Raw genomic sequence first — 117,218 nt, 5'->3', positions numbered from 1 at the left:
GGAGGGGTGAGCGAGTGAGCCCTGCAATCTAGAATTTGACCACTGATGTCACTGTTTTCAACGGTTTTCAACCCATTTTACACACTGGCCCTTTAACAAATAAAGTTGGATTGGATTGGATTGGATTAAGCAAGGAGTTTTTAATCAGGTTCAATCATGGTCAAGTTTTTCTCAGCATGGTTCAATAGGCAGCCAACATGCATTATTTTAGTGTATATTCATGTACTCACGTTAAATTATTAAAGAGTACTTGCAGAAAAATCTAACGTAAGAATAGGTATGTTAATAGGCCATCAACGAAAAGCAAGTAAAATTTGAAATTCATTTATTGAAAAACTAGGCTTCAATTAGCCTTTTAAAAAACAAAAATTCAAAGTCAACATGAGGAAAAACCAGCAAACCTTCTGTCACAATCGTCACTGTACATTACACAGGTTAAGATCCTGACACACCTAGCTGACAATCGGCACATCTGGCAATGTTGGGCCATTGGTGAATGTCTGTGGCCCTAGTCTGTGCTGTGTGTCCTGCACCATTGCTCCTGGTCGGCCCCTGTCTGCCTTTTTTGGCCAATTCAGCATGTTGAACTGGCGACTGTCAAGACTGACGGCAAATTAAATCACTCTGAATGGTAGTTCAGCTCAGTGCACGAAATGAGAAATGGAAGTGAAAGCAAAAAAACAGCAAAAGTCAAGAGGGAGTGAAACTAAAACAAACTTGTTACATAAGGTAAGATAATTTTTTTTAGCCAATGAGCTCTTAAGCAGAAATGTTTCATGATGGTTTGTGTTATTGTTCACTAGCGCACGGTAAATATGCTCTGTTCTTTCATCATTGGATTGTGTTGTTAATGTGCTACTGCTAGCATCAAGACAGTCTTCGAGTGACAAATACAGACTATTGCCATCTGCTGGTGTGGAGGGTTATTTCCTGTCAGGCAGGCACAGAACATACATGCTCTTTGGTTGCTCGCTGTAGTCTTTGCGGTGTGTCCATGTGCAACTTTCTGGCTGAGACACAGGCGACGTGAGGCGACACAACAGTCGGCTTTTATTGCTGCCAGTTGTCTGAAGTCTTTGTGGTGTGTCTCGCCTTTAGATGCAGCACTGAAGGACTGTTTGGAGCCTGGAGCATAGATGTATGAACAGAAGTGGATACAGTGTTGGAGGTGGGGCCCTTAAAATTCCTATAAAAGTTGCTTAGTGGTGCATGAGGCCAAAAAAGTTTGACTTCCTGAAATTAACCTGATCTTTTGAATCACTGAGCCCATAAAGCAAGTGCAGGGGTGACTCCGTCAGTGGAGTGGCTGACTTCTGGTTTAGCACTGCACCAACTTGAATAGGGATTAAAAGATTTTGTCGATTTTCAAAATGTTATACGGAATGGATCAAATGTAATGTAATGGATCATTTCGTGGGATTGTGACACTCACAAAAATGTATTCATTGATTTACAGACGTCTCTTTCCCAATGTAAGTCTATGGGAAAAGGTCTTTCTGGGCCTAATGGCATCACTTGCACACCTGAAAGTTTTCCAATGGCTTTGGCACTATGTGTGGTAGGGAGCCTCTTCTCATGGTAAATTCAAGGTCTGCAAGGTTTGCACGAGTTACCACAGTAGCGGCTAACATTGACCCCGAGCCGAGCCCAGCAAACTCACATCGACACTGACATGGCTCGACTACGTCATTAAAACTGTTAATAACTGTTAGGTTATCTTTAGCTGTGCAATGCTAAGAATTCACCCTGTCATTGTGTGCGTTACTGTGTGTGTGTGTGTGTGTGTGTGTGTGTGTGTGTGTGCGCGCGCGGACAGACTCTCACCAACTATTCTATCTTGCTGCGGAGCTCACACTCCAGGAGGGGCATAGTGAACAGAGACAGAGTGAAATAGGCTGAAGTCATGGGATTAAAACAGTTTGAATTTACTGGGTTCTTGTTTGCAGTTAAATTAATTGAATTATATGTTATACTTTTTTTGGTCCCAAGCACTGTTCATAATATGACTTAAAGAGGAACACCACCGAAATTTAGAATTGCAATGAGTTATTTCCATGGCCAGGAAAAGTTTAATCAATTTTGTGAACATGAACTACTCTCTCTCAAAGCCAGAAATCAGAGAGGGAAGTCTGAAGTCTCAGTGTCATCTAGAACATCTTTTTCAATTCATTGTCTATGGAGCAGCTCCAGACTCTATACCCTGTAACAACCCAAATTTGAGTTTTAGCTCTCTAGTTTTTGGATTTGGGAGAGAGTTGTTCATGTTTACAAATACTTCTGGACTGTCTTTGACCACAGGAATGACATGTATGAATTTTGAAACTGGGTGTGGTTCCCCTTTCTAAAGCTTGTTGCAGAATGAGACTCAGTAGAATTGGTTTGCATGTTTCTTTTTATGTTGGGGCATTTATAATCAGTTGATACAAGTTTTTTTTTTATTTGAGTCTTTTATTTGTATAATGATCTAAAGTAGCCTATATTTCTGGAAAAATCATTTAAAGGTTTTGCAGTAACAGTAGTTTGACAAAAACAGCTTATTAAGGTCAACTAACCAGCCATTTTCAAGTGTTTTCAACCTATAAAAGAATAAACTTTGGCTTTTGTTGGGGGTCTAGATCTCTTTGTATGAGGATCAGATTTGAATGATATGCTGCTGTTTGACAAATACTGCGTTATCTGCTGCATCATGACTTGTTCATAAGACAATAAAAAAAAGCAAACAACCGATTTCAACATTTATACTCAGCTCCATTGTTTGACACACATTGTGATATTTCAAAGCATAATCTGGTTTAATAATAAAGTTCTGATTCATCTCAAAACTAGTGCTACTACTTCTGTGCTTTTGAAGTATGGACCTATTTCTGGGTAGCAGGACTATTTTGGACATAATTTAATGAATCCTACTGCAGCAGCATGCTCTCTCGTGAACAGTATAACCATGTTAAGCAGAAGCACAGAGCACAATAAATACAGAGCATTACCAGCAGAGGTGGAGTCACATTCCTCTTGTCACACACACAAAAATATACTTTTCTTTTGCATAAAAAAGTAGGGCCTGTATCAGGATTGTTAGCAGCATGCAGTGCAGTCAGTAGGCCTGTGTGTGTATGTGCGTGCATGTGATTAATGTGCGTGTGACCTCAACCATCCTATCATTCTCTCATTATGCCCCAGGAGGCTATAAATGTGTCGACAGGCTTGTTGAACTCTAATTTTAGCCATGATCGTTAGCGGTGAGTCCTGAGGAGGCCTGCCAACGTTTAATGAAGTCTTCATTTCATGTGCAACACCGGTGAAAAGGCCTAAAGCATTGTGTTAAATCAGCCACTTACAGGTTAAAGTGGCCAAACAGATGAGGAGAGATCAAAGATGAAAGTCGAGATGAAAGCTACTTACAAAACAACTTCTCACTTAACATACTGCCGTTTGTCATCCTGCATGCACAAGTCCTGTATTTTAATAATGCAGTACACGATCAAGTGTTGTGAAGTACTTCTTGACAAACCCTGGTGGCTGATAACAATATCATTAAATGTTATGTCTTTTTTTACTGGTTTTACTGGTTCTGCTGTTTGTGCTTTGTGGTCAGAGAGTCCAGACTGGAGCTCACGTCCAAACGCAGTAACTTAAAGACCAGCCAGCTGTGTTTGGTTATAAATCTGTTGGATGTAAGGTGACATCAGAGTGTGTTTCTCCTCTCCTGGCAGAGTGAGGGCAGTGTACGCACAGAGCAGAGCAGCTGTTTACTGCACCTCAGAGGTTAAAATAGGTGTTGCTAGAAAGGAGACTTGGGAATGACCCTCTTGCTCTATACATAAATGCAAACACACACACACACACACACACACACACACACACACACACACACACACACACAGACTGGACTAAAAACATCTCTGTACACTTATTGTAAACATCCATTGTTGTTGTTTTTTCCTGACAAACTACACTATGACTCATAAAATTTGTATGAACTAATCTGTATATCAACCAACAACATGCACTTTTCATGCTGGTAATCTCAAAGCAGAAAGTCTTCAAGAATAGAAATTATGACACAATTTAAACTGATTCAGTGCAGTTTAAGATGAAATTGAAATCGAGTGTGAAAGTTAATTATTGACCTTGGAAATAAAATCTTAACTCTTCATCCATTTACTTTAAAGCTTTAAACCAGAGACAGGCGTTTACAGTCATGTCACATGATCACAGGAGTCAACTCCATCTACTGAAGAAGACGATGAGTGGTTTAAAGGTCAAAGAAAAGCTAGTATGTCGATCTTGAATTTAGATTTTTTCTTTGGTTTTGGGAGGGTGTGATCCTGGGTTCTTATGCTCTCCAGCTCAATATCCTCTTAATATTACACATTAACACCTTTCAGAGGGTTTTATGTTCTCAGCAATGTTCTTCCCCAGGTCAGATCTTTAATGTATGTTTTCCCTGGGTCAATATGGTGAGATCACTCAGCCTACTGAAACCTTCACCCTGAAATCTGTGGGTTTTTTATTTTAGATATTGATATCTCCATATGCTGTTTGAACCGTAAAGATAGCCCTTACCAATCTCTTACAGTGTTGGTTTATATCAAGAGACACATGCTCAAAACTCAACACAAGGCTAGACTCAGCCGTTGAGAAAATAGCACCCTAGAAACATAGGGATGAGCCCATTGTTTCCATGTAAGTCATGTTTACAAGAATTGATTTAACAGTCGGGGAATTTGGACCGAAAGAAACTTTTTCATATTTCTAAGAACCCTCCTTTTTATTGTGTCCAAACTGCAAGAACTAGGAACAATTTTAGTTCTTAGACTTTTATAGCTCTTATTTCGGAGCAGGTACCCTCGTAGCACAAGAGGAATTTTGAGTGACACAAGTGAACGGTGATTGGTCGAACACATAAGCCAGTGCAGCCCTGGCAACAAAACCTGTTAGCAGTGTAAACCACAGACAATACAAAATACAAACAACAGCTTGTAACGGAAAAATGAAGAATGAAAAAAACAAACAAAAAAAAAACATGGAGAAATGGACCGACAGTGAAGTCTAAGCTTACGGAGCATATAAGCAACAGTGAAATACGATGCAATTTTGCACATCAAAGCAAAGCACAACAGATTGCAGCAATAGCCAGCTTACGTCACGTCAGTGTTCCTATCAGCGGTGCGAATGCAAACAGAAAAAATAGCCCTTGAAGGTATGCAGTCCTTGAAGGAGCTCCCCAGTGGGCAGTTCCTCTCAGGGAGTCCCCACAACTGTTTGAATACGTAGAGTGTTAATGTTTTATGAAAGGCAGGCACGTTTCAATTGGTGTATATGACCTGATTAGGGTTAAGTGTGCTTTAATCGGAGAAAGTTAAACTAATCAACATGCAAAAAACACAAAATTGTGTCCTTTTTCTGTTAAGGTCAGGTTAAGCTGACACTGGAATCGTTTGAATCTTGAAATAGAAATACCTGCCATTGGAATCACAGCTCCCTTTACTGTCATTAGTGACCTTTTGAACTGGCAAAATTTGTTCCTTGTACTGCAATTTTATCGACTTTTTGTCTCCAGCACCTATCCTACTGAGGTGCACACGATTACTTTGACGATGATTTTAAATAAACAATTTATAGAACGTCTTGCGCTTCAGCACACATTGCTCATCGTTTCTTCTGCATCTGCCAAACTCTTCCATCCTGCTGCGATGCTGATGAAGAGACAGTTTGGTCAGGAATGTCTTGAAGTGTACAGACAGTGCCTTCTTTATTGAAGCCTAAACTTGCTCTCTTTTCCTCCTTTCCCCTCCCTTCTTCCATCATTCCTTCCCTGCCTCATACCGATGATGTATGTGAAAGGTCGGGGGTCAAGCCAGTTCTAAGTGCAAACTCTCATCTGACAGTGAGTGCTGACTTTTGTTAGAGACTGCCCTAACTTTCATCAAAGAGAGAAACCTTCAAAGCCTCATGAAAGACTGTCACTCGCTCTTTATGTCTGCTCAGAATATTGCAATAATGAGGGGATCCCAGCTTATCCACCTCTCAGTTCATTTTAAGGTGATCAAAGGAGGAATGCTCAGAGTTGTGGGTGGTTTTTGCATCGCTCAGTAGTCGGTGATGATCTTACCTGAGCCCCACATTGATCGCCTCTGTTCTCCAAGAGGTTCGAAGTGATCCTTCGTCCGGTAGAGAGTCCAAAGGTCAGTGTGTCAGCCAGCATAAAGTTAAGCACATAAAGGTCCTCTTTGAGTGGAATAAATAAAGTGTGCTCACGTTACTGTGAAGAGATAAATAAAGAGAACGACATGAGCGCAGACCTCACACCAGTCAGTCAGCTGGAGAGTGGAGAGGGAAATGCTCGGCACCGGCTGTCACATGCCCACAGAGTGGCTGCATCAAACAGCAGGCGGCTTGATGTTCAGCTTCTTCATCTTCCTCACAGTCTCTTTCTCTTTCCACATTCCTTTTAATCCGTCTCTGTGTTTTCTCTCTGTGTTTTCCCCCTCTTCCTACTGTCACCTCTTTCCTGGGAGTGAGGGAAACAAGTGCACGAGATTCCAGAAGCTAATTCTGCCTCTTAGGACGGGGGAACCTAATATGTGAGGACAACTGTGGAAGGAGGGAGATACAGGCAGGGAGAGAGAGTGTAAGGAAAAGGAGGGGCGGGGCAGAGAGGAGGGGGACCCAGGGACGGATGGCAGATCAGACGAAACAAGGATTGGAGTGTGTGTGTGTGTGTGTGTGTGTGTGTGTGTGTGTGTTGTTGAGGCGGAGGAGGGTGGCAAGCCGTTGAAACTTGAGAGACATGAAGGATAGGAAGAAAATGTTGACATGGTACAGCAAAGGGAAATATGATTGGCGCATTAAACAGATGGCTTACAGGCAGATATGTTGTTTATTTTTTATTTTTTGTTTGATTTGTAAATGGGTTCTCACACAAATGGCTTTGCCTAACAGGTTTCTTTCTCAAATATGTTAAGTGACTCGAATAAACAATAGAAAAAATATGTCTTAGTCACACAAGAAAGTGTCCTAAAACTGCAGTTACAAGCAATTAAAGGTGAACAGGTTATAATGTAACTTAAATACTCAGACCTTCCTTAACTCTCCTGGTTGCCTCTTGCAGCCTTATCGACTTCAGTTGTATGTTAAGCCCTAAATGATCTCGGGCCTAAATACATTTCTGATTTACTTGTATGCTACAAAACATCCAGACCCCTCAGGTCATCTGGAACAGGTTTACACAGTGTTTTTCCAAGGATTAAAACCAAGCAAGGTGGAGCAGCTTTTAGTTTTTATGCTCCCCACCTGTGGAACAAACTCAAAAAAACTGTCAACACATTTAAATCAGGGCGTAAACATTATTGTCCACTGTGGCTTTCCAATAACATAACCTTAACCATTTCTTTTCTTTGACCTACAACTATTTATTTGCTTGCGTTTGCTTGTTTGATTGTCCTTTAATGTTTGAATGCGGTTTTAATGTTGTCTTAAAGTATTACATTTAATGTATTTATATGCCCCCGTGAAGCACTTTGAATTGCCCTGTGTCTGAATGGTGCTATAAAAATAAACTTGCCTTGCCGAAAGGACTCATGCTGAAAATCCAAAGGATGTGACTTGATGTGCGTTCCCGAGTGCCTTGTGTTCTCCCTAGCTCTGCCACAGTGCAAACAGTGTGTAACAGTAGCTAGCGTTAGCAAAGACATGGATACTGCTAACATCAACAAACACACATGCACTGTTTCTGTTAAAAACATTTTGCAGTGTTGGCCTGGTGGAGATGGACCTTCACTTAGTGCCCTGTAACAACTCAATTCAGCCTGAGCAAGACCGAGTCCCCAGATGTTGGGGGTCTGATCTCAAACTGCCCTTTTGACCACCCTGACTCTCCGCTGGATCAGCAAACTTTTTGTAGCTGCAATTACAAGCGTAGACTGTGTAATAAAGGTGGACGACATGACAGCTCCCCTAAAGTAAAGCCAAAACATATTGATCGCCTCCTAGTGTCTGGCTGCAGTAGATAGATAGATATAAATACTTTATTGATCCCGAAGGAAATTCATAAAGCCCGCCCCCACCATGTTAGCAGGTGAGACATGGGCCAAAAAAAAGTACAGGTCAAATACATTTTTCCCAAAGATGATTTTTGTTATGTTGGGTAGTTCTAATCACATGTTTTAAAGTGTTTGTTTTTTTGATAAGTTTGGTTTGAATTAGTTATTTGATGCTATAAAAAGAAGGTTTGATGTCATGATTAACAGCTATGTGTGCCAATGGGTGTGCGCGCAATCAATGGCACTGCTCGCGATTGGTCGGATGGGTGTATAGGGAAGGACTTGATACCAAAGAGATCGCTACTGCGCAGACTGTGGCTCCAAATGACATCACCATCAAGATGGCAGTGGTTGTCTCTGGGATGTTTTGGCTTCATTTTTGTATAGTGGGACATGTTGTCCATCTATATACACAGTCAGTAGTTACATGATTTAAACCCAGCCACCAGCCTGCTGTGAAGCACAGAGTTTGCACTGGTTGAATTCAAGTTGCTTCAGCACTGCTGACTTCTCTCCCCCCACTGCAGTGGTGTTCTAGCAGCTGAGAGTAAAGCGGAAGGTCCTTGGGTGGCGGTCTGCACTAGCTAGCTAATTCTTGTCTCATTTGTGGTCTGATGTGCCCTACACCATAATTTCAAAGCCTCCGGATGGGCACTCTATTTTAGCTCTGTTTTTGGTATCAACTATCTCCTGTGGGAAATATCTGTCTATCTTTAGCTGCTAAATGCTCCATTATGTGCACCAGCTAGTCTCTAACTTTGTCTTTTGGCTGTCTGGTTTCTGGGCAGGTAGTGTGCAGTTGGCTTATTATTGCTTTTTCACTGAAAATGGCGGCCTGCTGAGGCTGAAAACAACACAGATGAGAGTGGTAAGAGTCATTCTCAACAGTGAATTTTCAGGCTGTAAAATCAAAAGAATGAGCTGAAAGACACTAAAATTTTTAGTGTCTTAGTTTGTGATTTGTCACAAGGCAGTTTGTTTGTTTATACTGAAGTTAGCCCCTCACAACGGTTGCAGTGGCAATGGTACACTTAAAAAATGGCTGCCACTGACCATCCTGCCAGGTTGATTTGATTGGGAATGTCCCTTGTACTCTATTTCTATGATCTGTCACTATGAGTCACCTCTCTCACATTACACAAAGTCATTTGATCTGTGGTTAATATATTGCTTTGTGAAGCTTAAAATAACATATACTAAGATGGAGGATAGTATACATACTGCTCACTCTTAACAGACACTATGAACTCCTTTCATTTCATTTATAAGGACAACCCACATTAATCAACATTTCTGTAAATGTGCCAGTATAATTTGACAGCTAATTTTCAGCTGCAGTCTGACCATCATGTAAGATGTTTTGAAACCAATAAAAAGATAAAAATCACAGAACAAAGGCAACATTAACTACAGAGAATGAGCACAAGCACAGCAAGCAACAGCAGAACATCAGTGCAACACAAAAACAACCACAACAACAAACAGCATGTTAGCACCAACACACAGCTTAGTGTTACATGCAGATATGAGCAGCAATAAACATAAACACAGATAAAATACAGTATTCATTATGTAGATCTTAAAATAATGTTAAAAGATGCAGTTACAGGTTAGCAGTGTTGTTAATAAAATACATATTTCATACATACCCATGCAGAGTTGGCTGCCTGGCAACGGGCTAAGGACTTACAGCAAGTTAGCAGCATGTTTTCATTTTGCATGTCCTTTGTTATTGCTGTAATAATATTTCTTTTAGGCTACAAGATGTGAATCATGTAGTCTAAACAAACAGATACTACGCTAAGGTAAATTTAGGAAACTCTTTAATGGAGTGCTTTCATCTTGTTACAGTGTGAATGAAAATTCACTGATAGTCTTGGTCATATATTCTCAACTCGTTTTAACAGCCTGCTGATACACATCTCTCAGTGAAAAGCTTCAAACATCAGGAGGTAACTTTTTGCAGTAGGTGGCCTCCTTTAAAACGCTGATGCCATGCAAGTCCAAGACACTGTCAGCCTCTCAGTCACACGTTACACACTTCAATTTGTCATCCAACGAAACACCCAGAGTGAAGCTCAGGAATTGCTGGGGTGATGAAATTAAAATGGGGATGGCTGTGAGCTCAACACAGTCACACAAAATTCACAAACATGATACTGCTGAGCTCCTGTATGCTAGCATGTCGATGCCACGCGGCTGCCAGTTAGTAAGTGTAAATTCAGATTGGATATCATAAATGTGCTTGCAAGTGTCGTTTCAGGGACGCAGAAGAGTATTAGGTGGAGGAGCAGGAGGCAAAGCCTGAGGTGAGACTGACGCATGGCGCAATGTCGAGTAAATGTCAGCCTAATTCTGATATGCAAAAAGGCCTGTGAGGAATAAGTCCGCTCTGCTCCGCTCACCCCACAGAAGATGGTAGATAAATGTGAGGTTAAGTGCAGGCTATCAAAGCTATATGAACAGTTTAATGGCATTCAGTACGTGGAGTGCTCTTGTGTAAATGAGATGGGCTGTTTAGGAAAACTAAGTGTTTAATGCTTGCAGTAAAAGCAGTAATGGCTCTGTCCTGTCAGGCTTGGCAGGGTCCTGCTGTGACACTTCTTAGAGAGAGATGCCCATGTAAACTCATATCCTGGTTTAATTTTAGGCAGACACCTTCACTTTTATTTCATTTGCATAATATGGACACACGCACACACAAACACCTTCTGGAAACATGCCACGCAGGGGTTAGGTTAAGGGACAGTGAGGAAGGACAGCAAACTGGAGCAGTAAGCACATTTCACCAGGGGGATACAGTTACACACACACACACACACACACACACACACACACACACAGATTCCTCCCCCTCAGGGTCGCTCTTCTCTCTCTAAGCCATTCTCTCTCTCTGCAATAAATTTTTTACAAGAACGCTCACCATTACATCCGGCAGAGAAATGCAGGACGTTGCATTCCTATTTCTCTGATCTATAAATGGCTCATCAATGTTTACGTACGTCTCCATTCCCCTCCACACGTGGAGCTGCTCGGACCATCTTGACAACTCATTCAACCAGCTAATTAAACTACTGTTGGCCGCAACAATGCAGTTACATTTTTACAACTCTCTCTTCACATGCCTCTTCTCCTAGGTTGGTGTATGTGTCTGATAATTAATAGTACAGAAGTAATAAGACACCTTTCACACTGAGGCAGGGGATTTCTGTTCTCAGAAGGAGGTCAAACAAGGACGACATTAAATGATTGAACATGACACTTTATTGACCTTTATTAAGGATATGAAACAAAAACAAAAAACCTATGGGTGATTATTGTACAAGTTTTTTTTTCCATCATGCAGCTTGTTGTATGATCTCATTCCCATACTTGTACTTTTATTTATAATTCTTCCTTTGTTCCTTTACTTAACCAAAACTACTGTGTAAATGTATGTGTAAACGTGAACACCATTTATATTTCAGCAGTGCTTATACTGTTGGGCAGGTTAGTCTTTAACAATCTTGATACCCCCACTAGAAGTTGCCGAAGCTTTGTCACAGTGCTAAATAAATATATACAGTAGACCTATGTCACAAAATTTTGTAAAGAAAATAAGATCAAATTGTTATTTTGAAAGTCTGGGATATTATTCAAGATACAAACTTAATGAAAATCTCATAGGATAAGGGCGCTGTGATGACCGTAATACAAGCTTTAACCACAGAGACTTCGCTGTCTGCTAAACAGCCTCGTCCTGCATTAGAAAAGTAATCAGTTAAGACAACCAAAGAGCTAACAGATCAAGCATCAGGGGGAAAAAAACATTGAATTTGTCAAAACAGAAGCCTATAGAGTATGTTGACTGACCTCTCGCTGCTGTGTGAGGCAATGGCATGACCTGTGAACTCCGTTACATCTAGTCCCAGGTCAAGGTCCCAGGATAAAAGGTCCTGCGTGGTCATTTTTTTAGGATCCACTACCTGTTAGGCCCGAGGGTTTCACAAGTCAAAGTTCTGGGAAAAGAGCAGCACTTCTCTTGTCAAACATGCCCGTCAGATCTGAAACAGAAATGTTTTATTGAATATTTTTAAAAGGACAGTTCACGCCCAAAATCAAAAAATACATATTTTCCCTCTTACCTGTAGTGCTATTTATCAGTCTGCTGTAGATTGTTTTGGTGTGAGTTGCAGAGTGTTGGAGATATCAGCTGTAGAGATGTCTGCCTTCTCTTAAATATACTGGAACTAGGTGGCACTCAGCTTGTGGTGCTCAATGCGCCAAAAAAACATATTTGCAAAGCTAAATAGTGATGTCTCTTTGCAGCTAATTGCTAGCTTACCTAGCACCACTGAACTAGCTAACATTACAGCTCAGCCAAGGAGGACGCCATTAATATTTACATCATGCACTGTCAAGCATAGGCCCCTTGTCTATGAGTAGATGCACGCTTCCCTCTGCAGGGTGATACAGTTGGCAGATGTAGTTTGGTACAACAAAAAAAAAAGTTTCTACGTGAAACTGCTGTCAGCAACATCTGTGCATTATCTTGAGTAACTGAGTCATGATTTCTGGAAAGAGACATTGCTGTTGAGTTTTTCAAATGAATCTTTTTTGGCACTTTGAGAACCACAAGCCGAGTGATATCTAAGAGGACAGACATCTCTTCGGCCGATATCTCCAACACCACCTCACACCAAAACAATCTAGTTTGATAAATGGCACCACTGGTGAAAGAAAAAATATGTGTTTTTGATTTTGAGGTGAACTGTCCCTTTAAATACACAATTAAACATATGTCCCCTCTGTCTTTGCCCACATATTTCTTTTAGAAAATGGATATTAAGATTAGTTGTTTTTTCTCTTAGAGACGTTAATTTTCAATTAATGTCTTAAGTGTTTTGATATGACTTTAATTGGCTGGTGCAGCCTGTAGCTCCACTGTACGGATGTTTTTTTGTATTGTGGTGAATTTAACACCTTCTTTTATTATGCAGCTAATACAATTTTGTGGTTGATCTTGCATCAAGACCTACAGTACCTACGTCAGAAGCATTTGTCTCATTATCTATAAAGGCATTATCGCACAAAATCAAAGTGAAATTGATCAAACAATAACATTTAACCCAAATCAGAGTTTCACTTCAAATACTGCCAGTTGTGTTGTTTTCCGACAGTGTTTTTGGCTCCCTTTCAGCCCACTGTGCCAGCAGTCCTGGAGAGCACTGTCTGTTTTTGTTCTTTGCTTTTTCCACCTCAAGGATAAAAGCACCGACCACATCCCTCTTCCCTATTAGCCCTTGCTCTTCAGTGCCGCCTTTGAAGATCTAATCAGTCAGATTTCCTTGATTAATCCTTTTTCATGTCCTTTCACGGTAAATAATTACAGAGTTTGATACGTTCGCTAACTGGATAGAGAGGACAGCATGCAGATTTCTGATAGAGCCGAGTCCCCAGGTACCTTCATTAGCCTGATTATTCTGATCCAAACACACTCCATCAACCAGTTTACATGTAAATAGGTTAATTCTATTCCCACTCCTCGCCCAGTCTGCTGGCACGCCGTGTTTGACAGACGAGATTTCAACAAATGTTTGCTGTTTTATTCAGTCTCAACCTTGTGTATCATTGCTGTGAAATGTTTAATTTGCACACTGTAAAGGATTGTGTTTAACAGATGACTGAATTTCAATCACTCATCAAGTGCAGAAAGCCAAGCGGTGTGGGATCATGTCTCTCTTTTTCCACTACAGTAAGGCCTCTACCAGACCTCACGGTTACAGCAGGTTGTCTCATGATGACACCTAGTGGCCAAATGCTCATCTCTCATCCAGCTCATGATTTCATTTCAGTAAAAACTCTCACCACTTGGTGGCAGTGCAATTCTACTCTCCTCATTTACAGATTGAATACTAACAAATGTATCTCATGATGACCAAAGTCCTCCCAGCCATAAACAGAACAGAATACTTTTTCCTGAACTTCATTTGAGTTAAGACACATTTATTGGTGCCTGTGTGCCTCTTTAGCATCATCAGATGCTTTGTTGTGGACTAAATGAACAATAGCTGCTTGCTGTTGTGCAGCAGAGATGATGTGCTGCTGCACCAACTGCCCCTCTCCCCTCAGGATTAGTGAGTTAATGCAACCATTCAGACACTGAGCTCCGATCAGCTGCTTAATACTGTTTTATCCCAAATAACACAACCATGCACGCAGGATGTGTGCAGTGTGTGTTTCACAGACACACACTGCACATACATAAACAGTGCATGCACTTCATATATCAGATCTCAGATGAAATTATGAGCAAGAACATGCCAATGCTTTGTTCTGCGAGTTTCCTAATAATTTTCTAAAACATTTCCCAAAACTAAACTACTGATTATTGGTAAAATATGAAACGACTGCTCCATTTAAACCTACGTGAATATATATTTATAATTGGAGCTGACCTGTGCACTGATTTGAATACTTGGTTACACTTTGAATAAATTATTTGGGCTTTCTGAACACCATCTTTAGTTTTCCCATGACTAGTATCGAAAGACCAGCAAACGACTTTGAAATTTGTTAGAAAATTATTCAGAAATGACAGACCTGTAATCTTCTTTAAAGGGACAGTTCCCCCCAAAATCAAAAATACATATTATTCCTCTTACCTGTAGTGCCTTTTTTCAGGCCAGATTGTTTTGGTGTGAGCTGTTGAGTGTTGCAGATATCAGCCTGTTTCCATTTATTGTGTAACCAGTGAAATAATAGTCTGCTGACAGTCGCTTTGGTGTTATGTGTGATTGCAAAGAGTTAGCAGCTTGATCAGACAGTATGTTGCAACATTGACTGATGTCATTGGGCACACCTGGAGGTTTGCAGTGACATACCCAGGGTTCTTTCCTTCTGTTCGTCCTCCTTTGACAGCCATTATAATTTAACTCAAATGTTATTTATGGAAATATGTTCATCTTTACAGGGCGATGTTTGTTATGACAAACTTTACTGTTATGAGTGGCACTCTGGCACAAACTGGACTGTTAATAAATTCAGAGCACTGCTGGAACATAGAACTGTTATGTATTTGGAGCACCACGCCCTCACAGCAGCAGAGCACCAAGCTCAATGAAAGTAAAACTTAACTGTGCGTTAATTTATATGGAAATAGAACGCTCTATTTCTTCAAATAACTAGGGTGTCATATTGAATTTCAAACACATCCAATGAATAATCTTCCAGTTGTAACAAAATTATAAATGGTAAATGTAGATAAATTACTGGCTCAAGAATACTCTTGGGTAAAAAGTAGACATACACTTTTAAATAAGGAACAGTAACCTGGTCGCTCCTTGAAAAACCCCTGCTTTCCCTGTTATGTTAGCTGGCTCAGTGGTGCTAGGTGAGCTAGCAGTAGATGCACGCTTCCTTCTGCGCGATGATGCGGTTGGCCGGTGTAGTTTGGTAGAAAGAAAGTAGTTCCTACAGGAAACTGCTCATAACAAGGTCTGTGGATGATCTTGAGTACCGGGGTCATGATCTGAGCATTAGCTGAACGCCATCTAGTTCCATTATATTTGAAAGAAGGCAGACATCTGTACGGCTGATACCTCCAACACTCGGCTGCTCACACCAAAACAATCTAGATTGATAAATACAACTACAGGTCAGAGGAAAAATATGTAATTTTGATTTGGGGGTGAACTGTCCCTACAACCAGTATTGTGCCTCAGTGAGATTAAAAACATCTTGTAGTGAAGTGTGAGGATGAGATGGTAGGCGCAATTAGCTCAGAGCTCTAGAGTCACAGTCAGAAGGGTCAAGGGTCATAAACGGCGAATTCAGCCTTTTGTTTGTCTTGGGTGAAAAAGTGGCCTTTTCAAATGGCAAATCTTTTCCCCCTAAAGCCCCAGTCTATCAACGGTCTATCACCTATCATGAGGATAAATAAGGAATATCCCACATATCCAGTGTCAGGCGTCCTGTCTGTGCCTTCAAAGAGCAGAGAGATGTTTTTGTTATTCATCCTGCCTCTTCAGTGCTAGTGCCTGTTTCCCCTGGTTAGTAGTGCAAATGCACTACAAACACACACACACACACACACACACACACACACACACACACACACACACACACACGCACACACACACACAGGCTTATCCTAATCCTTGTGAAAACAAAGTGATATATTCTCGTAGCGCAGGTCAAGCGCGGGATGTTCATCAGCATGTTTATCAGGATTATGAACATTTCATCCATAATATAACCTTTAACATCATACTTACCAAACGCTCACTGTTACAAACAGAAAGCTGCCATGAACATTGTGCAGAAATAAAGAGAGATGATTTGCAAAAAGACGATTCGACTGGTGACCGTGACTTTTTCGGACCATTCCCACCAGTGAGCCATGACCCAGTGTGACCTTGTGACCCCCGCTAACTGACCTCTCAGTGGGTGGCCCTCACACTGACCAGCCTGGACCATGAATCAAAGGAAGTGGCTGCACTTAGATCAGATCTTTGTTATTTTTGTCATCGGCTTCTCCACTTTGAAAATACATTTTTGGGTTTTTTTTTTTTTTTTTAATTATACTTGTCCTTTGCACTTTTAATCCGTTTCTTTGCAATCATCGAATTCACTTTTGCTTCTCCATAAAAAAGGACAACTTATAAAAATCTCAAATTAAATATTGAAAATTTGTATGTTCCTGAATATACATGTACAGTATATAGTAAGGGTCAGCAGTTTAAGAATATAGACTAGGGTTGCAACAGTACGAAACCATCTCAGAAAATATTGTGGTTTCATGGTTACATTACAGAATTTATATTATTTTTAGTCAGAATGACCAATATAGTAATGAATACATTACGTTTATTTTTGGTTCAACAAAATGTTTTATTACTATACTTGAAACATTTTGTTAATGAAAGTATGTTTAAAAAGTGTCCCCTTTGAAAATAACTAAAATAAAGGGGTGATTCTCCGTCCAGTTGCTTTTTCTTTTAGTATCGTAGATAAGCAAATGTACACTGTATAATAATTGTCAACTTTTATATCACAGTATACCTTAAACGTGGGGTATCAGTGGAACCCTAGTACAGACATGTGTATTACATATGTGAATCTTAAAAGTCCAGTGTGTGAACACTGCAGATTGCGATCAACTGAAACTTCTTCTGGTTAGAGTTTCTTTAGTGTTCGTTGTTCAGGAGGTTTCTACCGGGAGCTGAGATATCTACATAGGTGTCTTCCTCTTCAAAACAAACTGAACATGTGATTTCAATGAACTGAACTGAACTGAATGTTTGGCGTTAGAAATTGGCGTTTCTTATACTGTTTGGCATTTCTTATACTGTTTGGCATGTCAGAGACGGACCGCACCTGCTAATGTGTGTTCACCTTATTTCTCTGGTAACTTAAAGGGGCAAAAAGCGAAATCGTTTCACCACTAGGTTTGCTGTTGTGCACTGCCTGTAGACCAAAACAAAGTGTGTCATGAGCCACTCCTCCCTCTACCTCTGCTCCCCAACACCTCCCCCCCCTCCACTCGCCTCATCTGTGCCGGCGAGATGAGTACCGCAGCACGGACTGTCACATCCAGACGGTCCCGGTGTTTCTTCCGCAGGCTCCGCTTCACTCAGCTGCCCAATTTACCCGCTGCTTCTTCCCACATTAACCTGAATAACAAACCACGGCTCGGTGCTCCGGTTGGATCCAAACGGAGAGCCGGGGCTAACGTTAGCAGGGAAGCTAGCTGAGGCTAACTGGCTGTGTTGGCAGCTGAGTGAAGTGGAGCCTGAGGAAGAAGCACCGGTTAGACCCCGCTAGCTGGGAGGCTAGCGGAGGCTAACTGGCTGTGCTGGCAGTTGAGTGAAGTGGAGCCTGAGGAGGAAGTACCAGTTAGCCCTGGTTTCACTACAGGCAGATTCACTCGCCACAGGGGCGAGGAAATAAAACCTAAACAGCCAACTTAGTTTGGCTTAGTTTAGCAGTTAGCGATGTCTTTCACTCACTCTCAGTCTCTGCTGTGTTTAGCTATTTCCCTGCTTTCCTGTTAGCGTTAGCACTAGTAGGCTGCCACGCTAACGTCCCTACTCTTCTCCGTGAGCTGGAGCCGTGAGCCCGTGAGCCCGCGAGCCCGCCAGGCTCACGGAGAAGAGTAGGGACGTTAGTGTTAGCACTAGTCGGCTGCCACGCTAACGTTCCTACTCTTCTCCGTGAGCCTGCAGCTCATGGCTCCGGCTCATGGAGAAGAGTAGGGATATTAGCGTTAGCTCCTGGAGTTAGCACTAGAGCTACTACAGCTACTGGAGTAACTTACAGCTATGGAGCGCTTCTACCAGCTCTTCTAGTCACTGAGCCTTGCCTCCATCTCAGCAAATATATTACATTTATTACAGGTAGCCTACCATCATCGTTGAAGTAGGCAGGGAAATACAGCCTGCCAGGCTGCCCGCCAGACTACATTTTACAATGCTAATTGCAAATGTTAGCCGGGCTGCCGGGCTACTCACCTAACACAACCGTAACGCCTGACCCATTGCTGGGACAGAGCCGCTAATAAATAAGCTCCGGGCATGAGGTTTTTACCGGGAGGTGCATTATCCACAGAGGTCTCTTCCTCTCTAAAACAAATGGACCAGGTGATTTAAACCAATAGAAATACTGAATAAAGCAGTTTTATGTGAAAAAATAATCTGTTTTTCCAACACTGCTTGTCACAGAGGAGATGGTAGCCAATGTGAAAACTCGGAAAAATGAATGGTCCAATTAAGAGCCAGTTTTTGGTTTGTCCATTCTGGGCTACTGTAGAAACATGGCAGTGCAACCTGGCAGTCTTCCACAGACAAAGACCCGCTCCCTATCTAGATTGTTATTTTCGGGTAATTATACACTAAAGAAAACCTACTTATCATATTATATTCCATTTCTGCCAATATATCCCCCTAAATCTGACACACTGGACCTTTAAGTTGTGGTCTGATTGAATGTCAGGGCAGGATTATGCCGTCCCAGTGTCAGTGAGGAAGAAAATCTGCATGGCCAGGCAGCCATGTTAATCATAAATCTTTATCTTACAATCCTGCCTCGCACATCCGCCCTTTCATTAAAAGACGGCCAGAGGATTAGTGAAGCTAAACCACTGAGATCTGCAGAGAAAAATGAGAAACAAAGTCCTGAGTAAACAGGATCCCTCGCTCTGCTGACGGTGATGCTGAATTGATGGTGTCATGAGAGGTAGAATATCTATCTGTCTGTCTGTCTGTCTGTCATTTTAACAGCAAAGGAAACACAAAATCTTTTGACTGAATTGATTTTTTTTTACCATTTAATAACATCAAATTTTCCAAAAGCAAACAGAAATGAAAAAGAAACATTACATGGTATCCAATGCAAATGTTGTTGCAATTCAATTTCACAATATTAACCTGAGAATGGCATTTTTGCTTCTTCACCTTGATCCATGTTTAATCAAAACCTCCTCCCTCTGTAGACTGCAGCCTCCAAAGATCAGCTACATTGTGCTAGGAAACCTACCTCGAGTGCAAAACATGAAATACTGTAATAAACAAACAAAGAAAAGGACACAAGTGTAATATGAGAGATGAACTATTGGTCTAAGTAGCAAACAAAGAGAATATGTACAAACAGAAAAACCAGACGCACACCTGAACATCAGAACAAAGTTCATATACACGGTATTAAATTAGAGAATAAATAAAAATACTTTTAATTTATGTAGAATATCTGATGTTACCAAAGCTAGATTAGAAGTGCTTAGATCTCAGTAACAGGACACTTGGTCAAAATGGCCAAAGCAACATTTCCTGTTAGGACTCTCAAGGTAGAGCTATGATCGGCCCCAAAGAATCAGACCTTACCCTCCACGAACCACCATAGTTTCTGTCCAAATTTGAACCATGGCAGCAGTTTTGGGCCAAAGCCTGATTAAAAACACAAATTTCCACTGTAAGAAAAATGATAATTTTCTTGAATTTAAAACATTAATCACAAGCTAAAGTCAATTTAAATCTTTTCAGTGTGGTAACAGACATTTGAAACAAGAACTTGTGAACCAGACCTGAATCAAGCCCAGAGGAATTTTGAGAAATTATAGTGCGACCTGAACCTAGCGGGTCAGGTTAGGCCCAATTGGGCTCGGGCAGAGAATCAAAGCTCTACCTTGAGGTCCTTCAGTTATTTGGTAATCAGTTTTTAAGAAAACGTGTTGGTTTAAGTCAAATATTTTCCAATTTTAACAATGTTCAGCAGTGCTAGTCTAAGTGCACCACACATGTAAACAAACACGTTATTCTACACTTCCTCTACTAGCAGACTGTCTACTGAGAGACCGATCCTTCAGTCAGTGTCAGCTAGTGTTCATGAAGACGATCAGTCCCGTTGTTGGCTGAAGCAGAATCGATCCTCCTGATGTATCTTAGTCTCTGTAGACAGAGGTTATCTGTCGTGGGGGCATGTGCGGCGGATGGTAGGAGTCATATGGCCCTTCTAAGTGTACGTCATAGCCAGTCTGAGTCTGATACAGGCCCTGGTCCACAGGGGAGGGGGAGTAGTGGTGTGTTGGTGGGTAGTGGGGTGAAGGCTCCTGTTTGGGCACCAGGTTACTGCTGATGCTGAGAGGTGGTGTAGGGGGGCCGTCATACGGAGGGGTCCCCACACCACCGGCGTTATACTCATTTGGTGAATGATTCTCGTACACTCCTCCTTTCATCGCCCTCAGGTGAAGCAGGTGAGCAGAATCAAACGTGCCATACGGTGGACTTGGCAGTCCTGGAGAAGAGTAGCTCACCACGCCACCGAGAGGAGCAGGTGCTGCCTGAACTCTGTGTCTGTCCTCAGGCCTCATCCCGACACCGGAGGCTGGTCCCAGCTGCAAGCAGCCAGCCACCAGGTTGGTGGTGGGCTGTGAGAGGCCCTTACACAGTGTCTCCATGAAAGCCCTGCTCTCTGTGGAGAGGCCCCCCTCCAGGGCCTCGGACAGAGCGCAGATGTAGTTGCGGGCCAGCCGTAACGTCTCAATCTTGGACAGTTTCTGTGTTTTGGAGTGACATGGCATGATGGTACGCAGGTTCTCCAGTGCATCATTTAGACCGTGCATACGTGAACGCTCCCTGGCATTAGCCTTCACGCGCCTCGCACGGAATCTCTCTTGTCGAGCCTTGGTCATACGCTTTTTCTTGGGCCCACGTCGTTTGGACTCGTTTTCATCCTCCTGTCCTCCCTCCTCATCCTCCTCCTCTTCCTCTGCATCCTCGCTCCCCATCTCCCTGTCCTGCTGGGTCGCTCCACCTGCTCTGTAGCGGTGTGATGAGCATGATGCATCTCCATCAGGTGAGCTCATGTCTCCATCCATCCACTGCAGAGGGCTGGCAACCTCCTCGCCCTCGCCTTGTCTCATGTATGGCTTAATCATCATGGTACTCTAGAAATAAGAAAACATCTTTGTCAAACACATGATGGACAAACAAAAACTTTTTTTAAATCATTAGTACAATTATAACCACAATAATAGGCAGGGGTCCAAACTGTTACTGCAAGTGTTGCATAGTAAAGCTAAGTACTGCACTCAACTACAACTTTGAGGTATTTATACTTAATAATAGTTTAAGTTTAGTAAAAAATACATTTTTAAGCGAGTGTCTTTGTATTTTACATTTTAAATTTTACATATAAGGTACTTTAAACTACCAACTAAACCAGCCACAGCCAAATAGCGATGAAGTTAAAATATAGCACCCATGTTTTAACTCAAATAAATAAATCTGAATACTTTTTGTACCTCTGAATAACATCTGACCGCCTTTGTTAAGACTCAAAAAGCTGCAGACTCTTGATGTTGTCTATGACTGCTCTTGCCATCAAGTCATGATACTAAGATTATGTGTCAAACTATCACAGTGTCAAGTTTACACCAAGCTGAAACAGGTATCTGTGCATGAATCAGCTGACTACAAAATTTTGTTCCCCTGAATTTTAAGTGACAATAAATTATTACAAGGCGAAGAATCAGCTGCAGCTGTGAGGACACAGAGGTCAAGTGCTTGTTCATTTTTTCCTAGGAATGTGAGGGCTTTACCAACCAACAGGACGTTTACAGATTGTAATTACACATAGTGAGTATGCTAAATTACAGTATTTTAACACTGAATATGGTTTAATTTGAGTACTTTGAGGCCATTCATGTTAGTAATAAGATTTATAGAAAATATAAGTTACTGCAAAATGGAATAAAACTGAAATAAAATCTTCTGTCTGAGGAGGTTAAGGGGTGCACCAGGGGGACTCATTCCTAAAATTCTGGCTACGGCCCTGTAAATGATGTAACATCATGTTACAAGTTTTCATTCACCAATAATAACCAATAACAATATATATATATATATATGACTATTTAAACTGTGACTGTCAGAAGTCCTCAAACAGTTTCAGCACCAGACAGTTCCCTCTTGCTCCCCAGCCACAGGTGTTGCAGCTGACTGACTCACCTACACTATACTTTGACGCAAGTGATGGCTACATGAATTTTTATATACGTGCATTATCTGTCTATCTCTACCCCTGTCCTCCCCCTCTCCGCCGCTCTCTGCGGGTAATCCCGGTCAACTTGTGAACTGGTAATGCCCCCGGCGAGATAAAGTCACTGACAGGACTTCAATCTGGGGCATCGCAGGATTTTCTCCGTGGATGAAGCGACGACCATGGGATTAAATGAAAGATCGACGTCCCCAGATCAGTGACAGACGACTCAGATTGAATTGAAATCAGACAAACGCACAAATATTAATGCCTCGCCACAAATTGCGTGCTTGAGCTCCTATTTGCTAAATGTCATCTGAGGCATAAAAGAATAAGCTTTTACTGCGGGTAGTTTCATCAGACTTATTCACAGCCTGTTGACTTTATGTGTTTTAGTTGGAAACCAGAACGCAGGTTTGTCAAAAACTAAAACATAAATAACAGATGCGATTGAAAATAAACTCTAACAGGCGACATAAATCACTTAGTATATTAAAACTTGTTTGAAACATACCCGCGCTGATGCGTCCCGGGACCTCAGGAAGTTTGGCAGAAGATATTTCTCTCTGTCTGTGTGTGTGTCCACTGTCAAACAGCGATGAAGTGTGTGTCCCTGTGCAGAGCTGTCCCGCAGAGTCTCAGTGCGGGTCACTCTGCGGGGGCTCCGGGTTTTAACCTCCACGTTGAAGCTCCTCCCACTCCCATCCAATTCCTGCTGACGCGCCTGAGCTCGCGCGTGGCCGGCCCGTGGCTCGAGCCCCTGGAGCTCCACTTGTCGTCTCCCTCTGTGTATGTGTGTGTGTGTGTGTGTGTGTGTGTGTGTGTGTGTGTGTGTGTGTGTGTGTGTGTGTGCAGGGTCAGGGAGATGTGCATAAGCTCAGTGCAGCTCTCCAGACAAACAGGAGAGGCCCGGGCCCTTTGTTGCTCCGTGAGGGCGGCCGCCAAATCCTCAGCACGTTTGCATTGAGCGCAGCAGAGACGCGCTCAGTCGGCTGAGCCTAACTGTATGTGACAGCTTGAAGTTGCGTGTGAGCAGGTGTTTGCTCCATCCCCTCTTCCAGCCATCCATCCCTTCGCACTGCGGAGACAGGCTGTTGAACAAGTTCATTTCACCCAAGAGGCTGCTCTGAGCAGACGGGGTAAGTTTGGTCACATGAAACATGAAGTGTTACAGCATCAGTATCTCAGGGACTCATTAATGCTCTCCTCTCTGCAGTATGTAGGGCCATACCTTCTGCAGCTTAAATCACCATAACTCATGCTGAATGTTCTGGTCACATCCTTTGATCCCTGAGTGAAACTTTAAATACCACAATTTTTAAATATACTCCATTACAATTAGAGATTCTGCATTCAGAGACTTACTTAAGTAAAATCAGCAAAATGTAAAATATCAAAAGTAAAAATATGAGTGTGGATTATTATTATTATTATTATGAATTATTGATGTTCAGCATTTACATTTTTGGTCTCAGGGGGCCCAAAATCCCTTTCTTGGGATGTGTTTCTGGCAAAATGATGTAAATGCAAGTATCAGGGCACTATGATGGCATAAATAGTGATACAAGTATGAATTTTGGCAACGAGTATTCTGAAACAAACAGGAAAGTAGCAAAATAAGATTCTAGGGCTTGTTCTCATTTTATTTCAACATGTCACACACAACATCCCTAGAAAAAAAAAGACAAGTTCTCATCGAAAATGATTATTTTTCATCCCTTTGTGTTTAATATTACTGCTTCACTTGTACATAGAAAACATCCCGAGTTGATAAGCTTCAATTTGAGCCAAGTTCAAGTTGACATTTCTGTCTTGAAAATTACACTTGTTTTCGCCTAAATTTGTCACTATACCTCATATCAGAGAAAGCAAAATTTTAAGTCACTAGCCTTCCAGAGAGTCAATGATACTATAATACTCTTGAGGGAAGTCCAGGGGACCAAAACACAGATTTGATTTTTATTTTGAATATTAAAAGCACAATGACTCACAAATACCAGGGCATAGCACTTAAAAGCATTACTAAAACACTTGTTTCCAAAGTGGTACCCGGTGGAGTAAGAATATACACATAACTGCATCATAAACTTACTCATCTCCCTTGCAACTCCACGCCCATGGTTCAAATGACCTCCCTCAGAGGTGAACCTCAACTCTCACCACAATGTCTCCTTTACTTTTGTTTAAATATTGCCTGTGTTTGGCTTTGTTTGATTTCTTTTTGCAGGGGCAGTTTGTTCCATACGGAGATCCCAGAATAGAAAAATTAGCTTGGCTTCCAACCATGTCAATTTGATAGCATTATAATTTGATTTGGTAGCCTATAACCAATAAATTGTGATGCCGAGCAAGAGCAGTGTGTGAGACCGTCTTTTCCTCAGGATCAAGTGATATTTTCCCATGCGTCTGCATCTGAGATAGCTGGATGTGCAAATATCTCCTCTTAAATAAGTATGTAAAACCTGAATCTGCACAGTAACCGTAACTCACAGAAAAACAAATGTGTTAGCTGGAACAACAAATGGCTCTTTGGAGTGATGTCTTAGAAGAACAAGCGTGAACCCGCAATAGCTGTGACTATGTACGTGCATGCATCCATCCACACATCAGCCCTGTTTGCCAGTTGGCACGAACAATTAATCAGCCCTTCTTTGTCTCATGACTAATATTTCTACAAAATCTTGGACAAGTCTGTAAATCCATTTGGAAGTTATTTGTCTATTTGCGATAGGCCCCTCCCATTGTCACGCTTCCCTTTAGTAAATAGGCATGAACACAAACACCTTCACACACATTTACTTCATGCCAAAGTTCAGCCTCCTATAGAGCTAAAACTGTGGCCACCAAAGGTTGGAGAAATCTAGTGTAGTACGTAGGTAAAAGTACTTTGTTATATTCCAGCACTAGTATTTTTCAGCAGGTCAATAGCTGCATCATCATGACAACAAAGTCCCCTTTGCTGGACGTAATTATGTATAGTATACATTTTTTTAAAAATTTTCTTTTTGTATCCTGTGTTCTTTTAACATCAGGTTGTGTTGTTTAAGTGCTAACTGGCTAACTAGCGTCTTGAATCCGTCCTATTGGTCTTCCATTTTCACTTTTTGAATGATGAATACAGACTACTGCTGCTGACTGGTATGGAGAGTTATTTCTTCTTATGCAGGCACAGAACGTACGAGCTAGTTGGCTGTTGGCTGTAGACTTTGCATTGTGTTCAGGTGCAACATTTTGTCCAAGACACAAGTCAGCCTTTGCCACCACTAGTCAGACTGTTCTAACAATTTTTTCTTATGTTTTCCATTGAAAAGCAGTGCACCCAAATTCATACATATCCCATGTATTTTGAAAGGCTGCAATCATGTGGCCAATGTTGGGGAGGTGGAAGGGTCACAAAAAATAGACTTTCATCAAAGACTTTCCCCAGGATGTGTGTTAACTTTGAGTCAACTTTGAGTCATTTTAAGGTATGTCCTCACTCTGCTTCTTTTCCTAAACCTAACCACAGAAACTTTTATTGCTTAAACCTAATCTCCATAACTTTATGTTAATTACACAACTGTACGTTAAGGATGTAACATATTTCGTCGTGCGCAAATTCATAAGATATCATATGAACTGTTGTGCACCATATCATGTGAACCGTTCCATGAGAATACGTTACATTAGTTATTTGATTTTGATTTGGTGTGTGTGGGCCTTCATAGGTAAAATAAAAAAAAACAACAACACAAACTCAAGTGTAAGGACAAGTTAAAAAAGTGAATTATAATTTTGGTCATATCCTGTCCCTGAACCACACTAACGTTCTGTGGCAAAGACTTGAACAACAAGAGAATTGACATGATTAGGAAACAGAGCACCACATGCTCTAACAGAGAGGCTTAAGGTTGGTTACAAGGTGATCTGCACACTCAAACTATGCGCTTCTCATTCCCAGGCCGACCACCTACGCCACTGCTCCTCCCAGTGGGTCTCTGCCTTTCCTATTCCACACCTGCAGCCTGAAATGGGAATAGCAAAGCCGGGCCTCTTGCATCCCCAGAGTGGGAGCAGCAAGGGAATATGATATCTGAGGCCTAGTGTCCCCATTGCATTACCTCATCACACTGTTTATGATACTAAAATAAACTATAATTTGTATTTAATTTTAGGGATACGAGTTGCATCCCAATTTGCTAAATACATCCGTCAATACAAAACTGCTCTTTTTCCTTTATCATTTTTCTTTTTCAGTTTGACCCACTTACTGTGTATCCCCCAGTCTTCATGTTCCACAAGTGGTGCTCAAGTCTGATACTGTATGTATGCCATAATGTCCCCCAGGCCCCTCAGTGCTGACCGCACATGATGAAGTCCTGCTGCAGATGGCCTTCTCCTAAACCCTGCTCTTATTTTAACGGTCTGTGGCTCAGATGCTCATCTATTCTCCACTGGCTACTCAGCTCACTCAGCATGTTCACATTGCTCAGAGGACACTGCCTCACCTTTTCTAGGTATGTTCACGAGATGGGAATTGAGTTAATTATGATGAAAATATGAAGGACACATAAAACTTCACTCCAGTACACACACAAACATGACCTTCCCATGAATCCCCAGTGTGTCTGTTTGTGACAGTGGGGGAAAGTGGGCTTTGTCCATCTGTCATACTGGAAGTCCTCTGAGAGATACCAACCCCACAGCATGAGGAGTGTGTGGATGTTAGTGTGTGTTTGTATAGTTCATGTTTAGGGCTGTGGATGGATTGCATGCACAGCAATCAGAAACCCTTTTCCTGCTACTATATAAGCAGCCTTGGATGTATTATTACTGCAGAGATACTATAACAAGGTCCATCCACTGGATCAAGATTGTATCTCTCACTCTGCATTCATCTGTATCCACTTCAAATGACAATACGGTCTTCAGATTGTTCGAAAAGCACACAAAAAAACTCCAGAGAATGAACGTTGCTCTGTATTTCATGGTCCCCCATCAACTTTAGAAATGGCCGGCATTTAAGCCAAAACTTGAACCTCCCTCCAGCCCAGCACCGACCCTGGGGAGACAGGGGTGATGTTGACCATGTGTCCTCCTACTAACCATCTCATTGATGGACCCCACTACTGGGTAAAATAGACACCCCCCTCTGCCTGAACCCCTAAACCCCCTTAACCCTTCCCTAAACCCTCTGTTGGCCCCCTGTTGTGCGTGCTCATTGGCTGACCGCCTTCAGGCGTCCCTTTTCCACGGGTCCATTGTCTGGCCCCATAAGCAGCTTTGTTTCTGCATGTGCAGCTGGGCTAGCCCGCGCAGCCATTAGCCACAACACGCTAAAGGGAGAGCGGGATAATATAATTACAAAACAAAAGTCAGGTGGCTCACGAGATCTGCCAGGAGGAGCCCATTTGGGGGAGATGCGAGGACACGCTGGCGGGTGGCCAGCTATAATTCGATTATGAAGTTGTGTGAGTGACAAAAGAAACAATTGAATCTTTTTTTTCTTTTATTTGCCCCACTGTGGTTTAATTTGATTCCACAGGGGCTTTAAAAAGAAGGCACTGTGAAAAGAGAGAAGATTTACTCTTCTAATTTCTAGACTCACCAGCTCAGAAAATGTAATATGCTCTGAGAAAATGGCGAGAGAAATTCTTCCCTGGGCGAACTTTATTGTTGCTGCAACACTGGCTGCATGTGAGGCCCAAATCAGATGAATCGCCAAAGGCCGCAGTTTTCCTGCGAGCTGACTGGTCTTGTGCTCTTGTTTTGCATGAATGCACACAGGCTGGTGGACAATGGGATCAGTGGCAGATCCATCTCCTGTAATACTTTCTTCAAACAGGGTTGCAAGTGTGTCCCCCTGTTCTGTCGGCAGACCAGAATTTATCCTGTTAGTCACCCTAGATGAGTGAAAGAGTAAAATCAACCCCCATCCCAGCTGGACACACACACACACACACACACACACACACACACACACACACACACACACACACACACACACACACACAAGGATGCACCCATTCACACAGGCACACACACTTAACCCCACACTGGGGAGCTGCACACACAGCTTTATGGACAGCTGATAAGAACAGGTTTAGCTGGTGGCTACTGTTTGAAGCAGGTCAAGCAGAACAGGATCTGTTAATGTCTTTTTGTTTCTATAGTTCATACTGCAAAAGGCTGCATTTTGCTTTTTTTTGTTTTGCTCTTTTATAAGACAATAAGCAATTGTGTCAGATGCACACATGCTCTTACTGCTGAAGGGTTGGTGTCAGTATTGTGCCCGCTCAGGGTGTGTAAACGCCCATTTTTTGCCCCATTAGGCACAGTTTGATCGTACCCCTGGGAGAACACCACATTCTCTTGGTCTGTAAGACTGTGCACGAGAGGTTACACTGCAGATTAATCGACTGTCTGGTTTACTGTTTTGTTTATGCAAGTGGCTGTCAGAGTGGGCTACTTCTTAAATATATGTACTCTTTTTTCATTTTATTCCTGCCTTACAGAAACACTTTGGGGATGAAAATAAGTTGTTATGATACATTTATATCACCACATATCTTTTAACGTTTTTTTTTTTTACCAGCAGAAGTATCAGAATAAGTTCAGCCAGCATCATTTGTTTATGTTCTTTGTTAGCTTATAGGCTAACTGGCAGTCGTTGACACAGTGTTAGTGTGAAACATCCAATACTAACTGCTGTGATGATTTTTTTTTTCTTGGTAGATAGCGGAAGGAAGCACCAGGGTCCAGTTCACATCCAAAAGCTGCACACTCAGGCGTCTTTGCGATCGGCTTTTGAATTAGTGAAGTACTTAATCTAGCTTCCTCTGTGTTCGTTTGAATCTCAGATTTTAGGTACACAGACATCACCCCCGTCAGTAGAGGAATGTGAAAAACATGCACAGATGCTAGTCAGGTAAGTCAAGGTCAGACATTTTAGGGACACAAACATAAGAAAATCACATTTTTTGAGTGGAGGAGAAGTTTAATTACATGCATGGATACCTCTCACTGAGAAAAGTGCTTCTGTTGGAAATATTATTCAAAGTGTGAGTGTACTGAAACACAAGCAGACTCCTCCATGAGTTGCCTATTGTTTAGCAGATGGCAGCTTCAGTTCCTGGGGGTTGCAGGAAAGGCAGAGCCGATGTACTTCTTCCCATCGCCATAGGAAGAATTATCCCAGGTGTAGGTTTGGATAATGAGCTCCTGCCCTCCCAGGCTCAGACGACACCTGCGGATGAGAAACAATGAATATGAAAAAGATTCACATGCAGGAAAGCCTCACAGTGCATGTAGGTATACTCACTGTTTTCCAGGGCGAGTGATGTAGCAGAGGCTGTATAAGGCAAAGTCAAATTCAGGGCTGCAACCAATGACTGCAGAGCCGACCTGCTTGTAGTAGCCGTCCCACATGAACTGCATGCCCATGACGTCAGGGTAGGTGGTCCACTGAGAGCAGGTGAAAAGGAGAAAATGAAGGGAGCGCTGCACATGTCACAGTTTAAATCAACATACTGAGGTCTGTGTTGTGGACGCTTACAGGCCCATTGAAGCTGTGGCTGTAGTAGTTCAGCTGGCCTCTTTTCTCCAGAAGATAAAACTGGATCCAGTTGTGGAAACCAGACACCTTTCCTCCCTTGATCTCTCCTGTTACAGATTGTGTTTCATAATAGTTACCAAAAAAAAAAAAAAAATTTGCAAAACATCTGTGGTTTTTAAAAAAGAAATCTGCTCTGTCCGAACCTGCAAAGATGTGTTCAAAGCCGCTGGAGTCCATCTTTTTGTTGTTGCGGGAGTACAGACCAAACCACATCATCTTCAGGTCATGAATAAACTCCTCCTCTGATGCATAGACGCCTGGAAATACAGAATAACATGCACTTTAAACATTAGAGCAGAGACTGTGAGGCATGCAGAGGGAGAGACATGAGGCAGAGATACAACTTGAGGAAGTGGGAATTAAGGTACTTTAGAGTCCACACACACCATACTGACATCAAAGAGTAGTGGTGATGAAGGCTGACTGTTGCATCACCTCACATCATCTGTGTCTCAGCCAGTAAGTTGCACCTGAACACATCAACAAAGACTACAGCCAACAGCCAAATGGCAGGTACGTTCTGCACCTGCATCAGGGGAAACAGCTCTCCATAGTCCATACCAGTATTCGTCACTCAAAGAGGGAAACCAGAAGACCGTCATAATGGATTCAAGATGCTAGTTAGCAAGTTAGTAGCCTACCTCACTGACACATGTTGAAAGAACAAAGTATTTTTACTGTGCGGTGGTGATCAATAACACAAACAGCTACACACTGTTTCTGCTGAAGAGCTCAACAGCTAAAAAATAATCTTATCTTATATAACAAGTTTCAATCTCATGCCCTCTTGACTTTAGTTTTCTCTTGTCACGCAATCAGTTTAACGGCCAATCAGAGTGATTTCATGCACTGGTGGGCTCTACTAGCTCATAAAACAGCTGACAAGTGCCAATGATGCTGGACACACCCCATAAACTAGGGCGATAGACACTCAGACAGCTCGAAGTTGACCAGTGATCGACCTCCTTGCTTGCTTGATGTGTCGAGGCCCTAAACCCTGAAACATCAGAAACTGCACTCCCTCTCAGAGCCATATGTCAGTTGAATCTGAACACTGAGCCCTGATATGCCTATGTTTATGGTCAGTGTGACGCACACTTTCACGTAATATATTTATCTCTTATATGCATCACTAGTAAACATCAATAAATCCACTTGGACTTCATAGGAAAAAAAAGACACTCCTTATAATCACAGAACTTGCCTGACAATCATCACATCATCGCACAAAGTTTTCTTTGGCATAATTTGGCATACTTTTAATAATGCTAATTTTACAAAATGTCAACAAATATAGGCCAAAAAAACTGGACTCAAGCTGTAGCTCACAGGTAAGTCACTGTCTGATTGCATCCCCTAAACAGAAATAAGACTAACAGAGTGACAAAATCCATCATTAACTTTTTGCATGTTGCACAAGCATTACCAGACCTCTGTAGTGCTGAACCTGTGTCAGGATGTACCACTGTGAATGTACTTAGTACTGTTACACATGGAGCTAGTTACCTTTGGTGAAGAGGAAAGCAAACAGCTCTCTGCCCAGCTCAGTGTTGGACATGGTCTCCTTGAGGAAGGTTTCCTGCTCAGCCAGCTGCTGAGGGCTGAAGTCCTCTGTCTGTCCGGTCATCCTGTTGTAGTTGTCCAGCACAGCCAGCAGAGCAGCGTAGGTGGGTCTGGAGAACAGAGCGCCCTCATCCAGGTATTGGAACAGGCTGGAAGCACAGAAACAAACTCAGAATCATGATCAAGAAGAAGAGGAGACAATGTGCCAACAAGATCGACTTCTCACGGTTTGTAGGAGAGGTCGTCCTTGGAGCTGGTCTGAGAGTCGGGCACAAGAGCCTGAGGGTCGATGATCAGTTCTGAGGGTGAAGCCTTGTTTGAGTCCAGAACGTAGAGCGTCTCAGAGAGAGCCTTGATCTCAGCATCAGTGATCACAGTACCTCCACCGCCGCCGCCACTGTCACCTGCAGAATGTCACACACATACGTTGTTAACCTGTAACTGTTATTTATCCATGTCTGTAGCACATGGAGTATATAAGTGCTTGAGTACAGATTTTAGGTACTTGTACTTTACTTGATTACTTCCATTTGATGCTGCTTTATATTTCTACCCCACAACATTTCAGAGGGGAAATGCTACAATTTTTGCTCCATTACTTTTACGACTCAAGTCATAAACAGGGACTTTATTAGATGGCCTACTTTATGTTTCTTTTCTACTTTATATTCTATTATTGGTACTATATTGTATCTTACTGATTATTTTATAGGCAATTTTAAATCTTTGTCTTTTTGTTTTATTGAATATTTAGGTGAGATAACTTATAACCTTTTAAGGAGATTTTCATCTCGCCTGCACAATCTGTTTTTGTTGTTGTTGATGTTTTTATACCAATTGTTTTAATACTGTGCAAATAAATAATACGAAAAATACGAATACAGAGTATATAAATATGATATAAAATCTTATTAGAGGATATTTTGGATTTTTTTATTTATGTAAATGATCTGAGTACTTCTCAATTGCTTGCTTTCAATGTGTTTTATAGCACAACAGTGACACCTGCTGGTCAAATACTGAAAGATGATTTAAACAGTCGAGGTTGGCCACAAGTCAACAGTGATGGAAGAAGAATCCAGGTCCATAACTAAAGTAGCCTGCTGATATCACACTGTAAAAATACTCATTCACAGATAAATGTTCTTTATTTAAAATCCTACTTAAGTTAAAGTAAAGAAGTATTTAGAGATTTGTCCTAAAGTGTCAGAAGTTACTAGTTTTGCAGCAAATCGGCCCCTATGACTCATGTGTTGATATATATTATAATAATGACACGATTAATACTGATGCATCAGTGTATAGGTAGCATTTTGCTGTTGTAGGTAAGCTGTAAAGGTGTAGCTCATTTTAACTACTGCGTATACAGTTGGGTAGCTTAGTCCAGTGGTTCCCAACCTACAGGGGTCAGGCCCCTACAAAAGGTCACAAGACAAATCTGAAGCATCATAAGATGGTTCATGAGAGAAAAAACAAGGTTTTAAGACACAATTTTTATTTCTCTCATCTTTTCTTTTTTTGTTTACTGGATAATTCAACCTCTTTGAGCCTCAGACAGTTTTTTCTTTACCATCTGAGAAGTTTAGAGTATGTTTTAGAGGTGTATCTGCTAAAAGCTGATAGTGCAGTACCACAGGGCTGCTTGTTTGACTGCTGACTGCTTAGATTCAGCATCCACCATGAGAACGTGACCAGGTGTCATAAGAAGCTGCTCAGGAAACACAAACAAACAGACACTCGCAGACTAACAGTGGCGATAAACTGTGTGACACATGCTGGTTCTTACCATCACAGAGGTCTGCATAGTCGCTGCAGCAGTTGTTGTACTGGCTGCACTTGGAGTTGCAGTGGCACTTGTTCTGAGAGTTGAATTTCTCACCACATCTGCCTTTACAAGACAAGGCTCCAGCTGGAAGGAGAGGAAACACACTTGTGGTAATTATCCTCAGGAGTCAACAGTGTGTTCATGATCACAAGCTTTCGTCTCTCACCTTGACAAACTTCATTGTAGTCAGAACAACAGTCTCCGAAGCGCTCACAGGACGGGTTACACTGACAGGAGAAATTATTGTCTGTCCCATAACCACAACGTCCCTCGCATGAGTCCAGGGTGTCTGAGAATAAAGAGGACAGATTGGTGTCTTAATCCTATCTGCAGCTGTGTTACATGGTTTTACATAAACCTTAAATAAGAGCAGAAATATAACTTACTGCTGTATCCCTGGTGGAACAGGGCCACACAAAGTGCAAGGACAGCAATGACCTTCATCTTGGCTCTGCTGCAATCTGAAAACAAGATGAACTGACTGTTAGCATGGCGCCCCTTTTATAGCAAGTTTCACATGACCAACCCAAACGTAAACCTCACATCACCCAGCCCAGAGGTCAGGTCATGTGATCATATCTCATAGATAAAATATGTTGCCTAATGTGACATTGTTACTTCTTAAATGTGAGCTTTTATTTAAAGGTAATGAGCATTTATAAAGGATTAATAATTGATATATTATAGAACAGGACCTCTTAACAATAATTTTAAAAAAGCAAGTAAACGTTCTCCCTATCTCTTCTCTGTGAAACTGCACACCTGCTGAGCACACGGGCGGCACTTAAATGTGTCCAAATAAAATCTTATCAAGGTGAGAACTCTGATAATAACTGCCAGTGCTGATGTTACACTTTTTTTTGACAATTAATGTAATTTCTATTAAATTAATGCTGTGAAGCAAAATGCCTCTTTTATCCCGTTCCATCTCAAGGCTCTGTTGTCCAAAGCAAAGTGGTGAAAAAAACAGCCTTTACACAGGAAGAGCCTTTCATATTTCTCCTGCCAGAGTGACCAGATGCTGTATTTCACGGGTTTTATGCAAGATAGCTCTGAATACTCAGAATAGCTCACCTGCCTCAGTGTCCTAAGTCATGTTGATGTCAAACGCTCCCACCACAAATAACAAACAACAAAGATGCACATAGGTCCTTTAAGTTATGCATATAGTCCACAATAAATTGTATATTTATACACTGAGGCTTTCAGATGCTTTCAGACAGACAATGTTAAAGTACTTGGCAACTGAGAGCAAGAAGAGAGAAGTTAACAAGAGAGCAAGGACAGTGGTATTTCATTTCTCTGAATTGCTCCTATTTGTCTGTGGAGTTTAAATCACTGTTGTCACCTATAATGATAAATTCAGTTGTGGCTTTTCTGCTCCCAAACAGTTTAGGTTCCACTACTGAGTCAGAAAAGAAAGAAAAAGTGGGACACCATCCATGTGTTTATGGATTTTCTGTCATAGTTTTTTTTTAGTCTACATATGTAGTATATCACTGTTAAAGTGGAATATTTTTATAGTATAAAACAGTGGTTGTTGTGTGGTGTGGTGTGCCGTTGCACACTGGTGTGCTGTATTGCAAATCCAGGTGTGCCATGGGATTTTGTGATAACCACACATTATTATGACATTATTCAACTGGTCCTGGATTTTTATTGACTGTATCAGTGTGTTGTGTACACCCATTTCCTAATAAAGATGCAAACTCTAACTTAACAATGTAATTAAATCAAATTTCATTTAAATTGATTTGTTATTGGTGCTTTAACATGATTTTATACATTTAAAAATGAATTCTTGAATCATTGTGTTAACAAATATTTCATGAGTAGTGGTTGGTTGTCAATTGTTAATTGATATTAGTAAATAAAAACAAACATTTGTGTCCTGATAAGAGTAACATAGAGTCTGTTGTGCACAGATATAAACACAGGTGTGCCTTGAGATTTTGGCTCGCACTTTGGTGTGCCTTGGGGACAAAAAGTTTCAAAACCATTGGTATAGACGATAGATCAAGTTACTGTCAGATACATTTTGATAACTAAGGTCTGAAGTCATTTAGATTTTTACTTTTGGAATAAAATGAACAGAAATACCAACTTTTGAAGTTAAAATCCTGCAATCTATTAACAGAATATGCAGAGGGGAGAGAAGTGCGTAGGCATTTTACTGAAGTAAAAGTACTAACAATACCACATACTACAATGTGTAATGTAATGTAAACATACTCCATAAGTAAGTAAAGCAGTCATTAAATATTAAAAAAATAAAATAAAAAATTAATTAAAAATTATAATATATAGACGTTTATTTACATTTTACATTCATAATCTGAACATGCAAAGTAACTAGTATTGTCAGAATATAAATTTCGTGGAATAAACAGGACAATATTGGCTATTCAAAGTAAAGTCAAGTACAAGTATAAAGTAGCAAAAAGGGAATAGTCATCTTAAGTACAGGCACATCAAAATCGCGAGTATAGTACTTGAGTAAATGTACAAAGTTAAATTCCATCACTGACAATATTAACATGAATGTTGAGGGTAGCGATCTGGAAAGGGTTTGAAAACGCAGCTGTACTCCCGCACTGTAGGGGGCGCTGCGCAGCTCTAAGTAACCTTACGTAGAGTCTTTTTGTCCCTACGCGGTTGCCTTACACAGCGTGTGGAGTTCAATGACATTCGAGCTTTCGTAAGTCAGTTCAGTCCTGTAGGGTCCAAAGATGTCTCTATCATTTTTATTCAGAACAATTACCAGAGACGTTGCAAAGGTGAGACCATTAAGCTTTTCACACAGTCATGTTTTTAATATTTGACCCGAGGCTCGAGCTGTCGCGAGCTAACTTATTAACGTTAGCTTGCTTGCTTTATGATTCAGTAGCTCTGCGTTACCGGTCAGTTCAATAAGTTACCTTCCTCATTTTTGTTCGATGTAATTGTGTCTGTATATGTGTGTAGAATATTTATCCTAAAAATGACTTTTGTCGTGACGTCGTTTTGGTGCATGCGACCCTCTACTTAAGACAGAGTAAGCCTACGTCACAGGGTTTTAAAGTTGTACTATGCTCTGTGTGTTACACCTTCTCTTCTCTGTTATCCTCAGGTCAGCATAAGCCAGCATGTCCAGTCGTTACACACAGGTTGTCACCTTCTGGCAGCAGACAAAGCCCTCCTGATGAAATTAAGGAAAAGCACCGGCTACACTTTCATTAACTGCAAGAAAGCTCTGGAGAAGTTTGATAATGACATAACACAGGTAACCCCCTCTCTCAACCTCTATATCTGCACTCATAATACAGATGTGGGAGAACAATATATCTATGTCGTGACTGCTGAAGCAAACTGCTGTGTTGCTAATGTATTTTTCTGATCCTTCAGGCAGAGAGCTGGCTACATGAGCAGGCACAGAAGGAGGGCTGGAGCAAAGCAAACAAGCTGGAGGGTCGCAAAGCCAAAGAAGGCCTGATTGGCCTGTTTATAGGAGAAAAGGCTGCTGTCATGGTGGAGGTAAGGCTGGCAGCACAGGGATTAATAACCAGCATCACTATTTCAGTTGATCACTTTCCCGTTTGTTGACATTCAGTAATAACCGTTGTCTCTCCTCTTGTCCTCTTGATGCAGGTTAACTGTGAGACAGACTTTGTTGCTCGTAATGAGAAGTTCCAACAGCTGGTCAAGGATGTGGCGTTTGCTACTCTGGCTCACCACCAGAATAGAACCCAAAGCCAGAAAGGATATGTGAAGGTAAAACCACAGACTGACGGCAGGAGTTATACTACAACAACGTCTCTGTTCACTGTAGAGCTGCAAGCTGCAAGTTCCCATTATATGGTTTAATGTAATTTTTCTCTAAATATGTGAAAAGGCACATTAAGTGTGCGGCTACACTGATCTGACTTTACATGCCAGTACAGCCAACTCAATGTAGAAAGCCTTTTAAACAAGAGTAGTAAACAGTGGGGAAAACACTGGTGTAAATGATCAGTTTATCGATTCCTGATTTCCATTTAACTGCTTTGGCTTCACGGTCCTGGTATAATGCATGTTGGCTCTTAATCACACTGTCATATCTTAGAATATAACCAAGCCATTGTAAATGGGATTAAGTTAAAGAAAGTCAAGCTTTTCCTGCTATGACAAGGTAGAATATCTGATGTGAAAAAGGCCTGTTGATCATTTACACAATTGCAGGCTCAACATTCACACTGTACAGCTCAATATTTGTTATTTAAGCTGTGACATTACTTATAATAATTGATTATTAGATGCATCCAGTGGTCATAAAACTACATGATCAGAGCATTTTTTTGTTTCTGTCGTCATGGATTTGCATTGAAATCATAGGACATGCACACACTATGATGTTATTAATCTGAGCTGGACAAGTTCATTTAGTTCAAACTGAACTGCAGTCAGTCATCTGCTGGCTTTTCTTTCCTTGGTGTGTTTATAAACAGTTTCTTCTGTTTTTAAATGATAACTGGGGGGAGTTAAAGTGTTACCCACGCTTTCACATTTATTGTATATTAGTCTTATAGAGGTCAGTGTAACAATATATGGCTGCACACAGCTGTATGCAGCAAAGTTACTGCAGGATGTCAGAATGCACTGGGCCAGTTCCTTTGCTGTGCTTTGATTCTGCTAACGTACTACATTTGTTTTCAGAGTGTCCTGGTGGGTGAGGAGTTAAACAAACTCAGTATGGATGAAGGAGTTTCACTTGCTGACAAGGTGGCTCTCACAATAGGTCAGTAAGAAACTGTTTTTTTTTTCTTCTTGAAGTGACATTGCTCAAGTTATCTCTAAAACACAGCTGGTGTGATTTGAAACACTCTTGTGCTCCTTCTACCAGCATTTTATGATTTTTGTTTAACTTAGATTTCACCAGCGATTATGACAGTGCAACACACATTTCTAATTTAAAGTTGATGTTGACTACATTCGTTTTCATGCATGATTTTGTTTCAAAACCTAGCTGGGCAGAAACATGTGATTCTGGATATGTTATAACAACCAAAGAGCATGAGAGGTTCAACATATGCACCTACATTTAGCATGTATTCCATACAGTTACAGACAAGCATTTGTAAAGTTAGTTGGTGAAGTCTTCAGTTGAGCCATGACCTCACTCCAATATTTAATCAACATACTAGAAGTAATGAAACAACCCGTCATTATGGCACAAGGGAATAAACATTCTGTATATGGGAGAGCTGGTAATTCCACATCATGTTTATCTACTGTAAATTGACCTGAGTTATTGTATGCTGACATGTTCACAGAGATACTGACTTCAGTAACAAAAAAGTGCATTAAACAGCAGACAGACACATTTAGAGACTAGCTGGTTACCACAGCAGAGCATTAAGCAGCTAAAGAGTCAGATACTTCCCTCAGGAGTTGGTAAAGACCAAAAACAGCTACTGTAAAAGAGAGTGAATATTGGACTTACATTCATCAAGTGGACACAAATTACTGCTTACAGTTTTTCATATATGTTGGATGTTTCAATAAGCAGCTGCAAATCAGCTTAGTTTTTTTCCTATTGTATACACACAACAAATGAAACTCTGCACGCAATTCTCAACAACAGGACTCCAGACTGCTAACCTCTCAGCACAAACCCATTGTTTTCACTTAAACAGAGATTCCAAATCTCATTGTTGCAAAAGTCTGAGCACAAATCTCATCATTTTAACATACTTGGTTCACCTGGAAAACACCAGCTTTCAAAATACCACATGCTAAATCACCAGCTGGTCTCACTCATGTCTCACCTGTTCACACTTATTTAGCAAAACACTCCAATCACTTAAAGAGGCCCTGTTAATATGTGTGTAATAATATTTGTGTCCCAGAATAAGCGAATGATGTTGCAGTGTCAACTACAGGTTTACAGTATGACTCCGGGAAGCTGGGTTGTGAGTTTAGCCGAGTTGGAGCTCATTGGACAGACAAATGTGTGTCCTGTAGTGACACAATGATTGTGTCAATGTGATATTTACTGTATATGATATATTCACAATACTATTTTACAATATAATCACAGTCTTTATGCTGTGTAGACTTTGTACTATAAAATTGCAAACTGTTTTGACACGTTCATTTGATAGCTGTGTTAACTGTATGTTGGAAACAATCAGTTTCAAGAGGAGAGCACATGGTTTTGAATGCAGTGTTTCATTTTGCAAGAGATTTTTGGAGTTTTGTGTTTAGAGAAATTTAGCTTTGACAAACGGAGCCATTCTTAAAGAAAACATGTTTAATCAATGGGGGAAAACTGTAAAAAGTAATATGTCAGTGGGTTTTTTTTCCCACAACTCGTTTCTGCTGCCCCCAAGTGGGGAAAAAGTTCAGCTATTGCAGCTTAAAAAAATTGGTCATTGTTGAAAACACTTCTAGTATTCTGACATTAAGAGTAAATCAAACATGCCATTAAATACCATTACCTTGAAATCACTTAATCGCACCATTCATTGATAAAACATGTTTCCCTCTTTCCTCTCAGGTCGCCTCGGTGAGAACATGTCAGTGAGGCGGGCGGTGTCATTGGGTGTCCCTGCTGAGTGGCACATCGGCTCATACGTACATGGTGGTGTGAGCGACCAGACTGAGGTGGCTATGGGTCGGTATGGCTCCCTGGTCGTATTCCAGGGTGGAAAAGAGGGAGAACAGGAAGTTCTAGGGCGTAAGCTGGGACAGCATATAGTGGGAGAGGCCCCTGATTCCCTGGGCAACATGGATGACTTGCCTTGCGGTGAAAGTGAGACACGCCTGCTGCCTCAGACCTTCCTGGGAGACCCCAGCAGGACCGTGGCACAGTTCCTGAGGGGTCAACAGGCTCGAGTGCTGGACTTTGTCCGATTTCAGTGTGGTGAGACGGCCAGTGAAGATGCAAAGTGAAGGGAGGGAAGCCATTAATTTAAAAGGAATTGACATGTGTCTTAATGTAATATGAAGATGAAATGCAGCTACCCATTTATTCTTTAACATCCAGACAGTCACACAGTGTCGTCATGAATTGCAAAGCAGAATATGTTCAGAAGGTTTACCTGCAGTGGTGCCTGATGAAATCACAAGTCCAACAATAAAATTATTTTCTTCCTCTGTGGAAGTCCAGATTAATTTGCATATGTTACTTACTATTTTGAATTGTAAGACCCACATGAACATCTTTCAATCAGGGAACCCACAGACACACACCAACCTACTGTCATAATTTTCTTTTTTGTATGTTTTCTTTGTTCTTTTTGTGAGATAAAATCCTTCCTGAGGCCAATAACATCAGATCTTTACCCACACTTGCTACTTTTCCAGTATAGAATATGCTGTCCATCAGAGTTTAATGTGAAATAGGTTCACTGAGAGAAACACTGGAGGGTTTCAATATTATATTCACCTTTAGGCTGTTCACATTCTCCTCCTGTTGTGGGCCTTGCTGCAGTGCTCTCCTATTGTAACACCCTCTGATCTCTACTCATTGCTCCTGTCACCATTGTTTCTTATCCTCTGACCATAGTGACATCACCTGAGTGCAGAAACACCAGTTTGAGTACAGATTGCAAATGCATACACCATTATCTTGTAGCTCATTTACCACAGTTTGAGCAATGTGTTGCATCATGAATTAGAATTTTTTCGGTCTGCAAATAGAAATAAGAACATTATGTATTAATCTACAAATACGGTACGGTAAGATAAGGTAAACTCTATTGTCCCCTAAGGGAAATTCATCTTGGGCAAAGTGCTACATTTCATTGCTTCACAGGACAAGATAAGAACATCATCACAGGGACAGTTCTATCACATAAAACAGACATGGACTACATTTGACAATCACAACACAGAAACATACAGTGACGTCTAAAGTGCAAGAAAAAGTTCTGAGTGCTAAAGTGCCGTGTGTTTAATGCACGTTGCTCATTGCTCTATTGCACTAGTTTTTAACATTGTTCAACAGCTTAATGGAGGCTGGAACAAATGATACATGTAAATAAGGTCACGGCCTCTCACAGAAAATGGCAGATTCTGAAAAAGCACAGTGCAAAACATTACAATAAAGTAATTTAACACAGACACTTGTGCAGTCCAAAGAAGGTGTGGCCTGAAGTTACAGCTGATAACACCTACCCTTTTAACAGCACATCATATGTAGCAATCAACAACAAAACAAACCAGAACAGGCAAACAAGGCAAAATAGCAACACCTGTTAAGTGTAGGTTTGCCCAAGAATTGTACTGTCACAATGATAACCATCAAGATCAACAGAATGGCAGTGTGAAGCTATGACATTGATTCTGTGGTATTCCTATTTAAGGTTCATTTTAAATCATGTGTTCAGTAATTTATATATGATTATTAAATATTCTCACACGTGGAAATGTCCCACAAAAAATACAGCTATGAGTTTGTTATTAGTAGAGGCTTTTTCTTATTACTATTAATACAGTTAGTTATTCAGTCAGGATAATAGAGAGGCTGTGGCATGTCGCCGCGAGCAATGCGACTGTGAAATGGAGGCATGTGATTGGCTGTTGCTATTGAAGCTGAGGTGACATCATCAGGGATGTGCCGTTAGCCGAGCTAGTCGGTGTCGTCCTCTTTAGCTGAGAGAAGATACTAGACTCTCGCCCGTCTGTCGTCCAGCAGCAACCACAAACAGACATGGTGAGTAAAGATGTTGTCTCAGGCTAAATTATTACACAATTATACTTTTAATATTTTTATAACAAACAAGAAAGCGCTGTTTTTTCCATTGAAATATTCTGACAACATGTACCGTTAACACAGTTACCGTTAAGCTAACTAACGTTAGCTGCGTATCTCTGCTGGCCTGCTCCAGTCAGTGTAGCTTAAACGTCAGTTAAGCCTTTAGCCAGCTGTACGTTAGCACTGATGGAGGATTAACTTGAAGCATTTGAACATCACACTAACGCCACTCTGTTACTCCCCTCTGCTTTTTTCCTCAACCCTGCCTCAACCAGTCTGACTTCACAGAGGACCAGATCATGGGTGAGTCAACATCTCATTAGCAATTGTCTGTCTGTTTTTAATGGTTACGGTTATATGAACATCGTAATATTTGAAATAGCTTTGTGAATGCGTCATTCTGACCCTGTAGCTCGGCTGTTGTCTCTGCAAACCACCGGACCTCTTCAGGTACCTCATACTGACAGACTGAGATACAATAAACTCAACACTTTCTAACTGTGTGAGGTTCAGTGTTAGTGTGTTCACGCTTTTCACCTGACAAATTACATCTGAATTCATCACGAGTGCCACAAAATGTTATACTAACCTGCAAAAAATGAAGTAGTAAAGCATGTTAGTGTTTCTGCATGCTGATGCCGAAATATATTATAGGTATTAGCAGTCATCTTAGAGACAGGGTGTGTTTTAGCGGAGTAGTGTATGCATTGGGGTGTATGGTGGGGTGTCACCAGCTACTCTGTGGTGTTGTTTAACATGATAGAAGTCTCTCATTCAGTCATTCACAACCCCCACCCACTGACACTGACAGGAGTCACTGTAGGCCAGTTTTTAGATTGTTTGGTTGATTATGTTTAAACAAAACACAACATATATTTCAGGCTTTCCTTGAAAGTCTGTTCAGGTAATACTCTGACTGGAAAACCAATCATTAAAGCTACTAATGCACTATCAGGTAGTGTCATTGTGTGTCATTGTTGATGAAGTGAATGCATCATCAGTAGGCCACAGTACTTCAAAGAGTGTTTATGTTTTATCACGTTCATGTTCCCAGAACTTTGGCATAATACATTTTTGTCACAACAGTGTCACCTACCTATGCAGCAGTGTTGGGAGCTGCTCCTGCCAAACAACTGGAAAAATGAAGAGACCTAATTGCATGTGTCTGCTGTCAAAACTACTTGTGCAGAGGAATCAGCTGATCTTCTACACAAACAACTTTAATTACACACATACAGCAGCATCTGTAGTGTTTTAAGCCTTGGTGTGATGCACATGTGTTTGCTTGCATCCTCAGCATTTGTGAGTAATGTTTATGAACGTGCTGCACAGCTGGATGTGAGTTCTACCTCTCTGTCTCCATATTAGAGTTCAAGGAGGCCTTCCTTCTGTTTGACCGGACGGGTGAGGGGAAGATCACCTACAGCCAGTGTGGGGATGTGATGCGGGCCCTTGGGCAGAACCCTGTCAATGCTGAGGTGCTCAAGGTCCTGGGAAACCCCAAGTTAGAAGGCAAGTCTCTGATTCACCAGCCATAACTTAAAAAAAGATCAGTTCAGCCTACTACATTATTGTTACCCTGGCTAACAGTTAAGTGTGTACAATGTAATCCCTCATTACCACCTCAGAGAATCAGTATGTGCTGAACTGCTGTTTTTCAGTCTTGTCTGGGGTACAGATATGAGAATACAACTGTTTGATCTGAGTTTGAGAGAGAGAAAGCGAGGGATGGGGCTCTTAAGCTTGATTCACTTCTATACTATTTGTGTCCAAGGTGGCAGGAATATGTGGAAGTACAATCTGTGGTTCGAGCAACAGCCAGCCAAAATCTGCTGGATGATGCGAAACGCACTGTCAGTCAGATATAAGCAGAGACATGAGCAGAGAGATCTGGGTGCTGGCAAGATGGAGGGAAGTTAACTACAGTTCATTTACACATACTACCCACACTGTTAGGATACAACAGGCAAAGTATCCCTCTAACTTCCACTGAACAAACTGCTGTGGAAGATTAACAATGGCAAATGGACTGTGATGTGATACATATCCCTATGCTGTGAATGAAGAGAGACTCTCTAAATCCTGTGCCAGCTTCCTGACATCCATACAAATCTGTCCTTTTCATAACACTTCTGGAGGTTTTTGACCCCATTGTTATTGACTGACCTTCAGAGATGAACTACAAGATGCTGGATTTTGAACAATTCCTGCCGATGCTTCAGGCCATTGCTAAGAACAAGGACCAGGGCTCCTTTGAGGATATCGTAGAGGGTCTGCGTGTCTTTGACAAGGAGGGAAACGGTACAGTGATGGGAGCGGAGCTGCGTCATGTTCTCACTACACTCGGTAAGTCCACAAAAGCCTTCAAAACACAAAGAAGATTTGTCATTAATCCTTATCCAGCTGAGCTGACTGTCTTCTTGTCATGCAAAGTAAAATCCCCTCAGGCCGTTCTCTATCGCATCTCTTTTTGTGTTCCAGGTGAAAAAATGACAGAGGAGGAGGTGGAGACTCTTTTAGCGGGACATGAAGACGCCAACGGCTGCATTAACTATGAAGGTAAGACTGCACAGCATGTGGACTCAAATGACTCCATCAAGGCTATACTGTACATTGTGCCTCATGAAAATGTGTGACACCACTGTTATGGAAATACAAAACAACAAGAGTCATTGTGTCTTTGTGTCACATGCTCACTGACATGATGTTCCCGCCTCACAGCCTTTGTTCGTCACATCATGTCCGGCTGAACAGAGGGTATGAGCAAACCCTTGAAAGTCTTCCTCACTGCTGATCTCCTGATTCAGACAGAGAAACAGCTCACTACTGCACAGAGGCCTCACTTTCGCCTATGGATAGTGAGTGAGGAAGGGAGACAGTTTGTGCACGTCTGAACATGCAGTGGCAGTGCAGCGCAGCAGTTTAGATAACTTTCTCACACCCAGAACATGTTAGGTTAGTTCCAAAAGTCAGCTAGAGTGGGTTACCCATGGTGTCATGCTAAAGGTGACAGCAAAACAAATACATGAAATTATAAGTGCATATTCTTTGAAAAATGTGGCCTCTGTAATATGAGAACTTTCATCGCTCTGTGGCCTCTGAGCATTGGTGTTGTTCTCTGCTTTTTGTCTTTCTGACTTGTTGACCTTTTAACCTTTCTCTCCTGCAGTGGCCCTTTGCCTCCCCTGGCTGTAGCATCCCTGCATGTTTCTATTCAGTTTCTATTCTCCTGTGATCCACATCCTCTGTGGCTTTGAAAGAAAAAAAGCCCTACAGACACTAGGTGTACAAAAAGTGAGACAGTGAAAGTGTTGCAGACAGTTTGAATCTCATCTTTGATCACAACATGTCAATATGGACTTTAAAAGTAGGTTTTTTTCATTGACCTGAGTGTCAAGAGCTCATCAAATCTTAACCATATTCTCTGCTTATTTAGTTAAACGGGCTGATTATGTCTTAAATGTTCTCCTTCAGTTGCCTTACTTGGGACGCTGCTGCCAGCTCTGTGGCCGTGCTACACCTTCGTATTTATGTCTGAATGTTTTTGTTATCTTTCCAGAAGTCTGACCTCCTGTTCTTCCCCTCTTTTTTCCCCCCCAGTTGTTTCTCATTTTTTAGTACTGTACCAAATGTCAATCAGATCTGTTTTATTTTTGTCCTCTATGCTGGTGAGGACAGAGCTTGTATCCCTGCTGACAGATGTTGTATGTGATGTTTGTTCCTGCCCAGATTTAACGCTGATGTTGTGTTTGTCCCTCTCTGTCGTGACAGAACTCGTCCGGATGGTGATGAGCGGTTGAGGATTTCAGAAACACTTCCAGCTTTGATTTTACTCCTGAATATTTTTGTATTTTTTGTCTTGTCTCTCCCTGTCATCCACGTCCTCCTACCTCCAACAAGTCTGTGTTTTCTTTTCTCTCTTTTTTTGGACATCTTTATTTTATTTAAAAAGTGCCTTTTCTGTCTGATGTGAAGAAACCCTTTCATCTCATTTTGCAAACACTATTCAGCCTCACAGGACCTCCCTGACAGTAACGCTCCCTTGATTATGTCACCTGTTCTGTACTTCTCAATCAACCTATCAGTGTTGTTGTTACCGTTTTGTTTGGATGGATATAATAATGGGACATATTACATTAAACACTAATGAATAAAATGGTTTCCAAACTGACTGAGTCTTTGGCTTGGATCAAATATTTCTTTTTGGTTTGAGATATTACACATTTTCAATTGCATTACATTAGAAAAACATTATTATCAGTAAAATATTGGAAAAATTAACATGTTGGAAAAAATATCAACAGTGAAATTTTTAGAAAATGACACTAAAATGTCTGAAAAATATCAGTAAAACATTAAAGAACGAGCAACCATCTTGCAATGGGATCACTCCAGCTGTGATACAGTGATCCGCCTCTTAGAACATATGTTGGCCCGCACAAGAATATATTTGGTTTAAGCGCTCTGTATTGACTGAAATGTCTATACCCAGCAAAAATGAAGAAAAAAAGAGGCATCATTTAAATACAATGTCTTAAATCAACATTAAACCATGATAAAAAGCAGATTAACAGCTTGACAAAACAATCTGAACTCAAGGTCCACTTACTTGAGTGTTCTGGAGCTTTCGACTGTATCACATGGTCCTCACCAGCAGTTGGAAACTGGTTAGTATGTGTGAACTTTGCATGATTCTGAGCACCTACAGGACTTTGATTCAGTCGTAAGCTTTGTTATACTATGTGACAGTGAGCCAGCATTCACATTATAAGGGCCATCAACTCAATCATTAACTTATTTATCTGTTTTTCCTGCTGTGACATGTCAAACATGTCCTCTGTGGATTAAGACCTGTTGTCTGTAAACATTTATTAGCAAAAAATAAGAGTCTTGAATTCTACAGTTGGTTGTCAATGGAGAGATTTCATATCAACATCAGTTGTGTGATACATCCTTAATTCTCTTCTTCAGCATCCTGATTAACCTGCAAAGTAGTTTATTAACTTGTACATTTACCTCCTTATATGTGGTCTTATCTGTGTTAACTTCCAGCCTCCCTCTGCTCCCTTCTGTGTGTCAGCTCTGGTAGTTACCAGCTACGCTCCTCTAGGTGGTTGCTTTTTAATGAACCCAGGGGTTTTAACAGATCTGAGGAAAAGTTCCTTCTCCTACTCTGCACCTTGGACATGGAACAATCTTCAAAAAAATCTAAAATTAGAAACACTTACATCCATTGATGAATTTAAGGGTATCATAGAGAATGTAGTGACAGAGACATATGCTTGTTTTTCTCGAGAGGCCACTAAGTCTGAAAAGTTGTTGTTTTATTGTGGATTTTTGTTGTATTTGTTCCATTTTAATATGTTTTGATTGGCTGCTACCTTGGCAAGGTCTCTCTTGTAAAAGAGACTTTCAATCTCAATGGGACTTCCTGGGAAAATAAAGGTAAAATAGGTAAAGAGTCTGTGAGGTTACAGACAAAAAACACACCACTCCACACAGCGACTTCCTCTTCACATCTTTATTTTTTCCCCAACATTTTGTAATTAAAACCTGAACCTCTTTTGCTTTGCCTTCTTTCTTTTAATACAAACTGCCAGAGTAACTGTCAGCACGAATGTGATGATTTACGGAGGAAAAATTGATTTCTACTGTATAATAATCAATGCAATTGCTGCTACCTTCAGCATAGTGAAAAACATACAGAAACTTAACATACACTTATTTCATACCACAAAATCCACATAATGTAGTTATAACACAGATAAAAGAAGTCCATTTATGCTCACGGCTGTGGTGAGGTCTGCAATACTGGCTTGACGGACATCAACTGTAAAGTTTCACCATCTGACTGGACTATATTTCATGACACTGACGTGATGTGTCGTGTGCGGAACGAAGCATGTTATTTTTTTGAGTTTCGTCAAACTCTGTGACACACGACAAATGGCACTGGAAATAAAACTGAACGGTAATGTGGTTTACAGATCTTAATGGCATGCGTTCACATACACACATGCGCACAGTCACATCTCAAGACAGGCCCGGCAGACCTGCCTGATCCATACACAACAGTGGAGAGGGTAAATATAGGCTACAAAGGTAATAATATACAGGTACAATGTCGACATATCAAAGAAAGAAGATGGAAAAAACGGACAGTAAAAAATATAAAAATCGATAGGATAAAAAGTGAGGATATTGTTGCAGATATTAAGGACACAATTCTCCATTGTCAGCTGTTTAAGGTGCGAGCTCCCTTGTTTTTTTTTGACAGCATTCACATTTCTTCCACGTCTAACTTGAAATGCACCAGCAAAAAAACAAGCTGCTTAAAAAAAAAAAAAAAAATCAATCCTTTTCACTTCCCAAGCAACCACAATAAAACTCACTGAATAAATGTGAGATAAACATGACTATAAAAACATTTTGGTTTAGCAATCAACACAAAGTCATATTATGAATAAAACACTTAAGCGGTCGCTGATAGAATTATTATTCCCAGACTTTCAGATAAAACTACATTCCTCACAAAAACTACAACCTGGATGCTCTGAGTTCATCCAGATGTGAAAAACATGAAGTTCCTCGCCGACATGTTTTTCCTCTAAGTGCTGTCAAAAGGAGGGACATTATTGAGAAATAATAAAAGAGAGGTCTTTTCAGGATCTCATGCTGTCAGTACTTTCAAATATTATCATTACAGGGCAACACGAGGGTGTGTTTGTAACAGGAAATCCAGTTTACAGTACATTGTCTCAAACTGCATCCAAACCAACTTAATTTCAAACCGGCTTCTGATTTGTTTTCATTCATTACAGACATTTCTCCAGAGAGAGATGTTCGTTTTAGACATGTGACCTTCAGGCCAGACCCTGTAGAGTGACCGTTTGTCCATGTAATACAAATAAAAATAAAGGAAAAAAGTAACATTCCCAATCAAGTTTCCAAAACTTTCAGCGTGAAAAAGCATTTAAGACAACAAAAGGTCGATATATAAGTGCTAAAGTTCAATTTCATGGATGCTTCAAGTCTTTTGATGAGACCTTGGGAAACATGTCAAAAGTGCATTTTGTCTTACATATATTTTAATTAGTACCTACAGTATGAGGGGGGGACTCTGGAGAGACTGTGAAGCACAAGACTCCACGAGCTGTGACAAACTGCTGCAGCGAATATATGCAACAATTTCCGAAACACTAAAAACACAAGATGAGTCTTTTCTCTTCTTCTCGTCGAACGGCAGCATGTTGGTGAGACCCTCTCAGTTCACCACGTCTCTGGTGTTTAGCTGAAAACTATGAAGTGAGATGTTGCAGTCTGATCGACCGCACGCAGGATGAACAGCTTCTGTTTGAAGGAACATTTTTCTTCATAGGCAGATTCAATTTAAAAGGGACTTCTTTTTTCAACAGTCAGAGTAGAGCTGGTTTGATTTAGACGTAATCGTTATTTCTTTCTCGCGTCAATTGTCCTGTTGGAAAAAACAAACAAACAAACAAACAAAAAGAGCTGAACATGTAAAATGAGTTCTCTTCCTTCGGTTTATGACTTCTTCATTTCAGATGATACAGGCAGGATTCAGAGTGGTCAGAGTCATTCGGATTCTCAGGCAATGAAATTTTCTCTCACTGTGGAGGTGGGACTGGAGCTGAGGGGTGGAGTGTGTCCCCGGGAAGAGGGGCGTTGGGCTCTGTGAGTGGGGGGGGACAAGGAAACACAACTGTGTTCACATTATATTAACAACTTCTTGACACATCTCTATAAAATGTTCTCCTTGCTTTGGGTGCTCAAGTAAAATTTCTGTTAACAGGACAAATAGTTCAAATAAAGCTCATAATATCCTCAAGAATTTCGTCTCTTACATGGGACTAAGGGGCACCCACCCACATAATATTCCTTTAATTATTTGATAATGGAAAGAAAAAAACAGCAGACAAATATATGTAATTAATGTATGACGTGTTAAAAAAAACTCTGCTAAAGTTGATTAAACTAATGGATTTGTTGACTGTCAGAAAATGAATCAACCATTTTGATAATGTCTTACTAGTAGTTCCCAACTGGTGTGTCACGGTCCAAAAGTGGGTCACGGGTCCATTCTGAATGGACCGCATGTGACTCACAAGTGTGACAAGTTTGTGAAAAACACACTTTATTTATAAGTACAGTGAATATCCAACACAGAGCTTTTATTTTGAAGTGCCGTTTCCTGCTGAAGAGTGAGTGAATAACAGACAGCTACTTAACAGAGACAGCAAACTAGCTCAACAACATGGTCAAGTTTGACGCTACATATTTTAATCTGTGTGGACCTCAAACTAATGACAATAGACAAATCTGGACCCAGTGGCTGGACCAGCACTTCAAAATAAATGCTCTGTGGCTGGACCAGTTGGCAACCAGTGCCTTAAACGATTAAGTCATTTCTAAAACAAATTTTCTCATTCAAGCTTCTCATATTTGAGGTTTTCCCACTTTTCCTCATTTTTATATCCCTGTACCTTGAAGATATAGATAAAACAAGCTTTTTAAAGATGCCAGTTTGGGATATTTCACCATTTTCTGATACATTTGTAATTGCAAAAATAACTAATAGATTAACTGAGAATGAAAATAACTGCAAATATTGCAATGTTGCACAGCGTTTTTATAGTTCAGCTTAGTTTTTATTGTTTAAAAATGTGCAGTTTTAGTTTATTTTTTATTAGTTTGATTAATTTGATTCATTTTCTTTTATTTTTTTCTATGATATGGGGAGTATCTGTCATGGGCAAGATTTAAGAAGTCCAGAATAGGTGTTACAACACAAACGCTGTGTGAAGGCAGTTGACTCACAGTCTAAATAGACGTATGCACCAATGCCTCTTCATGCTCACTGTGTTGGTAAATTTAAACAAAATGGCAAAGACTAAAACTAAAGACATTTCCTGTATATTTTCATTTTATTTTACTGAGTTTTGTAAGAAAACAATATCATTTCAATTCGTTTTTTCTCTAAAGTCTAGTTTTTCATTTTTATTCCATTCACTTAAATGCGTTTTCACACCTAGTTTTAGTTTTTAGTTTAGTGTTAGTTAGTTAATTATAAAAACTCTGATCCTGCACTGAAACTAATTTCTGCTTTCTATCAACATAAACTGGAATATTGGTCTTCACTTGTATCTTTTCATTAATATGTAATTGCATATAAAGTTGCAGCACTGTGTACATTTCACAACTATCATGAAACCTTGGAAACCACATATGAGATATTCAACTCTCAATTTGCTAATTATTAAGGTAGTGACTTGAGCTGTTTTATAATGGCTGTCAAAAAAATTCATTGTTCATTAGGAAAGCCTGAGAATTATGTACCTGCAGTAAGAAGCACACTGTCCATCTGCTTATTTGGTTGTCTACAACATTCATCAGACAGTCTATTAAAGCCTATTAAAGCTTTAAATTAGAGCTCACCGTGGAGTACAGGAGTAGTGCTGGAGCTGGAGCTGGAGTGGGCTGCTGGGGTGGCGCCTGGAGGGCAGGGCGGCGAGGTGTGAGCGCCCTGAGAAGGTTGGGACTCAGGGGCTGGGGCAGAAGCTGAGGCTGGGGGCGCGGGGCTGGGGGCCGGCTGTGGCGCTGGTGTGCTGGGAGCTTGTTGACTTGCAGTCGGGCCCTGGGGCGGCGGGGCTGAGGCGGCCTGGTTGGCATGAGGGCCCCCGGCCTGGCTGTGCTGCTGGTGCTGGATCTGCTGGAAGTGCTGCTGGCGGGCCCTCATCTCGGCGTATTTCAACTGCTCCATGTGGAAGGACTGACGGTCAGCCAGCAGCTGCTGACGCTGGTACTCCAACTACACACACACACAAAATAAAAAGTTAAAGGTATTGTATTGCAGTTAGGTTGACTACTGTCTTCATATACTACACATCCCAGAATCCTTCACTCACAGCCTCCCTCTCTCTGTCCATGATGGTTTCCAGTTCTTCAAAGTGTCGCAGTTTAATCTCCAGCTTCTTCATTTGGGTCTCCACCAGCAGAGCAACAAGAGATTTGATCTTCCTCTCTTCCACTGCAGCCAGGTGCTACGCAGGAAGTGAAGGAGAAACTTAGATTCGAGAAAATGTAAAAAAAAAAGGTGATGAAGGGTGCAGCGAGTCGAGACCTGGTGATAATTAACTTTACCTTGGCTTTAACAGCAGCAGCGGCGAGCGCAGACGCAGCAGCAGTGGCCAGATTTCCCTCTCCCACATCCCGCTCCACCTTCGCCTTCCTCTCTCCTTCACTCTCTGCTTCTCTTTGTCCTTCCTCTGTTCCCTCTTTTCCATCCTTCTCCTTCTCCCCGTCGCCTGCGAGAAAAGAAAAGGTTCATTTTTTTCACCTGTGGCAACAACACTGTATTTCCTGTATCTGACTGAGGTGCATTTTCGTACCCATCTCGGACTCTGTTTTGTCTGCATCCCTCTCTCCTTCTTGGTCTCTTCCTCTTTCTTCTTCCTTCTTCCCATTCTCTGTCTGCTTCTCCTCTTCCTCAGTCGCTCCATCTTTGCTGTCCTGTACAGGAAAGCAAACACAGCACAATGAGCTTTGCAGCAAATCACTCGCAAATCAGAAACATTATATTATGTTGAACACGCGTCATACCTTGGCTTCCCTCTTCTCTTCGCCTGATTGGCTGTCACTCTTGCTTTCATCACTGCTTTCATCTGGAGAGAAGACAAGTCACTTTATCTTTTTCTGTCCAAAGTGTGAAGGTTTTTTTTCTTGTTATTATGCATGCTGTATGTGTGTGTGTCCATCCTACCAGGTCTCTCTCCCTCCTCCAGGCCAGTGCCTGCGATGCCACTACCCTCCAGGCCATACAGCGGGTCCTGTCGGCCACTGACCCTCGCTGCCTCCTCCACCCGCCGTACATGAGCCTCGACAAGCGCTGCAGGAACCTCCTCCTTCATACGAGAAAACTCCTCTGAGAGGAGCAAACAAAGATCAAGGTTATTGATGTAAAGCAAAATACAGGTTTGGGGATGACTAATGAGTGATTAATAATGACCAGAAGGATTTCAATTCAAATTTATGATTAAAACATTTAATTATTCAAGTCAAAATAAGTTCCTTCTCACCCAGAGCAGATTTGGCCGCAGCTGAGGCCACTCGTGGGTCGACGACAGAGGCGAGGAAGGCCACTGTGCTCATGACGGGGTTTCCTGCCTGACTGAAAGGTACCGGCTGGTAGGCCAGTGGTCCCAAAGATGAAGAGTGGTCCTCCAAGTAAGGGTCTTCAATGGGCAGCCGCAGGAAGTGCAGGATGCACTCGTCCTGTGTACGGCTGCCCACATGTTCTGAAACCTTGTTCCAGTCGTCCTTGTACATCTCCAACCCCTGACGGAAGTGAGGGCGACATTTACATCCGCATTTCTACGTTCTTATTTTCACATTTACAACAGGAATTATCTGATCAACTGATATTAAAGATAATTTGTACCTCAAGTAGTAGTAGTGTTTCTTGTTCTGTCCACTCCCTCATAGAGCTTGCTGTACTCTTGCTCTGTGCACAAATATCACCAACACTTTGTTAATATGTCACGTCAATGTAAATCACAGCAAAAGCATCATCCTGTCATGCATCCTCTTAGCCTTGTACCTTTGTAGAGCCAGTCTTCTTGCTGTACATGTCAGTCCGCAGCCCAAAGTTTTGCAGATCTGCTGGTTTCTCCTTCACTTTATCTGGGAAGGACATCATCTGCTGGGTGGCAGGGGTCTGCAGATACACAGTGACAGGGGGACACATTGAAAATAACCCAGAATGTGTGTGGATGTGTGTGTGTGTGTGTGTGTGTGTGTGTGTGTGTGTGTGTTTGAGTGTATGTTCATGTGTGTGTGTGTGTGTGTGTGTGTGTGTTTGAGTGTATGTTCACCTGGGCCGTCTTGGGCTGCAGGGGCACCAGACTGGAGGGAGTGTCTGCTAGGACGTGGAAGTGAGAGGTCGGTGGGGGACCCATGGGTGTGGGTCTGCTCTCGGAGTCCACCTGGTAGTTAATCAGGCCCCACTGCTCCAGGAAGGCGTGGACTCTGCAGCAGAAGAAGAAGAAGCACGGTGTATACCACACTGACAGCAGCTGGAATAAGGAAAGTGACTGCGTAGATAATAAGTGTTGTGTATTGACAAAAATCTGGCAGTTAAACTCTGGATTGAGTAGAAAAATTTAAATGTAGTCTCCACCTACCTCATGATTGCACACACGTCTCCTGCCAGGTTCCTGCGACAGGCGGTGGACGTCAGATACTCCTGAGGGTTGAGCCGGTAGGTGTCGATCATGAAGTTCCTGTACGCCAGGTAACTGAAAGAAGAAGATGCAAAGAAAAGTGAGATACTTCAACTAAGACCTGATGTTGTACCAGGTGTATTTACTTTTTACATTTGTGTCAGTGTAATAAAAAAACTGATATTGTTTTGTGTGCAGATCAAATACTCACATCTCTGGTGTTTTGGATTTGTTTTTCCCATTGAAAAACTCGGGCAGGGCTCTGCGCTCGATGGCATGAACACTGGGGGGAAACAATTATGACTATGTGAGTACTCACAGCTGAAATTCATCTGAATGACTCACTTTGGGCTTTTTGAGTCACGTCTCATGCTCTCTAAGGCTGAGACTACTGGTTTTCATCTCAACTAAATTCAGACCAAATGATTTTACAAGGGTTGCAACTAACGATTATTTTCACTGTCGATTTATCTGTCAGTTATTTCTTGATTCATCAATGAGTTGTTCAGTCTATAAAATGGTAGAAAAAGTCAGTCAGTGTTTCCAAAGCCCAACATGACGTCCCCAAATGTCTTATTTTGTCCACAACCCAAAGACATTGAGTTTATTGTCATAGAGTAAATAAAAAAACATCAATATTCAAATTTAAGAAGCTGGAATCGGCAAAATTACTCCAATCGTTTAGCTCTAGATTTCACCCCCACGGTCTCAGTTTTTTCATACTTTTCAAGTGTCTGAATCTATAAATACATGGCAGACATCTGTAAATTCAGTTACCTACCTGTTGTAGTCGAACCAGGCAGCATAGCTCGGAATGATAATGTGATGAGTCTGCTCGGTCACGTTGTCCTCGTGAAGGTCCGAGCTTTTCACTGGTTCACCCTTCACGCTCGGAGAGCCTTCCTCCTCCTCCTGTTTAAACACGAGTACACGCACTCATGAAGATACGCATGTTTACTGTCCTCACTGTCCCCATGTTTTCTTGCACTCTTACAAACTGCCTTACCTTGCCTGTTGTTTCCATGGACTCATCCTCTTGCTCATCTGCTCAAATCACAAAAGAACGCAAAGTGAATATAAAATGGAAGAGCAGGTAACACTGTCAGAAAATTAGTTTTCAGTGAGAACACACTGAATACAAAATTAAGTGTCACTAGATTAACAACAAGGATGAACAGAGAATTTATTTGCAGTTGGGAGTGTGTATTTTTCCTCCATGTTGGGAGTGACAACAGTCATGTGAAAAAAAAGTGCTTTTATATGAAAAATAACAAACAGAACCACAATTAAGTAATACATTAATGACCCAAACCTGATATCATTAACAAGTCAGAGAAGATTACTCTTGATTTCCCAGTGTTTACATGCATCAACACAGATCATGTTTCTCTTCTGCTCGTCGAAAGACGATTGTGCAGTCTACATTTATGTCTGTGCTTGATTACGCTTATAATTTTTCTATATGCACGATTCTCCCTCCACCTTAAAGCCTCAGTGTATCACAGTGCTTCATCACAGGTGATACATCTGTCACTCACCGTTGCTTCTGATATGAAAAGTTGGGGTGGCTCTCCTTAATAAACACAAGGGAGGAGCATTGCATGTTGTTTATTTATAAAGCTTTACTGCAAAAACTGCCTGGTTACCTCTGCTCTCTGACTGCATTTGAATACAGAGAGACATCTTAACATTAGTTACAGAATGAGCTCCAAAAACATAGTTTTATTTAAGTTATTCTCTTATTCCCCCTGAACTTTTTAAAAGGTTGTACACATGTACTTTAAATCACAATATTGTGTGCAGGTGTGTGCATGTGTTATTTTTGTGTACAGGTCTCTCTTGAAAAAGAAATTCCGATCTCAAAAGGGGCCATTTTCTTGTGAAAGTAGGGACTAGTGGCCATGTTGGAGGCAACACATAAAAACTTTCTGCTCACCCATATCTGTTCCTCCCTTGACTGGAGTTGAATCAGAGTCCTTCTTGGTGTTATCTGCAAAGAGGCAGTATGATGTCAGCCAGTAACAGACTACTTTAAAGTCTTGAAGGTGACAACTGAGTTTAACTTTAATGGTCATATACGCTTATTTTTTTTGTATATTCTAAACAAATGTGTACTTGTCTTAGGTGGGTTTCCCTCTTCAGATGCTGGAACAGGTGACGCTTCATCCAAGTCTTTACTAAGATCCTCCTGTTCCTCCTCCCTTTGGCCCCGTTTAGACTTGGTGTACGGGGTCGTTGGCCTGTCCACACACACAAAATGGACGTTATTTAACGAAACTGCACAATGTCTCTGACACAGCTCATTCTTCATTCTTTAAAAGCAAATGAGTGTGACATCATTGCATAAAGACGTCTGGTCACTGACCCTTTTTTGGTATTCTTCTTCTTGCTCTCCTGAGGCGGAGGGGTCGGGGAGGGCGACGGCGACCTCTTCCTCTTCTTGGCACTGCCAGGCTTCTTGTCCCTCCGCTCGTCAGGCGTGGTCACCTCATCTGTCAGGGTCTTGGCTGAGATCCTCTTCCTTTTAGGGCAGCCCTCTCCCACTTCATAGTCCTCCTCATTCATCCACTCATTATATTGGTCCAGGTCTAAAATCCACTTGGCATGAACCTGTGAACAGAGATCATACGCTGTATAACCAATACTGAAATATGCCTGAGTGAAATGTCACCAACTTATTCCACAGTTCAACCAGGCAGTGTTGCACATTTTCTTAGCTACATCTTCTAGAAATCAGCAACAGTCAATTTCAACATGCCACAATTTAGAAATGTCTAGAAATTAAATTAAAAATTCTTTATGTGGATCCACAGCAGAGGTACCTAAGAACATTAGTGGGGGTGTTTTCTGGATCCTATGTTGGTTTTGTGGCTGAAAATCTACTGTTGGGCAAATAAAGCTGGCTTAAAAAGAAAATAAATCTGTTAATCTTCAAAGGAAGTTTTCATTTTTTTTCATGTCAAAACATTTCTAAGATTTAAATACAGTATGCCAGCACACTACAGGAGCAGTCGCTGATTGAAGACAAATGCAATTAATCTTGATTACGTCACTCTGAAGTTGTGGTCTAGAGAAAACATAACCACTGTAGGTAAACAGAAACAGGGTTCTCGATAGCAACCTAACCGAGTGTGCTGATTTTTGTGTGAATACAGCTCCAAACATTTGGACGCTTCACTGCTCCTACTATCATGTCCTAGTGAGCACTGAACGCCTTGAGCGAGTGATGCTCTGAATACACAATAGGAGCTTCCGACAGGGCTTTGAATTTATGGTTCAGCCAAGTGCCAGAGTAAGCTTTGTTGCTCCAAGTGCCAATTTGCCACAGCACCTCATTCTTGGATGTTTTGCACAGAGAGTGAGAGTGCTGCTGCCAAGCCAGGGAGCTATCATCTCTGTGTACACAGTCCCCTGACAGGTTTGTGTAATGACGAAGAGGCTGAGACACATAAAATTAACTTCCATCATTAAAGACTCAAGACTTCCATTTTAAATTACAGCCCATGTAAAGACGTTTTCCAAAAATCATGCACATAAAATGGAGCACAGGCATCTATAATTTCCCATCTGATGTAACCATGCATCATGCACTCAAAAACAAAGTAAATGTGATTTATTTAAATATGTCACTCATTCTAAGTGTCACTTAGGCTCAATAAAGATCAGGAACAATCAGATACAACACATACACTGTATATATATGATGTAGTTGAATAGTGTGAAATATGTTAAATTAAACTGGGGGAGATGTAAGCAGATATTAAAAAGGGATTTGTTGAAAATGTTAGATAGAAGAAAGCATAAAGGACACAGATTATTTTTAAAAAATGGGAATGGGTGACAAAACAAAAAGAGAGACAATAAGGGGAAAAAACAAAGAATAAGTCAGTAGAAATGAAATACCTTTCGGGGCTTTTCTGGGCTGGGAGGATCCTCCACAGCAGCCTCGATCTCACTGGCTGGGATCCAGGTGTCATAACTAAGGTCAAAGGTCAAGGCAGGGGAGAGATCACAAGTTGGGGCTTGCAAAAACACCTCAAGTATACAAATGTGTAACTTAAAGGGATAGTTTGAATTTTTTGAAGTGGGGTTGTATTGGGTACTTATCCATAGTCAGTGTATTACATACAGTAGATGTCAGTTGGCATTGTACTGCTGAGGAGGAGTCAGCAACTAAATGTATTTGAACTATATTAAAAAATCAATGTCAGTTTAAGTGAATGCTATAATGACAGCATTTTCACTGCTTTACCTCTCTGTCAGACAGCCCATTCTGACAGGAAGTCATTGACAGCTTCAGTTCCCCATCTATGCTCTTGTTAAAGCCACCAGACTCCATTGACAACAGCAGTAATTTTAGCTCACTGAACATGGAAGCTGCTGGTCTATTACTGCTTCAATCACTTAGTTAGTTTGTATTGTGTGACTTAAGTGAATCCAAATGAACCCTTTAAAATGCCAAAATCACACAGTTACATAAATAAAGTAACTGATCAAGGCAGTGGTAGACCAGCAGCTCCTGTATGTTATATCATTGTTTTTCTCAATGGAATCTGGCTTTAAAGAGAATGAGAAAAGGCCCTCACTTCCTGCTGGAAATTGCTCTCTGTCATTAAGGTAAAGCACTGAAACTATTCTAAATAAAGCGTACACTTAAACTGATTTTTCTGAGGTGACACTTGTTTTTTAGGGCGGCTAAAATACATTTTGTTGCTGACACCTCCACAGCAGTAGATTGCTTAGCTTCCATGTCACACTCAACTCTGCTTCTCCAAACCGGGGCCACTGTATGTTATATACTGTCTGTGGATAAGCACCTCACACAATCCCACTTAAAAACATCTGCACTATCCCTTTAAGCTTGTAGAGTTTAGTCAAAGTAAAACAAGATTAGCAGATTCCCTCTACACTGAGGGAACTGTGTTATAATTCCACAATACGATGAGGAAACAGTTTACAGTTAGGTGTAAAATGTTGGTGTTGGTGTTGATATCTCTGTAAACTCAGCACCAACCTGTCAGGAAAATATCCCCAGTGGAGCAGCACTTGCTTATCTCTCTTCATCACGGGACGCACCCACTCCTCTGGACAGAGAAGAGAAAAGGACATCAGCACAAAGCCAGTCCAAGCAGCAGAATTCACAATGACAAAAAAATAACCTGTGCTTAGACACAAAGTGTGAAGCCTCACCTTCCTCTAAGCTGGTGGGAATAGGAACGACAACATGGGAGCTGGAGGCCTTGTCCTCAGTTACTGAGCCCTGCAACAGATAAAGTCACAAGGAAATATGAGTTAAGCTTACAGCGCACAATGTCTTTCATACAGACTAACGGCCTCACATGTAGGCCAGTTTTCTGTCTGTAATACTGAGACTTAAAAGGCAGAGCAAAAAACACACCTGATGCCTTTTGATGATGTCTTTCAGTTTCCCCAGCAGTTTTGGCTCTATGTCGGAGCTCAGGTAGATGACCGGTCTGCTCAGGCAGTTGTTCTGAAATGACGAAATGTAGTGTGAATGAGTGAATAGGCAGAAAAAAATGTCTATAAATCTATATTTTTAATAATCTCAGTTAAAACAAGAACTCTGTGTGTCTGTGTTGTTGAGCACTTCAGATGAGGAGAGCTGGATGATCTTGTAGTGTAACTGCAGGACCGATTAAGTAGGATTACTGTTCAAGTCACATGACTGTGTGCCCTTCATTATTTCTATCTAAAGCTCAGGCAGCCTGATTCTGAGACTCTTCACAAATATGATGTAATAATCATAGGAGACGTGCAACCTCTCCAACAGAGTGTTTTCTTTGCATTCATTTAGCTCTGGTGCCTGCGGCAGAAAACAAACAACAGAAATTTGTCTCCTGCTGGAGCTCACTGTTGATCTGTTAGAAACAAAAAATGTAATTACGGCATGTTGTGGGAATGTTGTAGAGGCTTTCTTTGATACAGTAATATAAATAAACACTCACAGAATTAGAGCTTAAAGCATTTATAACTGCATTCTGGCTGTCCAGGTAATGTGTGTTGCAATCATACATAGAGAAAAGCTCTGAGGCAAACTCACCTGCACTAAGGACTTCTCGATCGTCATGAACATCTCCACATTTCGGTCCATCCTCGACGGATTCTGGAAGTCAAACCTGCGCCTACCAGGAAATTAGTCTGGAGTTACACATGAAACAGCAACATAGCCAAAATACAACTCGGATCACTAAGATAACACAATATAATATTTGAGTTTGTACGTTTAGCGAACATGTATATCAGCTAGAAAGAAAGTCCTACCATCCTTGGTCACTCTTGAACTTGTAGGCAGCAGCCAGGATGTGGCAGAGAGCCCCTCCTGACTTGAAGTCCAGGAAACACTTCATCTGCAGACACAAGACAAAACAGTTTCTAAATGCCCTAGTGGGGTAACGTAATGTGCATGCGTGCACATGACAGAGATAAAGAAGATGTACCGGCAGCTTGGTGAGCGGAGGGTTGCTGACATGTCGACCGAACACCTCCTCCTGGAACTGGAGCAGCTGGACCACCAGGCTGGACAAAGACTTGTTGGTGGGGGGTTCGGCTTGGATGTACTGAAAGGACAACCACACAGAGACGGTCAGAGACACATAAACATAAACAACAGTGTGTTGATTTAAGGGACTGCTTGTTATTTATGAGAGGGGAGGAGGTGGTGCGAAAAGGGGGAGGCATGTTAAATAATTTCTTAAGCACTGGGAAGGGACTTGTGTTTTTTATTTTGGCTTTAAAGAAGGGGCATACAAATTTTAATGGCTGTATTTTGTATTAATTTTACCGCAGATTTTTAAAGAAAACATGCCCACCAAATGCTCCAACTACACCATTTATTGTAGCCAGAAACTGTAAAATCATAAATTGTCTTTGGATTTTCAAATTTACATCATCCTTGAACACATTACGTGGGTCAAACAAAAAAATAATATTCAGATCTCGGGTTAAAATGGTGATATTTCATCAAAATCACGTTATCCATGTACACCTACAATTTGCTAAAAATAAACAGTTTGCATTGACTAACCAGCACGCATGACAAGAGCAAAAAACCACGGCTTGTTTTAACTACAGGATTTTGTATCTAAATTTCAACTTTCACACATCAAAGGGTACGTTTTTAAAATCTAACAACTGATTTATGGTGGAGGCAGGGTCACCCATTTTCCCCAGGTCAGTCAGGGAGGCGTTAGGAAAAACTATCTGTAGCCTCAGGTTCAGGGAAGGTCAAAAACAGCAACAAAACGAAGTCACCACTCAGCCATCTCCCCCGTCCTCTGATAAGTACAGAACAGTCCCTAAGTGCTGTGTGTGGTCACATATGTCTAAAAGTGGAGGGAGAATTGCTGTATGCTTTATTATTCAGAGTAAGTTAATCATTCAGCCTGGTAATATCTGATATGGAGGTTAACTGGTAAATATGGCTTATTAGTCTTCATTATTAGCGTGTTTCTTAAAGAATTAATGCAGTTTTTCGGGGTAATCAATGGGTCTACACAGCGGCACACGGCTCAGCATTATTCCAGACGGCCCAGGGCTTCAGTCAGCGCGGCGCGCCACAGAGCCAACATCTGGATCTGAGCTGCATTACCGTTAGCCGATTAGCTAACTAGCTAGCTAGCTGGCTGCCCGGCCGGCTAAAGTCACCCCTTTTGCAAAAAATCCTCCCCGCAGGACTGATTGTGTGCTGCTTCTGCATCGGGTTAGCGACAATACCATCTGGGGACACCGCCATTCGCGGCTGCATGTGTTGCAGCTGTTGGCTCAGCATCCTTTTGTATCCCGGCTCGAGTGAATCAAACAGCTGGACGTTCAGCAGCACCCTCCCTCCTCTCTTTGTCACTGCCTCTGCCCAATAGGTAACTGCCCACGTTTCAGGGTGAAATATGTGAGCTTAGTGTGTATGGATACAAAGCATGCGGTCAGTACCTTTTTGTAATTCTTTCCCAGCCAGACGCGGACATTATCAAACTGAGAAACGGTATCAGACGCTTCGAAATATTTTACATTCGGGCCGCCGTCTTTCTTCCGCACCGCCATCTTTGACTGCAGACAACTAGTCGACGTCGCCTGCCACCCGGCGGCCAGAGTCCAGTACTGCAACTGCTGTGTAGCTGTAATAACAGGCAGTGTACAGCAGGGGGAGCAGTCATACAGAGAACCATTAAATACTACATGATGTGTGTGTGAGAGAGAGGCAGCTGCATGCACTAGGGCTGGAGGAAGTGTTAAGTTATTTACTTAAAAACAAAACCAATCAAATTCTAAAAATACATGAATGAAACTCCTGCATTCAAAAACGTGTTAGCAACAAAATGTACTTCAAGTATCAAGAATAAAATCACTCATCATGTGTCATACTGGATCATCATTATTGGTGTATGAATATGTAAATAGTTAGATACTTAAAGGTTAAGGACAGGAGTCTGCAACTTTTACAAGCAAAAGAGACATTTATGATCAAAAATAATTGACAAAAATCTGTCTAGGGCCACAACAAATATTTGTGCCTGAAGGTAACACAGCTTGTTTACTCTAAATTAGCATATCAACATTACTAACAGGGCTAAATGAGCATTCATTAATATGTTTACCACAAGGTGGCTACCCTACTATGATATTTATAATTATTTGGTTCTTTAACTTTGCAGAGTTGGTGGTGAAAACAAACAAATCTGTCCACGTCTATTACATTTCTTGTTTTCCTCCGAGACTTTTACCTTTTTTATTTGTAATTCAGAGAAAAGGCGGGAAGCCGTAAACATATGGAACATTTTAGTTGTTGAAATGTTAAACTTACAAAAAAAAGAAAAAAAAAAAAAGAAAAGAAAAATCAGTGTATAGGCTACACATTTTTAAAATTTGAGAATGTAGGATTTTCTTAAGGCCTACAATTATTATAAGTGAAAATTAGAATGTTAAAATGTCCATAGAATTTTTAATCAAAGCCACAGGGAGCCACTGGAGAGGGGCTAAAGAGCCGCGCGTGGCTCTGGAGCCACAGGTTGCCTTCCCCTGGTCGAGAAAATGCACCTAATTCTCACTGCTTTATGCATAGGTGTACATTTGGGGGGGGGGGGGGGGGTGCAAGGGACACATCCCCTTACTATTTAGAGTATGTGCATTTGTCCCCCCCACCCCCAATAAAAACATGAAGGTAGTTTTATCTTGACAAAATGAAAGACGTTCGCACCATAGATTGATGCAGAAAATGCAAAATCAATACATAAAAATTCACCAGACTGCAGAAAATTAAGTGTTTCATGCTCAAAATTTCCTGACGGAGGGCCTCAAGCCAAATTAATCAAATTAATCTTACAACCTACAACTTCATGCACACTGATGTGTTTTACACTGAAAATATTATTTGGATAAATGTAGTGAAAATGTAAAAATTCAAGTAAAGTGCAAATGGAAAATCATTACAACACAGTAGGGACAGAGAAGGCCTGAAGAGGGTACATAGTGTTCACACTAAACAGGAAGGCACAAACTAAATAAATTTATTCAAATCAGCTAATAGCCCCAGCCTCTTCTTTTTCTTTTCTTTTCTTTGGTAAACAGATCTTGACTTGTTTCTCACACTTTTAACAAACTGTTGACCTTGTATCAGTTGAGAGTGAGGGACTGAGTGACAGGTGCTATGTTCACTATTTATCTGCATGTGCACTAGCAGAGAACAAGGGGCAACATAGTCCAGTCGATGTAATGTCTTCATATCTTCTCACACATGGGTCAAGTTTAATCCTGGAAGATCCTGTCAGAGTCATGGTTATAACAGGTAGGTCCACAGCAAACTGTATGTCCTGTTAACACAATGCAACTTAATCTTTAGGAGCCAAACAAACGCTTTGTGGGACCACACCAGTGAGAAAATCCTTATAATATAATGGTATATAGACAGAGATGTAAAGCAGTGCACACTTTATGGTCTAGTGAAGAACTAAATGTGTAGTGTTAACTGTTGAGCGTATTTTTTTGCATCCCCTTTATCAGTTTAATCTGCAAGGCCTGGGGAATTTAGCCAACATCAAATGATGACATGACTGTATGGGGAGAGCCTTACACAGTACATCTCAGTCTGTCTCTTTGTGCTTCCTCACTGAGAATGATTTAGTGCCTGAATCATTGCCACTGCCTCAAATAGATTACAAAATTGAAATCACCAAAATAGCACTAACTTGTAAAACGTGGGCAAAAAAAGTAAAAGAAAATGTAATTAGATTTTTAAATTGGTGATGAATGACCTCCAAGCGACTCACTGACCTCCTGCAGCAGGACCTGAGTAACTGTGCTGATGAGGCACTTGAAAAAGAAGGCAGGCAATGAAATAAGACCCATATCATCAAAATTCATTTAAAGGACCAGAGTGCACATACTAAAATGTGGTTTTAATAATCTATTTGATGATTATTCATGTGAATTTTACTATCAATTAACAAATAGATTTCACAATTTCAACATTCAGTTATTCATGAATGTCCACTATGTCTTGCTAATTATTTTCTCTTTATTTCGATTCATTCAGGAGAGTCATGGTGTGACAGCCGCATGGCAGTGAGAGGAGGTTTTAATCCCAATTTAACCTCTGGTGTCATTTGCTATATATTTCTGGCTAAATGAAACAAATGTTCATTCTGTAGCCCAGTGATAAATACAATGTGCAAGGAATACACTTTTTAATTGGCCATTTTTAAAGGTTTCATGGTATAAAGAGCAGGGATGATAACACCAGTGTCAGTGTGCATGTCGCTGTTGAAGACAGCTGTTCTGAACCTGGGGAGTGGGAATCCTCCAAGGGGTCACAAGTTTAATCTTGGGGTCATGAAATGATTAACAGGGTGGGAAAGAATAAAAGGAAACCAGTCTGCCACACAAAATATATCTACAGTTTTTTCTCACTTGTGTCTGAAATATTTGATTGAAGATAGTTTCCTATTCAGGCCTCAAAAATACTCTAATGAAACAATCACAAAAACTGCATTCAATTCGCTGACATGTGCAACATGTTGCAGCTGCGCACTGCTTCATTTTAAGGCATCATACTGGAAAAAATCAGGAAAAGTTGTGTGAACAACAAAATTCAATGATTAAGATTTTGTCTACTATTTGTTATTATGTCAAATATTTTATAATTGTGTTGCTGGTATCATTTGATTTGGTTATGCAAAGCACTTATCTTAATATAAATGTAAGTAAAAATGTGTGTGTGTGTGTGTGTGTGTGTAGTACTTTAATGTCCAATTAAAGCAACAGAATAAAGAAATGACAGACCTAAGCCACTAATTCGTGCTCTGTCACAGATTTGCTATTATATGACTGCGCCTTAACAAATTATAATCCTACAGCACATCCTGTAATATCACAGAAAAAATAAAATTTCCCATGTAGTGAATATACGTCAGGTTTATATGACAAAAACTTGTATGCATAGAAAAATACATTAATGCAAGCAGTCCCTAATTTGTGGGGAATCATATTCCATAAATTAGACTCGATATAATGTCATAGCACTACAGCAAGTTGTGTTATCCATAGCCCTGTAATGAGATGGTCCAGAAAAAAAGACTTTTGTATAACACTCATACAAAGTGGAAATTCAGCAGACATGAGAGTACAGAAATAACTGAGCAAAATATAAACCGTCAGACTGCTTTCATGTCTCTGACCTTTTTACTGGCTCTCTGTTAGTCAGAGGCTCAAATTAACCTTCATTAACAGAGAATAGGTGTGTGTGTGTGTGTGTGTGTCTAACATGACCCAGGCTAATTTGTGAAAGTCCAGAGACAACACTGAAGAGAGTAGTGCTCCTTGAACTAGTATTCCTCAGGCTGTCTGTGTGTTTGTATTTGCTCATGAGCGTGTGTGTGTGTATATCTGTGTAACGGGGTGTGTGTATGTGTGTGTGTGTGTGTGTGTGTGTGTGTGGAGCACCCGTCTGTGCTGAAGGAGAGAGAGTGAAGCCTATTGATTATTTTAATCCTCCTATTTGTGAGTCTGTGATCCTCTCAGCTCAGCCTTCCGCTGGGGGATTGCTAATGGGGCTGAACGCTTCCCTCCTCAGCCCTCTCTCCCTGTCCAATTAACTTAACGCTGGAATCTGCGAGGAGGGAGTGCTGGGACTCAGAGGGTGGTGATGGTGGTGGGGGTGGACATACTGCTGAGATACAACCCAACCAACAACCCCCGGTCCAACATCTCCCAAACCTCTCATTTGCACCACGTACAGCAAGAACTTCCTCATCCAGAATAGTATTACCTCTCACCTTTAATTAAAGATCCATCTGCTTGTTTTATTCTGGTGAGGTGAGACCTCCCTTCAGCCAGTGTTTCATTTTCACGGGGTGGCTCTGTGGAGGGTAGAAGCAGCAGCAGGTGAAAAGGTACGTGTTATAATGGGAGCGCTGCCTTCAAACAAGCTGCTGCAGCTGTAGTTCTGTCATTTCTCTGAGTGTTTGTCCAATTAGTGTTTGTGTTTAACTTTCTCTCGAAGCTACAATTCAGCGAGACAAATCTTTAATGATGGACTCATTAATAAGGGAATTGCTTCATTTCACAAAACCTGCAACAGAGAGGTTGTGTCAGTGTCCACAAAGTAACATTGTCTTACTCTGTCTCCTTGAGATAACGTTTGTATTTTACTAAACTGCTTTCTTAAATCACATCTGTATGGCAACCTTACCACTGCCTAGATTATGTGCAGAGACAATGTTTCTTTCATGTAAGGAAACATGTCATTCCTGTACCATGTAGACATCGAAAGTGGGGCAGATGTGGGGAAGATGGCGGGTGCAGAAAGTGCAGGACTTTGACACCGAGACGTGGGGTTTGCATCTAGACTGGCTGTAAATGCAGTTTAAGATTATATGGCACTACTTCTCTAAGGCGAACTTCATCAGATCTAAAACAGTAAGTGCAACCTGGATGAAGCCACCTCCTCCCAGAATGTGGTGTCGCCCAGACTGCTGAAAGGTATGATGTGATGTTATATCTGAGACCTCATTCACTTTAATAAAACCTTACTGCCAACAGTTACTTTGACAGCATTTAAAGAACGTCACATAACTTCACCAGATCTGTGTTAATATTGTCTCATTACTGCAAAAAAAAAACCTTCTGTTAACATGCAAATTAATACACATTTACAATCTGTATCCGTAAAAATCCCCATAGTTTTATCTGTATTTTGATTTTTGGGATCTTTACCAGAGGTTGTTAAACATTGTCTACTGCCATTTATACTCCACATCCATATATGTATAAGTTTAGCAGCCCACAAGATACACAAAATATCATTTATAACATTAAATTTAACCATACACCTAAATTAATCAAATTATAAAGCATGCCTTGAGGCTATTTGCACCCTGCCATGAAAACAAAAACAAGAACAAAAAGTAAGTCTAATTAAAAGCTGTAATGGCTCAGGTGGAAATGAATATAGAAAATTAAACAGGAAGTTTTAATACAGGAAAATCAGAAGTCAGAATTGCATTTGGCAAAGTTGCTTAAAAAATGAAAGGATGTGTATGTAACAGGAGGAGATGAATGTGAGGATGGCCTCAAATGTCTATGATAGAAACAGTTAGATAACTCGTGGGGCCGTAATACCTCATTGCCCCATATTGCATAATTTAAAAAGAAGGAGGCTGTATATGCGATGAGAGAAAGTTCAGATGAAGATTAAATTAGTTTGAAGTTTATAATTCACCATTGTGACTTTATTTTATTGAACTGAAGCACTCAGTTTGACATCAAAGCACAAAAAGCGAGCACAAATCAGGCGAAACATCTGTCGCTGTTTTTCTGGTATGGCCCTGAAATGCTGGATTAGATGCTCAATCTATCTTCTGTGTTAAAGATGTGTTTATGTTTACTATATATCAAACCAAATCCTTCAATATGGCATGTATATCTATAGGATTGGGAAGGGAGTGATTGACTCAGGTTGCTTTTTTTTGCCTTTTTATGGATCACTGTGTTCATTGTGCTTAGATGGCAGAGTGCATGTTGATTCCACAAAAATAGCAAATATGATCACTGGCTGCATTATTCTTTCTCAATGGATGAAACAAAGACATGGCAGGTATTGTTGGCTCTTGTCTGAAGATATTTGTCAGCTGTTTTAATATCTGGACTTTGTTCTATGATATGTTTAAAAGATGCTGATAAAATCTTTGCATTAAAACACATCCTGAGCAGTGAAAACATAGCACAACGCCTGCTGAGTTCTTGATTTCCCTGTAAAGGAGAGAATAAAGAAAGAAAGCACCCGTTTCACTCTGATTCAGTGACAGCAAAATAATCCTGAATTTTCCTTTGTTTATTGTGTTTCATGGTCTTCAAGGGAAAGAGAAAAACCTATGCTGATTCCATACATAACAAATACACACAACTCAGCTTGCAAAGTACAGCGACGACAATGAATCCACACTGCTCATGAACAAAGGTAACAGCGCCAGAAAACACACACAGTAGGATGCAGCATGGCACAGAGGTTATGTAAAGCCACTCGGGAGGAATGTCTGTGTACGATACGCGACGTCGGGAGGAAGTTTCAATCACAGCACAAGAATGATCAGAAAAGTTCACATCCACATCTCATCGGGGTGCAGTCATGCCGTCAGGCTTCAAGGCTGGATCACCTGTTGGGCTGATATGAAGCTCTCTTCTTCCATGGCACTAAAACTACAACACATGTGCTCCAAGTAGTATTAAATTGTACCCGTCTAAGCATTATATAATGAAAAAAATAGAACTGTTTAATATAATAATTTGTTTACATCAACATATTTATAATTGTTTCTGGATGCAACCTTTAAACAACACACTAACATGCTTCTGTTCTGTTGTTTGTTCCCACAGGTGTTTCCCACCGTACAGAATAAACCTTCATCTCCATTTTGGGGGCTTTTTATTTACAGCAGTGAGTTACATCCAGTTACATACAAAGAGTCACAATCAATGTCAGGTAGCATCTGCATCTTTTAAAGTGGGTAACAACATGTTCGTGGACTGGTTTTCATCAGAAATCCTCGTCAGATTGCTGTTTGTATCAGCTTGTTCGTAAACGCCCAGATTCAACAAGTGTCTCATGCATAAAAAATAAAAATTAAAAAGATAGTGTAAGGCACAGAAAACCTATAGGCATGGCATATGGCAGTAAAACATCAACAACAGTCACCTGCATTTAAAAAACATCTTTACATGTGTATAGTCACAGTAAGATTAAAGAAATAGTTTAACACTTTGTGGAATATGCTTATTTGTTTTCTTGCCTAGGGTTAGATGAGAGGACTGATACCACTGTCATATCTGCTCAGTAAATATAAAGCTACAGCCAGCAGTCAGTTAGCTTAGCTTAGCATAAAGACTGGAAACAGGGATACAGCTAGCCTGGCTCTGTCCACAATATGCCAACCAGCAAAACCCAACACGTTCTCACTCCGACCTCGTCACATATTGACGTTTGGTCATGGCTCTTTCACGTCCAGATACAACGTGCAAGGTACCCTGGGTGTGTTGGTTGTTGACGTTCTGGGACGCCATGTCAAGTTATGCTTGTTACGGTGCATGCATTGTCTTCTTTTAAAATACACGTCTGTTTTCACAGGAAATTTACCATTTACATACAGTCTCTTTCAAAATAAATGCACTACGCACACTACGTACACTATAGTACAATTATGGGATTGACATTTTTTTTCCTTCAACAACTAATGCACGTGGTTAGGGTTAGGTATTGGCTTTAGAATCTTACGCAACGCAACACGGCTCTCCGGAGTGGAAGTCAGTGTTTGTTGGACCCACCCGCCCTACTCAGACTTTCACTGCCTTAACTTTCGTCCTTGTCCCACCGCGTTTCCCCCTGACGCCGCAGCACCATTAAACTATAATGGCAACTGGTCATGTATCATGCTGACGTTAAAGTGTCTGACACTGCAAGTCGCTGCCCAAGTGCCGGATTTTGACGACTTTGGAGTGAGACCGGGTTGGCAAAAACACTCATTCTTGTTTTTACAGTAAGGTTTTTGTATGAATTTAACAGACACACTACAACATGTTATTTAGTGAGTTTTAAAGGGTCTGGTAGGTGGACTGTTTTACTTTTGAACAGAACAAGGCTAGCTACAATTCTCCTGTTGCCAATGCTGTGCTAGCCCTTAAGGTGAAGTCAGCAATTACGGAGAAAGATTTTAATATCTGAGCTTAAAACTCAAACAAATACATCCTTCCTGTTGGTGCTCCTTCAAAAGCCCCACTAATGTTTCTGGTATTATTTACATTTCGATACTATTCATGTAGCTCCGTTCTGTGTGGGAGAGGACATGAAGAGAGAGAATAGCTGGCACAGTGTCTTGTAGCTCAGTCTGAGCCACTTTGCTTTTTCCCCATTTACAGAGTCAGGGCTGTGTATGAACAGCTTATGTTAGTTGACTATGAGGAGATATTCACTGAATTTGACAGAGAGTGTTGGATTACAATCACAGGCTGCACCTTTAAGCTGCCAGTATGATTTTCAAAAGTGATTGTCAATGGGTCAAATATCTTTGCTCCTGCCACACCTGTCTTACTTTAGATTATGGGGGTGTTTAGCCACTTCAGTAAGTTTCCGATCCAACATTCACACCCCTCTCACATCCTCATATTGGTTAGCTGTGAGGAGATAAAGGAGCCAGGGTTTTAGCTTTTTCTGTCACTTTCATGTGAGCAAACAAGTGCAACACTATCAATGTCTTCCAGGGGTGACTGTCTGAAAATGTACACTGTTCTACCCATATTTATACAATGCCACAGTATCATACCCCACCCCCCACCCTACCCCACCCCTTTCTATGACTGCTGGCTTTTCACTTGTCCTTCCAGTGTAACCTTTCAGGTGATTGATAAACTCTTTTTATTTTCAGTGTGGTCCAAAAACATGTCGTATGAACCACCTCTTTTCTAGTATTACTAAGAGGTTATCTCCGGATCTTAAAAGTGAAGGCAATGCAGATGTGCCTTAAACCTGCATTTTTTTAATGGCCGGCAGGGGGCGACTCCACAGGTTGCAAAACGGAGCCTGATTGTATAGAAGTCAATGAGAAAATGACCGAACTTCTCACTTGATTTATTACCTCAGTAAGCATTTCCCTAATGAGTTTATGAGTCTATACGCTAGATTAAAGTCTTCGTCAATACAACATGGTGCTCATTTTGTAAATTACAGTTACAGTTACATTTAGAGTCAAATAGACGATTCAGCAGGGTATGCTTTAGGGCGTGGCTTCCTCATGACTGACAAGTCGCTACCATGGCAGTTTCCTCAGGTTCGCGGTCAGATCCACCCAGTGGTGTAGCTGTAGTTGATGAGGTGGGTGTACTACTAGGTAGATGGGTAGGCTACCGAGGAGGAAGTGGGTATATTCTTTTCCAATGGCTCTGTGGCTGAGGGGTGGGTATCTGTAAACGGCCAGAAAAAGAGGTGGGCACACCCAGTATACCCTCCACAACACCAATGGATCCATCCCTCGCTCCTCCACAGCTCCACCCTCTCCTCCAAATGGGGACGGTCAGAATTCCAAACTCGAGGCTTCAGAACAGATGCTCACTAACCAATGGGTGACATCACAGTACCTATGTCCGCTTCTTTTATGCAGTCTGATTGTAACCCAGCCCATGTGCTGTACGAAGCTAACAGGCTTCTAACTGTGCTGTACAGATATGAGAGTGGTATCAATCATCTTATCTAACTCGGCAAGACAGCAAATAAGTGCATTTCTGAAAATGTCAAACTATTTCAGCAAAGTCATACATACAAACTTTGGACGCCAGATTTAACTGTGACAAAACAGATGAGGCGGTAGAGGAGGCCTCAGCTTATTAGCAGGACATAATGAGGCTCTGCTATGAGCTCCACGCAGGGTAATCTCAAAGCTAAACCTCAGTATCAATATACTGTGTGTGTTAAGGGACTGTTACCGACAACTTGACACCTCCTCTTTTAACAGGAGCTGGAGAGAGCGAAAGTCAAACCAACAGCAACGTGATGCTTTTACACCTCATGTTCACACACACATGTATGCTTGCACACAGGCATGAACACAGACATACAACACACTGGATTATGCTCATGGTGTTGGCTGTATTATCAGCTGCGATCAATATATTCATGACTTTTCTTGTGTGGAAATCCATCTCACAGTGCAGGCGAGAGGCTGCAGCCACGTACACACACCTCGATTTACAGTCTACATTCAGAGATCATTGCAGTCGATTTCAGACCGGTGGCTGAAATGGTCATCTTGTCTTAGTGTAACAACTGATGGCAGGAGTTCAATTCATGTGAGCACGCCTTTGTGTGTGTGTACAAGCCGATGTGTGAATGTGAAACAAGTGTGAATCATGTGGTTTTAGCCATGCTTACACATACTGTACATGGCACAGAAAATGATTACACAAGTGTGTGTATCAGAAGTAAATGTTAACTGGTAATATATACAATACTATATTCATTTTTACACAAATTCTCTATTTGTTAACTGTGATCATGTTATTACATGTTTTGTGTACTGGACAGCGTTGAAATGACAAATTACATTATGGAGGCATGGTGGTGTTAGATGCAGAAAGAAGAGAAAACTTTTTGCTTGATTACAGAGAGAGAGAAAGTATATAAATGTGAGTATATACTGTCAGTCAGGGTAGATGAGAAAGCCAGAGAAGGTGCTGTATTTGTTGGTGTTTCCACCGTGAACTTTGCCGCCGTCGAGCTGTACGCACACTTCATCCCCCACATCCAGGTGCAGGATGACGCTGTTGGAGGCGTAGTCGTAGTTCTGATCTGCATCTTGAGCAATTGCACTGGCCCTAACCTGAGATAGAGACAAAGAAAAGATGTTGATCAACTGCAAAGATGGAGAAAATAGGTGATGATGTCATGGAGTGCTGTGGTAGCCGAGTGGTTACAGGGCATGCCATATAACCACAACTTTGCTGCATGTCATACCCCTCTCTATCTCTCTCCCAGTTCGACACTGTCATCTGTCAAATGAAGGTGAAATGCCTAAAAAAAAGATAAGTGATGTCATGAGTGTGTTTTGCAGAGTTTTGTGGCCTGTGGTGAAGCAGCTGATTGTCAATATGCTCTGCTATATTTTTTCATGGGCATTTTAAGCCCTTGTTATAGACAGTGAAGAGATGAGGGAGATATATATAGCAATGGTCCCTGGCTCTAAGTCTCAGGATATAATAGGGACAGTTCACCACAAAATCAAAAATACATTTTTTCCTCTTACCAGTAGTGCTATGTATCACTTGTTTTGGTGTGCGTTGCAGAGTGTCGGAGATGTCTGCCTTCTCTCGAATATAATGGAACTACATGGCACTCTGGCGCTTGTGGTGCTCAAATCCCCTCCCACCCTAAAAAATACCTGGTTAATCCACAGACCTTGTTGTTGTGAGCAGTTTCATGTAGGAACTATTTAGAGTGCATTCAAAGCTAGTGTTAGAGCTCAGCTGAGCAGGTCACCGTTAATGTTTACATCTTGTGCTTTCACAAGCACACAAGCTTGCAAGCAAGCATGAGGAGAAGCATGCACCACAAGCCAAGTGCCATTTATTTCCACTATATTGATTTTTGGGTGAAGTGTCCCTTTAAATCTTCTTTTAATCTCTGAAATGTATTTTTTATACCATATTACAAGGACCTGTTGTTCTAACTGAGATTTAGTCTTCATGCATCTTCCAGTGGGAACCTCCGCATATTTTACAAAAATGTGAGACACAGACGAAGATTGAGGTTGGACAGAGGAGGAATGTAGAGCAGTGTTTCATATCTATTTTGAAATGTGAGGTGATGGCATGATTTTTAAGATATGTACACAAACACAACTGCAGGTCAGTGTTTTTGTTCAGATGTGGAAAGTTGGACCCTCATTTTGTTTTTAAATTTCAGTACTAAATGACACTGAACCATTTAACTCAACTCAATAAAGGTCTTTTTGTTTGTAATGACTCCTCAAGGCAAGATAATACATCCCACCTATTACTATGTACTACAAACTATACAAACACCACCAAGGCATTTCATAATTTTCAAAGTTTCACTTTGACGTTGTTTTAGAACTTTTATGTCAATAAAACTCACTGAATTATAAAACAAAAAGTGTACAATAAAATACATAAATACAAGAAACAAAGCTTTAGACTGCAGTTATCGATCTGTGATTATCCATGTATGCACATCTACTACTTCATATTGAAAACTATTGGAACAATAGTCTTCGATCTTTCTATAGAGGAAACCGATGTCTCATCCATGCGCCTCAACAAGCCTCTTCTCCCACAATCCTCTCTGCTCCTATTTGAATCTCTGGTCCTTTCTTGTAGCCCCAAAACAAATCATCACCTGCATGGAGGCATGTTCACCCCAGCCATCTAAGAGTTAATTACTGGGCTGATTTAAAAGACAAGGCAGAAACAGGATTTCAGTGTGTTCAACATGAAGATAGCAAGAATTACGAAACGAGTGACTGAAACAGTTCCTTTTAAATTTAGTGTTTTATGTAGGCAGATGATTTTAATAGGTTCATCTTTTAAATTTTATCACAGTATCCTGACCAAAACCAGTCTGTTCCATAACCGGGCCCAAAGTAGCTATCAGGCACGATCATCGTGAACCAACACGGTTTCTGTCCGACCCCAACCTGGCCTGAACCACTGCAGCAGTTTTGGGCCCAAGCCTGATTAAACATCAGAATTCCTAGTATGAAAAACATTATTTTTCTTTTAATATTAGAACTCTACAAGCTCAAGTTAATTAAAGTCTTTTCGGCACATTTGTGACACAAACTCTGACATGCACCCACTCGCACTGAATGTTCAGCACAGCCCTAACTCTGTAAAATACCATATATATTAAATAGAGATAGTATAACTTTTCTCCTCACTAATGAGAGGTGGGAGTCAGGATGGGTTGATGGCAACACAGCCCATACATTATTCATAACATTACATGGACTATAAGGTCTGTATTTAAAAAATAAATAAATAAACACATGGGTTAATTCGATGCAAACGTGACCCATTCAAACCCAGGGGAATTTGGGAAATTACGGCCCAGCTCAAACCTGGCATGTTGGGTTGGGCCCAGTCGGGCTCGGGCAGAGAATCAAAGCCTGTTCACTTTATCTGGATGTAACCGGTGCCATTTTATTTCCTGTTTCGTTTTGTCATCTTGGTGTAATGTCATCAGTACAGATGCCTTCCTCTCCACTGGGTAGATAGATGAGATGTGCAGTGATCTTTGGCCTCAAACCTCCATCCGAGAGCACAACCTGTCTTAGCTGCCATCAATTTTTCCAGAGGATTGTCGCTCACGCCTGATCCACCTGTTGCAGAGAAGAGGCTGATAGGGATTGTGAGGAAGGCATCAGGGAGGACATCGGTTCATTTGTTGAGCAATTACAGTGAACAGAATGAACGTGCAGACATACACACGTTGGCTGTCGTTGTTGAACTTCAACAATTGTTAATCCGTGGCAATGAATTTCTGGTAGATTTTGGCCGTTATTTCACAGGTGGCTATTCAGCTTTGCAAGGCTCACATATTTACCTTCCTGTTCCTCCAGAATGTTGCAGGCTGTTTTGGGGTTTGTTGTGTCCTGAAATGCCATGATGCAGTGTTCATGAGCATTTTTTTGCAACGAAATTGTGGGTGCAAATAAAAATTGCAAAAATATTGTCGGCCCTGTCTTGGTTTTGGAGCCTCTTGTTATGAGCATTCAGTGTGTCAATAAAAAAGTTGTGATTCCCACTCACGTTTTTACCTTTGCATTATTTAAACAAGGTCAACATTTGGTCTCAAAGACCTTTCTCAAGACATGTTGTCAAGATGATGAGAATCATGATTTTTTATTGAGTTCTTATTGAGTTTCTGTGGGACCTGATTCCCTGCACCACTAAATAGGCAGGAGGTGTGCATGTTGTCCTTGACTCATCCAGCATTCAGTGTTTCCCATGCTGTTTGAAGCAGGGACATCTACCTGAGCTGCTCTTCTCCTGGTCTCTCTGCTTGGTTAGCACAAGCTAACTCAGCAGCAGCAAAAACGGCTTGATTACATGTATGTTGTTAAACCCGTTATAACCGTTGGGTAATGTTAGCCATATGATGCTAGTGGTTAGCACTGTCACTGTGTGTGACTTTGTCCCAGGTGCTGAGATCACACTCCTGCAGCAGGAGCCCCATGATATACAGAGGGAGAGGAGGGGCTGAACAAATCAATAGAGTGCTCCAGGGATGATGTTTTCCTGTAGGTCAATGCAGAGGTTAGCGGAGCCCTGGTTCCCTCATCCAAAAGCCTCTGGGACTTTTCCATTGGAATTAGGATTATTGCAGAAAACAACCTCTGTTGCAAACAAACATATATAATACTTATGTTTTGTTCAGCAAGATAATTTTCACAAATAAACACCACTTTACTAATTTTTGAAGCCTAAATGCAGTTGTCAGAGGTAAAAAGCAAACGTGAGGCTGTAAACAAACCACACCATGGTTGCATGACTTAACATCCCTATCATAGCAAGCTATTTGTTTGAAACTGCCTTTTCTGAAGACACATGAAAGCTTCAAAGGTCATGAGTGGCGTATTAACTGACATGTTTTATGTTGTAGAACAAAATGTGAAAGTCTCTTAAGCTTGTGTTAACCACAGACCTGATTTCAGGCATCGAACCAAAAACCCATTAACAAAAAACTATTTACTTTGAGACAAGGGAACCGGTTTTAAGACTCATTCCGGTGGCACTCTACACACTGCAGCTCTACAATGAAATGAGATTTGACCAGGCAATTGGTGGTAAATTTGTGGTGATAAGACAAAATTACAAAATTATGCAGAATTCAGAGGGATTGGCTGGATTTGGGGTAATTGTTGCGATTGCAATATCCTGGAAGGACTGACCTTTGGTGAGGTTGTTAGCAAAACCATTGCCTATTTCACATCCATTTGATATGGAGCAACATTAGCATTTATTCCTGATGGATGTAAGTCCAATATTTGCTCTGTTTTTAGCATGGTTTCTGGTCTGAACCAGTTCTGAGGATAATATCTGTCGCTTTAGCTGCTAGATGCTCCTCGCTGTTGCTAACTTTGACTGTCTGCCACTTACTGCTTTGCAGGTAGTGTATGGTGGGTTCAAAGAGCTTTTCACTGAAATTACATTGGTAAGAGTATACCAAAAGAAAAAGAAGAAAAAAATCTAAACTTGTGGGCTAGACAATAAAACAAAAACAATGAGCTGAAAGACAGGCTTCATAATGATGAGGGGAACTGTGATCGGTAAGTAATTCTCAGTGGGTTCATCACTGCTAGCAACCCTTATCACTCTACGCATTTGATCAGTTGTTATGAAAATATAAACTGAAGGGGAACACATCTTTGAGTCAGAGTCTGAGCCGGGTTTGTCTGCACACGGGTGACTGAACTGGTGACTAGTAGCTAACAGTGCTAGCAGCGTAAAAATGGCAACAGTGCTGACAGAGCAAGGTGTTAATTTGGGCAAACTGGAGAGTGGGTGCTTCACTTCCACATCCCATAATCGGGATGGCGTTATCAGTGGTAACCACAAGTAATGCAGTATGGCAGTGGTTAGGTAACACAAACAGGGACAAAAACAGTTAGACAACACCATAGCCTGAAAATTACTAAGCAATAAACAACATAATCAGCACCCCAATGACACAGTTACAACAAGAGCTTGACATTAAGAGCTTCATAAAACTGGCATCAATGTCTGCCATCCAGCAATATCTGATATTCAAAGCCAACAAACCAAGGATAAATTATCTGGTGTGAAGACCACAGAACCTGGAGCCTGACACAATTTTAAATAGTGATATGGTCTGATGAGTCATTCTTCACTCTTTTATGTACATCTGGACAGGTTTATGTGTGTGGATGTGATTAAACATGATGCTGGGTCTACTGGTATGACCAGACATTCAAGATGAAGTCGTTACTGTACATGTTTACACAGCAGTTAACACAAATTTGATACCACTAAGCACAGATCTAACGATGCCCGCATATTCCAAGATCAAAACGCTCCCCTACATGTTGCTATGAAGAAGCGTTTTCATTATGACCTGGCTGAAGGCAAACCCACAGATTTGCTAAATGTAGTCGCATGTTTTGTGCTCAAAGAATTGGCTTTTCTTCATTTCAGCGTGGGTAGAGAGCTGATTTAATAGTGAATAGGGCAGCCTGGTTCATTATGTGGGTGATTCTGTTAAAGCGTACTTTTGGTATTTTTTAACATGGACCCTATTTTCCCATGTTTTTGTGTCTATGTGAGTGATGGCAACAACCTCTTTTTAAACTGGTCCAGTATTGAGAGATACTGCTGTAGCAGCAGCAGCAGCAGCAGCAGCAGCAGCTGCGAAACAGGCTGCAATATAACCACTCTGGGCATGTTCACACTGTCAATTTAAGTCCACTAAAAGGGCTTGTTTTACCACTGACAGGCTCAGATTATTATTTTAAGTGTCTGACAGTTTGTGGAAAGGATCCCTACAGAAATAGACCCTTTATTAAGAATAAGATAATTTTTTGTTTAATTGCCATCACTAAACACACCAGATTCCATTTAAATAAACATTATGTTTAGCGTGTATAGAGCCAGCATATTTTCACGTCTAACTGGGTAAATAAAGGGTTTACTTCAACCTAGTCTCTATATACAGACTCTACATTCAGTGAATGTAGAGTCTCAAATCAAACCAGAATGCCAAAAAATCGGGGGTCTGCCCCCAGAGGCTGTATTGCCGCCTGCCGGAAGTCAGACGCTAAATACAGCTGATGGGTTCGGAGAATGACTTCAACCTAACCAGGGTTGATGATTGTTGGAGCGGTGGAGAGATAAACGCAGATGGCTTTTGTAAGTTTCATTTTGTTTCTTAAGACTTTGAAGGAAGTGTGTTTAACAGGTTAGGGTTAATAAAATCACTAGTGTGTTGGATTTAGTGCCATCTAGTGACGAGGTTGCAGATTGCAACCGACTGAAACTTTTCCTTTCTCTTGTAGAAGTACGTTGGCCGACATGAAAACAGAAAAATGCTGATGGCCAAATCTAGAGCCAGTGTTTGTTTGTCCATTCTGGGCTACTGTAAAACAACATGTGGACTCCGTAGAAGAGGACCCGCTCCTTTCTACCAGCTAATTCTAAAGTAACGAAAACACGGTGATTCTTAGTTTAATAAGAGTCTGGTGAGTTTGGCTATAGCGATTTTGGGGGTCATTCATTCGTTCATTATCCATAACTGTTTATCCTGTCAAGGGTCATGGGGGGGCTTGAGCCTGTCCCAGCTAACATTAGGCGGGAGGCAGGGTATACCCTGGACAGATCGGCAGACTATCACAGGGCTGATACATAGAGAGAGGGACAACCATTCCTGCTCACATTCACACCTGCGGACAATTTGGGGCCACCAGTTCACCTCACCGACAACATGTCTTTGGACTGTGGGAGGAAGCCAGAGATTCTGGAGAAAACTCAAACCTGTAACCCTCTTACTATAAGGCAGCAGGGCTGATTTTGTGACTGTTAATGTTGTAAGACACTTTGGAAAACATTCTGAGTCTGTCAAAGGCAAAACAAGTTAGTGGATGTAAATCGTCAGTGTATGATTGGTTATTAATTGTCGATGGTTACATTGCAACCTGTTTCACTGCTGCTGGCTGCGGCCCTCTTGCTCAACACTGGCCCAATTTCAAAAACTGTTGCTCCAATTAGTCACTTAGACACAAAAACATGGGAAAATAGGGTCGGGATTAAAAAATACGGAAGTTACCCTTTAAGTTTCAAGTTGTTTTTGTACTCAGTAAGCAAATCTGCTTATAATAAATTGCACTATCATTTGGTAAGTAACCAACTATTCAAGCAGAAGATCCATTTAATAGTGGAAAATAAAGTACACAAGCACATACATATTAATGAATGCAAATATGATACCCTCGCTCCATCCTTGTCTCCGGCTTTGGGTCTCACTGAGGATATGGTCCATCATCTCCACCAGTTATCAAGCTTCCCTGACTCTCTTGTGATCACTAAGACAAATCAAACAAGACTAAACTACCCATTTCTCCTCATCCCCCATTCAATGAGGAGTTTTTTTCCACACCCATTTCATCAATTCAACCCAATATATTTCTCCATACAAGCATTTCTCGCATGTAGAGATGGTGAACATTTTTCTTCCGCTCCTCCAGACAGAAATGAATCGATACATTTCCTTTGTTTTAATTCAACTCACATCACTCCATTAATTGTTGTCTCTCCCTCCACACCTCACGCCCCCTTCCATCACCCCTCTCCCATTCGCTTCCGCATCGCTATCTCTTCATTCTGGACCCATCTATCCATCTTTTTGTGTCCTTACACTCCAATGAGATGCAGGTCACGCACACATTTTCTCTCCCCCGCCATGGCAGTGTTGGCGGGAGCAGCGACTAAGTGTGTCCCTGTCCGGTCTAAATCGGATTGATTAACGGCGTGCTGCTGTGGCAGGTCTCCTGAGGACCCCCCCTTCCCTCTGCACCCCCCACCCCTCGCAGCATCCCTCACCCCTCCCTACCTCCAGATGTGTCAGGGCGGGCTATACACGACTGCAGGCCTCGGTAATTGGTAGTCGGATAGCCATGGCAGCTCCCCGCCTAATAGGTCCAACTCCTCAATAACTCCATACAATCACAATAAATGGGGGCACAGGATAGGCTACAGTGGTCAAATGGGCCCATGAAACACTAGCAGGAGGTCAGGATTAGACCCCCCCAAACACACACACACACACACACGCACAATCTATCTTGCTCTTGCTCTCTACATCTCGATAAGAGCAGCTCTCTTTGTTTTTTATGAATCTCAAGTGAACACCTGAGAAAAACCACGCAGCATATGAGACGTTTTGTTATTTTATACTGTTGGACTGTTTTGTTCTGAAGGGACTGAACAGCTCCCCTGAGGAGACCTAATAGGTTTTTCGGAAAAATATAACAGTAAAGAGATTCTGACATCTTGTACGTCCAACATCTGTCTACATGGTTGAGCGGCAGGATTCCCCTGATAGTATTTTCAGCTGACTTAGAGGCTGACAGGCTGCTGTAGCTTGCTACGACTACAGTATAGTATTACAATTAAAACGGGTTTACATCTCTGCATGTGCATGGACGACATTATTACAATCCCTCCTATTAAAATATGTGATTAAACTGCATGCAGTACGTTAACAAAAGACTGCTACCCACTTGTATCAACCATGTTTAAGGGTCATGCAGAAGTGATATTCACACCACCTTATTGAAATGGCCTTTTAAACACGAACAACAGCTAATTATATTTATCAGCCAAAAGGACACAATGTTATTTATGGCTTCTTATGGTTGACTTCCTCATGAGACGTGGGTTTACTTAGCCTTGACATTTAATATGTTATGATTAATTCATGGTTGCATTCTCCTCCTATATAATGTAACCCACTGGACAAGTTAGCTATCTTATACATTTTATGCACATATTTTTTTAGAGTGTGGCATTTAAAATATCATCACAGCCATCACCAATATTATTGCCACAAAATAATGTAATTAAATAATCTGAGTTGTATTCAGTAAAACAAAAAGTACTATTACAAACTATTTGTTTATGATAAAAATGTCTTGCCATAAAAAAAAATTCAAATATGTGTAAACAGTATGTTAAATGGATTGCAAATGGAGAAAAATAAATACATTTACTCAAGTACTCTTAGGTACGATTTTGAGGTATATACTCTACTTGAGTATTTTGATTTTATGCAACTTCTTCTACATTTGAAAGGGAAATATCGCACCTTTTACTCTAGAATATTGTATCATTCACAGGGGGCATTTTTCTGCAGAATGCATAATCTAACTGGAATACTTTAAGTACTTTGTAAAAGCTGATAAACTGATCTTACTAAAAATAGATAAATGTAACTATTTTTTAAAGGTATTTATTTTATACATGCCTTTAAGTTTATACCTTTTTAAAAATCTGCTAATAACACCTTTGTGCTTTAATTTAAGTAGGAATACGAGTAAGGGACTTTTACTTGTAAATGTTTTTTGTTTTTTTTTACAATGTTGTAATGGTGCTTTTCATTAATTCAAGGATTTCAACACTTCCTCACCCACTGTGCAGTTTATTATAATTTCTTGGACCGAGCCCAAGTTGGTGACATTGCAGAGCTTTGTGACACTGAAACCAGCACAGATGAATCTGCAGGTTTGGCTGTCAGCAACAATCACAGTGAAACCCTGTTTTCTTTAAGTGCGCAGGAGGCACCGGGGCTTTGGGAGTGAAAACAAGAGGGAAAGGCAAATCAGGATTATTGTCAACAGCGGCAGAGATTGATAGCGACGAGGGAGTGAATTTCTGTCTGTTGGCCCAACGCTGTTCTGACTTGATCTGCTGCTGTTGGGGAGAAGGGAGACCCGCGGGACAATAGAGAAGATTACACTGCCTCCACTTTTCATTAGGGGGCAACATTAAATGAGAAGAGAGTGACTGAGGAAGGTGGGAGAGAGAGAAAGAGACAGAGGGGAAATTGACAGCATAGAAATAATTCACAAACAGTGCTAAATGCTCAATAAAATCTACATTCTCAGCTGTGAGCCACTGATTTGTGTGACATATTTAAGGGCTGACACATACTGTATTTCAAATTTATTTAGCTAAAGATTTTCATCATTTTTATGTGTATCGACCAAATATCAAAGTGTGTGTTCATAATGTTTATGTCTGAGCTTTGTCTCAGAGAAAAATGATGGAAGGAGGGTGTCGAGGTGAGGAGAAAAGAAGGATATGTGGTGAAATGGAGGGCGTGAAGGCAGAAATTTGGATAAGGACACACAGGCGGGCGAGCAGCTGCATGCACTTTTAACAGTCTAAGCACAGGATTCGGGTAAAGGAAGCCAAAGTTGAGAGGGGCTTTGAGTGATGGGGAGGGAGCTTGTTGGATAACAAACTGATCAAGCATGCCTGCTTCAGAGGAGGGGGTGGGGATATAAATGAGGTTGGGGAGGCGGGCTGTCCATGTAGTGTGTTATTTTTTTCAGTTTTGTTTTGTTTCGCAGTGGTGCCTTGATCCTCTGGTAATAAAACTGACAGGATTCATTCACTGTGATGTACAGACCTCTCAGAGCGGAGCGAGGCGATTGAGACGGGGTCTCTTAAACTTACCTGAGGGACCTCTGAGGGTGAACTGGGAGAAAGAAGAAGGGCAATTGAAATGGCCCTTTTTTGTGAAAGCCGCTGTGTTCTCGCCGCCTCCACCCGTGTGTACCAGCCCGAGGTGTCCTGTTTCTATTATGCAGGTGGTCATGTAACCCTTCTCCTGCACTGCAGACTCACACACTAATTGGCATGGTAAATGTTAATATTTTGCCATGACACTCAAGACCCACGGTGTCAAGATGTTGATTAAAAAGTCTCTAATTGGCTCTAGACTGAAACCTTTGAGGGTAGAAGAGGTGTCTTAATTGGATATAAATGGGTTCTGTGGACAATCAACCTGCAGAGCATCAGAGCAAAACCTCAGCTGTGGAGGTACATTATAGTATTCCTTTATGACATACTGTTCACTGCCTCATATTAACTCCCCGTGTTTTTCACAAATGTATGTGCACAGGGACACAAACAGCAACACTCATTTATTGTCTAAAATCTGTTCACGGGTCAGAAGCTAATATCCCTCTCATGCTGACATACCTTTTTCATTTTAACAATCCAATGTACATGTTACCATTGTCAATGTTTGCTCTACCACCATCAAACCCTGTGAAACACTGCTTTTTATAAAAGAGACAAAATCCTGCTTCCTTGATAAGAAGGAATAATGATATAATGGGCAGACAAAAAGCAAGCACAACAAAGGCACGGTAAAACACAGTAAGAACCAGCCGAGTCGTTTTCAGTCGACAGAATATAATGGCCTCACCCATTATAACAGGAACATACATAGTCAAATAATGGCTGTGTGCATGAACATGTGCATAAATGTGTGTGTTCTCAGAGCAAAAGACACAACAAGGGCAAGCTGGAGGCTGTATGAGAGGACCCGGTCTGTTTGCTCTACAAGAAAAGCTGTCTGAAAGGATGAACTTTTATCCTTTATCATAAAATGTTCCCCATTATAATGTGAGGCCATTTAACACTAAAGCAATGCACCACACAGAAAATCAGTCTGGATTATTAATCATTCTACCAACACAAGCAATCGTTGAGGAGAAAAACATGGCTCCCAAAAGGCAAAAATAAATCTGAAACTGTCTAATGAAGTGCTACATGAGGCCCATATTGACACCTTATCTGACGTACTGTAATCAGCAGCTTCCACCTCTCACAGTGGCCACATCACACCTACCTACTGGAGCCGTTCCTTTCCTCTAATTAAGTCAGAGCTTATCATCACCACAACTTTTCAGGGGTACATTTAATTATCGAACTTGTATATATACCTTATTAGCTTGTTTTCTTATGTACATGCATAAATCTTGGTTATCAGTTTATACATCGTCTTTGCTGTCTGCTGAGAGCCAGCCTCAAAGACATTAACTAATGAGACATTTATTCATGCACTATTATAAAAACCAAAATATGCACCTTTATGAGAATATATGGACCGGGACACATTTAATGCACCTTTTCTCCAAAGTTTAATTCTCTAGTTTTAATTAATCTTCCTCTCCAACCTTTACACCTTCCATTGTTAAGGCTGAGCCACATGTCAGAGCATTTTGTTGGGCTTTAATAAGGCACAGCATGGTCCACCACTCTCCTCTTCCAGTAAGATCCAACCTAATGCCAGCACCACATAATGAGGTCACCGTGTGTCAATAGCAGATGAGATGCTGAAATGCTACTACCAGGGACGGTTTTGGAGTCAGTGGAGATCTGGGGCTTGGCCCTAAAACCTTTGAATGAGTCTGGGGCTACATGTATAAACACATTAATATTATCATTATTATTTTTATTATTATTATTATTAGTAGTAGTATTATTAACACTACAGATCTCCTACAAATTGAGCTGATTCAGCTGTGATCAGGCCAATAAATGGTCGTTATCAGTGGTGATAGGTATCATAGATATGGGTTAATTGGGGCCTGCCACACCTGCTATTGGGTTGAGAAGGTCAATATCAGGCCATGAAATTAAATTTTCTGTCAGAAAGGGCTTTAATGAGACTTTCTTCCTTGTGTGAGAAAGCCCCTGTATAGGCAGGGTTGGTGACTCACAGGACTTTTTACCCAGGGGACAGGGGTTCAAGTCCCACGTGAAACCAATATTCACACCCAACCACGATCTTTTCCTGAACCTAACCTTGTCATTTTGGTGCCTAAACTTAAGGAAAGGTAAATAGAAACCTAACAAACAGGTAAAGACCATTGAATTGGCTGATAACAGCCTTCTGAACCTACAAGCAGGTGTAGCTGGCTCCCACTGACCAATATATATGAGGCTCATAACCACAGATAATGGCCATTTAATGGGCTGATAGCATCCCATAGAGATGCTGATTGAACTATGTTTGTTATTGAGGTTGTAGCAACATCTGAACGTTAAACACTTTATTTCCTGCATTCTGGTAAATTGTTTCTGCACCAATTTATGGCGGAAATGTCATAATACTTAATGCTTCAACCGTGTGTAATTGATCCTTCTTCTTTATGTCTAGATTGCTGTCATTGCTTTTGAGGTTGCATATTGCCACCACCTACTGAAAGGGACAGTTCATCCCAAATTCAAAAATACATATTTTTCCTCTTAACGGTGGTGCTGTTTAACCATCTAGATTGTTTTGGTGTGAATTATCATGTGCTGGAAATATTGGCTATCTGAGGTGCAAACAGAGGCAAAACTTTACACCTTTAAAGGTGTTTTGTCTGTTTACTAATGCCAAACAAACTATGCGCTTTCAGGTTTTGAAAGAAATCCTGATGTTAGCTTATTAACATAGACATATATAATTATATTTTTTCACTACAGAGTGACTCTGTGGCTTCCTCTTATTCCAGGTTCAGTCTACACAATATTAGCCGGATAACAGCCCAACATGGCCATCCTACGGTGTTGGCTCAGATCGTGAACAATAATGAGTGTTGTGCATGATAATCCACTGTTGTGTTCCCTGTAGTGTGTCCTATAGATGACAACCAACGGTGCGTCTGCAGCGCCTCACGACGTCCTGACAGAAAGACTAACATGTTTGATCTTCTTTTGTCTTACACAACTCTTCTCGTCACAGCCGTCACTTTGACCAGTACGGACACATAGCAATCTGCTGCCAAAGACAACTGTATGGCAAGAATTCCCCAGCCTTTTTGATATTTCCTTTAGGCATGTTACCATGAGAGAGTGAAAAAAAAAAAGAAAATGCTGGCATGAAATAGCAGAGGCACTTAAGCAACCCCATGAGTACTGCCATTAGCATCAAGCTAGCAAAGAATGTTCATCCTTCATACTCACCACAATTACAGAGGGCACCAGCTTTATCTGAAACTGACTACACTAGATACGAGCCTTTATTTCTCATTCCTTCTGTATTTTTCTATTTTTATTGAAAAAAGAAATCTACTCCTGTTTGTCCTGTAAAGTTTAATGCATCATGCCATCGTTTCAAACTCAACACTTTCTGTATCTGTTAGAAATTAAAAAACCCTTATTGTTTTCAGTAGAGAGAATCCCTTCATTTTCTTAAAAGACTTTTATTGTGAAACACTTATGAAACTGTTGTGGAGCACTCAGGGACTTGCTTGGTTTTCATGCGGTACTGCAAATGTAGCTGCTGCCATCTGGTGGTACTTTTATGTTACTACAAAACCAGTTCAGTTGGGACTTGAACACTTTTATATTAATAATAATGAAAATAGGAAACGAATAATCCGATGACATCACACACATCGTGAGAAAAGACCAGCAATGATTGGTCGTAGACCAACTTGTGGCCTGCTGTGTCTGTCGGCCAAGTCTCGAGAAGATTTTAGAATGCCATACTTGCCTAATCTGACTTAGTGACAGAACATATGTAGTCTGAACCCGACATCATTTGATGTGAGATTTTTTTGGTCACCATGAGAGAGTGTCACTTTCATGATTTTGCATTGGCTGTATCAAAAGTTCAGAGCGACGGACTGGGGCTGACCCAAAAAATTCGAAGCTTCGAAGCTTCGTTCGATGGCACAGATTCACGATTGTGAAAAAAAAAAAATTCGAAGCTTCTGTGCTTTTTTTTCCGTTTTTTTGGGGAGGCCTTAAACACAACACTAACCCCCACCAGTCTGATACTGACAACGAGCGCACTCAGAGCTGGCAGACATGTCCAAGAGGTCATCAGATGTGTGGTTGCACTTTAAAATATGCCCCACAACCCCCAGAAAGCAGAGTGCCAGATTTGCCAAAAGCAATTGGCATATCACAACTCAACAACAAATTTGTGAAATCACTTGAAAAACGTAAGCAGTAACTAGTAGGCCTAATATGCATTTTCCAGTTCCACTGGTCCGCTCTGAGTCTGGTGTCAGAGACACTTCTGATGCGCATCTGTTTGATTGTGCTGCAGTGTGCGCGAGGGTTTTAATTTAGTGTTCAATCAAAAGTTAAACACTACTTATCACCGACCATTAGTGTTTTTTCGTTTGTGAATATATTTATCTTAATTCTACTGTTGGAAGAAGTCGCCATATATTTTTTTTTAAAATCCTTCTGAGCTCCAAAGCTTCGAATGTCCATAAATGGATTCGAAGGTCAGCCCTACAACGAACATCCTCGTAACCATAGTAACTCACTCTACCTCCCAACTACAAGTGCCAGAAGAGCTAGTGACTGAGATTACTCTGAGCAGCATGGGAATAAATTACAATACAATAGATCTGTGTAGATTTTGCACTTTCCCCCTGGTGGCCTGAATAACTCACTAGATTTGTGGCCAGTTGCCTTTTAGAACAAAATTACCTGAGAGGGTCTGAAAAGTTGCTAACTCCAGCGAGAAAATTACCAGGTCGGCAACACTGTGTGTCATGTGTCCTTGTGAGAGTGAGGGGGCGGGGATACCTACATTTGCCACAAATTATATCAGTTGTATGAGCTTATAGCTCATATTCAAATACATTTTGTCTGGTACTGAAAAAAGACCTGTAGCTAAAGAAAACAGTGCTGTAGCTGCAGCCTAATAGTCAGGCTCTAAATATGCCCCTGCCTACAATGATGTCATCAAAACTATAGAGTGTGTGTGTGTGTGTGTGTGTGTGTGTGTGTGTGTGTGTGTGTGTGTGTGCACTACAGGCTGACCAACTGACCAGCCTAGTTTCTCCCATATTGGACCAGCTATAAATATTCACACTTCCTCTCCATGCTCATCATTGTAAAGGGCAAAGTACATATTGGTGGTGAATTATATATCCATTGAAAAGGTCATCTACCTCAACACCAATCTTTTGATGAGTGATGGGACACCATGAGTGAGGATGATTCCTTGCCTTGACTGACTCATCACTGCAAACTTGGTGCAAATTTGCACATCAGCTACACATGTCATTGGCCAACAGCTGGCGACACGGGTCTGATTTGGTTCTTATATGTCAGTCATAGCTTTGTCTCCTCAACGCCTCCATTAGGACAGAGAACACTCTCGTGTTGCATTTTTTTCTCATCGTCCTCTGTCCACTCTCTCGTGTATATCCATCAATCCATCTCTCCCTTTCTGTCAGCCCACTTGTCTGTGTCCTGCCTTTCCCTGCAGTGATCTCTCCTTAGGATGTGTCTTATTCTCAGCTCCCTTTGACAAGACATTGATTAACACACATATATCAGTCTGACAATTGTTGCACAGGCACACACACACACACACACACACACACACACACACACACACACACACAACACACTACTGAAAGGCATACAACACTATAAAGGAATAGTTTGGCATTTTGAGAAATGTGCTTATTATTCATGGTTGCGCTCACATCTGTAGGGTAAATATTTAGCTTGAGCCCGTAGCATGTTAGCTTATCTTAGCTTAGCTGAGTGTAACAGTTTGACACTTAACCCCCATAAAATGTCAAATCAAAATTTATCATCATCTTTACACTTTTGTTTTTGTATGAATTCAACAAACAACATATAAGGTATTAATCTGCTAATTAGTGTTGGGCAGTAATGCAAAAGGTGTTTTACAGTATTATAATTACTTATTTTCAGTGACGAGTAGTGAAAGTAATGATACAACAGTTGCTCATCCCAGGGATTTTACCAGTTTGTCCCCCTGAGCTGAGGGGAGAGACTGTTGCAGAGCGAGTTGGCTTGGTTTATGGGTTGGCGGTGTGAATCATTGCACCAGCAAAAGGGACATAGTGTGTCTTTCTAGCTGGCTTGCTAACATTAGCCACCAGTAAACTGTATTTATAAATCACCTAGTTTTGTTGAGGGATGTATGAGACTAACATTAAGCTAGCTGTTGATGGTAAATAAAAACTTCCTAAACATAAGCCAATGCTGCCAAAATATTAAAGTTTTTTTTATCGATATGTTAAATAGTCAACAAGCAGCGATCTCCGGGGCTGAGAAATGAAGCCCACGTGGAAGTGCCAAAAACTGCAGTTCCTCAAATGACCACTTGAGGCTGGCTCCAAAAGTGAGTCAGTCCCATAGACCCCCATGTTTAAATTGTTAACTTTACAGCAGAAATAAACATGTTTACAGCTTGGTACAAAAAACTGTTTTATCTCCATAGCTAATATCAACAATCATGACAACTGTGCGGGGGCTAAATTTTATGTAACCTGTCTGTTTGAATTTCATTAATGGTTAAAGTTATGCGTAATTAAGGGTGTGACCACTTTGAGTGACAGGTTGTCTGCCAATAGTCAGATCCACCCCTCCCTCCTCCACAGCTCCACTTTCTCATCCAAATATGGCCACTTCTGGCTAAAAAAAAAACCCAAGATGGTGACAGCCAAAATGCCAAACTTGAGGCATCAAAACAGGAGTCCACAAACCAGTGGGTGACATCACAGTAGCTACGTCCATTCTTTTTATGCATTCTAATATGTGATGTGGGGGTGGAGACTTTGTTTGTGGAGTTGTTTAAAAGCACATTTGAAGGAGCGATGCCGAATAGCCAAAGTGTAATGTAATTATGTCATTAATTCCTACTTTTGCTGTTGAGCACTTAAGTTAATGACTACTTGTTTACAATACAATGTTTTCAGCAACTTGCCCAACGTTCATTAATGAGCTTTACAGGTACTGCTAAGTGTGTTCTGTTACCTTTGGACAGAGCTGGGCTAGCTGTTTCCCCATTTCTAGCTTTTATGCTAAGCTAGACTAACCAGCTCCTGTGACATAAAACTGTCAGACCTTTACTTCAATGCTTGTTCTCACTCATAATCATCTCTCCGTGGGATAATGACAACTTCAAATCTACATGAACAAAATAACCATTCAGAGAGATTTTTACAGTAACAATGACAGAGTGATGTCTTTACAAGTCTCTAAATTGACAAACTTTTTCAGTGTTGCCCTCAAGGTTTCTCTCATTGACCTCAATGGCTCACTCTGCTACAAGAGCACTTGTCTATTCAGAGAAAAAAACATCAGGTGCAATGAAACTGTGAGGGCAAGATCAGCACTGAATTGGGTTAAATAATTTAGTTGATGGAAAAGATAATTAATGGGGAAGGAGTCAATAGCCAGTGTGGATGGAAAATTGTGTGTGTGTGCGTGCGTGCGTGCGTGTGTGTGTGTGTGTGTGTGTGTAAAGGAGGGGCACAGGTGGAGGGGAGAAGATCTCATCTAAAGGCTATGAAAAATTTAACAGCAAGAGAAGACAGGAATGACAATGTCTGTGAAGGCACGCAACAAACCAAGTCCCCCAATTATATCTGGCATTAAACTGTCTGTCCTCTTTACTCCGCACTTTATGCACATCCCTTCAAATCAATGAAATAGGGAATAACTGTTTTTATGGACTAGATCAGTCTCAAATAAATCTATAATATAATGATGTGTGTATTTGGGAAGTCTATAAAACCAAAGCAGTAAAAAACCTCAATATATTTTATACTGAACCTGACATTTTATTGATTTAATCATAGTTGTGAGCACGTATGTTAGTTTGCTGAGAATCTCAAGACTATCATAGAATATTCTAGTTGAATTTGAAATTGATTAGTTGTTTCAGGAATTTCTAACATTCTCTGTTTCCAGCTTCTGAAAGAAAGAATTTACTGTTTTTCTCTGTATTGAATCATTGTGAATTTAATATCTTTGGGTTTTGAAGTGTTGGTCAGGCAAAACAAGCAATTAGAAGATGTCACCTTGGGCTCTGGCAGATTGTGATGTCCAATTTTTTCACAATTTTTAAGTATTTGACAGACCAAAAGACTATTAGAAAAGAAAAAATACTGTTAGCAGCCATAATTCCATATCCTTCTTCATCTCCATCTCTACCCAAATACCCACTGTGATAACCTGATCTAACTATTGTGGGATGCATGTGGCAGTTAAGTGTCACTCAAGTAGCTAAAAATGTTAAAACAAATGCCCCTGCAATATTGCAATTATAAGAAAAAAAAGTCAATGAATGAATTTCTTGGCCCATGCCATAATTTGGACCAAATTTCAATGAAATATGTCCACAAGTTTTTGAGATTTCCCACTAAAGAACAATCAAATTGAACCAGGGGTGCATGGGTGGTGCAGAAAAAACACTGCAACAATCCCATGTTTGATTCCCAGCTGTAGGCCCCATGATGTTGTTGTTGGTCATAGAAAACATTATTAAATTGTGACGAATGGTGGGAAAGCCAACCCCGTGAAGCTCATTGTTGGTGATAAGAACCAGCAGGGGTGCGGCTGCAGCTTTCCATACGCCAACAGCAGGGTTAGCAAAAGAGTGATAAGCAAGACTGCAGGAAAACAGAAACTCAAAAATTGAGGAAAAACTTAAAAAGTCCACACAAAACAATAACCAGATTGCTGACACAGTTAAGACTTGCATGTCCAGTGTTTGATTTAAGCTGTGGACTTTTGTTGCATATAACATATGTTTCCTGTCTATCTCTGATGTCTACCACAGAAAACAAACCAAACAAAAAACCTTAGATGTATAATGCCACACAGCAAGCACTGGTCAGACAGTGACGCCATGTCCCATAGCCAAAAATGGTCCTTGGACACCAGAAACTGCAGATGGTGACATTATTTCCCTGTCCAACAATATTCCAGTCAGACCCTCTCTTACAAACCAGGAAATCTGATTGACACTTCATTTGTTTGGTTGTGAAATGGTTGTGATCAGACAGCGACTGTGACTTCCACTTCACGTACAAAGACTCATATTGAGCAAAGCCCATTTGCTCAATATAGAAAACTCATTCATTCCATTTATGTGTACCTCTGTGTGTAAATTTCGTTCCTGTCTCACTGTTTTAAGCCTGTGCTGTTTATAAGAGCCAGAAGTCTTTATCCAAGCTGTCTTTGACTGCATGTGGAAAAAGAAGCATTCAAGGCTTTCTGCCAGAAATTCAGATGAAGTAATACAAAGAAGGTCAAAGTCTACATAGGTAAGAAGTTGTAATGGATGAATGGGTCAACCACAGGGCTTATGCTCTGGGGACTGGGGTTCAAGTCCTGAGTCAATGTTGGTTTATTATTTGTCCATGTTAGCGTTATATATCAATGTTGCTAGAGTGCCCAGGAAGAACCTCCCACTGATGGGTGGTAGCATTGTGGACATCGGCACAACTTTCATTTTGGAGCTATCTTTGAACCACCACAATGGGACATCTTGATTGAATGTTCATCTCAACGTTTGCTGGTCAACTTTGCATGTTCACATAATAAGGAACAACCAAGCGGCAACCTCCTGGGCTGAAAAAATGAAGCCAATGTGGAAGTGCCAAAACCTGCAGTTCCTTAAATGGCCACTTGAGGCTGGCTCAAGAAGCGAGTCAGTCTCCACAGAGCCCCCTATGTTAAAATGCCCAACTTTACAGCCGAAATAAACATGTTTGCAGGCTGGTACAAAAACTGATTTTTGGTCTCCATAGATAATTTCAACATTCATGACAACTGTACGGGGGATGTATTTTTATATAACACACCTGTTTACATTTTATTAAGGCTTAAAGTCTTGCATATTTCAAGGTGGAGTGGCTTTGACTGAGAGGCTGTTTGCGAGTCATCACTGCGGTATATGAGTGAGACACACCCCTCGCTCCTCCACAGCTCAACCTGCTCGTCCAAATATGTTCACCTCTGGCTTCAAAAAACCAAGATGGCAACTGCCGAAATGCCAACCTCTAGGCTTCAAAATGGGAGTCAACAAAGCAATAGGTGACGTCATGGTAGCTTTGTCCATTCTTTCACACGGTCTATGGGAACAACTTCAAACTGGGTATTTTTCATATAAGATCAGTGAAGAAGGTTTCAATGGAAATTGCTGAGCTGCACCCTGTTGAAATCGTACTTGCTGTAGGCTATCTGAAGTCTTTTACGATGTTAGATATAAGCCTATCGGTGAACAGCAGCTCCGTAGTGTGCTGGTCTGCTTAGTAGCAAATTGCTGTGCGTCCATATACTGTGTAAATTACCTGTATAAACCACTGTTGTAACATCAAACACTACTTGACTTGTAACAATGCAACACATGTTTTTTTTTCTTCTTCTCTGGTAATCCCCAGGACGTCACTCTTCTGTTCCGCAGCACACATGTCAGAATCAGGGCTCCTCAACAGAGTGAGGGCTTAGTGCTTCAAGCTTGTCACGGATCTCCAGATGGAAGCATTCAAGGCTTTTTTCCAGGCATTTGTACTTGTTTATTTATTAGTGTTAAAGTCAGAGTTCCTCAGAGGACAGTAGCCAGCTGTTGCATTTTGGCTTTGTTCCACTGAGACATGGAGGATTGTTATCATCTTGATCGCTTGGCTGTCACTCTCTCTCTCTCTCTCTCTCTCTCTCTCTCTCTCTCTCTCTCTCTCTCTCTCTCTCTCTCACCCTTTGTGTGCAAGTTGTACAATTAATTGCAGTTTTTGTTTTCCATGTTAAGCTGTTCTTAGTCCCACCTCTGTTTCTGCTCTCATGCTGCTTTCATTCCCTCTTCTTTGTCCTCCAAAGTAAATCAATGACTTTTAAAAAACCTTTTGGAACTTTTTCTGATTAAACAGAGGGTTGATATACAAACACTGAGATACAGTCATTTTATCTTAATTCTCTTCTAAATAAACAGCATTTGGATTATTTCTGCTTTATTTTATGGAAACTTTGCTTTAGACTTTTCTTTATCTTCATCAAAATTCTCTCAGTGCGTATTGTCAAGAAACAATTTTTGTTTTCAACATGGTTAAAAACTAAGTGCTAGTCAAACTATTCCACAATAACAGCAACACCTGTGCACAATGCTACCTTTGTGATCCTTTTAATTATCACAATTTGTTGACCCTGTGTCAGAGAGGTGACGTTTTGTCTCACCAGGAAAAAAACAGCGTCAGTCATTTCAGCAAATGCCAAAAAGCAACATATGTTTGAGTGACAAAGCCCTCCAGTGTCTGTCCATCTGGAGAAAAAGAGAAAGTTGTGTGATGGTGTTTTAAAGCTCCAGAGTCTGCAGAGGGTGGAGGCTGGTGTGGACGGAGGGGTCAACATTGGAGTTTGGCATGTGAGACTGCTGTCTGCTTCCTGTTACCTGTCGACAGTAAATGTTGGTTTCTTGTGACTGATGTTATCCTGACTTTAACAATTACTTATTCTAACCTAAGTGAAGGACTTTAACTTTGTCGTTTTTGTGACTAAACATAATCAAACCTTAGTTAGAGTGGTGTCTGATAAGGAAATGATTTCATTTTTCAATGTTTATGTTTTATAACTGTTTGAAAGTATTAGTTGAAAACTAATAACCACTGTTGCTGGTGGCACAGAGTGATACTGAATCTAACTGTTCTCCCTAGTTTTGGTTGGCTAATATCTGCAGAGTGAAAGTTTGTTTCCAAAGGTAGAACTTTCAGATCACAGAGGGACACTTCATACACACAAACACCCCACAGAAGCCCTCACCTGTCCGTTCTTTTTCAGGTCAGCCCACATGCTCGTCCCATCACCTCCTCTCATCAGGACGTGGTAGGTGAAGTAGTAGATGCCAGGCAGAGGGCAGGTGAACTTGCCGGTGCTCGGTTCATAGTAGTTCCCTACATTGGTCACCACATCATCAAACTTCAGTATTTCACTCCCTTCGTGTTGTTTCCGCAGGCCTGCGTAGAAGGCGATTTTGGGACTGTAGAACGATGGGCCATAGCCACCAGGCCCAGGTCCTGGTGGACCAGGGGGGCCCGGCTTGCCGGGTTCTCCGGGGGGCCCTTTAGGACCTGGAGGACCAGGAAGTCCAGGGCTCCCTCTGAAGCCCTGCTTGCCCCTGCGGTTTGAGAAGTCTGGGGGCTGAGGGGAGACGGGTGTCAGCTCTCCTTGTGGGGGGGTGAAAGTGTCACACACCATCTTGCAGCTCCCGAGCATCTCGTAACGCGTGCCCCCTCCTCCGGACCCTCCCCCCTTGGTGGTGTGGACCAATAGGGGAATGGCCACCAGCAGGACCAGGACCATGGCCACGCCGACTCCAGCCCCGATGACACGTTTCTTGCGGCTGAGCCGGGAGGCGGCCAGCGTGAGAAAGTCCTCCTCCCCCTTAGCTGGAATGGTTGTGCCGGCCAGACTGAAAGCTGAAGAAAGTAACTACTGGATTGAGAAGGTGGAGGAGGAAAATATGTGACTGTGGGGCAGAGAAAGAAAATGCGGGGCTATTCTATAAATGGGACAGGCAAGTCTCAGACAGGAGAAAATCAGGAGTCAGGGGGAGAATAGTTTTTTCCATTTCTTGGTGTTCAGTACATTTGTTTTGTATCCTTAAATATTTCAGTGTCCTCTGGTTCACGGTGTCAGAGGGCTGTCGACCTGTCTAAAGATAATACATCATTTTGCAGGACAAAAATAACAAATATTTTAAATGTATTTGTCAAAAATGAGCATCACCGTTGAGATGTTGGATTTTTGGCAACTGTTTTTTTTTTTAATCCAGCTCTGGGGTTTTGGAGGCTCCAGTGAAAAGCTTTCAGTTGATCAGGCAGAGAGCTGTCAGGTGGGGTCTACAGTATTCCCACTGGAGTTCATCTCACCCACCACATACGGGGAAGGGCGCTTTACTTGTCTGTCCACGAATGAGAAGAGAAGAACAAGGGAACTGCTAAATCTCTGCTCTTTTCTCCCTTCTTGTGTTGTGGTTGATGGGCTCACACCTCTCTATAGATGCTGTTATAGGAGCCGGGATTAGATTTATCTCAGCAGTCTACCCCTCCATCCAAAGTACAGATTTGTCACAGGTCGTAAAAAGGCAAATTCTGAGGAAAGGGCAGGCCAAATCGCATTGAATGTGGGACATTTCGTTTTAAATGCAGCTTGGATGAAGCAGAGAACATTTTATCGCAGCATCACAGGAGATCACTGAATGTGTTGCAATCTAGAAGGAAAGGAAGACACACAATTAAATAAGAACTAACAAAACCAAATCCCTTTGCTGTAACACATATTAACGTTTAACTGAAAATGTAGAAACAGATTAAACACTTCCTTTTGTATTTAATGAATATATAAAATTGTATTCAGCAATTTATAAGAATAATGAAAATGTTATACAGGATACAAAGAGATTATTCATACAGTATCTTATTTAAACATGTGATCAGTGATAAAAGTGCAGACATGAACCTCATTAATTTAATAATCAAACGCAGCGGGGTCACAACTACTGATTTTATGACAGGCCTAAATTCATTATGGAGATTTAAAGCAAAAATACTTCACTATACTTCTAATAATCTGGTTATACTAATTCCCTTTAATTAAAATGGTCATTTCAATTTTAAACACTCGTCCAGATTGAACCAGAGCAAGAGGAAATAAGGATTTCACCAGTTAACTTTTAAGAAACTTAAATCAGCTTACCTAGTTTTTTTCTGTCTTTTATACCCGGTCCTCAGTGATATTTTTTCCACGCTGCGGGTTCAGATGGAAACGCCGCAGGAAAAGCTGCTCCAGGACCGGAATGAAATCCCTCCAAGACTGTGCGCTTTTCACTGTCGCATCGGGTGAAGTTTCGCTGCAGCTACAAACTCAAAGTCACACTAATATTTCAACTTGCAGCATCTCATCCAGGACTCCTGCATGGTGGCCGGGACCGCACAATGAAGGCAGCGCTCACACCGAGCAGACACGGAGGAAGGGAAATAAGAAATAAAAAAAGAGTAACAACACAATGCAAAAGTCGCGCAGCGCTCCCTCAGATAAAATCACACATTGCGACGAGTTACTTTTGCAGACTTTCGCCCCGCAGAAATCCCGCTGCAGAGCGACTTTATTTGCAGAGCAACAGTTCACTCACTTGTTGTATTTTCCGTCCTGCTTCTCTCTCCTCAGCATCTGCCTACTACTGCTCCCCCCGCCCTCTCTCCGTAACACACACACACACACACACACACGCGCGCACACACACTCACTGAGATTCACCCTCCCATCCTGCCTCTGACCTTTTCACAAATCAAAATGACTACATCTGTTTAATAGTTTAATCAAAGGTTGTCTTTTTCCGTTCAAATATTGAAGATTTATTTGCACCACAGTTAAACATACAACCAAATACTGATGTGATAATATTTACAGACTGTTTGACATTACACTTGTCAATTGCTGTCATAAAGTTTTTTCTCTAATGTAATATTTCCATGGTTTTCCTCTAAATATATATGTTGGGATGGCCTTATCAATTCTTCAAGAGGGCCATGCTCCAGACTGCACATCATACAGTCAGTATGCACACCTGCTTACGCCTTAGGATCTAGCTACTTGTGGAGCTGTGTTTGGCTGAATGACAGTTGTGAATAGACTGAAGTGTGTATATACTAAATGTGGGCTACAGATGTGAGACTGACACGCATCACGCAGGATGTCCAAGTGAAAAGGATAAGGTGAGAGGAGGAGAGTGGTGTTCTCAGGGTTGTTGTCAATGTCTGTGTTTCTGTAGCTTTCAGACCTCGTTAGAGATGAAAGATGTATCGCTGCTGACAACCTCCCCGTCCTCCTCCATCTCCTCCTGGTCTCTTTCTTTTCCTCTCTTTCTCCCTGACTTTTCATTAATAGTATTTACAAATTAAATCTCAAACTGGACATTGTTTTTTTTATGTTATTATATTTGAGAGCACTAATGGTTCCTATAAAGCAGAGGTTCCTCTGAAATATTAGATTTTTTCAGTTGATTCTTCCTGTTGAACATCATACACATCGCTGTATTAGAAACACTGGCCATTAGAAATCCTGAAATGTAGCATGTTGCTTACATTTTATCAAGAAAAATTGGTCTGGGGGCATCTACACAAGACACAGGCGAGTGAACCATTTAGGCAGCCCCCCAGTCCTCTAAGGCACAAGTATGTACTGTCAGTTCTGCTCTTTATTTATTCATCTCCCAACTTTACTGAGCAGGAGAGTGTAGCAGATATTGAATATGGATCAATAGATCACTCCCCAGAATGCGTACTGTCAGCCGACTGAGCCCTCAGGCAGATGCCAAGCCTCTAGTCACATTTGCATTTGGAGACAGAAAATAACTACTGCTTGTCAGAAATGGGGAAACTGTGTGGTTTCTATATTTTACAAAATTGGCAAATGGCGTATGGAGGCTAAAGAATTGACTGCATTTGTAAATATGTGATTTTACAGTGTACTGTCTGCTTATATCCACGGCACGCCTGGCCGTGCTTCTTTATGTGCCTTTATGGCATGTGTGTGAGTGCCTACATGCATACATATGTGCACACATACACATATAATTTACATGTGGGCTCTGACATACTGGTGACACACTCAGAGGCTCCCTGCATTTAAATTATTATTGCCAAGAAGGGAGGACAATTTAGAGAGAATGAGGTTTTTAGAGCCCTATGAAATATTAACTAAGCCGATGAATATATCAGCTGTGAAGCGATAATGTCTGTCTCTGACTCTGTTTCCTCATGATATATGATATCATGTTCTTGTCTGTACTATATCATCCTCTCCTGTGTTCAATTAAAGCTCAGGTTTACAGGAAGAAGCAGTTTTGATTTGTAGAATATTGAATTTTATCAGACAAAATATTACATTATTATTGGTTATTAACACAGTGTTATATCTCCTCCCATGTCCTTGACTCTGATGTCTCTTTTCTGACCTTCAGGTGTCTGAGCGGTGGAGATTTGATTGATATAAAGGCTTTACAGCAACAACAGACTGGAAGATCTGAGCACCAGAGGGTTACAGGGTTAAGTCTCAGGTGGGACATGGCTGCTGTTGTTAACACAAAGGTCCGCTGACTCAACCCCATCAATAAGCCGGAGCAGGAGAAAAACTGAAGTCAACTGCTGGAGCACACGATAGCTGCCTGTAACAAGGATGCCTTTTTCCAGGTGAGTAAAACTTGGTATGTCTGTGTGATAATTTGTCATTAAAATCACAAGAGTGGGCTTGAAGTCAAAAAAATGTAATCTGTACAGCCCAAAATCTCAAATTTGGGAGGGGGCTGCATGTGAAGATCAAATAATGGACAGACAGAACAATATACTGCACCTCCTAATGGGCCATATGTTTGATATACACAAATGAAAGAGGATTTTTTTAGATGGTATATGTATATACAGTATGTGTCCTTACATGTATGCATATATAATTATGGATATGTGTTAGGGTGAACAAGTAAACCATTATCTTCATCTGTATCTGTTCAACCAACTAAATTATCGGTATCCATATCTGTACTTCATCACTAGTACAGATATTGACACACTTTACTCAAGATGATACTTGTACAGAGTCATTCCTATACAATTGCTGTTTAAATAATTTGCTTAAAGTCATCAAGTAGTCCACTAACAGTGTTCATTTTGAGTCTTTCCATGTATTGCAACATTAATTTAAAAAAAAAAAAAAAAAACTATGGTAATTCTAATTTTTACACTTTACTCCAACCAGGACACTTTGCCTTGCGGTAACCCAGTGCTGTTTGCACGTTGAAATCGTGCTGGAAAAAAATTCTCTCAATGAAAAATCTAGTCAGGTTACCTTGTGCAGTCTACTTAGCCTGTTCCTGTAATGCCTCCTTGAGGGGACCCTTGGTGAGGGAAAATGCAGAACATAAATAGGAAAGATGTCTGTGTCATTATATTATATTCATGTAATAATTACACTTATGTCGATTACATAGTAATATGCATGAGAAAAAAGAAAAAGAAATTCAGTTATGATAATCATCTGCATATAGTGATCAATTTGACCTGCACAGATTTGATCACTATAAGGGGTTTTCACTGTGTATGACATGAGATGGGTACTCGGAGAGCACAGACCTCTGCCAAGGCCAAATGCCCTATCTCGTAATGCTAACGAAAGTGAAAAATAATTTGTTTATCCACCCTGTGATTTGGAGCCACTTCAAAATGTAATTGATTCTTCCTAGGCCCGTCCTACGCCATGTCATTCCACCAAGTCTCATAAAAATTAGGCCAGAAGTTTTTCCAAAATTCTGCCGACAGACAAACAAAGAAACCAAACTGAGAACCTAACCTCCTTGGTGGAAGTAGCAAGGAATTCATGACACACTTTGAGGAACTGTAGTTTAGTTTTGCCTTTTAAATTATCATTCTTAAATGGTCATTGTTTTTGTGAAGGCATTTTATGTTACATAATTGTTTTGCCAAAACAATCTGGAGGTTCACTTTAAAGCTTTTAAGTGCATCACATGGTCTTCCTCAGCAAATGGAGTTTGATAACATGTGGATGCATGATTGTTATCACTAAAATACTGTTATTTGTCACAATAATACATTTAAACATAACACATCCTCTTAGATGACATTGTCTTCAGTTACATAACAGCACTGCAGGAGTCTTACTTGTGTTGCTGAAGCTCCTCAACACGACAGTTTGAACTTAGGTCTCTGCAGGCCAACAGGCTACTTTCATTTATTTTTTTTATTCCTTTTCCTTTTGACCCCTCCCCGGGGTATAAGGGGCAGACAACAAAAAATAACATTAACAAATCAGAACTGCACAGCAAAATAAATAAAACAGAATTTGTGTACATACATACAAGTCAAAGCAAATCAAGAGAAAAAATCCATTGTGTTACTGGATTTATGGTCATTAAAAACAGGCTCTGCGTGTTGCAATGGGTCATTCCAGCTGATACACTCTGGTTTTCCGGACAACAGCATGACGAGATAGATAAGACTGGACAGAGGTGATTTACCAGCAGGACAGTCACTTTCTCGGTTTAGAACAATCAGTAAAACCAATCAGCACATGAGCAGAGAGTCCGCATGTGATCAGCGAGGTTACCATGGTATTAGCAAGCTCATTCAAGGTGGAGGTGCTATCAACACAGCGAGACACAAACACGAGCCAAGTAAGTGGCTGTGGAAAGGGCTTAACCTGACCTGCAATCACACAGGTCAAAGAGCGAGCCAGAAGGAGAGTGTGAGAGCCCGAGAAGGACAGAGGATGGAGCGGCAGTGAGGGTAATGGAAATGTAGGGGTCATAGCATCACAGTGTATACAGTAACATGGGATTGTTAAGTATCTGTGTACGTCTACCCAGTGGAAAGTGTAATTTCAATCTTTCTGCATGGGATGGTCCGACTGTCCTCACCAGAAGTTGTTTCTTCAAATGCAACCTATGTTTACGTTTACCTGACAAGGACCTCTTAAGGCTGTGCACATTATAACTCCTGGGCATCAGGAAAAATACGGAAGTTAAGTGACATTGTTATAACACCTCTTATGATAGAGACCCACCTCAGCTTGATCTTCAGCAAACATTATGTGTCTTTAACAATTTATGTTACTTTTTGCCGGGAATCAGTCTATTTTATTTTGTATGTGTAATCTTGGAGGCAAGGAACATACAAACATGTATTTACAGCAGGTAGTGTACCATACAAAATGAATAGGAGCAAACTTTGCATCAAGTTGTGCCATATACAGTGCAACTATTAGGGAAGAAGTCAGAGAGGATGGATAAGTGAGTGTCTTTAAGACAGGAGAACACAGTTTGCGTGTTTGCATGCCATTTCCACAGTTAAAGGTGTTAAAATAAATTTGTATGTATAAAAATTAAGATAAAACATGCCACTTGATGTTGAATGCCTTTGATAATGTTGATCGTAAAATACTTTTTAACAGACTGGTTTTCAGCTGGTTCATACCGTATCTCAAAGACATGGGTGATGATAAATCTGAGTGGATAACCATGACATGTGGAGTCCCTCAGGGTTTGATTCTTGGGCCACTATTATTCAACCTTTAGATGATCCCTCTAGGTCAAATCATATGCAGATGACACACAGATTTACTTAGCTCTCGTCGACTAACTATGGTCCTCTTGACTCATTCTATCAAAAAGTCCTACAATTAAATAAAGACATCAGTTGAATAAGTTATTGTATTCGGCAAGAAGAAGGAAAGAATGAAAGATGTGTTGTTTAAATAGACTCAGATCTGAGCTTCAGTAGTCACATCAAGGCAAAAGCTAAATCAGCATTTTATAATCTCAAACAAAAAGTAACGATCGGATGTCTCATGTCAAAACAAGATCTAGAGGAGCTCATTTATGCCTTTATTTCCAGTGGGGTGGAATATTGTAGCAGACTTCAGCTCAATCAGAGCTCTGCTGCTAGAGTTCTGACAAAAACCAAGGAAACCCAGCACATTGCTCCTGTTCTTACATCTCTATACTGGCTTCCAGTTACTTACAGAGCAGATTTTAAAGTGCTGCTGCTAGAAACATGTCTGATCTCCTTGAAGAATAAAGGGCTTTTTGATCTTAAGGACATAGTCAGTTGGTGGTACCTTGAGTCAAAACCAAACAGGATGAAGCTGCTTTTTAAATTAATTCAATTTCCTAATTATCTCAATTGCACCCCAACCCTGGCCACTTTCAAATCTAAAAACTCTGCTGATCTCCTGTTTCTTTAATTGAATGGTTTATCTTTTCTTTATCCTGTCTTTGTTACATTTGGGGCAACATATAACTTATCACTGCACTGTACCTGTATTTTCAGTGTTTGATAATTTTTGTCTATTTGTATTTTATTTCATCACAAAAATACACACACAATGGTTCATATGGTATCTAATGAATTAATGCCCCATTATGTAAAGTTACTGTGGTTACGTTTAGGAAAAGAGACATGGTGATGGTGTACCTTAAAATAAGTTCACTCAGTTTCAAAACTGTTTCTAATCATTGGTCTTCTGGGAGAAAGCCCTGTGTTTGTTTGACCCATCCAGCACCACAACCTACCTCCCTACATGGATTTTAGGCTTTATACTACTTCCTCCTTTTTAATTTCCGGCAGTACATTGGTCATGTGATTGCAGTCTTCCCAATTACGTGGATTATACACAAATTACTGGTTCATGATTACGTTGGTTATATACAAACTGTGATGCATTACTTTTCATAGGTAAACATGCAAACAGTAAATGAGAACAGCTTTGCCTTACCAATGAGAGACATACCATGACCACAATCCTCCCTTACTTTAACCTAGTAGTTTTTGTGCATAGACCTAACTTAACCTTAACCGTAGAGGTGGTGGATCATAAATCAGTTATATGACTTATTTGTACAGGTGATGTGCTGACAACAGGGGTACAGAATGGTAAAACATTCTCATAGGTCATTTGTGAATGACAACTGATTTTGTCAAGACTAAAAGTTCATAGAACAATAACTTTCTACTATCAAGATGCAGATGTTAGTAAATAAAATAAGCTATTAAGATCCAAACTTGTAAAAAAAGTCATTGTCTTGTAATTTCTGATATATTCATAAATTGACTTTAGTACTGTCAGAGTTGTAGAGGAAGTGAATCCTGACGCACTTCAGCATTGTCTTCCTGATTCAACAGTGGGTTCTTGGTTTTAAATGAACATTTCTTCAATCAGAGAACATTCTGAGAGACTTCATCTCCTTAAAGGGCCAGTTTAGAGTTCAGTTTAAGGGTAAGAGCAGAGTTATGATTGGTTAGGTTAAGTACTCAGGATAGTTTAGGCCCGGGGACTGACTCCTATTCTAGACATTCCTCGTAAGTGTGTAGGGATAAAAAGTGTGTATGTGCAAGAACCCCCTCCTCTCCTACATCTACCTCTGTCTGTGTGCAGATCTGATTATGGTCCTTGATTGCAAGTGACAGTGTGCAGATTGAGTTGCACAGCCTCTCTAATTCTCTCTATTAATGAGTTGCGCTCCACACTGCTGCCCCGGACCCCATCTATTAATCACAATTTGTCATCTGTCTTGTGCTCTCCACACCCACCCTCTCCTCTACCCTTTTCGCCCCCCTCCTCCTCTCCAAACCACACTATCCCTCCTCTACCTGTCCCTTACCTCCCAGCTGCTGATTCCATCTCATCCCTTTATCTCCTCCACAGATTCTCCGCACAACATTCGTCCCTCAATTTGCTGTCTTTCTGTTCGTTGTTCTGTGCTCTGCACCTGTTCCATTTCCTGCCATTTTCACTTGCATCTCCATCTTCAGCTCTTGCACTCCTTTTTTCCCCCCTCTTGCACTTGTGTCTTGCTCTCCTTCCACGGCATGGTCGAGCATACTGAGTGGGTTTTCCCCCTGAAAATCCACATTTTAATTCTGCCAGCACTCCAAGGTTAAGTAAGCCCTCACATCGGTAAATAATGATTTATCACTCCAATTCATATCCGTATTGGTACTTTGTAATTAGATATTTTGCCACAGACATACGGCTATTTATCTGGCAAAATTAAAAAATACTTTACAGCTTAGTTAAGAGCCACCTCTTCCTTTTCTAAAGACCCTAGGTTGTGACTGTATAGGCTGTCAAACGTTTGTAGTTTTGATGGTGCCATGACAAACACGCTGTGTGGAAACCAGCAGTTTCTGGTACAGTTACAGTGACATGTCAGGAAGTTGAATGAAATTATGTGGACAGAAAGAGAGGCAGAAGAAAGCTACCATGTACAGTTCATTACTCATGGATCAAAAGTAGCTCCCGAATCCCTACTGAGCAACTGTGTCAGAACTCCACCACCCCACACTGAACATTAATTAAAGCCCTTGTCTGTCCCAACAACCTGCTGCTCCCGCCTGGAAATCTTTGTTCTGAATCTCTCCAATGTGGGAAACACTTAGCGCGACCGCACCGGATGAACGACACACGCACACAAGCCTGTAACAGATGTGAAGCACTGTGGTAAATGTTCCATATTAAAAGTAATACTGTGACTTTTTCATACAAACAAAAGTCAGTTTTGTGCTGTCTGCTGACAACTTAAATGATCTTGATATCATGTTGGATTGAAGCTTTTTGATAAGTTTCTGCTGAAGAGCATAACTTTCACACATGCTGTTATGTCATTTCGAACCCTGAATTAAAGCTGGTGATCTAAATTCTCTAAAGTTTCTAAAAAAACAAACAAACATTAAAAATATATATCTATGTAAGGGATAAAATCAAACCTGATAAAATGATTATGAAAACCATTAATGTGTCATTATTGAACTAAATGTTTTGACAGTAATTACAAAGACTGTTTAAGGAAACAAACACTAATTTGCTACTTTTTTCAGGTGTTACTCAGGAAGTACAATAACTAACACTGCTGATTAGGCAGATCAAATTAGACAGAGGGTGACACTGGAGGTGTGGGGAGAGGTGCAGTGTATGTGTTGGCAGATTTGAGCATGGTGAGGAGGATGTGAGATATCAAGGGTTGTAGTGCAGTTTTAGCACAAGGGTTTTCTGACTGCAAATATCTGGAAACATTACAGCAGGTCTGTGCAATAACAAGACAAACTGTGGAAAGTGAATGCATTCTGTGTTCATATTATTCACATTGAGTAAGGCTTTTGTTTTTTGAATCCCTAAAATCAAACAGGTTGTTCACATGCACTGGTCATACGTGTACCTACAAAAAGTAATTCATCACAATTCGTATATAACCCATGTGATCACCCCAGGAAAGTGGCATTCGGAGCAGTGGAAACTTTGAGTTATTGTTTCTTTTTCTAAACCTAACGTATATAACTTAAAATTAAGTATGTAACTTTTACGCTAAGAATGTAGCGTCACTCATGGGGTGCTAATTTGTTAGATATCATACAAACTGTTGTTGGAGGATACATTGAACCAACAGACACTTAAGCTTAATCAGCATGTGAAGATGAGGATCCATAAAAGATTGAGGGAAAATGGTTGAAAAACTGATAACTGGATGTGCAACACCAGTGTCACAGCACCAATATAAAATTATGGACCTTGCACAAACGATGACTGAGAAAAAGAAAACACTGACACAAGGACTCGCACCGCAAATAAAGATGGGGATGTCACTAACCCTGTCTTTGTGAGCATGTTCCATAAAGAATTGTGCAAGTTACTGAAAATGAGTAATTAGATACATATACTACTTACTTGTCTCAAAAGTAATCAAATAACTTTACCAATGATTGAATTGGCAACCTCCGGGGCTGAAAAATGAAGTCAACAAAAAGTGCTTAAAACTGCAGTTCCATGAGTGGCCACTTGAGGCTGGCTCCAGAAAGCAAATTAATCCCCATAGACCACCATGTTAAAATGCCCAACTTCACAGCAGAATTAAACATGTTTACAGCCTGGTACAAAAAGGTTTTGGTCTTCATAGCTAATTTCAAAATGTACAGTGCGTGAAATTTTATATAACTCACCTGTTGACATTTTATTAAGGCTTAAAATTATGCATATTTATCAAATATAATCACTTCTGGCTCCAAAAAAAAACACAAGATGATGACTGCCGAAATGCTGAACTGGAGGCTTCAAAACGGCAGCCAACAAACCAAACGATGACATTACTGTAGCTACGTCCATTATTTGATATAGTCTATGCAATTATTAAAATAGTTAAGAATAATGTAATTAGTTACTAGGGAAATTAACGTTTGCAATACTTTGAAATATAAGCTTCACTTCTATCATTAATGCACAGATTACTATATTAATTTAACGTTGCTGTGACACACTGTCAAATTTTACCATTATCACAATGATAAAAAAGTAGGTAGTGGAACAACTTTTAATAGGCTGATCAGTTGAAGCCACAACAGTCTTCAAATCAAGCAACACAAGTTAGTTTTTCTCTTTTTTACTCTTTTTCTATGAAATGATAGACATTAGAGTATTTCTTATTTAAAGGTAGGCTATACTATGCAGGAATGTTGGTTTCTGTTTATAAACACACACTCGCCAGCCAGAATGAAAGTAAAAGCCAACCCCAGATTCACTCATTTGGCGTTTCACCTCACTATACTTGTGTTTTTTTGGGTGCTGTATTACTTGGATGCCTGCTGCTTACGGTCTGACAAATGGTGGCAACCTGAGAGCTGGTTGGTACACACCCATTAATGTCCCAAGCACAGACAATAAGAAGAAAAGAAGAAAATACAGGCAGAGTCTCTGCAGATAAGCACACCGCCATACACTCCTAATGGGTCCTAAGTGATGATTAAGAGGAATTACTTCTTTGTGAGTCTATACATTCATGTAGTCTTATGTTTCATTTTGCTGTTCAGCCATTCTTTTGGGCTGTTTTTCTGTTTGTCTGTCCGTGCCCTCCAGCAGGTGTTTTCTGGCTGCCATCTACAGTCTGATTGAATCCATGTGAATGCAACATAATGCTCATTGATTCATTCATGCCAATCATTACAAGGTTGGGTAAATCTGCAATAGGCTGCGTTTATGCAGTAGTCAAGAACAAAGTGATGAATAATGAGCCCATTTAAATTTCTGTAATTATTATTCTGTTACTTATTTTGAAAAGGTAACTAGTTATGTTTCTAGTGAAAAGTGGTGAATTACAGTAACACTTTACTCTCAACACTGGTTTCATGCTAGCATTAGCATTAAGCTCAAAGCACTGTTGTTCCTGAGTACAGTCTCACAGAGCTGCTATAGCATGACTGAACACTCTGCGTTTATGGACATTTACAGGGTCACATTTGTGTACAGAACACTGACTGCCCGTATCATTTCAGATAAGTGAACTGCACATCCAGCCTTGCACTGTATTACACCCAGCTACAGTACATAGATGTAGATATTTGCAGTGAGATGTCCAGAGGTGATATGGTGGAATTTAATCTGATATTCATTTGTGAGAGCCTGTCAGGAGATGCAGCCTTCTGTCACCAGAGATTGCGGCTGTGAAAACAGACAACAGTTCATTTAAATCCACCAAATTGCCCGGACACCTACACCCACCCTCCCATTCCCACAAAAAAAAAAGGAAAAAAGAGTTGTGAATAATTTAGCAGTGCTGATCCTCTCGCTGCTCAGAGGTCACGGCCTCTCTAAACGATGACAGAAGATGGATCTGGCAACTCTGTCTTGTGGCTCCATGCATGTCTTATTCCCTGGGACTGAATGACAAACCTGGGCTGGTCTGGGACCCTTGTCTTTCTCTGTACTGTAGCTGTCTCACAGCTTTTACTTTTGCAGTTTACAAATACTTCTTTCTGTGGACCGTGAATCTTGCACAAATAAAATCAGTCCAGAGGAGTTGAGTTCAACACGGAGCAGGATGCGGCGAAAAGAAAAAAAAAAAGAAAAAGAAATGGAACACAGCAACCCGTGACGAAGGACAGAAAGACAGCCGGGGTGGAAGAGAGAGCGAGGGATCATCCAGTAGGGATGACAGGGGCAACAGAGAGAGGAGAGAAAAGGAGGGAGAGATAGTGAAGCGAGACATCGATGACCTTCTTTTAGCTCTTAAACCATGCTGTTCATGCCATCGCATCACTCAGAGACAAGAACACCTCCTATACCCTGCTGCTGCGACATGAACATGACAGGGGCTGTCTGATATACTGGACAATGCTCTCTAATACACACACACACACACACACACACACACACACATACACACACATTTTCCTTTTTAGGCTTTGTGTGATTACATCCACAGTAAAACATCAGATTTTCTTGTATTCCTAATCTGACTTGCCTCATTAGAACACATTCATGCGTGCTACAACACATAAAGACTCCATAAACCACGTTACACACATTAGCTTCCTCTACATTTCAACACTAGAATAAAAATACACCTGCAAACATCAGATGCAGAATGCACAATCAAATCTCTATCCTGCTGTTTTAGAGATGTCTCTGAGCTGCAACCCTTTGACTCAGTCATGGACTCACTTCTTTGGTTTAGCTGTGAAATATAGCTTTTGAAAGTCCAGGCTTATTGGAAAAAGTGTTTGTTAAAGATGCTAAGAAACATGTTAAATAAACAACATTATTAATTTTATCTGCAGCGAGCCACACAGCATACTGTTGAGAAATGATTAGCTTTGGTTTACACCATGTTGAAGGAGCGTGCTACAGTCCAATTAGGCTGTCTGATTGTCCTACTAATACACGTAGTTCTTGTTTATTAGCTGTAGTAGCTTACTTCAAACCAAATAATTTTTTATTTGTCACATACATAATTATAGAACCACAGCACACTGTTTTCAAATTCTACAATATATAGTAGCACAAAGCATCCCAAGGCCAAGGAGCTTACCATGAGCTGACTACATTGTTTTGGGGAGTTAACAGGTTTCACTGAAAAAAAACAAAACAAAAGCGCGTTTTGTTCAGCAAGATAATCCTCAAAAATAAGCACCACTTTTATGATTTTTGAAGCCTAAATGCAATCGCCAAAGGTAAAAAGCTAATGTAAGGCTATAAATAAAGTACATCACGGTCACATGACATGACAACATTACGTTTTGTAGTCTCATTTTTCACACAAAAATCAGGAGTGGTGTATTTACCAACATATTTTATGCTGTAGAACAAAGCGTGAACAAAAAAATCTCTTAAGCTTGTGTCAACCTTATTTTAGGCACCCAAAAAACATTCAAAAACCTTTGAGACAAAAGAGACTCGTTCCTGCAGCACTCCATATCGAAGTTTAGAAAGTGGCTCTGTCCTGCTCTTTATTTAGATTGGGGAAGTGTATACTCCAGCAACTCCAGCCAAACTCAGACTCAGTCACAGTTCCCCTTGAAGAAAAGTATTTCTCTTATAAAAATGTAAATACAAAAAATAAAGCATAAATCTCACATTCGTGTTGATGTCTAAGTAGCCTTTTTTTCTATAGTACACAATCAAAAACAGGGTTATTATAGAATGAAATAACATTTTGATTACATTTTTGTCTATATTATGCTGACTATAGCTCTACAAGAATAATGCTGTTTCTTTATTTCTGTCTTCTACATGGACCATTAACTGGGTTACGCTGCTCTCATGCACAGTTTGTACATATACCTATAAAAAGTAATGCATCATGGTTTGTAGATAACTCATGTATGTAATGTATCATGTGACAAATACACTGATGGGAGTAAAGAATTTAGTACAAAGACCGAAAGTTTGTGTTAAGAGACAGGTTGGGTTGGTGGATGAATCAAACAACACAAGAGTTCCCCTTTAGGAGGCTGGTGTCTGGACTCATGTGAAACCAAGTGAACTTTGAGTTTTTTTAACCTAAGTTTTCACCATGTTTCGATTCAATTATATTTAAATATTCAAATTACAGTAACACTCGAGCAGTAACCACAATTTAACGTTGACCAGAAACAGAACCAGAAACAACCAGAACAACCAGTGTGTTCCCTGGGTCAGGGTCACTCACTGGGCCCAGTTTTAGAAACAAAAGAGTATTAAATATCTGGCAAAATATACAAATATACAAAATAAGAAGTGTTTTCAAGGAGCAAAAGCTAAGCCTAGTTAACCTACATTACTTTATGTCAAGTATGTCACATTATTTGTGGGGCGCTAATTTGTAAGACATCATATGAACTGTTGTGTGTGTATTTTGTAGTAAATCATACGAACCACTGTATGTGGACACACTGACGGGTTAGGACACTGACTTTTTGCTTTTAGCTTTAGCATGTCTTTTGGCATGTTAAGGTATGTAGATATCAAATGTGTATTTAGGAACTCTTGAAAAAGTTAGCTGGAAACATTGAAAAGTCAACCAGGGACAAAGTTTTCAACCAAATCAGGATGTGTAGACATGTAGACACACTTGTACATTGTGTGTGTGTGTGTGTGTGTGTGTGTGTTTGTGTTTTTTTTTTGTTTTTTTTTTAGATAAGAATCCACATTATATACTGTGGTAAACCAGCCATCCATCTTCCACCATTTGGGTTAAATGTGCAATCTAACAGTGAAAAGCTATCCATCTCATAATCTGTCTCTCTCACACTGATCTGTCCATCTGTGTCCTTAACCTGAAGCCTCTACCTGTCTTCGCTGCTGGGTAAACAACTGCTCCAGACGCAATTACAGTAACAAATCTCCCCCCTGCACTATTTCTATTTTCCTCCCACACAGTCTCACCCGTTCTCCCTCTTTTCAAGCTTTACCTTCAGCCCTCGCTCCCTTTTTCACTCCACAAACCACAAGTGCAGCGGCCTCATTTGTTTTTATCTTGTGGTTAACGATGTTTCATTTAGCCTGTGCTTGGGTGGGTTGGTAAACCGAAAAACTCTTCATCTTTCTCTATAAGAAAAACTTGTGCAGGAATTGATCGTAGCTGGAGCTTTAGTTATTCTGATTTCCCTGCAAAGAAGCAGTATTTCTTTCAGTACTCTCTGCTTAATTGTGCTCCTTCATGTCAGAGCTTTAAGGATGAATGGCTCCCGCGAGTTCATGACTGGTTACTGATCTTTTCAGATGATCAGTGGATGATGCCAACCTTTCAACACGGCACATTTTACTGTGGACAGTGCTTTGCTGAGGCTTGTTTAATGGGCTGATTGATGCCCTTATTGAAAAAGCTGGACAAAGGTGGATACTGATTCCTCATCCTTGAATGGTCACCAGGCCTATGACGAAGGGAAAAGCCACCTAAAGACTCTGCAGTGGAAATCAGGATGTGGGGGTACAGGAGAACAAGGGATGAAACACCACAGGCCAGTGGATGGTAAGTGGAGTTATTGGAGGAATTAAATTTGAAATGAAAAAGAAATAATTCTGAGAAAAGCCAAAAAAGGAGAAATTACTCTATCTGTGTCGCCATTAACATGTTATATCTAGACAGGAAATTAGTCTCTCTTCTATTCTAAAATTAACTCTTAATCCAACCTAAAATGTCCAACAAAGGTGTTGTGGCTCCTGCACTGTGTTTCTCTTCCTCCTTTACCATCTGACTGTCTGTTTTCTCACTTTCAGTATGTGTTGCAGAATTTTCCAGAGTCTGCCAACCTTCAGTTCTCCACTAATCACTGTCCTTGAGTTTTCTGCCCTTTCCTCATCACCTGATTAGTAACCTGCTCGTACTGCTGCCCCCTATTAGTCATTAGCCCAAACAGTATTAGCTTTTGTACAGTTTATCCATGACACTCCTGTCTGTTTCCTCTTAGGTGGAAACCATCTCTGAACCAAAATCTACCTACACGTATCCCTCATCTTGTGAGAAATTGTTTGATTAAGAAGCAGGGGGGACAACCAGAAGATTAGTGATAATGAGGGCAGGAGTGTGGCCCCATGGGTAATAACAAGTCGAAACTTGCTATAGGATCCAGGAGTCCAGAAGTGGAGAAGGGTTCCTTAAGAAATGGCCTGGAAGGACCCTAGGTGTGCATGATACAACCACATTGATGTAGCATCGCTATAGACCTGAGTTTCAGAGCTTGTTTGCAGCTTTGGCCGAGCATACAGGGCAAAAACTGGGCCCATGGGAGATATGCTGGTCAGTCCTGGGAGCACCTGTGATGTCATGCCGGGAGCTCAACTTTCAGGAACATCTGTAACAACTTGAGAAACCACAGACAAAAGGTCTAAATAGCATGTTTCAGAGACAGGAACTTGTTTTTAAAAAAAAACAGTCTTTACTTTGTAAGCTGTTCAGTGATGGAGAATTTGTGTGGCACTGCTTGATCAAAGTGGCCGGCATCATATGTCTTGAACCTGTGTGGCCCTCAGTGATATGCTGGCTCCATAAACTGACACTCATTTATTTAAGCAATATCACACGAGAGGGAGTGATGTTATACTCGTATATCGTCACGGCTGTGATTTGGTCATAGGCATGAGGCCGTTAGTCAATGAAATGTAAACACAACAGTACATATTTGACCACTTATTTTTTGACATTTTAGGGGAAGCTGAGCTTCCCTTGCAGTCTTAGAGCAATCGCCACTGTTCACATCATACAGGACACATACACATCCTCACATGCACACATAAACATAGACGCCTTCATGTCAGCAAGTACGCCATCAATTTCTCTACATAAACCCAGCCACCCTTTGTGTGTTTGTACTTTGTGCTCCGTCGGCATGTATACATGAATTAAAAACGTGCCTTTGTTGCCTGACTGATTCATCTTCCTCAGACCTGAGACCACAGAATCTTCCTTTCACTCCACCCCCTGACTTATTGGTCACTGTTGTACCTTACCATGCCTTTAAACATTCTCGCTGAAGACCTTTATCTTTCTGTGGGCTGAGGCGCACTTTATCTTTGGCGTTAACAGGGGGTTGAATGATGTGTTGAAAAAGCAGAGACAAGACGGCCATGGATTTTAAGAATATATCGAAGCTGCTTAGCTGGTGACTTATTATTTGCTGCATTCACAGTCGAGACAGTAAATCTCAGCTGACCAAACTTACTCCCTCTCTCTTTTTCTGTTCATCTATCTTTTTCAGAGGCAGTCTCGTAACATTTCTCTCATGTCCCTCTTTGTCTTTGTCTCCTTTTGCCAAATAATGACTGTGCATCACGATTACTTCATTTCAGGAAATTGCCGTTGTCATTATCTATTTAACCCCTCTCCCTGCGTTTGTCAGATTTTGCTATCTATTGCAAAACATTAATTGTTTGCTTTTTATCAACAGGCTAGTGAGATGCTCGCAGCCTGAAATTCAGCTCTGTCTTTGCTCAGTGTGAGTGAAAAGTGGCGCTGGGTACCATAGGACCTGAATAATTCATGCCTGCTCCGGCTCCGTCCATGTGTTTTAAATACTGACTATAGACCAGGAAGCTATGAATCATTCATCACAGGCGATTAAAGTCTGCTGTTAATTAACCCTTATCCTTTCACAGTGGTATGGAGGGGGTCAGTGACTGGTCCCTGCCCTGACCTCTCAGACCACCTGCTCCCTCCCTCAGTCTCTCAATCCTGAATTCGACTATCTCTAATGCTGTACTGTGAGGCAGTGCATGAGGGTTAAGCTTTTGAGATACGAGGAGTTTTTCCCATTCTGAATCATCAAAAAAAGGTAATTCTTGTATGAGTGATAAGAGTATACTGTATTGTTCAATATAAAAAGACACTTTGGAACATGTTTTGAGTGTAGTGAGTATGTTAAATGTGTGTATGTGTGTGAGTATATGTGTGTCTGTGTAATTGCCGTGACGAGACAAGATGTTGAGAACTCAGCGGTGCATGTCGTCAGAGCGCTTGAACGCTCCACGGATGGCCCACAGAGAGGAGGAATGAAGGAGAGACAGAAGGGGGTAGAAGGATGAGAGGAAAAGAGAAGGATAGACAGACAGATAAATGAATAAACAATGTTTATTGTTTAAACAACAGAGAACTTCACAGAGATATCAGAGGGAGCAGCTGTGATACTGTACGTGTGATTTGTCTAAGAGCCATTTTATCTGTTTGGTTGTGTGTGTTTGAGGACTGAGGTCAGATTAGTTTCATTAGACCCAGTTAGAATATCATTCACTGGTTAATTACTACTTACAGAAAAATGTAATTATACATAGGATATATAAGCTGTAGTCTCAGTCTGTATTCAGATACAGATGGAAACACTGGTCTGTGAATGTGGAAAGAGCATTTCCACTCTTTATTTCTCCTTCAGTTTCTGAATGTATAATATTTCGTCGTTGAAATAAACCAGTGAAGGCAAGATTGTGACAAGATGAATTGAGTCTTCTTTTTTTTATCAGTTATTATAATAAAAAACCTTATACAAGGCTGGTGTAGGATATATGACCCCGCTTTACACTTTGCATCAGAATGCATCTTGTATCCAGATAGTATCCCTGTCTATCATTTACACCTAGTAATAACATTCGCCAGTGGTAACAGCATTAAGATCCGAATTGAGATTGGATCGCTTTTCCCAGCTCAAATATTGTATACTTTTGTCAAACCAAATTGAAACTTTTTCTTGTCTTGGCTCTGGTCCATAAAGAATACCCCCGCAGCCACCACGAGGCAGGCGGGTCTGTAGTCCAAAGGCACTTGTCCCCGCCTGTCAATACGATTATGATTGGAATACAAAAAAAATTATTTAATAATATGTATATTTTGAAAATAGAATTAGTTAGGCTCATGAAACTGTATGAATTTCAGAGCCAATATAGGCGTAATATAAAACAAAATCTTTGCTGGTTCATATTTTTCTTTGTTAAATAGGCTACATCAGAACCAGTTAGAAAGATTAAGAAGGCAACAGTGAGGTTCATGAGGGATAATCGCTGCTGCCTCGCTGGTTTGAAACAGTCACACGCGATTATGTGTTTTCACCCATGTAGTTGTTGTATCTATAAAACACATTTGAATTTACGCTTGTTTTTACTATGGTCATTGTGTCCCTGACAACCTCCAGAGTTGGTCTGGCTGATCAGATTACAAGCACTATCCAAATACAATCCGACTGCCTAAAACGCTGTTTAATGCAAGGTGTGAAGTGGGTCCATGATGCTGGTCAAACGTAAATAAGACAGCGGGGCTATATTCAACAATTCATGTTTTTTTTTGTTGTTTTTTTCCCATATGAAGTTTTAAAGTTTAAACGGGGCTCAGCAGGACATTCAGTGTGACAGCAGTCATGTAATATAGTAAACAAGCTAACGACGCTAACGACAGTTCAGAAATGTGCAGCAACATTTTTGCCAACACTAAATATCAAACAAAAGCCACGGACTGTGTCGTGTTAAGTATCTGTGGGCTGTAAATTCACCACTTGATTATGTAACAAGATTATATTATTTCGGAGCCTTAGGGTGTAAAGTTTCTCAAGTCTAGAGTGCTCACTCCACAACAAAATATAGCGACCAAAGCGTCCCCAGAAGTACAGTGCAGAACTACACTGGTCTCCAACTGACGATTTGAATCTCTGACTTTCAAGCGGCAGCCCTACAAGACAGAATATACAGTGAAAAATATGAGGCTGTATTTAATGCGATACTTTAAGCGAAATTCTAACACCACCATGCAAACATGTTTCACAGTGACATTGCTAACATGCTGATGTTTAGCAGGTGTATCATGTTTATTATCTTATTTTAGTGTGTTAGCATGCTAACATTTGTTAATTAGTACTAAACACAAAGGGTCTCATTCATGAAAAGTTATAGCCTGAGTGTCAGACTGAAGCTCCCAGAACCTTCAGTCTGACATGGCTTCCATTGAAGGCGATTTACAAGGGGGAGGGAATTTGATTTTTCCCTAACCAATCAGTAGAGATCAACGACTCACCCAGAATCTGACGTCATTAGTATCCATGCCTCAGGGGTGCCGAAAACAAGCGAG

General features: G+C 40.9%; 7 protein-coding genes across 9 annotated transcripts in view; 2 read left to right on the top strand and 5 right to left on the bottom strand.

Moving 5' to 3' along the window:
- Nucleotides 1-6,576, bottom strand: part of LOC126385882 (zinc finger protein 385A-like) — a 41,658-nt gene extending 35,082 nt beyond the window's left edge. The window contains exon 1 of the mRNA XM_050037907.1: nt 6,113-6,576. Within this exon, the coding sequence (XP_049893864.1) occupies nt 6,113-6,125 (13 nt within the window). The 5' untranslated portion in view covers nt 6,126-6,576. The remainder of the gene's footprint in view (nt 1-6,112) is intronic.
- Nucleotides 6,577-19,333: 12,757 nt separating this feature from the next.
- On the bottom strand, nt 19,334-23,208 carry LOC126385885 (neurogenic differentiation factor 4-like). The gene is made up of 2 exons (XM_050037913.1): nt 23,071-23,208; nt 19,334-21,462 (listed from the first exon to the last, which is right to left on the bottom strand). Exon 2 carries the CDS (start codon nt 21,454-21,456, stop codon nt 20,458-20,460), a length of 999 nt encoding a protein of 332 aa, XP_049893870.1. The 5' UTR covers nt 21,457-21,462; nt 23,071-23,208; the 3' UTR covers nt 19,334-20,457.
- Nucleotides 23,209-29,517: 6,309 nt separating this feature from the next.
- On the bottom strand, nt 29,518-33,999 carry endou (endonuclease, polyU-specific). Its single transcript, XM_050037912.1, has 9 exons — nt 33,925-33,999; nt 33,705-33,827; nt 33,500-33,622; nt 31,940-32,117; nt 31,657-31,862; nt 30,294-30,407; nt 30,091-30,197; nt 29,857-29,999; nt 29,518-29,781 (listed from the first exon to the last, which is right to left on the bottom strand). The coding sequence occupies exons 1-9, from the start codon at nt 33,980-33,982 to the stop codon at nt 29,661-29,663; spliced, it is 1,173 nt and encodes a 390-aa protein (XP_049893869.1). The 5' UTR covers nt 33,983-33,999; the 3' UTR covers nt 29,518-29,660.
- A 2,200-nt stretch (nt 34,000-36,199) lies between these two features.
- On the top strand, nt 36,200-40,669 carry tsfm (Ts translation elongation factor, mitochondrial). The gene is made up of 6 exons (XM_050037914.1): nt 36,200-36,315; nt 36,648-36,800; nt 36,923-37,051; nt 37,166-37,288; nt 38,210-38,291; nt 40,053-40,669. Exons 1-6 carry the CDS (start codon nt 36,268-36,270, stop codon nt 40,445-40,447), a joined length of 930 nt encoding a protein of 309 aa, XP_049893871.1. The 5' UTR covers nt 36,200-36,267; the 3' UTR covers nt 40,448-40,669.
- A 1,415-nt stretch (nt 40,670-42,084) lies between these two features.
- LOC126385889 (myosin light polypeptide 6) lies at nt 42,085-46,425 on the top strand. 2 transcript variants are annotated; one of them, XM_050037919.1, is made up of 7 exons: nt 42,085-42,212; nt 42,530-42,557; nt 43,623-43,766; nt 44,427-44,600; nt 44,736-44,813; nt 44,976-45,011; nt 46,026-46,425. In XM_050037919.1, the coding sequence occupies exons 1-6, from the start codon at nt 42,210-42,212 to the stop codon at nt 45,002-45,004; spliced, it is 456 nt and encodes a 151-aa protein (XP_049893876.1). In that variant the 5' UTR covers nt 42,085-42,209; the 3' UTR covers nt 45,005-45,011; nt 46,026-46,425. The 2 variants fall into 2 exon arrangements, with proteins under 2 accessions (XP_049893876.1, XP_049893875.1); XM_050037918.1 differs by lacking the exon at nt 44,976-45,011.
- A 1,335-nt stretch (nt 46,426-47,760) lies between these two features.
- Nucleotides 47,761-62,570, bottom strand: smarcc2 (SWI/SNF related, matrix associated, actin dependent regulator of chromatin, subfamily c, member 2). 2 transcript variants are annotated; one of them, XM_050037895.1, is made up of 26 exons: nt 62,441-62,570; nt 60,952-61,071; nt 60,776-60,861; nt 60,555-60,636; nt 59,892-59,984; nt 59,684-59,753; nt 59,508-59,577; nt 58,397-58,472; nt 56,859-57,103; nt 56,609-56,733; nt 56,430-56,483; nt 55,500-55,537; nt 55,275-55,405; nt 54,705-54,776; nt 54,455-54,568; nt 54,146-54,299; nt 53,872-53,988; nt 53,713-53,775; nt 53,351-53,609; nt 53,035-53,196; nt 52,875-52,936; nt 52,664-52,784; nt 52,416-52,579; nt 52,181-52,315; nt 51,711-52,083; nt 47,761-49,947 (listed from the first exon to the last, which is right to left on the bottom strand). In XM_050037895.1, the coding sequence occupies exons 1-26, from the start codon at nt 62,549-62,551 to the stop codon at nt 49,883-49,885; spliced, it is 3,162 nt and encodes a 1,053-aa protein (XP_049893852.1). In that variant the 5' UTR covers nt 62,552-62,570; the 3' UTR covers nt 47,761-49,882. The 2 variants fall into 2 exon arrangements, with proteins under 2 accessions (XP_049893852.1, XP_049893853.1); XM_050037896.1 differs by having other exon boundaries at nt 60,555-60,630.
- An 8,790-nt stretch (nt 62,571-71,360) lies between these two features.
- Nucleotides 71,361-98,002, bottom strand: c1ql4b (complement component 1, q subcomponent-like 4b). Its single transcript, XM_050037917.1, has 3 exons — nt 97,559-98,002; nt 95,624-97,073; nt 71,361-73,365 (listed from the first exon to the last, which is right to left on the bottom strand). Exons 2-3 carry the CDS (start codon nt 96,161-96,163, stop codon nt 73,186-73,188), a joined length of 720 nt encoding a protein of 239 aa, XP_049893874.1. The 5' UTR covers nt 96,164-97,073; nt 97,559-98,002; the 3' UTR covers nt 71,361-73,185.
- Nucleotides 98,003-117,218: the final 19,216 nt, after the last annotated feature.

Source organism: Epinephelus moara, chromosome 24 (assembly GCF_006386435.1).
Source record: "Epinephelus moara isolate mb chromosome 24, YSFRI_EMoa_1.0, whole genome shotgun sequence".
Lineage (NCBI taxonomy): Eukaryota > Metazoa > Chordata > Actinopteri > Perciformes > Serranidae > Epinephelus > Epinephelus moara.
Note: the sequence above shows the minus strand (reverse complement) of the source record. Positions and strands in the feature narration are given on the sequence as shown.

Bases quoted from the DNA above. Each gene is read 5' to 3' on its own strand.
- LOC126385885 (XM_050037913.1), bottom strand. From the start codon at position 21,456: ATGATGATTAAGCCATACATGAGACAAGGCGAGGGCGAGGAGGTTGCC.
- endou (XM_050037912.1), bottom strand. From the start codon at position 33,982: ATGAAGGTCATTGCTGTCCTTGCACTTTGTGTGGCCCTGTTCCACCAG. The intron at 33,828-33,924 runs GTAAGTTATATT...CTTTATTCTCAG, and splicing joins GTTCCACCAGGGATACAGCA to ACACCCTGGACTCATGCGAG. The intron at 30,000-30,090 runs GTAAGCGTCCAC...ACCTGCTCTCAG, and splicing joins GCCACAGCTTCAATGGGCCT to TGGACCACCTACCCTGACGT.
- tsfm (XM_050037914.1), top strand. From the start codon at position 36,268: ATGTCTCTATCATTTTTATTCAGAACAATTACCAGAGACGTTGCAAAG. The intron at 36,801-36,922 runs GTAACCCCCTCT...CTGATCCTTCAG, and splicing joins TTGATAATGACATAACACAG to GCAGAGAGCTGGCTACATGA. The intron at 37,289-38,209 runs GTAAAACCACAG...ATTTGTTTTCAG, and splicing joins GCCAGAAAGGATATGTGAAG to AGTGTCCTGGTGGGTGAGGA.
- LOC126385889 (XM_050037918.1), top strand. The intron at 44,601-44,735 runs GTAAGTCCACAA...TTTGTGTTCCAG, and splicing joins TCATGTTCTCACTACACTCG to GTGAAAAAATGACAGAGGAG. The intron at 44,814-46,025 runs GTAAGACTGCAC...CTGTCGTGACAG, and splicing joins CGGCTGCATTAACTATGAAG to AACTCGTCCGGATGGTGATG.
- smarcc2 (XM_050037895.1), bottom strand. From the start codon at position 62,551: ATGGCGGTGCGGAAGAAAGACGGCGGCCCGAATGTAAAATATTTCGAA. The intron at 52,937-53,034 runs GTAGGATGGACA...TCTTCTCTCCAG, and splicing joins GGAGGAGGGAGAGAGACCTG to ATGAAAGCAGTGATGAAAGC. The intron at 52,084-52,180 runs GTGAGTGAAGGA...GTGTGTGTGTAG, and splicing joins TGGACAGAGAGAGGGAGGCT to TTGGAGTACCAGCGTCAGCA.
- c1ql4b (XM_050037917.1), bottom strand. From the start codon at position 96,163: ATGGTCCTGGTCCTGCTGGTGGCCATTCCCCTATTGGTCCACACCACC. The intron at 73,366-95,623 runs GTGAGGGCTTCT...TCTCTATCTCAG, and splicing joins ACCTGAAAAAGAACGGACAG to GTTAGGGCCAGTGCAATTGC.